Here is a 144179-nt window from a genome sequence, read left to right as displayed (position 1 = left end):
TCAAGTAATTAGCATTGGGCAAAATTATTTATGGTAATTTACAGTGATTAATTAATTAAAGCTGGGGATGCCGGGTTAATTAAAAGGATGTTAATGTCCTGCTCGCGTTCAAGAAACCGTTCTTCATGCTTTCTTAAAGTGTTTTGAATATTACATTATTTCTTTGACTAAAATAGCTTTACTTTCATACAAACTGGCCGATTTCTTAACGTGCTGGGTATGGGCCGGCGACAACATATCTACAGATTAAACACATCTCTCTACAATGTGACTTCGTGTGCTTACAACTTATTTTAAGTGAAATGGGTTTCCCATCAATTTTTTCAAGGCTATGGGGAAATTGCTGCAACAATCAAGCTAGTTAGACTGACAATTAAAAGTTGATCTACTTGAACACAGCAACTATTGGGGGGGGGGGGGGGGGGGGAGGGGGGTGTCGTCTATAAATGACGTCACACTTGTAGGGGAGAGGGGGCTCCGTAATTTTGTGACGTTGTGAGATGAGTGGAAGGGGGGTGTTCATATGGTGTGACGTCACACTTTTGCATTATAAAAAAGCAATGTTAGAAAACGAACTATAGCCGTTATATCGCGTTTTAAAACTGTTTTAATAAATTGTAATAAGAATTGATTAAAAATACTCCAAAATCTTGTCTGAATTCTATGTTGATAGAATTCAGACAAGATTTTGGAAAAATATCGTATTTTAAGAAACATTAAACTGCTATTCTGGGGAGGGGGGGGGGGGTGTAGGCTGAGGTGTGACGTCATTTTGGTGGTGGCTTTTTGTGAGCATATGTGACGAAGGGGAGAGGGGGTGGTAAAAATCGGCCAAAAAAAGCGTGACGTCATTTATGAATGACCCCACAGGCTGGTTAGACTGACAATTAAAAGTTGATGTCAGTTGACACGGCAACAATTAGGTTAATTGGACTGACAATTAAAAGTTGATGTCAGTTGACACGCCAACAATTAGGTTAATTGGACTGACAATTAAAAGTTGATGTCAGTTGACACGGCAACAATTAGGTTAATTGGACTGACAATTAAAAGTCGATCTTAGCCAATAATCCTCCGGGTTTTGAGGCCTGATTACGAACACGTGACTTTTGGAGTAGAATGTGCAAGTGTTATTGCTATTATATCAAGTTTGTTTCCACTTAAAGCAATCAGATCAAGATGTGAACTATCCTCCTAACTTGGCTCGTCTGGTCTGATGAAGTTGTTGATATAAGCAAGACTTTTTGTCTAGGGTACCTTGCTCCTATAAATAGAACAGCATTTTACAAGCTTGTAGGAAGCCCAAAGAATAAGCCCATATTGGTTTATTTTAAGGGATTTTATCTAGTTTTCTCAAAAAGTTTGTCTGTGTGTGTGCGTGCGTGTGTTTGTGTGTGTGTGTGTGTGTGATTACGCAAATCTTGCAATCTTAATTTAACCCACTTCTTATCGTCCGAATTAACTAAAATTGGGTAATTCGACATTTAGTCATTTAATTAAACAATCACTAATTTCAAAAAATAAAAAAGGGGAGTTAACAAGATAACTATATGGACTAGTGATTGGTTGATCAGAAGGTTGTTGAGGGTGAACTCTTCTAGGTTCAACGTTGGCTGATTTCGTCGACCATGAACGAATAAGGGGAAGTTAACTTAGTTTTAGAGATCACAATTTACAGGATGGATTTTAAGGCGAATATTTTAGTCATACCAGCATTAACTTGAATAAAGCTACACCAAAACAAAATTTATTTATTTTACTTTTCAGCCCATTTTTTAATTTGTGACTTTTTTTAAATTTGTGAATGTAATAAAGCATTTTTCTTCAAATGTTTTTTTTTGTGAGATTTTTAAAAAAGTCTTTTTATTTTTACTCGCTAGAAATCTGTCCGATTGACCTGAAATTTGGCACTATAGTAGATCATGCATGACGATGCAAGAATATTTACTTTTTATTCTAATTGGAGAGACAATTTAATTTACAAATTACTTTATTCAATTACAATATCCATTAGGGGAGATTTAAAAAATACTAGCGATCGCTTCATGAGAGGGCTGTCAAGTGTGAACTATTTTCACTTCACGGTTGATAGATTTCGTTACCTATTTTCGACCAGGAAATTGTTAGAGATCAATTTTAGAGATCACCTGTTACATAAACTCGGTGTTTAGACCAGATTGTGTGCCTATACATTCCGGAGATTAATGTGCAAGAACACAAGGATAGACCGAATGTATAATACCGCAAATATTTTCAGTTGTAGCCTATGTAGTGTCAACTAGATTTTGAACGAATTACTAAAATTAAAAACTTTGGTCGCTCATGAGATCTCTTATATATTTAAGCGATCAAATCTTTGAGTAAAGTTATTTTAATTTTTTAATTTTTAGTATTCTACATTTTAATTTAGAATTTTTTAATTTGTTGTGATATATTACTACAAAAAAAAACACGTTTCCTCGAAAAACTTTTTAAATGTGAGAATTATTTCCAGATGCGCAATCTGTACCTAGCAGTGCTCGTAGCGTCCATAGCATTTGGACAAGAAACTGAAGCCAATGAAACTTTTCAAGACGCTTTAGATGAGATCCTGTCTGAGGTGATGAGTGGAGTTAATGATGTCGTAGCTTCGGCCAGCTCAATGCTGTGGCACCTACCCGCCCTCACGGTTAAAGTGGAGGACTGGTGCATCCGCATGGCCAAAAGGATTGGAATATTCCTCAATTTAATAGACGCAGAGTGGAGCGTTCTAGATCAGATCATAACCACAAACAAAAAGTATAGTAACTAAATCCTAACGATATTATTTGTTTACTGCATTTGCTGTATAAGAATTCACATTATGAGAATTGTTTGTTTTAAAATATGACACCGAGTTTATGTATACTTTACATGTCTAAAAATCAACTCGTAACAAGAAAGTATAGTATTAATTTGTTGCGAGTTGTTTTTTTAAAAGAAATGTATACTACACATGTCTAGAATAAAACATCGCAACAATTAAGTATATATATTCCGTATGAAAATATGTTCATAAAATATTAATTTGGTTAATTTTTTAAAGACATGTATGTTATACATGTCGCACATGTATGGTATACATGTTGCAAGTGTAATCGCGGTTTAGATAAGTCTCCCTTTCTAAAAAGGTGATTCATTACGTGGATATAGATAATTATTTTTCTATCACCTTGTGATATGAAGCTACCCTTTACTTAATTCTATGAGAAAGAAGTAGAAGTCGTACGGTTTATTGTAAAGTCTTTGGCAACATCGAATTGAGTCGGCGTTGTCGAGTCGGTAAAGCTCATGGTTGCGAAACCGAAAAGTCTCGAGTTCAAACCCTCGGGCAGATGAGGCTCGTTAGCTGGGGACAGCCACTCTTCTAGGAGAGACAAGTCCAAAATCAAACAACTGCTGCCTTGTAGTTTGTTCTTGGTTGGACAAAGGCTACGGAAGCAAATCCAAAAAGAAAAGCACGCTGAAATTTGAGTCAACGGCCTAAATGGCGCATAACCAGTTCCAACACTAAAAATTAAGAACGCAGAAAAAAAAAAGTTATATTGCGATCATTACCGTACAAATATCTACATTGTTTCCATATCAAGGGAGATGATCAAGCTATTTGACGCCATTCCCTGTAACAAACTGTGCCCAGTGTGTAACATCCTGCAGCGACCCAAAGTTCGAGCTGTCTGCTACAGCTACTGTAAAACCACGTGTCGCTGGCAGTTTTGAGGTTTGTTTCATCACATTTTTTTTTTACGAATTCTTCTGATTTATTTAATAAAATCTCCAACAAATTTCTCAGAAAAATTAAATTTTACTATTTTTAAACAATGTAAGTTTGTAAAATTTTGTTTTAGTTTTCAGGTTTCCGCGACTACTAATGGATGTTCCTCAAGGAAAACTGTTTTATATTTTTATTATATATTTAATAAAATTTACTTTACATTCTTTATAGCGCTTTTGTAATTTTTTTAAAGACTCTGTATTAAACAATTATTTCTGGTATTCTCTAGTATAGAAATTAGAGATGGTTCATATAATGAAATCTAGTCGCCAATTATTTCTTTGTTGATTTATTTTGCGCTTTTCTGTTTCTGAGACAAGTTGGTGGTTAGCCCTACCTAACCCCATATCCTTTTAGTGGTATAGAGCGATGGTATATGCCACTGTTTTCAATTTTCGTTATTATTCATATTGCAAAATATCTGCTAAACTGTTTGTTCTTGATTGATATATTATGCCACTATTCATTTGTGGTAGTCGTTTTTTTTCCAATGTTGCTGACTCAAATTGGCTCAAGACCATTATACGTCATGAGTCCACTCAGTTTTGATGGGTACCTGATTCACATTGGGGAAAGTAGAGGTAGCAGAGCATAGTGTGTAAACCAAACTAAAATCACTACATATACCAAAGTTACAGAAATAAATGCACTCAATCTGTACCAAATCCAAATGGATAAGTTTAATTACTATAGTTCGTCGGGTTTAAATATATGGTAAACAGTAGAGGGCTGACTTATTAGACATTCGACTTCTAAAAAAAACATTTGTGGTTTCACAATTTTCTTCATTGCTGTCACTAACTGCTAATCGACATGCATATTTTGCTGCCAGCTAAATTATCATCTACTTTGAGAACATTTTTACTGGTGATTTGAGTTTTAATTCTGTCAACATTTTTATGCTAGTAAGCTTTAACAATCCAGGATCATGCTTTTTTTAACGAGATCAATCAATGATTCGATTGATTTAATCTTTTATGATAATTTGATCTGCTCGTGGTGTGTTTTAAAATTTAATAAACTCGAAAACGTTAACAGATTTAAAAGATAACTTCAGTATCTTTAAAGCTAGATTGATGAAATTCCATATATTCGGTTTTTCAAATGCCTGTAACTTGAGTACTGTTTATGATAGATATACGAAATTTCAAATATAAGTAAAAGATCTAATTATGTTTTCTGTCAAATTTTGAGTAATTTCAGGTGACTGCCGTAATAAAAAAAACTCCAAAATAAGTACGCCTGCGAGATAGATTTTATTGAACGTTTAACATAAGACGAAAAACACAACACATAGTTTTCCGACACATCTCTTGATTAGCATCACGATCTGTGAAAAAATGAAATTAAAAGAACTCGAATCAATTTAAGTGAAATGTTATTGTTACTATAAAATAAAAAGATTATTTATTAACGCTATTTCAAACAGTAAATGCTTTGATAAATCAGAAATATTTGTGTTTAATAAAACCCAACCTGCTTGAATGAATCAAAACACCCATCTGCATGTGGCCTTACAGTAGCTGGTACAAGTTGGTTGAATGTCAGCTGGTTTTAGTAGGGCACAGACTGGGCACAGTTTGTTACAGGGAATGGCGTCAAATTTCTTGATCACTTCGCTTCAGGTGGAAAACGAATTAGATATTATTAGTACAGTTAGGATAGCAAGAAAGGAAACTATATCTTGTCTTTAACTTTTTTTCATAATTTAAAAACTAAAATAGCTATTACAGTTATAAAATAATATCGTAATGAATTCTATAATGTAATTTAGATATAATTAGTACAGTTAGGATCAATGTTCAAGCTAAAACAGTTTTTGCAGTTAACAAAATAATATCGTAAAGATGTCTGTACTGTACCTTGTGTTTGACAAATCGACGCCCTCTAGAACCGCCAACACAGCCTTCAGTAGCCCATCCACAACACCTACCACAGCAGACACCAGGTTATTCACAGAGTCCAAGATGGATTTAATGCCAACATCACTCAACAGACTGCCCACCAAGTCAGGACTTAGAACATTTCCAAGCACGGAGCCGATTGGACCCAGAAGGTTATCTAGAACATCACCACCAAGAAGACCACCCAACAGACCACTTTCATCAACTACACCATCGACGACACCATCTACGACACCATCGACGACACCATCTACGACACCACCTACAAGATCACCACCAAGAAGACCATCCAGCAGATCTTTCCTCTGTAGCCTGGTGTTAGCCCCGTGGGTAAGGGCAATGGACGCCACAAACACAGCGAGGTAAATGTCACGCATCTGAAGCAAAGGATTGTGTTCCGGTTAGGTTTAGATTTTATTATATCAAGCTAAGGATTGTGTTCCGGTTAGGTTTAGATATTATTATATCAAGCTAAGGATTGTGTTCCGGTTAGGTTTAGATATATCAAGCTAAGGATTGTGTTAAGTTTAGGTTTAGGTATATCAAGCTAAGGATTGTGTTCCGGTTAGGTTTAGGTATATCAAGCTAAGGATTGTGTTCCTGTTAGGTTTAGGTATATCAAGCTAAGGATTGTGTTCCGGTTAGGTTTAGATATATCAAGCTAAGGATTGTGTTAAGTTTAGGTTTAGGTATATCACGCTAAGGATTGTGTTCTGGTTAGGTTTAGGTATATCAAGCTAAGGATTGTGCTCCTGTTAGGTTTAGGTATATCAAGCTAAGGATTGTGTTCCTGTTAGGTTTAGGTATATCAAGCTAAGGATTGTGTTCTGGTTAGGTTTAGGTCTATCAAGCTAAAAATATGACACAACTTTAAAAAACAAGTTAATTAAAAAAGTCTAGTGACATTTATGCGCAATTTCCTTATGTTATCTAAAAATAGCTCTGACGTATAATGTTGGGGTGCGTTCAAGCTAGAAGAACGATCGGTTTGTAGGTGTTTATGTATTTTTAAAATTTGTGACCGAACGAGAGGATATTTTTGAAAACTTTCTTTGGCAATATTGTTCTAAATTATGACAGGAATCGATTGGTACATGTTTCAAGTCGCCAAGTGGTCTGGTTGCCGGGATATGGGCCAAAAACTGCATTTTTTCGAGGTTTTTTGGCTTTTCCGGGAAATACATGAAAGAAACCCGGAATTTTTATAGCCTATGCTCATTCTCGTAACTTGCTTAACATAATTGCTTTTGGAACTAGTCATCGATATTGCTTCGTTGAGGAGGAGATACGACTTAAAGACCGGACACACATTCATCCATCCATCCATCCATCCATTCCCAGAAATGACGAGTTAATAAACGCAATTCTCCAGAATGGAAATTGCGCTAAAAATTATCTACATTTTAAAAAGACTAAAATGTCTGTTGTATGTTGACTATTTGTTGAGTCTGTAAACTTAAACATAATCGTTATTTTAAAATTGCTGAAATGTTAATGCTGCACATAATGCTTACCAATGCCAAAACAATCAATTCAATGTTTCTTTATTAAAATTAGACATCTTAATCTCATTAATATACTTCCCATGTTTTTTAAAATCTTTTTTAAAATATCAATTAAATTAACTAGCAGCGAGAAGTCTTATTTACCTTCAAGAAAAACAGTTGCTGTAGAGAGCAATGAAACAGTTTGAAGTGAAGTTTCAGATGATGCTACGCTTCAAATGTCCACATTTATATAGGCCTACAACCTTTCTAAATGTATTCTAATGACATTCATAATTGACGCTACCTGCATACACATGGTGTGAAATTAAAAACAAAATAACAGATTTAGCAAGCGATAGTCCATATTTTTCTTGACACCAGGAGCTTTAGTATTTATTGCTCAATGTTTGTAAGGATATTGTTTCAGACGTGTTTAATATTTCACGCATTTCTGTTCGCTCAGCACTTTTCTGCAACGGGATTGCAATTTTTTTAGCCAAGGTGAACGATGATAAAATGATAACAAAGCTGACGTAGATGAAATGGTTTATCCAGATGGTCTTGACATTTGATGTCTTGGATGTAATTTTAGATTTTCTGTGCACTTGACATTTGATATCGCTGATGTAATTTTAGCTTTTCTGTGTACTTGACATTTGATGTCGCTGACGTAATTTTAGCTTTTCTGTGTACTTGACATTTGATGTCGCTGACGTAATTTTAGCTTTTCTGTGTACTTGACATTTGATGTCGCTGACGTAATTTTAGCTTTTCTGTGTACTTGACATTTGATGTCGCTGACGTAATTTTAGCTTTTCTGTGTACTTGACATTTGATGTCGCTGACGTAATTTTAGCTTTTCTGTGTACTTGACATTTGATGTCGCTGCCGTAATGTTAGCTTTTCTGTGTACTTGACATTTGATGTCGCTGACGTAATTTTAGCTTTTCTGTGAACTTGACATTTGATGTCGCTGCCGTAATGTTAGCTTTTCTGTGTACTTGACATTTGATGTCACTGACGTAAGTAAAAAAAGATATTCTGTATGTACAGACTAGATTGTGTGTAAGCTTTTCAATTTTGTTCTATATTGAAAAGGCGAAATACAAAATTCATAAGTATTTTTTTTATTACATTCGTGTTATACTTCTACAAACATAAAAATAATAATAATAAAAATAATAAAAATAATAAAAATAATAATAATAATAACAATAATAATAATAATAATAATAATAATAATAATAATAATAATAATAATAACAATAACAATAATAATAATAATGATAACAATAACAACAACAACAACAACAACAATAGCAACAAACAATCAAATTAACGACTTATTAATAAAACATCCTTTTAGAAACAAAGGCATATAAGGAAAATAGGATTAAAATTGTGAAACAAGCCTATGGGCGAGTAACTTGTATTTGGTTGAAGTTATGTGTAATTGTATTGAAAAGATATGTGACACTAAAACTGCTGATTAGATACTGCTATTTTTTTATCTGCCCTTGTGGAACTCAATGCTGTTTGCTCAACATTGGCTTTCAGCTGCTACCCCCCCCCCCCACACACACACACTCACACATACGTTTGACCCAAACTTTGGCACAACTCATACGAATGATAATATATCTATGAATAATTAAATTTTAATAACAAACACTTAATATTAAACTCAAACTAAATTAATGTGTATAAAATTTAAAAAAAAAGGATAATCCCTGATTGAAAATTTGAGCAAGATATAATATTAACATGTGTAATGGAAAGGGTAAGGGAAATAACTATGAAATCTTAGTAAAAATTAAATTTTGTTTTGTTATCTTAGCTTTAAACTTAGGAAATATTCAAGCTATCATCTAACGATAATAGCAGGTAGAATTTTCACTTGAAACTTCCGTTTTTAAACTAATTAATTAGCGCATGTTACATATTAGATTTTACCACACTCATGAAATGAAGTTTTTTTCTTCACTCGTTGCTATGTGATAGCAGGCAGAGACAAAACTGAAAGGCTGTCTCTCCATAAAAATAATAGTGTGCTAAATTACATAGATTAGTTTCTTTAATTTTTTTAACGAAATCATTATCGAAGAAAGATGGGACGACAAAATGCAGGGGAATCGGTTGAATTAAAAAATAAATCTGTTGAAGATTTTTTAGATAATTTTTTTTCCCAGCGTTCATTTAAATTTGAAACACGACACAATCAGGTCAAATCAACCGAATCTGCACCAAATAAATTTGATCATTCGTTAAATCTCGTTTCACTTAAAACTACATTTGTTGTTCCTGAATAATATGTTGAAAATAAACGGGATAAATCAAATTGAAAATATGAAACATAACAGAAAAGAGGTTTTTCTCGAATGCTTTTTTTCCTGATACAAGTATAGAATAAGCTACAAATTTGAAAGAAATATTCAATGAAACACATTATCAAACAGATAGAAAAGCTGAAACTAATGATTAAACAGCATTTGATGAAAAATCTTGATGATGTGCGACTGATGTTGTGTGTAGATTTCAACTTGATGTTAAATGTAGCAGAGGCTCAGCGACCCTTCCCGGCGCCCGGGGACAAGTGCACCCCCCCTCAAGATTTTGATTTGCACCCCCTCCCTCCTCAAACTTTCAATTTGCACCCCCCCCCCTCAACCTTTCAATTTATTTTTCCAACCCATTATGTCGCCCCCTAAGGTCGGTGCCCATGGACATATGTCCCCCCCGCCCCCCCCCGTCGTCCCCCCCCCCCCCCGCTACGCTACTAAAATGTAGATGAAAGTTTGATTTAATATAGCACTTACATAATGCTAATTGAAAATATACACCTATATTTTTAAACACACAGGCTATATATATATATATATATATATATATATATATATATATATATATATATATATATATATATATATATATATATATATATATATATATCATGTGCGTTTAATTCTCCCAAAGAGATGTACCCATTGTTTCTTTTAGACTTTCTTCTTCGGTTCTCCGAGGGAGATTGCGGGGGGGGGGGGGGGGGGGGACTGATAAAAGTATATATGTTCTATATAAATTTTATTTCGGTCCGGGGGGGGGGAGTGTAGACGACGAGATCCCTAAAAGAAACTCTTTATGTACCACATTACTGAGACACAACCACACGACAGTAGGTCGATATTCAAATCTTGCACTTGTACTCTACACGAGGGTGACGTGTTGTCAAAGTGCTTGAGTTCTCGCCCCTTTTGCCGCGTCCCCGAGTTATCCCACTTGAGTACGTATTTTGTCAGCTGCGTGCGGCAGTTGGCGTCCGACACCGTCATAGTCGGCCGCTGAGACCACGTGATGGACGGGTGGGTTTTAATGGTCGCCTGGGCTGATGATAAAGTGGGATTGGTCGTGGCAGTACTGATGGGGGGGGGGGGAGGCGTGAGGGGGGGGAGGCGTGAGGGGGGGGGGGGTCAGAGAAGTTGGTCACAATTTTTTTTGTAGATGGATGGTGTGTGGGAAATGAGTGATCGGACACAGATTATATAATGCAAAGGTGGTGTAGTGGTGGTTCATCGATGTGGTGTTCTATAGGGTGAAAGGGGGGGGGGATGAAAGCTCGAACTAAAAATTCTTTGCTTATATTAATGCCATTCTTTTCTTCTAAACCTTTATGCTATTCTCTATTCTCTCCAATTTACTCTCTCCCCATTCACTCTTTGTAGATTATTTTTTTAAATACCGATAACCTGTCCTCAATTATGTACTAAACAAAACACAATCTTGTTCTTTTTAAATACATGCTGTATGTCTAATTTGTCTTCGCATGTGTCTGTCGTATTTACACTGACTCAGTATTTTAAGCCTTGAACAAATAACGTAAAAGTTTCTTTTTGATTTCCTATATCTGATTCATGGCTAAGAGGCAGTGATGACATTACGGTAATCACGTGACTGTCTGGTGGCACCGCCCCCTCAAACAGAACCCACAAAAAATCACGTTCGCGTTGCTTGGTTTCCATGGCAACGTTTTAAAAATACATTTACTGGATCGGGACGTACTAAAACAAGGATAAGGCGCCAGTTTTGCTTATCTGGCATAAAGTTTTGTTGAGGGACGTGTACGGTATAACACGTCTCGCGAGATGAAGACGTCAAGACGTCACTTCATTTCTTCACACACTTCTGTCCGCCGTAAGGTTGACGTCTGCTAGACCGAATCTGACAAATGAGTGAACTGATGATGAGTTAGCGATGAGCGACCTACATATCTGTTGATCGGTTTGATGCGGGTCAATAGATCGAACCACAGTTTTGTCAGAAGGTTGAGAGAATGGTCAATATTTCTACCGGGTTTTCCATGTTCTATTTATAGAATTATGGGCGGCACGCTGGGTAGGTCAAACGGACCATAGGCTTGGGTTGTTTGGGAGATAGAAAAGCCCATAGACTTGGGCTTGTTTTGGAGATAGAAAAGCCCATAGACTTGGGCTTGTTTGGGAGATAAAAAAGCCCATAGACTTGGGTTTATTTGGGAGATAGAAAAGCCCATAGACTTGGGCTTGTTTAGGAGGTGGAGCGGCTCATAGACTTCGTAGTGGATCTACTCGATAATTGAGAAATTTGAAAAGAATACTGCTTTATCATTACTGATAACTAGTTTTGAAAGAGTTTTCTCTGCATTATATAATTTTTATTTTCCAATCAAATTCTATACGGCATTATAGGAAATGACGATTCACTATACGAACTAGCATAACGTTTTTTACATTATTAATAATTAATTGAATAGTTTTCGTCTTTGTCGCAAAACTAGTCTGATGTGCACATCTACTTTAAGACGAGTCTTTACGACATACCCTAACATTAGCCGGACTTTCTTTCAACCGTTCAGCTTATTACCTTTTGCTTCAAGCTGCACTGGCATTTCAACCCCCCCCCCCCCCCACTACATGTCTTTTTGTCGACACCGATTTTTTATACCCCCCCCCCCCCCACACACACACACCCCCATCTTTATTTTCTAATCCATCGCCGTCTTTGAGAAATTTCTTCTCCTTCACTTTTTTTCTAATTGGTTTTTTCCCCACCCTTCCGTATTTTTTTTTCAGCCATCGTTCGCATCCAAGCAGGGCTTGACAGGGGCATCTATGACTTTCCTTAGAGTTGTCCCCCTTCGATCGAAGCCAAAACAAGAGATCAATTTCTCATTAGATCTTTGGGACAAACTCACTCATTTGCAATTTGGGCCCAACGCTATGAATATGATTAACCGGCTGGCTTGGAAAATCTATGGAAGACCGTGGGGTCAATTTCATCAGAATAAAGAAATCGTTGTTTTTTTTTCTATATCAGGAGATCGACTACGTCAATGGGTGGTTTCTCTGGTTGCATTCACAGGGAAAGATAGGCGTGTGTTTTTCTGTATTTACACGTCACTTCATGTCAGACGTTCCATTGACAAATCTAGCTTTACATGAGGATAGGTCAAGGGTCAGCGTTTTATACGGTCTGAGCCTCGGTCAACATTTGGACAACATCCTGTTGACCATTGTTGCCTAGGGAGAAAGTCATATATGCGTCAATGTAATTTGGAACGTTTTATAAACAAAACTTATGAAACCTTGTACAAATGTTCTGTGTCATTTTATATAGAGCTTGACACGGTTTCATGTATTATCTATTGTGTAGTATTTAAAAAAAAACATCACTAGAATTTCAGATAGGATTTACGTAGCGGCAGTGAAGTTTTGTTTTTTATTGAATTGGTAGAATAAGATATAAATGCCGACGAAAGAGTTCAAGGGAAATAAGTTTCCTGTCGAAAAGTGGATAGAAAAACAAATGAGGCTCGACGGATGGAGAAAGCAACCCACCTAGGAGAGACAACTCCCAAATCAAACAACTGCTGCCTTGTAGTTTGATCTTGGTTGGACAAAGGCTATGAAAGCAAATCCAAAAAGAAAAGCAGGCTGAATTCGGTGTCAGCGGCGCATAACGTGTTGACACCTAATACTTAATTGTGTTGGAGGAATTTACAGTTAAGAAGGAAAAATAACATAAAAAATTACAAAATTTTATATAACATTTAAATATGAAATTTTATCAACCTATGAAATAGTTCTCAAGTTACAGTATTCACACAAACACACAAACAGACACAAACAGACACACACAGACACACACAGACACACAGACACAATAACAAAATTGCTAATTTTTCCCCTGACTACCACACGTCTTCTGTACTCTGCATACAAGAAAGTAGGAAGGTGTAAAACGGCGAAAATTAACAAAATCCTATTCCATTTTTAGCACGAAAAAGCAGAGTTTCTTTTAGACTTCTATGCGGGGAGGGGGCTGGGAGGAGGGGGGGGGGTCATTTTTTATCAATATTGAAACAACAATAACAAAATTGAACCGAGACGGAAATACTTCAACATTAAGAATGCACCTACGGTTGTTCTATCTATAAAAATTAGCATAAAACTGCAGCTGTTAGATCTTGTGTTTCCAACGAGCAGCCGTTTGATCTTGATCAGACTAGAACTCTGTCTTGCGTCATGTCTTCATCTTACAGCGGTTAACCCCCCCCCCCCCCTTTTTTTTAAATTTTGGGCACGGGACGAAAACAGCTTTACTGATGTAACGCATCCACCCCTCACCTTCACTCCCCTCAATTACTTTACCCCTCGCTAGCAAAAACACGGGGTACCAGCAGGACCATGAAAGATGTTTGGTTCAGTTACTCCTGGTTCAACTCCAACGTTCTGCTGATGGCATGTTATTTCTATTCGGTTTTAGAGCCGCGTTTTCCTTAGAGAACATCGAGATAATAACAACTCGTTATCGTGAGCAGGCATGCAAATGTTTTTAACAGTTAACTAGACGCTAAATAATCGATTGATCTATTTTTTTATGACAATAAGGACCATTAAATTTAGTTCATATATATGTATGTGTGTGTGCGTGCGTGCGTGCGTGCGTGTGTGTATGCATGTGTTTCTGTGTGTGTGTGTGCGTGTGAGTGTATAAATATGTATAATAAATATGTATATAAATATATATGTATATATATACATATATATGTAGGCAATGTATATATATATATATATATATATATATATATATATATATATATATATATATATATATATATATATATATATATATATATATATATATATATATATATATAAGAGAGATATAGGTAGAAGGTTATGTCTGTCTCTGTGTCTACCTGTCATGTCTACCATCGAATTTTTTACTAGCAGATGAAGATGTAACATACCAGCATTATTATTTTTTTTTTATGTTTAACCTCCTACATTACCCCCATTTCGTAATATATTAACTTGTAAAGCCATTCATAACGTTACGCTACACCGCCAGGTGGCTCACGCTACTCGCGCTGATGTGACCTACTTCAATTGAGCCCTTTTTGATCCCCATCATACAAAACAATAAACGGCCCGATGTCGCCAGACATTAATGCTAATTACAGTCCAATCAACGTTTGAGTTTTTTTGTGTCAGTATGTCAAAGTTCTGAAAAGGTAGGTCTCGAAAGTTACCCCCTCCTCCCGAGGTCATTAAACACCTGTCATACCCCACTGATGAATTACCCTCTTGGGTTCATTAGCCTCACCTTTTTGAGAGGGGATATTATACATTATGTCAGTGGTTTGAGGGCCTGTCATTTTACAAAATGCTTAGATACGGTACAGAATGAGTAATATGGTATTACTAGTGGAAAATAAATATTACGTTGCTTTTTATGTTTTACTAAATCATACGAAACTAATAAAACTGACAAAGTGCATATTAACATAATTTCATTAAAAACATTTGCTCAGATCTCCCTGAGACTTTCATAGTAGCCGTCCCATCATGAGATTGGTGGCGCAATTTTGAAAAAAAAAATCACTGAACAAAAGAAATTGTTCCTTAAACTTACACATAGAATGAAGTATACAACATTTAACCATAGTTGTGAAAGATCTACAACAAATGTGAGATAATTTTTGGATTTTTCATCTAATTATTTTTTTACTTTCTCGTATATACGAAGTATAGAGAAAGTCTTGATTACTATTTCAGATAGATAAATGAAATTTCACATATAAGTAAAAGATCTAATTCTCTGCCTTCGTTCAAATTGTGAGCAATTTCCGTTGACCAGAAGTAGTAACTTTAGCTATTTCCGATTTCTCAAAAAACGCATGTAAATCTATAAAGTGCTAATAATATTCCGCAATATTATACACATTTTGTTTTGCTTTCACTTGGTGTGCAATTCTTTTTCTACGAGATTCTATTCTATTTTAAAACGTTTAAGTAATTAAAAATTGATTAAAAAATATTGTCTATAGCCCGAGTTGCCATCCCCCGTAGTGTTATATAAAAATATTATAAGAAAGTTTAGGGGAGATCACTGCCTTTTTATTTATTTACATAGAATACAGTAGGATGAATTGCTTTGAGCATAATATGTGATATGTGTATAGATGGGTGGGGGTGGGGAGTATGAGTGAATGGAGGGAGGGAAGGAGGAGGGAAGGATGCACTAGTGCAGAGCATCACTGCTGGACATCGTTGTTTCTGGATCTTTCTTCTCCGTCTCACTGGGTATATGCAGGGTGGTATCACGGCTACACACACTCTGGTAGTTCTTGGGCAAAGGGTCAACGACCGGCTTTGTCTGGTACCGAATGCACAACCACACCTAGGTTTAATAAAACAAAGCACGTTATATTTTGTTAAACATTTGTTTCTAATTTCTGGGTCTAATATAAATACTATAGGCCCGTATTTACAATATATATAATTTTCTTCATGGAGACCATAGAAAACACCAAGCTGTAAGCGCGCCTAGCTGTGGTTCACGTTAAATGTTTACAATCGTAGAGCCGGGTTTAGTGACGGCTATTAGGGGCAGCTAATTTAGTTTGTAACTAATTTGAACTAAGGGGAAGTAACTAAGAGTAGGCTGCTTTCACGACGGGGGTAGGGTAGGGGTTGGTGGAAAGGAGGGGGTGGGGTACTGTCGAATTCACAAATTATGAATTACTGAAAAGTAGCAAATAAAAAAACTAAACAGCGGCATATGATGCGCCGCGGGTCGGCTAGTATATACTAAAATGGCTCTGTATTCTAATAGACCGTTGGATGACTGCGGACTGGAAAATCCAATCACAAAGCCTGGGCTGTAGGTTGAGAAGAGCCAGATGTTGCCCATGCATCAGGCGACAACTGATGGACCTAAGAGACAGGACTTTTCGGTGTCGCCGGGGCTGTCAAAAGGAAACTAGAGTTGGTTATCCTATCGGAGTTTTATCTCCTAGATGGGTTGATGTCCCCAGCTGACGAGCCTTATCTCCTGGAGGGATCGAACTCGGGACTTTCCAACATGCCCGACAACTCCGATTCTTACAGCCTCTATTTATTTAAAATTTAGTTTCATGTAAAGATAAATTTAACTAAAATATATTGCTAAAACTAGTAAAGATAAATATTTTTTAAAGCTTGCACTGGTATTATTTTTCAACTACGAGAAAGACAAGTAAAATGTTATGAACATGTCCCACCTTTTAGACTTCATAACACATTAACTAGAAAATTGCAAATATATCCATTGCATTAGTTTTTGTGTACAGCTTTTGTAGGTAAATAAACCAGTGCGTTTGTGCTGTATAAACTGACCATTAAAATGATGAGGTCGAGAGTGACCAGTGCAGCTGAGATGTAGGCCAGCCCCGCCCAGATGTCCAGCGTAGCGGCGTAGATGTTGACAAACACGACAGAGCCCAGCAGCTTAGCCAGGGTCTCAGCGCTGGAGGCGAGGGCGAAAACCTTGCCCGTCTCGTCATCACACACGGCCTTGCTTAGTATGGACCTGGGGACAAAACCAAATGGGTAAATACAGCCTTGGTCAGGTATAGACCTGGAGACCAAATAGTTAAAAACAGCCTTGCTCAGTGTGCAGCTAAACTTAGATGAAAAATTTCAAGCCATAACTAATGTAAATTTTTAAAGTCTACAAAACACCGTCGTGCTCAGCATAATTGACTTTTAAGAAAAATACAAGTCTTTAATACATCAATATAGTTTATAGGAATGAAGAAAATATTATCTTTGTTAATAACCTACGGATGCCGAACGTTAGCCAAAAAGACACATGCCGGTATGAACGATTGCCCAAATGAGATTTCCAAAAAACCACAGTTTTCCCATTTGGGCTATGTCCATTCTGGAAAACGATATAAGGCGACTGTTTTTCTGGTATTCGTGATGGTCTATATTTACAAGGGTTAGTATAATTTGATTTTTTGGTATTTTGAAAAACGTCTTTGTCCATATTTTTGCTTTTTATCAAAGTTGCTAGCATATGGGATTATTCTATTTTTGAGCACTTCATAAAACGCCAAAATTTTAAGTGTTTTTTTTTTTTAAATATTAAAAGTGTTTTTCAAAAAAAAATTAATGTTAATGTGCTTAAATTTATTTTTAGAAATATAAAAATAGACTAACCTTGACCCTGACGATATGACTCCAACAGGGGAACTAACTAAAACAGAAACGTAAACCATCCATGTGAGGGTACAAAACCCCGTCGCTACATTCCTCATCAGCTTAAAGCCCAGCCCCAGCAGGACGATAGTGACGTCACTGAGCTTGAAGAAACTGGACAAGACGGGCAGCAACAGCAGAAGACAGAGTCCCATTCCGGCACAATCCACAGACAGCAGGTACCCGTAGCCAGACGGTTGCCATGACAACGGGGCTTTCTGGACAGATAAATTTGGGTAATATTTAATAGTCAAGGGACTAGAGCAGTGGTTCTTATCTTTTTGGAAGTACCGAACCCCAACTGTTTTCAATGCCAATCACCGAACTCTTCTTAATCCGATCGTTAATCATATCTGTAGGGTGTGTGAATTGACCACCGTCGAACCCTTGAGACTGATTCACCGAACTTCTGGGGTTGGCTCGAACTCAGTTTAAGAACCACTGTTCTAGAGGGTTATCAATATTAGTTTAGCATAAAGACATTTCTAGAGATGGCTGCCATGACAACGGGGCTTTCTGGGCAGATATAAATGTGGGTGATATTTAATAGTCAAGTGTCTAGAGCAGTGGTACCGAACCCCAACATTTTAAAATGCGCAATCACCGTACTCGTCTTAATAGTTACGTAGTCCGCATTGTCTTAAACCATGGGTCTCCAAACTTTTCAGTCCGAGGGCCGCATTACCCATCAAATTTCAGGTCGGGGCCAGTTTCTTCCAGGCACGTCTTTGATTTTTCTGGGCAAAGTTCCTCAGCCATCACCAACAGACGATTTTTCCTTGGACAAAAAGATCTCCGCGGGCCGGATGAGAGGACTTCGCGGGCCGGATTCGGCCCGCGGGCCGTAGTTTGGAGGCCCCTGTCTTAAACCGATCGTGAATCATATGAGTCGGGTGCGTCTTGACTTCCGTCAACTCGAGAGACTGACTCACCGAATATTCTGGGATTCGATCGAATACAGATTAAGAACAGTGATCTAGAGTATTTTCAAGATGGTTTAGCCCAAAGACATATTTCTAGTACTTTATTTAAAAAAATGTTTTTGTAGTTATATTTTTGTCTGTGTAGCAATTACTCCTGTTACCTGCAAAAACAGTACTGTGACGTCATATTACCTACACAAACAAAACCGTGACGTCATATTACCTGCACAAACAGCACGGTGACGTCCTGCTCGCCAACTTTACATGTCTGGTTGAGAAACATGGCCATGAAGGCGACTATGACAAGAGTTCTCTTCCCTTCTTCTCGTGGTTTAACGAGGGCCCTCACTGAGTCCTTCACGCTCTGAAGACTGTCAATACAATAACAAAATGAATTATTTGATTCGCAATCAACATATGCATTAATTTACATAACACCAGTTTTTAGCCCGGCGTTTTTATCCGTCAATAAAATATAATATAACGAAGCGAATGTCAAAACAAGTATGTTTCGTTACAAAACAAAACATGTTTACAAGGAATACAAAAAACAAAAACAATGACTAACTGACCTTAAAAAGGAAAGCATGTCTCTATTGCCACGCTTAAATTCTTTTTCACGGGATGAGTTTTTGTCAGAAGCCTCTTTGACAAAAATGACCACTGTTAGCATAGAGGCAGAGTGGAACCCGATGACCACACCCAATGTCGTCTGCAAGTTGGTCAAGTCCTGTAGGGCTCCTGCTAAGGCGGAACCTAAATAAAAATTCAATACATTTTCCAATTCCTATTTTAAATAACAATTGTTTTACTCCATATTTCACGTATGTTATTGATACAAAGCTGAAGAGACTACATACACATTAAAAATGATAAAATGTTTAATGCGTACGTTAGCAAGTTAAGCTTATTTTTCTGACTAGATGGCAATCAGGCACATTGTGTGGTTATGTAGAAAGAGTGATGTCAAATCAATTTAGGTGCTTGTTAAGACTTATTTGTATTTCGACCTATAATGAGTCCGAAGAAATTCATGGCCAGCAATTGTCCAAGCATTCTGGACCTGTCTTCGTCAGAGGTTGTATCGCTGATGTAGCTGTTGACCGCCATTGTTATCACAGAGCTTTTACCCAGAGCACCCTGTAGGTGTAAAGTAAGACGACGTGATATTTGGACAATTAGGACAATTAAATTATATAATTACATCTAAATCGATCACATGATGTTTGGACAGTTAAATTATACTAGACTACCCGTCATCCCTTGTGTAAGTGTGGGTTTCGGAGTTCATCCATAAAAAAATCACGTCTGTCACTTATCGACACAAAAAACCAGACCCCAAATTCAAAAAGACGTATTTTATCTTTTAAAAACACCGATTTCGGTTGAGCATGGGTCTAACCACATTATCCCTTCATATACTGACGTCACAGGTGACATTTTGAAAGTTGTATTAATTTTAATGACACCGACTTTAAAATTTAGCCTTCATTCTTAAAAGCAAAATTTAAAAAGCCATTCTTTTAAACTTTTATAATTAATGTGGTTAATCTACCAATGAATAAATCAATAAATTAATTAACTTCTTTAAATAAATTTGTGATTAACAGTCTGTCTAAAAACAAAAAATGTTCTCTACCTACATACTATTTTACAGCTCTACACATAGTGCAGATTCTCTCCTGTAGCCAATCAGACAAACAAAAAAGCAAAAAATAAAAAATAAAAAAATATTCAAACATATAAACAAACTTGAGTTTTAGTAGTATAAAGATAGAAGATAGATAGATAGATAGAAAGACAAATACATCTAGATCTATCACATGATATTTGCATATACAAGACTGACTAACCTGTACGAATCCTCCGATCATAATGATCATTAAAGTATGCTTCACCAACAACACACCCAAAATATACAACAGCACGGCCAGAATGCTACCTAAACTTGGAATAATCATTGGTGGCTTTCTGCCAGTACGGTCACTCCAAGCTCCACACAACAGCCCGAGAAATGCCGCGGGCACACTTACTAGTATACGGTGAATCATTAAAAATGTTGCAGATCTGATAAGATGAAAACGTGAAATATATATATATATATATATATATATATATATATATATATATATATATATATATATGTGTGTGTGTGTGTGTGTGTGTGTGTGTGTGACGTTAAGTGGGGTAGGTGAGTATAAAATATGCAATCATTTAATAACGGCTCATTGCACATAATTTGAAAAGATTAGAAAACTCACAATTTCAGCAAACCTAAACCCATATGTAGGTAGATCTCACCTGGCCTGTACAGGTGACTCCAGAAGTGGCAGCTCCGTCAGGTAATCACAGGGGTCAAGCGAGCCGTTCATGAACATCTGCTGCCCACGTGTCCAGCTGTCATTCACCACATCACGTGACATATCCTGACAGACAGCCGTGATGACGAAAGGACGGATAGCACTGTCCAGCATGGCTTCACCACTTTTATACAACAAGAAAACAACATCTACTGGGCTGTAGTTTAGAGGACACAACTTTTTCAGCATGCTAGGCTTGTGAACTTCTTACATCCTTTTCACGACACGCACGCTTGACGATATTTATATCCTGTCGTAGTGGGCTAAGCATGGTGGGATGGTGTGTCAGCCGGTGACACTAATAACTAATAACTCACACAGTACATTCCTTGCCAACTGTTCTTCCGAATAAATAACTACAAAGCGTTTTAAAACAAATAATCGATTTCATTTCAGTTCTTCCTGAAGCTTATTGATATTGTCTTTGTGCGCTAATGTAAATTAAACATACTATTTCCATTAGTATTACTCTAGATACCAACCTTCAATCGACACACAAATTATTGTAACGTTTTGAAGGACAATATGATAACGATGTCCGCGAATAGAGACAGTATCTGGTCTTCTAAGTATTCAAAAGGGTGACAAGTCATTTTAGCAAGATGTTCACAATTGTTGTTTATTTCACTTTATAAATCTATTGGTTTTCTCATCGTAACATTTTAGTGAGTGTTTTTCACTAGTCATTTATGGTTTATTCATCCGCCACGCTTGATATAGGCCTATTTGACAAGTTACGGTTAAATTTTAATATATATATATATATATATATATATATATATATATATATATATATATATATATATATATATATATATATATATATATATATATTTACCAGTTGAAGTAATAGAATTTTTACCAATAAATACCATAAAACATACAATTCTCTTTGAATATTTACGGACAGTAAGATCAAAGACTACAACACACAATTATTACTTTACTAAATCTCGAGTTTTGAAAACACACGAAGAACATTTCTGGTCGAAGGTGTATATTTTTGCTAGGATAAAATACAATGGTGTTTTCTTGTTAATAATCTTTATGCGAAGGAAGAAACAATTCATAAATCTAGTAAATTCTTAAATTAGTCTTCATAATTTAGATTTGAATTTTTAATTTATCTTAAAATGATTTCACTTCAGAGAAAGAACACATATATTTAAAACTTGTTTAAATCGATGAAAAAAAACACAAAAATTAAAATTACTGACACGACTGAAATCCTACGAATTTTTGTTTTGTTTTTATTTCTGTAGGATCCTAATTAAATTTTTATTACTTATTCTTATTTCATCTACCATACATTGGCTAGAGCATGCTACTGTTGGCTAATAGCTGAATCTTATGTAAACTATAATTAGTACTTGATCGATTCGATCGCTTGTTTTTTTTCGGCTCATGTGTAGTCCAGCTCTTAATGACCCTAACATTATCTTGTCAAACTATCAGAGTGAGTCTTTGAAATATCGCACATATGCAGAACTAAAGCAATAAAACAAGGCATTGTACATCCTCTTTTTATTTATTCCATGCATGTTTGACGCTATCACGTGAATAACTGTCTATTCACACATTTCAAACACTTGTTATCATTTGTAAGTTTTTTGAGTGACAGGCGTCTTTATATATTTAAATTTTGATGAAAAACGCATATGTATATTCAATATAAAGGATAATCAAGTCCCATCTTCACACCTTTCATTAAAATGTAAAATACATTTTTTTAAAACACTATTGTGATAGACACATATTGTTCCAGTACAATATTCCGCCATCTTGTGAACAGGTATCTCCAACTACTGGAAAACTAGAAATGTTTTGGCTTCGGTCTGTGCGTGGTTGGGACCGCACCATTATCCGCCACCATTGCAGCAGCTGTCATATTGATGTCAAGTACCGAGAAGCACTGGGTTGTGAAAAACCCGTCGCGAGACGCGTGCTGAAGTCCTTGAATCGTAACATTTATGTAACAGGAACAAAATTATCGAGGGTATAGAAGACAAACGTAACATGTCCGAAAAACAAGAAAAAGGAGAAAACTGAATTTCAATATTCTAACCCGTTAGTAAAATACTGCACAGTATTATTTGAACACGTTTCTCTAGACAACTATGTCCTGATTCCATGAATTTAAGATCAATTGTTTGCTGATACCACGTTTTGCAGAAGAATTCCAGACAAAGTCGTTTTTTTTTGTACCATCATTCGAGTTTAATAAACATGCACGACTTTTCTGTTTCTTTTTCTTTAGATCTGGAGTTGCTGACTTGGGTCGCTACCTTTTGATAGGTTATTCAAGAACAAGCTTGCACAAAAATTGTTTTTTTCATATCATAACTTGGAAGACTATAATATTCTTTGTAAATGTTGTGTCAACCTTCATTAGATAATTTAGAGTTGCAATTGAATCTACATATGCTGCAATCAACTGTTTTTGGATATTAAGCAGGAACTGTCTTGCCATTTCTGATAATGTACAATACACCATCATTGCGAGCCTTTTTGTCTTGTGTACCGTTCCCATTTTTTAGGTTCTCTTTTTTCTTTTTTCTCCCAATTTTTTTCTTTCTTGGTATCTGAAACATGTCCATGCTCATCGCGCATTATACTGATTGAGGCTAACTGCTGTTTCAATCTGCTTAATTCCTATTGCTTCTGCTATGGTTGTATTTATGGTTACTGGGTCCAGTTGGTTAATTAAAGTTGGATCACAGTTTACAGCCTCTACAGCTTGCTGTTAATTCATGTGTGAATGATGAATCACCAGATTTACATGAATTTGTCGTATCAAATTACACGTGGGCGATCTAATTAGAGCAATCTGTTTCAGTAGTGCATTAATCAGGGTCAACATCGACATAATAATAGCCAGTTGTTAATTTATTTGCGATAGCTGAATGAACTAATTGATATGGATTAGTAGTTTCAAAGTACAGTGGGACCAACTGATGAGACCCAGCTGTTTCAGTGAGTTGATCAGGGCTAACTGTTTCACTGAGTTGATCTGGGCCAACTGTTTCAGTGAGTTGATCAGGGCCAACTGTTTCAGTGAGTTGATCAGGGCCAACTGTTTCAGTGAGTTGATCAGGGCCAACTGTTTCAGTGAGTTGATCAGGGCCAACTGTTTCAATGTGTTGATCAGGGCCAACATTTCAGTGAGTTGATCAGGGCCAACTGTTTCAGTGAGTTGATCAGGGCCAACTGTTTCAGTGAGTTGATCATTGTGAAAACGTTTGGTTTTCTTACGAATGCCACGGTTTGGCTGCCATATGTTTTTGTAGTGTGTCCAGTTGACGAAATAAATCACAAACATTTCTAATGCACGGATGTTATTTGTCCAATACTACATTTGTGCTCTGTTGAGTTGCTAAAAGAAAGATAATAGATCTATAATCGTGTTTTGTGTTTTATGCAATGATTGGTATAGTTTTTGGACATTTTAGCATTGTGCTCTACAAGCTCATTTTCATGACTATACAAATATAAACTAGTATCGATTTTGAAAAAAAAACGTGAAAATACTGCGTTTGATCTCTATACCTTCGATATGATAAATGGACGGCAACATATTTAAAAATAAGACAGATTACAATTTATCTTTGGGACAGCGTGGTTGTGCGGTTGTAAACCCAAAAACTACGAGACTTGATCCCGAAGTGAAGTTTGGTGACATTGCTGAAGTGATATTGGCATTCTAATACTAACACTTTTCAACAAACATATTTGTAAATGGTTAATTTTTTCGCAATGTCTTTACCCTCTTTACAGATATTAGCTTGCTTTGAAATAATTTTTGTAATCTATTGTTTTAAAATGTTATTTCGTATTGTATTTATTGTTTACTTTGATGATCCGAGTTTTACTATTAAAAGAGACACGATAAAGGATAATTACTTACAAATGATAAGAGTTTTCTACGGTATGGGTTGGTAAATATCCTTTGTGTTTTATAAATAGGTCTACACGATTAGCTAGAAGGCCATGGCACTTTAGCGTTCGAGAGCTATGTTGCTAGCCATTAAGTCTCGAGCTCGAATCCGGGTTCAAGTGAATAAACCGTCCCTGAGTCCACCCAGCTCTCTAACACAAACAAAATGCAAACACAACACAAACACAACACAAACACAACACAAACACAAAAACAAACACAACACAAACAAAACACAAACACATATATTGAGGAAAAACTTACTCAGTTTAAGCATTTTAAATTATGTTTGTAGAAATGAGTGAGTATCGAAAATGCCAGTCAGGGTCAACTATTCATGACGTCCACAAAAATTTGGAATTTTAGACCCCCCCTCCCCATGTCCTCACGCGTCTAACTTCGACGAACGCCCTCCCCTCTATGTGGACGTCATAAATTGATGACCCTTATAACTTTAGCAGTGGCACCAAACTTTACATCGGGTTCCAATCTCATAGCTTTTGGGTTAACAGTCGTGCGCTCTACCGCACGACCGCGCCATCTCAAAAATAAATTGTAATCCGTCTTATTATTAAATATGTTGCCGTTCATTTATCATAGTTTTGCTCGTGTTACATAGGATGTAAATATATAAAGATGGCTGTCACTCAAAAATAAATAAATTACAAATTAGAAAAAAATGTTTGAAATGTGTGAATAGACAGGTATTTATGTGATAGCGTCAAGCATGCATATAATAAATAAACAGAGGATATAGAGTGCCTTGTTTTATTGCTTTAGTTCTGCATATGTTTTAAAGACTCACTCTGATAGTTAGACCAGATAAATATTCAAACAGCATTGTATATTTTTAAATGGTACATATTAGTAAAAAGTTATATTATTTTAACAGGTAGATTTATATACATTTTAAAATTATCTACACAATATCGGTGCATATCTATAGAATGTTTATCACTTTACTGTATACAACTTGCATCTGAATACTTTTTTATCTTGTAATTGAAGCACATTCTACATTTTTTGTTATTTACATAAATGTTAAAGGAATACTGTGACCCAGAGGCGTAGCGACCCCTCCCGGCGCCCGGGGACAAACTGTCAATTTGCGCCCCCCCCCCCTCGAACTTTTCATTTGCACCCCCCACCTCAAACTTCGCACCCCCCATAGAACTTTTCATTTGCACCCCCCTCAAACTTTCAATTTGGCGCCCCCCTAAGGTCGGCGCCCGGGGACATATGTCCCCCCCCGCCCCCCCCCCCCTCGCTACGCCTCTGCTGTGACCTAGAACAAATTAGAAAAAAAATAGTTTTGGTTAAATTGTAAACACACAAGCGTTAAAATGTATCTGTGGAATGCAGATTAGATTGATGTTCAGCTGGCACACGTGACTTGAAACTTGAAACTTGTTTTTAAATCTTAAAAATTTTATAATCTGTATTAGTTTTTTTTTATTTGATAACAAGTAGCATTGTTTACAACAAACCCCCTATGCCTTTAAAATACTACGCGCGCCTCTCTTTTCATTTAATTGTATCAAATTCATCAAATTCATTTGCTATTGGATTTTGCCATTTTTAAACAGAAAGCCGACAAACGGTCGTGTCTTACTTGATTGCAGCCTCGACATTTTTTTTTTCATTTTCTTCTTTAATCTAGTACTGTACGAAAATATATTCAATTTTACTACCGGCTTATATATATATATATATATATATATATATATATATATATATATATATATATATATATATTAATCTCTTAATTAAGTGAAATTATCATTTTTCTGTATAAATTTTGCTATTTATTTGCCTTGGTGTCACTTTCCTAAATGGTGTCACCCGGTGAGGTCCGCATCCCCCCTCCTCTAGCTACGCCTCTGGACACCTGATGAGACAGACATACAAACAGACAAACGACAAAGACTGAAAATTTATATTTAGAAACATAAAAAATATACAGGATGCGATAGACAAGCACACATACAAGACAGACATGTAGACGGGCTACAATTTGAGCATTCTGCGTTTATGTTTGCGTTTGTGTTTTCTTTGTGTTTGGGTTGGGTTTGCGTTTGTGGTTGGGTTTGTGTTTGCGTTTTGATTTGATTTGTTTTCGTTTGCTTTTTTGTTTGCGTTTGTGTTTGTGTTTACTTTGTGTTCGTGTTTGCGTTTGCGGTTGGTTTTGTATTTGCGTTTGTGTTTTTATTTGCGGGGTGTTGTTTTTTGTGTTTTGGTTTTGGTTGGTTGTTGTTAGGGTGGGCAATGCCGTGTATATGCTGATTACTAAATACACATGTCATTATCCTTTACAGACAGGTTTTTCACAGAGGCCAGTGTAGGGCCTGGCCGGGACGGCTAGTAATTAACTAAATGCGATGGTTTAAACTACATGTTATTAACCAGCCCTAAAATGATTTTGTTAACACAAAGTCATATCATTTTTTAATGAATTAAATTACTTTATTTGAGTACGGGAAAAGGTTGAAAATCCACGCTCGCGGAGATATGTAGACAGACTTCGAGCAAAAATTTAAAAAGACAAGCATGCTGACATACGGGCGTAAATGATACATAAAACGCAATAATTAAACGAGAAATGTTTTATTTCAATGTTACGTGGCGAGGAATCATTCGAGAAATCTTTTGTTACATTGGGAATGCTGGCTGAATCAAGTGTAGACAATAAGAGCATCGCGTGAACAAATATCTTTGCGTAGTTCTTTAAATAGAAAGGGGTTCTTTGCGTAGTTCTTTAAATAGAAAGGGGTTCTTTGCGTACTTCTTTAAATAGAAAGGGGTTCTTTGCTTAGTTCTTAAAATGCAAAGGGGTTAAGAGCTCCAGATCAGAATCTGTTGTCATTTAAAATGTTTATCAACGAATCAAGTACTTCTTAAAGATAATACGTGTGAATCGTGTGGTAGATTTCTCTGTACTTGTGAACTTATTTTATTCATTTTAGACAAGCCACTTTTAACTCAAGCATATATGTTACATTCTGTGGCGTAGCCAGGATTGTTTCATTGGGGTGGGGGGGGGAGGGGGGGGGGGGGGAGGCCGAGGACACGTCATTAGGCACTGTCATTATCCACTTCATCTAAAGAATCACACTCCGAATGCAGGTTCGAGATAACAGCACCTTTTTTCTTGGTGAATAATCACTGTTTAAAAAATAACATTAACAGACCTCCAATGTCTTAGGTCCACACACTGCATTACTCCGTATCTCACGTTCTACTGACACTTTCCTCCCTGTTCAATCACTCTGACACTCAGGGTACTCTTTATGAGCGAGCACGGTCACAATAAATCCACAATCAAACATGCCGTCTCTTTGTTACACCTATGGACCGTAACGTACTTAGCTTATTTTTTATTTACTTAAACACGACCATAATTCAAACAAAACAAAACACAAGATTTGCTAAATGCGACATGTAGCAATTTGGAGTAAACCAATCAGTTCCACCTATGTAAACATGAATACGGAAACTTTAAATTTCTTTGTGGAAATCTAAAAAGTTTCTCAGGACGCGAGATAGTTTCTAATAAATATAATCTTTTATCATCTGTTAGAACTCCTTTTATAAAATTGCCTTTAATTTGCGCATGAAACAGGCGAAGTTGCTGTATTTATATATTTTTATTTATTTCTTGCTGTAATGCACATTGAGAAGCAATATTACTATCTTCATCGTTTTCAGCTTTATTTAGCTGGAAACATCCTGTTCGATCAATTCTCAGACGTTTGCAACTAGTTTAGTAACAATGAAAAAACACCAAAAGCTTTTTGTGTGTGTTCTGGAGTGAATGTTTGGAATCTAAGTGACTCGTGCTGGAGTAAAACTTGGCAGGATACACGATTAGGCTTCAGTATTCCATCTCTAGGTAACGTAGCAAAACATAATTTAAAAAAAAATTGTGTGTAAGTTGGCGACCTTTTGCAACCCAAAATGGGGTCGCGTCCCACATGTTGGGAGCCGATGATAAAGCAATTCAGTTAAATTTTATGCCAAGATTGAGTCCTGATATAACGAACCTCATAGATCAGCAAGAGGACTAAGAGTTTATTGTGCGGTGCTTTTGGAGAGGATCAACAAGTAATCAGAGTTTCTTCCAGGCATCTCTTCGGGGGGTGGGGGGTTGAGGGGGGCTGAAAGAAGTCTACCGCCAACCCCCCCCCCCCTCCCCGAACGAAATGGAATTTATATAGAAATTATGTATACTTTTACCAGTTCCACCCCCACCCCCGGGAATTTTCAAATGCCCCCCCCCCTCGGAGAAAAAAGTCAAAAAGTCAGGAAGAAACACTGTAAGTAATACATTGGCTTGCGAGGTTAGTTCAATTATTTGACCTTGTTGAGGTCTTTACAACGATTTGGATATCTTCTTTTGATACAAATATTTTAATATAAGAGACAGGAGTGAATAATAAAGTACAACATACGAGATGGAAAATTAGATTTTAACAGTTAGGGGGAGGGAAGCGTGGATTATAGGAGACCATTACTGCAGAGAAATGGCGGAAGTTGTCTCTAGATCTTTCTTCTCCGATTCACTGGATACATCAGGAGTGGCGTCTGCTACACGACTACATGTACTCTGGTAGTTCTTGGTCAATGGTTCAACTGTTGCTACGGGATGATGTAGTTGGTACACACAAACCTAGATTTTTTTAGGAAAAGAAAATATAGCTGTTTGAAAGGGAAGAATGCATGATTTGTTGTGTCTCATTTTACTCAACATATCATCCATGCTGCTTATAAAATATACAAGCTGCATACCCGTGCTCAGCCACGGTAAATCTTTTTTAAATGTACCAACTTGGGAACAGAACAAAACAAAACACAACACAAACACAACACAACACTAACACAACACAACACAAAAGAAAACACAAACCCAACACAAATTCAAAAGAAAACACAAACACAATGCAAACCCAAACGCAACACACAAACACAAAAGACAACACTCAAAAATTTGCATTCACATTTTGCTAATTATATTATTGCAACAATAATTCATTCTTGTAGATTTTGCATTACTTTTTTTTACAAAGCGTGATTTGAATTTATTTTTAAATTACTTCCCTTGGGAAATTACAAAACAGTTTAATTAATTGTTTTTTTTTACCCTATTATTATTAAAATGTATCCACTTTTTCTTGGAACCTAAACGAAAATAATATTTGACATTCTTCCTTTTAATATGTTTTAGCAATGTGCGTGTATTTAATATTTTCTTCCAGTTATTCGAAAGTGTAAAAACTGTGGCAACTATAAAATAAATTTACGTCGTTATATAAACAAACCCTACTCCATTACTTATAATAAGGCATTGCAATGCACTGTAAAAGCACTGCATGGTGCGGTGTTTACTTTTATTGATCCAAAATCTATAGCGATGACGGACGTACAGTCCGCTTATATAATTCTCTTCTTGGAGACGATAGAAAACACCAAGCTGTAAGCGCGCTCCCTACCAACCCCACCCCAACATGGTCTGGTGAGCTGTGGTTCACGCTAAATGTTTACAATCGTTTAAAATAGTTTGAAACTATTTTAAACTTAGGGGAGGTAACTAAGAGGAATTTTCCTAAACGGGGGGGGGGGGGGGGTTGGGAAAAAGGAGGGGGGGGGGGGGTTATCATGGTTATTTTCAGTGGCAGCGTTGGTACTGTCGAATTCACAAATTATGAATTATTGAAAAGTAGAAAATAAAACAACTAAATAGCTGCGTATGATACACCGCGGGTCGGCTCGTTATAAATAATATTATTCTCCACCAAAATAGAAAATTGCCCTTTTACTAAATATTTGTTTATATTTTTTCGTCTCTTCAGAGAACATTGAATCCCCATTAAAATACACAGTTTAATTTTCACGTTTAAAAATAAAATTGAAAATAAACGTTTTGTATTATGTATAAGTAAACAATCTTCAATTAATGAAAAGTGTCAGAAAGTAGTATTACTATCGTAAATCTGTGTCAGTTCTCACAAGCCGATGATGAAAATTGTAAACTGCTATTATTGAGTGTAAAACAACTGACCATTACAATAATGAGCCCTAGAGTGACCAGTGCAGCTGAGATGTAGGCCGGCCCCGGCCAGATGTCCAGCGTAGCGGTGTAGATGTTGACAAACACCACAGAGCCCAGCAGCTTAGCCAGGGTCTCAGCACTGGAGGCGAGGGCGAATATTTTGCCCAACTCGTCATCACACACGGCCTTGCTAAGTATAGACCTGGGGAGATTAAGAGGACATTATTGTTAGAATATTATAATATTAGCATGGATTGATAAAAGGCTATCTTTTATTTATTTTATTCACTGAACGTACTGTTTACTAATTATAGTTTTTAATCAACTATCCCGCACTATTATAGACGCGTCATCACGTTCATTAGGTGCTCAATGGTTTTAGTCATGAAACTCTATTGTAATTTATTTTAATTTAAAGCACTGAAAAAAAATGCATGAAATGATAAAGTGCAATATGGAAGGTAAAACAGATATTTTAAATACTGCCTTTTTTAAATTTTATACACTGAACGTACTGTTTACTAAGTATTATTTTATCTTTCGGTATGCGGACAAGCTGGGGTTTTTATAGTCGTTCACTGAATCAGGCGAGTCTGCCTGTGCTCGGGCAAGGTGCGATTTGGTGTCACGGGCTCGACTGTGAGCACTATGCGTTTATTTTTGGATTTAAGTTGTGTTTATGTTTTCGTTAGGAATTTTAATTGCGTTTGTTTTTTTTCTTTTGATTTTATGTGTTGCGTTTGTGTTTTCGTTTGTGTTTTCGTATTTGCACTGTGTTTGTTTACAGTGTGCTTGTGCTTTCCTTGTGTTTGTGTTTTCTTCTGGGTTTGTATTTTCTTTTGTGTTTGTGTTGTGTTTGTTTTGTATTGTGTTGTGTTGTGTTTGTGTTGTTTTGTGTTGTTTTGTGTTGTCTTGTGTTTCTATACCGAATAAAAGAGGTAGTTAAGAAACTTAACTTACGCAAATAGGCCCTATTATTTTAAAGTAAATTGTATCCCAAATTAGCTAATTCCATAGCCAAACAAACAAAGATTTCTATAAAATAATTAAGTCCTGAAATAGCTTAGTATGGAAATTTATTATAGGAATAGATTCTAATCTAGATAGAGTCTAGATCTAGTTCTAGATCTAGAATCTAAGTCTAGTTTTTCCGTAGATCAAGATCTAGAATCTCTAGATCTGAAACCAAACAGATAAAGTAAATTTTATAAGTTTAGGCCGAGAAAATTGTATTGTATACATTTCATAGCGTACGTAGATCTAAATTAAAATTGGATGAAATAGTTCATTTCTTTATATTCTAAAATTGGAAGATGACGCTATTAGTTTTGTGTTCTTCCCTTAGTTTAAACATATGGCATGTGACGTCATTGTTTCTTCCGTTCTTGTCACGACAATAAACACTATAGTTAGAAATCTGCTTCTACATTCGAATATGCCTTTATTTTTATTTTCCTTTTTTAAATAAAATTTAGTTTATACAGACCACAATATTATTTTCAACAGAAGTCCGTATCTAAGTTCTCCATATATCGCTGAACATGATGACGACGTTGCCAAAAATATTGCGGACAGAGAGAAGTACGCACAATTGCTTTTAAATATATATATATATATATATATATATATATATATATATATATATATATATATATATATGTTGGCTAGTATTATATTGTTTATTTCTAAGTAAAATGGTAACTTGGGTGCTTATTATAAGGGTTTAGGTGACTAGGACTAGTTACAGAAACCCAAGGGGCTAAGGTGTCAGAAGTGGGATATAAATGTTAGGGGTTCGTCGAGAAATAGATATCTTATACCCCACTTCTGACACCAAATGTTAGGGGGGTTTAAACCGATGAGGTGATCTTATTCACTTATCCGTGCACCTTTGCGTGGTGACAAAGGGGTCTAATAAGACCTGAGCAAAACTAATTAAAATCTATTCAACACCAATATTAAACTAAAAATAAGACATAGTAAACACACATAATATGCATTTATTTATCTTTGTTTGACGTCACAAAGGTTTATATGTTAAAAGCAAAGACACAATACAAATAAGACCTGGCCAGTCTTTCATATTCAAGAAAACATCACTTGAATTTCTAATACAAGTCAAAAAGACAAATATAATAATCAAACTTACATTTCAATGCAGAATTAGTCACCGTGGTAACTGACATTAATTCATAGAAAACACATATATAAGTGTGAATAGCAAATCTACATTTACACAACTCAGAATTCACACATGTCATATCCTCTAGTCCTAACTTAAATACTTGCACTGCTTATGTAATCTCAGAATCACACTTGTCAAAGTTATTCTTTCTAGTCCTAATTTCACTTGTACTGCTATGTAATCTCAAAATCAAAAACGTAAAAGACATCGTCTCTAGTTCTAACTTTACTACTTGCACTGTTATGTAATCCCAGAATCACACGGGTAAATGTTATCATCACTAATTCTGATTCCACTAATCAAACACGGTTAAAGTTCATCTATGAATACTCATCAGTACTCACAACAATCTAGCTCGACAATCAAGCGACAGGCAGTTTCCAGCCACTAGAAGAAAACATTGGGCCACTTGTACAAACATCGGGCCACAAAGATAATGGCCACTGGAACGAAGAACATATCTACACGGCAGACGTTTGGCCACTGGTACAACATTGGCCACACGTATAAACATCAGGTCACATACATAAATATCTGGAACGACGCACATATGTACAGCGACAAAACATCGGCTGGGACAATAATCCAGCCTTAGTGGCCAGCCTTCAAGGCTGCCACCATCCGAGGCCTAGACCATGGTGTCTAGCCTCCGATACGTGTGTAGGAGAGAGAGACCTCAACATAGTCGCCCTTCCTCATTTATAGGCTAGTCTTGCCCCCCTTATCATCTCCCCAGAGCTATAGAACCCGAGTTGGGCTCCGTACCATCTCTCGACGTTCGAGATAACACCGGTCACTATGCACCCATGCGTTGCACACCCGATAACTGACCGCTATAGATCTTCCCGTTGTCTCAGGGCTAACGATCGTGTCATACACCGCTCGAGCTAACGTACGGCCACGCGGTACTCCCGCAGCATTTCACACCTGACAACTGACCACAACAGAGATCATGAGTAATGATTCTACCGAGACGTCCAGCGGCATGCCCGAACTCAACTTTAGACATAAATCACCGCGGGTGTCTTCCCAGCATTACGTGTCACTCATGCACCTGCATAGAGCTCGCAGCCCTTAACGACCAGAGTGAGCCGATAACATTTTAATTAGATTTTAGATTTCCCTGGCCTGTTCATCCCCAATATCTTAGATTAACCCCTTGGGTTTCTGTAACTAGTCCTAGTCACCTAAACCCTTATAATAAGCACCCAAGTTACCATTTTACTTAAAAATAAACAATATAATACCAGCCAACATGCTTCTTAAGAATCAACAATTTGGTACCAGCCAACATATATATATATATATATATATATATATATATATATATATATATATATATATATATATATATATATATATATATATATATATATATATATATATATATATATATATATATATTGCTCTTTATCATAGTTTTTGAGAATGCAAATAGACTGACCTTAACCCAGAAGCTATGACTCCTAATGGGGAACAAACTATAACTAAAACGTAGACCATCCAAGTCCGTGTACAAAACCCCGCCATCACATTCCTGGCCAGTCTAAAGCCCAGCCCCTGAAGGACAATGGTGAAGTCACTAAGTTTGAGGAACGTGGACAAGACGGGCAGCAGCAGCAGAAGGCAGAGTCCCATCCCGGCACACTCCACAGACAGCAGGTACCCGTAGCCAGACGGCTGCCATGACAACGGGGCTTTCTGGGCAGATACAAAAAAAATGGTATAGTCAACAGAAAGCGTCTATATAGAGGTATCAACGTTGTTTCTGATGAATAATCTGAAATATTCCTAGTACTTTCTTAGGAATTGTGTAGATATTTAAATTTTGTGTCTATCGTTGACTCAATAAACACCGTAACGTCACATTACCTGCACAAACAGCACCGTGACGTCCTGCTCGGCAACTTTACACGTCTGGTTGAGAAACATGGCCATGAAGGCGACTATGACAAGAGCTCTCTTCCCTTCTTCTCGTGGTTTGACGAGGGCCCTCACTGAGTCCTTCACGCTCTGTAGACTGTCAATAATTAAACAAAATTCTACATTTGTATACGAAATGAAAATAGTTTGTAATAATATGATTATTGGAACTTATAGCTAGGCTTTTTTAATAAGCCATTAAAATAGAACATAAACAGAGTGACACTGTGTTAAGATAATGTGTGTTTGCTCACCTTAAAAACATGTTTTAATAGTATAAAAATTAAATGTATGACTAATGGACCTGAAAAATGACTGCTTTTCTCCAGTGGCACTCTCAGTTCCCTTCTCACACAATGAGCTTTTGTGTGGAACCTCTTTGACAAACACGAAAACGGTCAACACAGACGCAAGATGAAAAACAATGACCGCAACTAAAGTCGTCTGCAGGTTGATCAAGTCTTGGAGGGCTCCCGCTAAAGCGTAACCTAAATATTTTTTTAAAAAATAGACAAAGTTAAAGCTTATATTGGCTGGGCATAGTGCTAACCACTTTCCCTTCATATGCCGTGGTCAAAGAAACTGGTGAACTCTACTTCACTTGCTCCATGGACTGTCAGGTTCCAAAAGGAAACCTTAAAAAAAGCTTATATTAGGTAAACCTTTTCCATTCCACCTGTTACGTATTCTATAGGCTATTGATTCAAACTGAAAGATAACTAATAATAAACCGGGAGTGATATCCCCTAAACTTTCTCGTATGTTCTTTTATAACAGTAAGAAGGGAAGGCACTGTCAGTGCAATCGGTACTCAAAATATGATTATTTTATAAACCACAAATAAAGTACCTCTTCTACATATCATATATACAATTTTGTCAACCTAACCTAAACGGTACTCATGTTATCCTGTTTACATACACATAAAAACCCACGATAGGATTGCAAAACTATGATTTTTTTTACTCCGGAAAGTTATAAAATGGTAAAATTTGTCAAAATCTCGATTTAGATTTTCGCCCAATTTGGTTGCCTTTGTATTCGTTATACAATAAAGTATAGAGGTGTAAAACGTTAAAAACTGTCCAAATATCTATTAAAGATTAAGTATGATAACAATACTTCCTCTATCCGAGAAAGTAAACAATAGTTAGTTTAAATAAGTTAGGAAACCATATTTAATTTGGTTATTCAGAAAGAATAATTTCTAATTACTTCAATTATTTATTAAAGCTTATCAATGTTCAAACCTATAATAAGACCAAAGAAATTCATGGCCAACAGTTGTCCAAGCTTTCTAGACCTGTCTTCATTGGTCGTTGTGTCGCTGATGTAGCTGTTGACCGCCATTGTTATCACTGAACTTTTACCCAGAGCACCCTGTATGTGTAAAGTAAGACAAAATGATGTTTGGATGATTCAATTTTATAAACACATCATACGAGATCACATGATGATATTGAAATTTACTTACCTGTACGAATCCTCCGATCATAATGATCATTAAGGTATGCTTCACCAAAAACACACCCAAAATATACAACAGCACGGCCAGAATGCTACCTAAACTTGGGATCATCATAGGCAGCTTTCTGCCTGTGCGGTCACTCCACGCTCCACAGAACAGCCCGAGAAATACTGCGGGTACACTTACTAGTATACGGTAAATCATTAAAAATGTTGCAGATCTGAAAAGATTGAAAAGTTAGCATAAAATAAAATATATCCATGTACATCCCTAAGACTGATCCTACAGGTAATTCTTATCGTAATCTAGGAGGACAGAGGAGGTGGGAAGGGCGTTAATAAAGTGTTAGGTCACAATTTCTCGTTTAAAAAGGTATTCGTTAATCTGCGTTATAGCAGTTATTCCACCTCTACTAAGTAATTTTTTTTGAAAATTATAATTCAGATTAATGTAGTTAACTAATCTTGATGACCAAAATTCCTGTTTGAAAATTGTGTAATTTATATGGGATAGGGGTAGGCTGTGGCGTAATTTTTATGAGTGTCGTCCGACGTTTTGTGACGATGCGTGACGATAGATGGGGGTCGGTGAGCAAAACATGTGAAACCATTTATTAATCTTCATTTACTGCTTTCTAAATTGTAATGTTGGACCTGAGGCGTAGCGACCCTTTCCGGCGCCCGGGGACAAACTTTCAATTTGGCGCCCCCCCCCCCCCCTCGGGAGCAAATTTTTAATTTGCACCCCCCACCCCCAATTTTCGGCTTGCACCCCCCCCCCCCCACACTATTTACAATGCAAAAATGCAGCTAAAATAACATTTTAATTTGTTTTTCCAATCCATTTTGGCGCCCCCTAAGGTCGACGCCCGGGGACATATATACCCCCCCCACTCGCTACGCTTCTGTGTTGGACAACGCTTCATCCAACATAATTAAAATTATATATCAATATGTTATGCGCCATATGGACTGTTGACTAGGAATTCAGCTGCTTTTCTTTTCTTTTTATATCTTCGATAGCTTTTGTCTATCAAAGAACAAACTAAAAGGCAGCAGTTGTTTGATTATGGAGTTTTCTCTCCTAGATGGGCTGTTGTCACCAAATAACGAGCCTCTTATTTACGGGTTTTGAACTCGGGATTTCTATATTAGGCACGCACGCGTCCAACTCCACCGTGAGTGTATTATTAACTTTTAACATAACTTTGCGAAAATATAAATAATCAAATATGATCAAATGTACACCTAATATGTAGGTAGATCTCACCTGGCCTGTACAGGTGACTCCAGAAGTGGCAGCTCCTCCAGGTAATCACAGGGGTCAAGCGAGCCGTTCATGAACATCTGCTGCCCACGTGTCCAGCTGTCATTGACCACATCACGTGACATATCCTGACAGACAGCTGTGATGACAAAAGGACGGATAGCGCTGTCCAGCATGGCTTCACCACTTTTATACAACAAGAAAACAACATCCACCGGACAGAATTTTAGAGCACACACCTTGTTCAGCATTCTTGACCTGTGAAATGTTACCACCTACTTTTCAAGACATGCTCGCTCGACGTAATTTTTATCCTGTCTTATGTAGATATGCACCGTGTGGCAGCCGAAGTCACTCAATTACCACATTCTCTCTGTACAAAAATCAACACCTGTTCTTCTGAATAAATAAATACATACAAAGTGTTTCTACAACAGGTTACAGGTTTCAGTTTCTTGCTGAATTTCATAACCCTTGCATCATGTGGGCGTAATACAAATTTAACTTTAAATTTTCTTTTATATAGCAGCCTAAAACTTACTTAAAATAAAACGGTAATGAGTTACCCTAAACTTTTTACTTATATAACAGTAATGCTTTGATGAAATCGGGCTATAGAAAGGATAGGTAAGTTTGTTGCAAAACTGCTCGGTTTTTTTTTTTTTTTTTTTTTTTTTTTTTTTTTTGAGAACGCAGCGTCGAAATGTTCTTATAACATGCTATATGAGAGTATAAGATAAAATTATCAAACTCTATATAAAATCGAATATGAGATTTCTTCCACATATGGAAAGGATACTCAAGTCATAGGCTTTTGAGAAACTGAAAATAGAGAAACGCACTTCTTCGCTTTTTTTTTTTAGAAATCGCTTTAAAATAGAAAGAAACCTACCTATAGGATCTCATATTTATTTATAAAATACGTCCATCTAAATGAAAAAAAGTACTGAAGTTATCAATTTTTCATCAAACGGAAATAGATTAAAGCACCACTTCCGTTATCTGGAAATCGCTCAAACATTGATTGAAAACTACGTAATGGGTCTTATACGTGTATATAAAATTACGTCGTCCTAACTAAAACGATATCTTGTCCTGTTTTATTGGGTAATTGTCGTGTATTAGGGACTATTTTCTTTGGGTTTTCTTTGCCGGTTAAAACACGGAAGCAACATATTATCTATTTGAAGGGAGCATGACGTTTTCACGAAAGACATTTGGCGAATGGGACAAATGCCCAAATTGGACAAATGCCGCAATGGACACTTGCCCCAATGGGACCTGCAATATTTAGGAAGGTATTAGTTAATGGGATATTTTTAATCGTCTTATGTTTCATTAATTTCCATTACTATTATTATGACATCGACACAAAAATTTAATAAATGACACACCATGGATGATAACCACATTAATATGTAGTTTTTTTTTACTGTATGGCTCGGTAAAATAGCGTGTATGAATTTTATAATATTTGCACGATCATTTAGACGCAAATCCCACATTAGGAAAGTAGAATTCGTTATAAAATGCTAGATAAAATTGTGATAGTCCATACATTTTAGGGGCCCTGAGCTGCTGCCCCATCGTCCCACCCCCTAATCCGTCACTGCTTCAACGTGTTTTATTTCTAAATACATTTTGTTTTATGCAAAGTACAGATAAATGCGTTGAGCTGGATTGCTATAATTGAAATAACACAACCCCATCTCTCAACTTCAGGATCGGAAACATTTTTAAAAGTTTTATTTTTAGATCGAATGTCGACGAAGGCCATTGAACACAGCAAGATTTAAATGTTCTTCCCCTTGAATACCACGAGTTATTGCCGCTTGTTTTCTCTGAGGATTAGGCCGGAAGCGGGTTAATGGACGCTTATGTCTCGTGCGGCCGTCACGAGCAGTCACGTGATGGCGGTGGAGTGATTTGACTTTTGGTGGTCCCGTCCACCCCGGTGACGTCACAAGAAACCGCAACGGTGGATAATTGGAAACAAGAGAGGGTGAAATATAATTTTTTTTAATTCTACAAGTCTTTTGTTTTCTAAAGACCAAAATTGTGTCCTAAACTCAAAATTTGGTGAAGTTGATGTTCGATTTAGACAGAAATTGATTCGTGATAAGATCGATTTCCTTTTAGATTGAAAAGGAATTTAAATGCACCAATTCCAACAGCTTTAAAAAAAAATTTAAGTTTTGAATAAAAATAACACGATTAGCGTTTTTCTCGGACAGATCAAGTTTTTGTTCATATTTTCTATATAAGCTGTAGGCTATTTGCTCATATTATTATCTACTGAACATGTAGCTAGGTTTTACTCAAATGACTTCATATCAAAACACATAACAGCACAGTGAAGGATTTCATTTTAACTCGATGTGCGACTAATATCTAATTCTGATAAAATAAATTTTCAGCAAAAGAACATAAGCTTTTATTTTATGTCAACTCGGTTGCGGACAGGGGGTGAAGTGCAGACGGTCATTGTTACATATTGGACAGTACTTTAAAAACACAAACGCTCTAAACTGAAGACCTTAAATATCCATTAATTCTTTTTAATTTAAATTAAAAGGTATGTACAACAAGAAGCTCAACAACACAACGCAACTGTTCTGTTGTTTTTGTTGGTACTTGTAACGCCCTGATTTACTTGAGGCTTGGTGACCCCCCCCCCCCTGATTCACATGTGACCCCTTGCGTTGCTGGTAATCCCGACCTAGTGACGCAACTGTTGTTATTTAATGCTGACTGTTCTTCAATACTGCCTTTAAAAACATCGAGATAAAAAATCGACTGGTCTGGAAGTATTTTTTTCACAGAAAAAAAATATTTGAAAACTAGTTTTCTATTCTGTAATCACTATGATTAACATAAATGCTTGAGAAAACCTGAATAAAAATTGTCTTTAGGCTTGGTAAGCCTGTCGCTCCCCCCTAGAACTTAGGCCACTATCTAGGCGTCTCTGTCCTGTGCTAGTAGTGCCTTTATGTGAGCCACATTAGTTTTCGTTGAAGTTCTAAAATAAAGAACTGTTTCAAAGCTTTATTATCTTCTAAAAAATCAAAAGAAAACCACAATAGCAATGAAAATCACGCGATAAAGGATATTAATTACGAAACATGGATCATCAAAATACACAACAGCTCAAAGTAAACAACAATTTGGAAAAAGGAACGAAACAATCCTTTTAAAAAATTAGAAGATTTTTTTTTCAATGCAAGTTAATATCTGTGACAGAGTAAAGACATTGGGGGAAAAACAAATTCGTTTCAATTTAAAGCAATAACAAAATTATATGGATGAATTTTGAAATAAAATCAAGTTGCAGAATAAGAAATACATGGCTTAAAAGTTTCAATATAAGGGGTCGTTATGTGATTAGGGGTTCTGGACAATCAGGTGGGCATCCATAGATTGGCTATATATATGTATATGTGTATATATATATATATATATATATATATATATATATATATATATATATATATATATATATATATATATATATATATATATATATATATATATATATATATATATACTCGGTATCTCTCTTCTAATGTGAGTTTAGACAAAATGAAATATACAAGAAAGAAGATCAAAAAGGACAAGCAGATTATTTTGGAAAGTCTTACAAGTTTTTTAATTAGGGCCCTTCTGTCGCGTGATTTAATTAGTAGTGTATTTTTTTTTTATTTTCTACTTTTTAGTGCATTATTTCACAAAAGCTTGATATTAAAACGTTTTTTATGAATTATTTTTTCAGTACTTTAAATTTTTAAAACTTACAATAGAGTTGCATGACTAAAAATCATTGCGCACCTAATGAGCGAGATGACGCAAGTATATTATTGAGGATTAGTTGGGTAAGACTGCCTACTAATTTGGTTAAAATTTTAATTAAATCATTAAAAATTAATAAGGCAACCAATTAAGTCAAATTTAATGTCATGTTGCATTGTCTTCATGTCTTGACCCACGTACCAAAAGCGAACCGCATCTGTCAGAAAAGTGTCCATAATTTTGCTCGGGCGCTTTGATCTAGACCGACTGACGACAGACTGACGACTGACGACAGACTGACGAGGAAGTGAGTTAAATAAAAACTTGTAAAATTTTTTCATAAAAAAACGTTTTAATAACAAGCTTGTATGTAATAATGCACTAAAAAGGAGAAAATAAATTATACACTACTATTTAAATAACTATAAAGAAAAGCGGGGTTCACTTTAGTATAAATTGAATACCTTTACTAATATTTAGGAAGATATCGACGCTTTTCTTTATAGTTATTTAAATAGTAGAGTATAATTTATTTTTCTACTTTTAGCGCATTATTACATAAAAGATGGTTATTAAAACGTTTTTTATGGAACATTTTTTAGTACTTTACATGTTTTATGTACAATAAAGTACGTGACTAAAAACCATTGCGCACCTATTGAACGTGATTACGCCCTATTGAACGTGATGACGCGTATCTAATAGCACGGAATAGTTCGATGAGACAGCCTACTAATTTGGACAAAATATTAATTAATTCAGAAAAACTTAATCAGGCAACTAATTAAGTCAAATTTAATGTCATGTTGCATTGTCTTCATGTCTTGACCCACGTACCAACTGCGAACCGTATCTGACAGTTAGAAGTGCCATTAATTTCGCTTGGCTGTTTCGAGAGGAAGTGAGTTAAATAAAAGCTTGTAAAAACACATCTTTACAGTATTTGATCAGTTCGGCTCTCATATATTCATAAAGTTATTATAATGTTTGATTTTATAGGATTGTATTTTGATTCATCGATGTGAATGATTCCAGTAAAAATCCCTTTACCCGTCAACTAATTATCCAATTGGATGGCCAAATTCGTATCTTTAAATTCCATCTTAAAAAAACTGTAAAATGTATTATTGAACTGGATCAGTTAATACCAATAATAGTCGAGATACGATAAGAATTTTACGTCTAAATGCGGTAATCTGCAAATGAGCGATTGTGTGGATTTTGTATGTAGCTCGCACGCGATTCCGGCGAATAATTTCACGGCTGACGTCACCATCTACAGTTTTTTAATTTCCGAGTCTAATTTTAGCTTTTCTCGTGGTAGCCAATTCTTAGGAAATTAAATAACATGAGACTGCAGGATTGAATAAAAGGGCGACATCCCAGCAATAGTGCACTAAGAATATAGATGGTGGTTAATAATATTCTCCTATTGTGTTATATGGGTAAGAATGGAATAAATCATTTTTGTATTGTATTATATGGGTCAGAACGGGGTTAATTATTTTATTGTATTGTGGTATATATGCCAGAGCATGGTATAGAACACAAAAGGTGTGCTATTCAGATGAATAAGTCAACAAACCTGGCTCTCTTATTCTCCAGAGCCACAGCCGTGTTAATCAAGGTATTTCAGGGATGTTCTCTAAAATTATGTGTATCTCATAATATATTTACAACCACACCCTTTTTTACACCAAATTATTCATGGTCAGGGGGAGGGGGGGTGCTTTCTAGAGGCTATACCATATATTCGGTAGGGGAGACCGACCCACTCCACCCCCACCCCCCACACCCACCCCCAACTCAAGACCCGAAAATATGTTTATCGTTTACAGTTCGTCCAAAGTAAAAAATATGTAATTTTTATAGAAAATATATTTTTTAACGATTGCTTGCAGCCCCCCCCCCTGGAAATTTTAAGTGCGTCACCCCTTCCCCCACCCCCCCCCCCCCCTCGAAAGAATTTCGGTCATGGTCTCCATCTATATATTTACCTTTCCCGTGTATTTCCCAGTATTAACACTAAGTGTCATTTAAGACAATATACGCTCTAAAGTACTCAATTCAACAATAGAAATCAAACTGAAAATTGTGTTGCTTTCTCTGGCGTATATCTCACTCTCAGCCAAGCCGTCAAAATTGATAACCCACAAGACGACATACAACAAATGTACAAGTCAACTCATCATTCAAAATTAAACCACAAGATGACATTGAACACAATCATGTAGAAGTCAACTCATCATTCAACATTGATACACAAGACGACACACAACACATGTACAAGTCAACCCATCATTTAACATTAAACCACACGATGAATAACTTTTGATTGCTTGCAACAAGTTTATTAAAACATCATTTGTTATAACAATCTGTCTTGTGAGTGAGATTCATGTCAATAAATAACAAGTGTAGGGTCAACAGGGCTAGGTATTGAGGCCCTCGGCGGCTCTATGTCAGTCGTTGTGGCCCTCGGTTCATGTTACTTGTTGTGGCCCTCGGTTCATGTTACTTGTTGTGGCCCTCGGTTCTATGTTACTTGTTGTGACCTTTTGCTGTATATTTGTCATTGTGGCCCTCGGTCCTGTATTCTACAACCTTGCCCTCAGCCCTGGTATAAAATTAAACTGGATCTTAAAACATAATGTAATACTTGTAAAAACTGAGCAAGCGCCATTCTTACACGTATCTAGCCTTGTCTCATCCTAACACCAGCCAAGTAGTAAAACGTAACTATAACATCATAATAGTGAAAAACACAGGCATTCAAAGGTCAAAGTTTAGCTTTTCTTTTAACGTTTAATGAAACCATTAGTCATTGGTAAACTTTGGTCAGTCGTTAACTTTCAAAGATAACATTAGCGATTTGGTAAACTTTTAAATATAACATTAACCCTATACTGAAACTCTCATACTAAAATTACAAGTTAGTCTATTTATCCCGTTCCCATCCCACTAATATCCTGTCGTGCTTCATATCTTCGTCACTAGAACCAACTTCATTTTTTTATCGACGCTTTGTTTAAAGTCGCATGATAGTCCGGCTTTTAAAAATCTTGATTGATTCCAACGTTTAAATTCTTCATCAGATTTCCCATACAATATTAATGAACTTCGGGTAATCGAGTGTGGTGACTGGGTCTCAATTTGTCTTTGTTAATGTCAAAGTCCCTCCCCCGAGGGTGATTCGGTGAGGGTAATTTCTTTTGGTGAAGTCATAAAGATTATTTGTGTCAATATATTTGTGTGTGCGTTGTCTGTTTGTCTGTAGGGTGTTACATGTTTGTCTGTCTATAAAGTATTGCATGTAGCATTTGTCTGTATGTCTGCTTGTCTGTAGTGTGTTATATGTTTGTCTGCATGTTTGTCTTTCTGTAGTGTATTGCGTGTAGCATTTTTCTGTATGTCTGTCTGTTTGCCTGTCTGTAGTGTATTGCGTGTGTCGCCTCTCAGTCTGTATGTATGTCTGTCTGTATGTCTATCTGTCTGTACCATCTCGCGTGCGTCGTCTGTCTGATGTGTATTATATGTCATTGTTCTGTCAACAATTTAATGCAGCGGTTTCAAAATTGGAATACACGCCACCTAGGTGAGACTCGGACGTGTGCAGGGGTAGGCGCAGAAATTTAAATGTAACTGTACAATATATTTAAAAAAAAATTAGAACTATCCAGCTTTACCATTGTCTAAATTTTTTATTTTATTTTTAAATTGTTTAATAGCGGATTTAGGGGGTAGACCAAGATATATATTAGAATAGCATTAATTTTAAAGACTTTTAAAAAAAATAGATATTAATTGGATTGGAGTTTTGGGAGGTAGAGGTAGAGTAGACTTCATGCTCTTTTGGATGTTCAGTGTAGGGGGAGGGGAGGGGGGGGCGGTGATCAAAAGTTTTGAACTCTCTGGCATAAAATTACGTTAATGTTGTCTTTCTCTGCAGCTTATGTGTGTGTATTTAAATCTGTCTGTGTACTCTGTCAATATCAACATGTTTTTCTTGTCTGTATGTTTGTCTGTAGCATCCTATAATTTTTTTGTTTCTAAATATATGTTTTCAGTTTGTGTCGTTTGTCTGTTTGTCTCATCATATGTCCTCTTTTAGGTTTCTATCTGTAAGTTTTCTAACTTTCGCGTTCGTCGCTACGTCTGTCTGTAACATCACGTCTCCTCTATGAATATTCTACCTGAAAGTCTCTGTCCGTCTGTCGCGTCAGTGCTGATGTCATTCACAAGGGCTGGTGATCGGCAGGGCTGAAAGACTGGCAGTGCTGGCACTCAGGGGCAGGATGGACTCGGTCTCTCGGTCGTCCGCCTCGGGCTCGCAGATGGTGGGGTAGTTGTTGGCGGCCAGGAGTCGCTGATCCCACGTGCTCTGGTAGCCCATGATGAGACTGGTGTTGGTGACCAGCTGCTGCTCCTTGTACAGCCAGACCTGGAGGGGCGAAAACAACATGGGTGGGATAAAATGGTTGACTGTTGTACAGCTGTTGGAGGATATTTGTGCTTAGGGTGATCAGACACAATAAGGTACAATGGAGTCTAATGTGCTAACTTGAACGTATAGAGTTCGGATCCTGGGTTTGAGTATGCAGGACGACCCAGCACTAATATAAACCAGAAACTTGTTAGGGAAAGTAAAAGCTGCTGGGCATAATGCTGACCACACTATCCCTTCATAAGCCGAGGTCACTAAAACGAGTGTACTCTATTATATGATTTTAAAAAATGATAATGATAAAAATGATAATGTATTTATAGGAAAAATGCGAAACGGATATTCCGGCAACGGATCATTGCTCAAATGAAGTGTGCATGAGAATTTATTTTTTAAAAATTGATTCAAAGACGTTCGCAAACATCTTTCCAAGAGTTTCGAACAAATGAAACCATATCAGTATTACGAGTTTGTATTTGCAAATGTTTCTGGAAACTTTGGGGAAGACATGGCCTGTTTAAAAACAGTTAGAGCTTTAATTAAAATTTTAAGGCATACTAGACTACCCGTTATCTAGTTAGATAACTGTGGGTTTCGGGGGTCGTCCATAAATGCCATCACGTCTGCCACTTATCATCACAAAATAAACAGACCCCACATAAAAAGGCGTAAATTGAAAAAAAATATTAACTTTGAGATGATGTGTCTAGAACCCGTGCCACCCGTGTAGAAGCCCATCATAATATCACCTTAGCTATTTAGGCTAGTGACATCATGACACTTTTTGTGCTACAATTAAATAGTTTGACTCTATTTAAGAAACTTGATTTGTGCGAATAGTTCCTAGATTTATTATCTTTTAAATTAAATTCAATCTTAAATTAGCCAATTCCATAGCTAAACAAACAAAGATTTATATTAAAAAATGAAGGTCTCAAATAGTTTAGTATAGAAACTAATTAATATCTAGATCTAGAAAGAGTTATGTAGATTCTACGACTGGTTTGGTTAAGTCGAGTTTCTGCAGTAACTCTAGATCTAGATCTAGAACCTAGATCTAGATAGATAAATCACTTGTATATATAATAAATAATATAATAATGTATTCTGATTTTAAAAGGCTTTTTAATTTTAAATAAATAATTTTTGTTAGACCTAGATTCTAGATCTATAAATAACTCCCTTCGACAGCTGATATTTAGATTCTAGATCTAGATGTCTAGAGAAATTTATTGAATACTTAAATGAAAAGGACAGTTGAAAATTGATATAAGTGTTGGAACGTAATAAATATAGCAAACAGGCGTATCATTAAAGCTATATCCGACAGAAAATTAGCTCTATATTGCGTTATACATCTGTATAGAGGCAACAAAATCTTCGATGGAAGCCGCCATTGTTGATGTTAAAAATAAATAAATCATGTGACATCACTATTCACTCTAAGTAAAGTCATTGTTCTGAACTTTTATAATTTTTGTGGTTAATCTAACAATGAATAAATCAATAAATTAATTAACGTTTTAAAATAAATATGTGATTAACAGTCTGTCTGAAAATAAAAATCGTTCTCTACCTAATTACTATTTTACAGCTCTGCACATAATGCAGATTCTCTCCTTTAACCAAACGGACAAACAAACAAAAATTCAAACATGTAAACAAAGTTGAGTTTTAGAAGTATTTAGATAGATTATTCATTCACATAAAACTATATAGGTAGATCATAATCTACAATAAAAATTATTTTTAAAGACGTCATTAACATTTGAAAAACAAACCGTAAATAAGCGATTGGTCTGCGGGCGACATCCGGCCAAAGAATTAGATATCGTAATTTGTTTTTAAATTATTATTATTAGCCATTGTGAAAAACTATCCTACAAATGACACTAACAAACAGTGTTTATCAACCTGGATACTGACCATTAAAATGATGAGCACGAGAGTGACCAGCGCAGCAGAGATGTAGGCCAGCCCCGCCCAGATGTCCAGCGTGGCGGCGTAGATGTTGACAAACACGACAGAGCCCAGCAGCTTAGCCAGGGTCTCAGCGCTGGAGGCGAGGGCGAAAACCTTGCCCGTCTCGTCATCACACACGGCCTTGCTTAGTATAGACCTGGGGATAAATAGTTAAACACAGCCTTGATTAGTATGGACCTAGGGGGACCAAATAGTTAAACATAGCCTGGGTCAGTATGGCCAAAACTAAATAGTTAAACACAGTCTTTGTCAGTATGGACCTGGGGACCAAATAGTTAAACACAGCCTTTATAAGTATGGACATTGCGACCAAATAGTTAAACACAGCCTTGCTCAGTATGGACCTGGGGACTAATAGGGGACCAAATAGTTAAACACAGCCTTGGTCAGAATGAACATGGGAACCGAAAGCAGGTCATAAATTTCATATTAAATGTATGTTTTTTAAGACATAGCATTATCAGTAGAGATGGAATACGATTTGTTAAGGACAATAGAACAGCGTTTTTTTTTAAATGTTAAATTCTAATTTCAATTTAATACATAAAAATAAGAAATCGTTTTCTAACAAATAACAATTTTGATTTTTAATTAACAAGCCTTAGGACAGTTGACTAACCTTAACCCGGATGTGATGACCCCTGCGGCTGACCCCACGATGACCGACACGTAGACCATCCAGGTCTGGGTACAGAAGCCGGCCCAGACGGTCCTGACCAGCTTACAGCCCAGCCCCAGCAGGACGATGGCGATGTCGCTGACGTTGAGGAACGTGGACAGGACGGGCAGCAGGAGCAGGAGGCAGAGGCCCATCCCGGCGTAGTCCACGGAGAGGAGGTATCCGTAGCCGGACGGCTCCCACGAGAGAGGGGGTTTCTGGGAGGATAAAATATGGGCAGGTTGATTAAGGGGTTTCTGGGCAGGTAAAATATGGGCAGTTTGAATAGAGAAGGGGATTTCTGGAAGGATAAAACAGGCAAGTTGAATAGAGAAGAGGGTTTCTGAGCAGGTACAATATGGGCAGTTTAAATAGGGAAGGGGGTTTCTTGGAGGATAAAATAGGGGCAGGTTGATTAGAGAAGGGGGTTTCTGGGCAGGTAAAATATGGGCAGTTTGAAATGGGGAAAGGGGTTTCTGGGTAAGTAAAATATAGGTAGTTTAAATAGAGAAGGAGGTTTCTGGGCAGGTAAAATATGGACAGGTTGCATAGAGAAGGGGGTTTCTGTGCAAGTAAAATATGAGCCGGCAGATAGACATGGAAAACAAACTGAATAGAACGAAGGGGGGGGTATGTAGACAAAAACATGGACTGGTTTAATAAAGAGGTTTCTGGACAGGCTAAACAGAGGCTTACAGAAACTAGAAATAATGTTTTAGCCTTTTAAACTAAGTGTACACAATATTACAAAGTAAGAAATCATACAAGCAAATTCGATACATAATTAAAATACGTTCATGCAAGAAGGGAAGCTACGTGTCCGTATACAGTTATAACGTTGGTATTTTTCAATTTACAGTGTAGAAACGACAGGTACTCTGTCATGTTGAAAAGGTCAATTCTTTGTTGGCAATAGTGCGGTAGCAATCACAAACTATTACATGATAGCCTCTCTCTTACACACTCTCTCTCTCTCTCTCTCTCTCTCTCTCTCTCTCTCTCATTCTCTCCTGTATGCTTTCAAAACCTGCTCGGCCAACCATTTTCAGCCCGGCGTAAAGCAACAGTTGGTAGAATGGAGCATTAGGTTTTTTTCACAAATACTAAATCACCTGATTAGTATAAGGGTTATCTATCAACACAGGAGCAGCGCTCTTAACAAAATCGTTGCGAATTAAAATTTAATTAGCCTATATAGTGTTGGTCTAGTAACAGAGGCAACATATGGTCATTTATGATGTCATGATGCCACTTTAGAACTTGTACAAAAGGTGTCATGCTACTTGAAGTAGAGGACTCCGTTCTGAACTAAACAAGTTGTAACTTAGGCCCCTACTTTCAAAAGCCATCAATGTCATAGGGCCTCACTTTCACAGGGCACCCACTATAATTACATTTAATTTTTAGCGGATGTAAGTTTTAAAGAATTAATTAATATAAAAATCTACAAACGACTATAGGTTTTCACACAACTTATTTTGCTGCAGATTTCATGCCCCCCCCCCCTCCCAACCCTCCCCCCACCAAACCCACCGCTAAAGTACAAGGTACTCATGCGTTCTTTATCTCCGGCCACCTGTATATTCAAAAAGCTCAGTGACGTCATGTTTCGTGGACATGGTGACGTAACATTACCTGCACAAACAAAACAATGACGTCATGTTACCTGCACAAACAGCACCGTGACGTCCTGCTCGCCAACTTTACACGTCTGGTTGAGAAACATGGCCATGAAGGCGACTATAACAAGAGTTCTCTTCCCTTCTTCTCGTGGTTTGACGAGGGCCCGCACTGAGTCCTTCACGCTCTGGAGACTGTCAATAGAAAATTTCTTACAGGTTTGCCGGTCTCTTTGCCATAAACGCATATGAAGTTTTAGAAAGTATGGCAAATCGTGTGTATATTACGTATACTAAAGCCAATCTGTATTCATGATACAGGAATAGGGAATAGATTATATGTCCAGCTTTATGTACAGCCGTCTTTACTTTTCCCGTTTTAAAAACCTATTGAAGTTGTTGGAATCCCAAACTGTTTTTTTTTTACACAAAAAAAAAAAGTTTTTTTTTCATGAAGAACTGCAAACACTTGGATTTTATTTAGGACTTGTTCAGTAATTTAACACCGCTAGTGTCTGATAAGCTAGAAAGAAGAGCTAGAAATATGGTTAAACCCCTGGAGTTTGTTGGTAAGTTGAGAATATACCGGTGTTGTCGATCAAACAATCCGCGGGTCGGGTGTAGTTGAGATAATCTGTTTCTCAGACCTCGGCATTTGAAGAGAAAGTGTGGTCAGCGCTATGCTTAGCTAAAGCGCCATGCCCCGCCACATTGCCATGCCCTGCAGCTCTTACTTTCCCCAATGTAAACAAGGTACTCATCCAAGATGTTAAAACATGGTCGAATAATAACCTCCAGCCCGGGAATCGAACTCGAAATATTCGTTTACTACTCGCACGCTTAACCGCTCTACCACCGCGTCCCATTATCTTCTTGCGTCTATTTTTAGTAAGAGCTGTATAAAAGACGAAGAAGACGCTAAAGCGAGATTAGAGGCAATCGAGACAAGCTGAGATTGGGTGTTGATATGTGGCACTCCTTGTATGTAAATATGGAAGGTTTTTCTCATTGCATACAGATGAGATCATGACGGGCAAATTTTTGTTTATCTAGACGTGTTGGTGTAATCAAGACAGGAGACGACCAAAAGACTATCACTAGGGTTTCTTTCATGCATCTTTCGGAGGGGTGGGGGGGGGGGCAGTGTCTCGCGGAATTCGCCTATAGCCCGCCACAAACGCGAAATTAAAAAAAATTAATAAATTTTATAGGATTTATATAAGATCTACTTTAACAAGTGTCCGACCATTCTCTCATCCGGAAATCTTAAGTGCGCACTCCGGAAGTTTCAAGTAGCTCCACCCTCGGAGGAAAATAAATGTTTAAAAGAAACCCTGAGGATAACGCGACGAACTGACCTGAAGAGCGGCGGGTTCCGACTGTAGTGGCCGTCGAAGCCCTCCCCGCTGGGCATCTTGTCGTGCATGCTCTCCTCCATGCACAGAACGACCGTCAGCACCGAGGCCGCGTGGAACACGCTGACCACCACCAGGGTCGTCTGCAGGTTGGCGATGTCCTGCAGGGCTCCGGCCAACAGGGAACCTGACAGGGAACACAGGGGAAATGTATCAAGCCAACAGGGAACCTAACAGAGAACACGGGGGAATATATCAAGCAAACAGGGAACCTAACAGGGAACACAGGGGGAATATATCAAGCAAACAGGGAACCTAACAGGGAACACAGGGGAATATATCAAGCAAACGGGGAACCTAACAGGGAACACGGGGGAATATATCAAGCCAACAGGGAACCTAACAGAGAACACGGGGGAAATATATCAAGCCAACAGGGAACCTAACAGGGAACACAAGGGAATTATATCAAACCAACAGGGAACCTATCAGGGAACACGGGCCGACGGGATAAATATATCAAGCCAACAGGGAACCTAACATGGAACATGGGGAAAATATATCAAGCGCGAGAAAGGGAACCTAAACTAACAGGGAACATAGGAAAATATACCAAGCACTCCGGACAACAAGGAACCTAACAGGGAACACGGGGAAAATATATCAAGCGCGAGAAAGGGAACCTAAACTAACAGGGAACATAGGAAAATATACCAAGCACCCCGGCCAACAGGGAACCTAACAGGGAACACGGGGGAAATATATCAAGCCAACAGGGAACCTAACAGAGAACACGGGGGAAATATATCAAGCCAACAGGGAACCTAACAGGGAACACATGGAGAATATATCAAGTCAACAGGGAACCTAACATCGAACACAGGGGGAAATATATCAAGCCAACAGGGAACCTAACAGGGAACACATGGAGAATATATCAAGTCAACAGGGAACCTAACATCGAACACAGGGGAAATATATCAAGCCAACAGGGAACCTAACAGGGAACACAAGGGAATTAAATCAAACCAACAGGGAACCTATCAGGGAACACGGGCCGACGGGATAAATATATCAAGCCAGCAGGGAACCTAACAGGGAATAGAGGAAAAAAATATACCAAGCACCCCGGCCAACAGGGAACCTAACATGGAACATGGGGAAAATATATCAAGCCAGCAGGGAACCTAACAGGGAATAGAGGAAAAAAATATACCAAGCACCCCGGCCAACAGGGAACCTAACATGGAACATGGGGAAAATATATCAAGCGCGAGAAAGGGAACCTAAACTAACAGGGAATATAGGAAAATATACCAAGCACTCCGGACAACAAGGAACCTAACAGGGAACACGGGGAAAATGTATCAAGCACGCAGACAGGGAACCTAAACTAACAGGGAACATGGGACAAATAAATCAAGCACCCCGCAGACAAGGAACCTAACAGAGAACACAGGATTAAACAGAGAAAACAGAAACAGCATAACAGAACACATGAAAAAATCAGGGAAACTTAAAAAGGAACTCGGGAAAAAATATCTAAAGTGCTCTTCACAACAGGGATTCTATAAAACATTGGGGGAAAAACATCTAAAGTGATTCTGAAGCTCCATTCATAAACACAGCCTAAGAATAACACAGGTTACTGAGCTATAAGTAACCCCGGCTACTGACCTAAGAATGACCCCGGCTACTGACCTAAGAATGACCCTGGCTACTGACCTATGAATGACACTGGATACTGACCTATGAATGACCCTGGATACTGACCTATGAATGACCCCAGATACTGATCTAAGAATGACCCTGGCTACTGACCTAAAGATGACCCCAGCTACTGACCTAAGAATGACCTCGGCTACTGACCTAAGAATGACCCCAGTGACTGACCTAAGAATGACCCCGGCTACTGACCTATTAATGACCCCGGCTACTGACCTAAGAATGACCCCGGCTACTGACCTAAAGATTACCCCGGCTACTGACCTAAGAATGACCCCGGCTACTGACCTATTAATGACCCCGGCTACTGACCTATGAATGACCCCGGCTACTGGCCTAAGAATGACCCCGGCTACTGACCTAAAGATGGCCCGGCTAATGACCTAAAGATGACCCCGGCTACTGACCTATAAAGAGTCCGAAGAAATTCATGGCCAACAGCTTCCCCAGCTTCCTAGTCCGGTCCTCCTTAAAGGTCGTATCGCTGATGTAGCTGTTGACCGCCATTGTTATCACTGAACTTTTACCCAGAATTCCCTGTAGGAAGGATGTAAAGTCACGTGGTTGTGTAAGGTAGTGAGGGCGGAAATTGCGAACATAACCGGTCCGTTGGCCAGAATTAGGTTTAGTTTGACCTTTTTTGTGTCCACATAAATAAATATCTAAATAGTTTGTCAGGGAAAGTTTATTTTAAATAGCATATGTTGGTTATTCTCTTATTATATTTCACGAGGTTATGTCATATATATATATATATATATATATATATATATATATATATATATATATATATATATATATATATATATATATATATATATATATATATATATATATATATATATGTATATATATATATATATATATATATATATATATATATATATATATATATATATATATATATATATATATATATATATATATATATTTATATATATAGGCTACAGGACATTACCCCCTCTCGGAAATTACCCCCCGGACATCCCCCCCCTCTGGATCCCCCCCCCCCCCGGGGGCATTTACCCCCATGTCAATTACCCCCTGTCAATAACCCCCCCTGTCAATTACCCCCCCCCCCCCCCCGGGAATTACCCCCTCCCCCCTCAATTTAGAATACTAACTCCAACTAGAATTCTTTACCTAAATAATACTTTAATCCTAACTTTAAGTAAAAGTCCAAAACCTAAGCATCCGCCCTAGCCTAAAACTTAACACAAAACCAAAACCAACGCTAAACATTGGTTTAAGCCTAACCCTAACCCTAACCCTTGACCTAGCCCTAAACCTAGCCCTAACCCTAACACTTACTCTAACCCTGTCCTGGGCAGGGGGGGGGGGGGTAATTGACAGGGGGGGGGGGGGGGGGTAATTGACAGGAAGGAACAATGACAAGGGGTAATTACTCCGCGTGTGGGTAATGTCGGGGGAAATGTCCGGGGGTTAATTGACGGGGGGGGGAATATATATATATATATATATATATATATATATATATATATATATATATATATATATATATATATATATATATATATATATATATATATATATATATATATATATATATATCAGCTACTGACCTGAACCAGTGCTCCGACCATGATAATCATCAGAGTATGTTGTACCATGACAATGCCAATCATGTACAACAGCACGGCTAGAATGCTACCTAAACTTGGGATCATCATAGGCAGCTTTCTACCCGTGCGGTCACTCCACGCTCCACAGAACAGCCCTAGAAATACCGCAGGTACACTGACTAGTATACGGTAAATCATTAAAAATGTCGCAGATCTGAAACAACACAAAATTGAACAGACTTTTATGCCAGTACATTTTAAAATTGAAAATACCTATCAAGGCATTTTGCAGACTGGTTTTTTTTTATGTAGTGCTTTAAACTTGTTCCAGATTTGTCAATAAATCAAAAATGAAGGTTAATTATTTTCTATGATTCTACAAAATGGCAATTTTAGATACACCCATCAACGTTTAAAATGAAGATTTAAGATATATCAAATAGCCTTTAAAAAACAACTTGATTTTTTTTCTATAAACCTACAAAACGAGAATTTCATATGTATCGATGAACCTACAAAATGAAGGTTTAAAATGTGTCCATGAGCCTACGAAATGAAGTTTTGAGATTTGTTAATGAACTTACAAAATGAAGGTTTGAAATATGTCCCTGAACGTACAAAATGATGTTTTAAGATGTATACATGAACCAACAAAACGGCAGTCTTTTGTTCATAAACTTACAAAATGAATGTTGAAAATGTGTCCATGAACCTACAAAATGTAGGTTTGAGATTTGTCAATGAACCTACAAAATGAAGGTTTGAGATTTGTCAATGAACCTACAAAATGAAGGTTTGAGATTTGTCCATGAACCTACAAAATGAAGGTTTGAAATTTGTCTTTGAACCTACAAAATGAAGGTTTCAGATGTGTCTATGAACCTACAAAATGAAGGTTTGAGATTTGTCTATGAACCTACAAAATGAAGGTTTGAGATTTGTCCATGAATCTACAAAATGAAGGTTTGAGGTTTGTCCATGAGCCTACAAAATGAAGGTTTGAGATTTGTCCATGAACCTACAAAATGAAGGTTTGTCCATGAACCTACAAAATAAATGTTTGAGATTTGTTCATGAACCTAAAAAATGAAGGTTTGAGCTTTGTCCATGAACCCCCACGACGATGAGCTCAAGATTTCACCTGGCCTGTACAGGTGACTCCAGAAGTGGCAGCTCCTCCAGGTAATCGCAGGGGTCAAGCGAGCCGTTCATGAACATCTGCTGCCTGGGTGTCCAGTCGTTGCTCACGATGACCATGTCACGTGTCATGTCCTTGCAGACGGCGTTGATGACGAAGGGTCGAATGGCCGCGTCCAGCATCGCCTCCCCAGTCTTGTACAGGAAGAAAACTATCTCGGCCAAACAGCCGCTCAGAACACAGAATTTGGCCAACATTTTTGGCTTCTTTTCCTCTCCTCAAAAAATTATTTTTTGGCCAGTTTTAAACCGTTTTCATGTCATTTTGTAAAAATAAAAACGACTTCCTGTTAGGGAAAATAAATCAATTAAATCTTTACTAAAATAATTTTGTTGTTCTTGTTAAACCTCAGAATTTTTTTGTATTATTTAAAGCTGCTAATATTTTATTTATTTATTTATATATTATTATACATAAACTAACATATAAAAATATAGAATATGTATATATTATGCATTTATTATTTTTAAAGTGCAAGATTGTCAATACTGTGACAAACTCACAAAGTATTGAATGTGTTAAAGCTTAAAAAGCGAAGTAGGCCTACTAAGAAATTCAGTCGTCCGGATATCGAGAACAAACTTGCTAACCAAAAGACTCAACCAAGTGGCGCCGTACGGGGGTAGAGGCGTCGCAATGCGGGGACGGGGGGTGCGGACCGCACCGGGTGAAACAGTTTAGGGAGGGAAGGGTTACACCAAGACAAATACAATTCTAGATATGTAGAATAAATACGGTTTTTTTTTTGCCTGTTCAATAGATGGTTAATTAGAGTCAAAAAGTATTTTAAGTACATATTGGTGAGAGAAATGCACAGTTCTTCATCCTTGTGTTTAAGTTTGCCTGTCTGATGCCCAGAGGTAGCTGAGGGGTTTGAAAAAGGTGTGAGTGGTCCACTGCTGGAGAAGCTAAATTTTTACCGAAGAGTCGGGGACAGAAAAAAAATTTACAGCCGGACCGGCACTAAGCATCACATCCAACAGAGCACGTCAACAGCAAGGAGCAGAGTTTCTTTCAGGCCTCTCCCCCCCCCCCCCCCCCCGTAATGAAGTCTACCGTCGTCGTCCCCCCCCCCCCCTCCCCCTCACCACTCCGAACAAAACATAATCTATACAGAAAACATACTTTTACCATCGTCCGCAACCCTCCCCCAGAAAATTTAGACCGCACCCCCCCCCCCCCCATCCACGAAAAATTCAAGTGCTACCTCCCCCAGGTAAGCAAAAAGTGTGAAAGAAACACTGGCATATAGGAAGAGATTATAATAACTACAATTATGATATGATCGACACATTGTATCTGAAGACAAGGCTCAGAAAAACTGGGAAAAAAAGTTCTCTGGAATTCTGTGATGCCGACCACTGTATTATCAAGCTAATTTGAATAAATTTTAACTATCATTTATTCAAGATATCTTGACAATATATAACAACCCCTGAATCATGCTAATTTGATAAAATTAAGTAATTACTTAAATGTGATTTAATTAGTTGGTCAAGATATATTGACATATTTATAACAATCCCTGAATCCAATTAATTTGACTTAGTTATGACTACCCGCTGAACAAAGCTAATTTGACTTAATTTGTATGACATCTGAACTAGCTTTTTGACTTAAGTAATTAGTCTATTTAGATCAAGGTAATTTGACGTATTTATAACGATCCAAGAACCAAGCTAATTTTACCTAATTAAGACAACACTTTAAGTCAATGTACTTTAACTTAATTACATCGGCTGTATTCAAACCATCCAAGCTATTTCACATTACATGGAGTAGGCGGGATTCGAACCCACGCCCCACCATGGTAATTCAGCCACTCCATCCTCGTGCTGCTCGTATTCCAGCACTTTACCTGGAATAGGTGGGGGAGTTACAGCCCCTGCTCGGTAAAATGTGAACCCAATTCAACAAAACTCTGACACGATATCTCAATCAAGGGGAGCAATCAATCTAACATTACTTCCCCTTTCTAATCGATCAATTTATATCGATCTCTCATTTCTTTTCTCCCCAATTTCTTGACACAAAAAGGCGGTAAATTTTCCTTTTTAGTTATTATTTCTGAGTTACCTCCCTGAGGCTGTTATTTACGCATATATTTACAGGGTCATCGGAAACTTCGAGAATAAAATTCGCAATTACTTTTTACGTTTTAAAAATCTGGTTTCGAAAAATAAATAACTTAAGCCAAATTGTTTATTTGCCTAGCTAGTAACATTGTAACTAATTATTTTAAATAACAACAGTTGTTGTTTTTTTTAATTCATTATCCAAATTCTTTTTTAACTTTAAAAAAAACAGTGAAGAAATATGTTATTACCGACTATTGTTTTTGATTCGGTTTAATTAAACCTTAAAACAATAGAATAAAGTCCATATGCTGATATACAAGCATTTTATTTGTAGTGGAGCAGTGTTTCCTACAAATGTGCATGGCACTAGATATATGTAACGCGTAAAGGCGAAATGAGAGTGTTCATTAGTAACTAAACTTAATCCCTAAGCAAGATCATAATCGTAACGTTACACTACCCATCTATCTTGCTCTAGTATTATACTATCAACCCTATCCTTTTGGGTTAGAGTTATCGCGCATGTGTGTATGTGTAAATGCGTTACTGTTTGTGTGTATCATGCTCCTTTATTGTTAAGATATTTTTTAGTCCTATGTGTATGTGTAATTATTACATCACGTCATTGATAGTTTAATACTGGTACAATGTTCCTTATACAAGTGAATGGACACGCCCACTCGAGTACAAGTCCAGTGATTGGTTTATTCCGGTCAGTGTAATGTTCTAATTATTCCTCGCGTCAGTTAAGTCGATACCAAGGTCCATTTTAAGCCGACGCCAAGTCATGGTCTGTCAGTCATATTTGATTGAGCAGTCAGGTCTGACTTTGTCACATGTTTAAGTGCAAGTAGTTGAGAGTGATTTGGGAGTTTAAGTTAAGATATTTGGAGCTAATGTTAAAACCTTTGGGAGCTTAAGTTAATATATTTGGGAGCTTAAGTTAAGATAGTTGGGAGCTCAAGTTAAGACATTTAGGAGTTTAAGTTAAGATAATTGAGAGCTAAGTTAAGATATTTGGGAGCTTAAATTAAGACATTTGTGAGGTTGTGTTAAGATATTTGGGAGCTTAAGATATTTAGGAGCATAAGTTAAGTTATTTGGGAGCTTAAATTAAGATATTTGGGAGCGCCTACACCAAATCAGCTATTATTCCTTTCTAGCCCATTTAATCAAAGACCACGTGATAATTAACTCACTTGAAATCATTAAAGCTTTTGACGCAACAGGCTGCATATTTTCTTTTTCGCGTCGACCACAAATCTACTTGACCCGTTTACATTTAATTAATTAAATAATTGGGTACGAAAAGGTTAACTAAAGTTGTTTCTGTCGTCAACACACGCAAATAATAAACGAGATAGCTTCGTAATTCATTGCCAGAAGCATGGATTGTCAATTTCCCTGCTAGATTAATTTTACACTAAATTAATTTTTTTACCATCGCTTATCTCTTTCCTAGGGCGAGTAATGTTATGCACATATGTGCTATATAAGCGCGGATGTCACTGATTACTTAAAGATCGACCTTAATTCTTCACGTTAAGTGAATTGCTTTTTTTTTGTTCTTGAATCTTTAACTGCTATTCGCATAGACTTAATCAAATGTTCTGGAACAATTTGGAACAAATCGACAGATTCATTGGACTTGTTCACGCTTATATCGGACAGTTTATCAAAGAAACGTAAAGATTGCCTTATTCCAATTTCCTGTTTATTTTAGAGGTCTTCTTGTCGAAACTTTCATTTCCACCACCCCCACCCACTCACACAGTACACCCTCCCTGTACTCACAGTCCATTTAATTTGACGTCTGCTAGCTGTCTGCTAAAACTGACCCAGTAAATTCCATAGCTCGAACTCCTCTATATCAACAAATCTCAACACAGACTGGTTCAAGTGTTGGATTAAACTTCTCTTCCTTGTGTCAGTCTTTTTTTTACTCAACCAGCTAGGTTTCGAACCCACTCTGTGTTACACACCCTGGTAAAGTTCTCTTTCACACCTGACGGTCGATGGGGCAAGTGAAGTAGAGTACACCTGTGTCTTTGACCTCGGAATATGAAAAGCAGCCAATAGACAAGACCAAAAGATAAGAGCAGGGGTCTTATAACATTGTTTTATAACACAAAAGGTTTGGGGTGGTAGTATTACATTGTGGTTTGTTTCATGAGGGGAGGGGGACATTTGGCTTTGAAATCTCCCCACCTTATATATACATACATACACACACAATTCTACTCCTTTTTCGCTCGGTCCACCCCCCTCCCTCCCCCACCCCCTAATGCATTCCCTCAAAACGAGATTACATCGCCACCTAATAAAGATTCTACGAACCACATCACGTCTTCAATGAATACATTTGTAAGTGGATTGAATGTGGATAATATAATTGTGGATCCAATATGCACTGGATATTGGATACAGATAGGGTAAATTTACGCACATCCTGCTCATGTTACTGGCATTGAAGGGGATAACTTTAGCCAGGCTCTGCGGGGTATAAGACCATGGATTAGATAACTGTGTACACAAACTGGATCGGGTATCCAACACGGTCACACGACCGTTTGTCCCCACCGGTCCTTTGTCCCGCTAATGACAGACCCGTGTCCCAGCCTTCCCGGATCACGTGACTGGCTACTTTTGAATAGAAATGCCGATATAAAAAATGGCCGATTGATTTTAAAGTATATCCAAACGCGAGTCGACGGCATAGGAGTCCATTGTAAATTCAGCCCGTGCTGTAAATCCAGCGTTTGTTTTGATTAAGATTTTCAAGCTGTGTTCGAGAGTACGCCGATCTATTTTTATCCCTAATGGGAAAAACTTGTACATTGTTTTTATTGGTTTTCACCGTATCGAACTAGTTGTTTCCAATAGTTTAGACACCTTCTACAGTCTCCAATGTGTCACTTATCAATGATAGATCTAAATGTAGAACATGTATAGTTAATATCTAATTTTAGGACGGCTTCTGGTATAGTGTATCTACCATTACTGCACAGATCGTTATGTATCACTACTACAAAAGTAGTACATATTTTAATGAAGCATTGCTATATGCACAACCATTGCAGCGAGTCAGAGGCGTAGCGAGGGGGGGGCGAGGGGGGGGGGGACATATGTCCCCGGGCGCCGACCTTAGGGGGACCCAAAATGGGTTGGAAAAACAAATTGAAAGTTTGAGGGGGGGTAGAAAATTAAAAGTTCGAGGGGGGGGTGCAAATCGAAAGTTTGTCCCCGGGCGCCGGGAAGGGTCGCTACGCCTCTGCAGCGAGTAAAAAAAAACGATATTTATACGCGAATGTTGAAACTGAAAATTTCACCTGGTGAAAATGACAAACAAAAAAACCCGAAAAGGAACAAACTAGCAAACTTCTGACAAAATCATCAAAAAAAACGGTACGTTTTTCATGGTTGCAGCCTCTCGTTTTAAAAAAGCTCCTAAAGTAGAATTTAGTGTAACTATACTAAACTATGTAGTACTTAATCTGATTTGTAAATCACATTGAATTAATTGCATCTGTTAGTGTAATACTATTTTAACTCCACGACAGTTGTATATGAGTTAAGCTAATGTAATAGAGCTAATGTAATACATCGTGTAATAAGCTATTGTAAAAGAACTAGTGTAATACAAAATGTAACACGGCTAATGTAATACAAAATGTAACAGCTAATGTAATACCACTAATCTCGCTATTGGCGGGTTAAGAGCGAGACTAATACCAAAATGTCCCCAAACTTTCACCAAATATCCCCAAAATGTATTACAACTTATCACAAAATACAAATAGTGCTTGTGATTTAAGACTAGTAGAGCGGATGGGGTGGGGGGGGGAATATCCTGCCAGGTATTTTATTTAAGCTGAGCCTGTCTCTAAATGGATTAAAGGTTTTAAGTAAATAGTAAAGTACCCTATCAAACCTAACGGTACTTGGGGCAGGTGATGTAGAGCTTACCTTTTATAGTTGCTATTTGGGTCAGCACTATGAACAGCCGCTTTTACTTTCCCTAACGCAAGCCAGGTACTCATCAGAGCTTAGTAGACTCCGTGACATTTTACTGACATGGACTCGGTATTCGAACTCGAGACTTTCGTGTTAGCAGTCGCATGCTCTATGTCCGACCACACCGTGCACGTTAAAGTTGAGCCCGTCCCTAAAATGGATTACATGTTATAAAATAAAGTTATTATCACGGCGGACTGCACACAAAATAGATCACATGATCTGAAATACATTTTAGCTCTCGCTTTGTTAAGTTTCCAAGATGTCAATTAGAGCTAAAGATTGAAGAAACTAGAATTGTGAAAAGTTGCTATGTGAAAGTCGATAAACAAGAGACTCTCCTTGTAACATCAGAGATAGGTTTTTAAAAGTCTGTGGTTTCTCAATGGTTTTCGAACCCTAGTCCAAGGTAGGCTTTCACCACAGTATTGCGCACTACCAACCTACGCTTAGGTCTATCTGTCGAAAACTCAGTCGATGGTCATTTTTAACTACTCTCTCTCTCACAAGTGTCCGAATTAACTACCGTCTGGCACATTTTTTTGTTTACTCCCGCCTCAAAAAGTCGTTCAGATAATAATTTTAGCGCCTCACTTAAACATCAAAATGAGTCAAAAAAATTTAACTCCTCTCTCTCAAGCATTATTTTTTAACTCCCCTCTCAAGCATTATTTTTAACTCCCCTCTCAAGCATTATTTTTTAACTCCCCTCTCAAGCATTATTCTTTAACTCCCCTCTCAAGCATTATTCTTTAACTCCCCACTCAAGCATTATTCTTTAACTCCCCTCTCAAACACAATTTTCTAACTCCCCTCTCAAGCATAATTTTTTAACTCCCCTCTCAAACACAATTTTCTAACTCCCCTCTCAAGCATAATTTTTTAACTCCCCTCTCAAACACAATTTTCTAACTCCCCTCTCAAACACAATTTTCTAACTCCCCTCTCAAACATTATTTTTAACTCCCCTCTCAAACATTATTTCCTACCTCCTCACCCCTCAAGCCCCGACCCACAACCACCGCGTCACGACGGAACTCCTTGAATCCCCTGCCTGAAAAGGCTGGGCCCCGGGCGTAATTAACGGCTATTGACGACCCCACAGGAGACTGGGCATCTGGGGGTGCCAGAAAACGACGGCATCAATCAGCTCCGTTTTGTCGATATCTGGAAATATTGACGAACGGATTACCGCCATTGACCGATTCTATGGCAAGCGTTAAGCGGGAGGGCTGATGAATGGAAAAAAAGTAAACGTCGAAAACAACTACCTCCCCCACCCCCACCCCCACCCAACTCCCACCCGCTACTGCGTTTTTCTATTTACCTTGAATTAAATTTAATAGTTTAGTCTGTTGCGTCATCCCCTCCACGCCCCATCCCCCCCCCCCCTCCCTCTTACAGCACAACAATGAAGAAAACACAAAAAGTATCAACGAAGTTATCTGGTATTTGTAAAAGATAGGATAGAATTTGACATGAATGACTAAATGCGACATGAGACTTAGCTACTGTTTTAAGGTATCTAAACAAATTGAACAATAAAACAACTACAACAACGCGTTCACACTTGCAAAATGTATGCAATACAAATCCAGAACACAAAAAAAAACCGCAACAAGTTACTTTTAGCTGAAAATATTTTGCCTACGGAACAAGTAACCCTATATTTTAGCGTTCGGATCTACAATATTTAAGCAATGTCATTCAATGTTTACATTAAATGTGTATATATTTAATTTTTTCCAAAATAAAATCAGATTTCAAAAATCAAAAAATTTCAAATCTTTTCACACAGCTTTTACTTTACTTACGGTTTCGTATAATACTATTTCACAGCTTTTTTTTCCACATTTTCAAATAAATAAATGTACATTTTGTATAACTGTCCATGTAAGCCTAACGTAGAGATGTGACGATGGCAACGAGAGAAGCAGAGAGGTACTCTGATACTGTTAATAACAATTTCTAGCACATTGAAGTATTTTACTTGAATAATCCAAAACAGAACAATAGCACTTTAAAATCGCTTAAAACAACTCAACATGATGTCAACGTGTTTGCTAAATTTGAACATCTCTAAAAAGATGTGAACGATTTCAAACTTGTGCCAGTTTTAAAACATTTTTATCCTGATGAATAATTTAGAGAAGAAACATAATTTTTGTTTTGTTTCGGATTCTAGTCAATATTCCAATTTTTTTCAACCACATATTTTCATTTTGCCGACTTCAAATCCAACAACTATAGTGTTACTATAGGCTTGTTTTCAATACTTTTGAGAACTTAATATATATATGTAGGAGTGGCACTACTGAAGAACGTGAACGTGATCACTTAAGTAAATCAATAAATCGGTAATCGGGTGATTGGGGGGAGAGATTGATATTAGCTGCTTCATTAGCTATGGTATTAACGACCCTGTTGTTGACTTTGATTAAGTATACCTTGATTGAAAGATTAGAAAAAAGTATAATTAAATAATCCAATTAGATATCAAAACAGGTAACATCGCGTCAACTAATGTATCTTTGTGTATTACAAGATTAGCGGCGGAGATTAACAATTAGTGATTAAAGACAGATTTCATTTTGTAATCCTCACACAAACACCTACAGATGTAGAGTTAAACTTAAGCGTTAGCGCCCCACCCGTTTCTGTATTTATTCAACACACAGGTATCCCGCCCCTGGGCTATATCCCCTGGGTACAGTACTGAATAATCCAGCCCTAACCTCTGTCGACACTGAGCCACACATTAAAAACCCATCTCCCCCCCCCCCCCCCCCCGAAGCATCTTTGCCCCCACCATCCCCGCCCCCTGAACGAAATTGAATTTATATGAATATATATATATATATATATATAACTTTTACCAGTGTTCACCCACCCGGACCGGACAATTTTATCCGCCCCTCGAAAGTTTCAAGTCCCCCCTTCCCCCCCCCCCCCCCCCCCCCCCCCCAGGTGAAAAAGTCGGATAGAAACGCCGGTTATATATCGAAGTGGATTTACAGAATAAATTACATAACCAATGAAGAAAATATGAAATAACTATCAGTAAGCTCAACTAAAAAAACAAAAAACTCACTAAATTCATTTTTTTTTAAATTTTAGCAACTATTAGTATAGCGGTCATTTAACTATATCCTTTCATTCCTAACTGAATGACTATGTTTACTACTCTAAAAATCACCTGGATACAGGGTCAGTTTTCCAAAATCACATCGATCCAAACCCTAAACTAACTCCTGGGTAGCACACGAATATTAACATACCAAAATACTGCTACAGAACAAGGACAATTCTTCTAATAATGGTCTGGTATTGCTTTCCGTGGAGAAGCGAAACAAGAATGAACTTTTTTTTAAAGAAATACAAGTGAGATTAAATAAAGAACATGAAAGGTAGATTATTCAAGGTAATCTAGAGAGCAATGTTTAATCAATGTTGCCTTTGTTTATGGTTCTAGTACATTTTTACTATTCATGCGTGTCTCCTTACTTTGCCAATCCATACCCATAATCCAAAAATAATCTATATCGGGGGGGGGGGGGGAGGGGCGGGGAGAATCAATAGATCGTTATAATGAAAACCTACCTAATTAATTTATTGTTTTGCTTATGATAATAAATGCAATCATTGACACTGTGGTAAACCTTGTTTTTTATATTAAAAAATATCAATAAAACATCGTGCTCGCATTTTTAACATGTTGGATAATCCCACTACTGAGATAATCCTTTTCATGGACCATAGCATCACTCGCAATCCAGGTACAAATAAATAAAAAGAGGAGATTTTTTGCACTCCAAATCGGACCACTAAACGCATCCTTAATAAAATGACATTATTAACTCGTATCTTTTTTTTATAAATTTCTAAAAACAAAATGACACAATAAAGTGCACCAAATAATATAAGTTATCCTTCTTGAATTCGAAGTCCTCATCTAAATAATAAAATGCGAAAAATGTTTTGAAACTCGGCGAAAAAAATCTGTAGTCAGATAATTTTTTTCAGTATTGTTATCCAAATGTAGGTCCTCTGTCTCAAATTTAGCTAAGCGAATCCAAGAAAAATAATTGATTAGATATTGAATTTAATTAGATTATTAATTTGGCACTTCAAATAAACTATTTTTAAACTTTTCACAGTAAAAACATTTGCCTAAGTTTAAATTAACTACCGCCAATAATTCTAAAAACATGTAGGAGAAATGTTTTCACGAACACCTTTATCCCGCCTAGCTGTTGGTCGTCTGCCAGCGGTTGGACAGACGGGAGGCTGTTGGTCGTCTGGCGCGATTTGACGGACGGCTGAGATTTCAAGTTAAGCGGGGGCGACAAGATTGGCATCGTCTTGTGTCGCTGTACGGAGTTGACGTCATCGTTTTGGTGCTGTGGTGTGGATGGGAGAAATCTGGAACCGTCCGCTGTGTTGCGTGGTCAGTGTGGTGTGGTCATTGTGGTGTGGTGTGGTGTGGTTAGTGTGGTGTGGTCAGTGTGGCGTGGTGTGGTCAGTGTAGTGTGGTCAGTATGGTGTTGTTAGTGTGGTGGGGTGTGGTCAGTGGGGTGTGGTCAGTGTGGTGTGGTCAGTGTGGTGTGGTGTTGTCAGTGTGGTGTGGTCAGTGTGGTGTGGTCAGTGTGGTGTGGTCAGTGTGGTGTGGTCTCAGTAAGCGATATCCAAAAATCATAAAATGCAACGATTGATCAATCACGCGTTCACTTACATTGACCAGGTGCTCAACTGTCAAACATGATTCACACCTAACACACCTGTGACCTACTTAGGTCTGTTTGGCTTTATGTATATTCAATCTCCTGAGTTATGTATTTGTCCTTGGGAGAATTGTCAGTTCACTGGTACAACCCGGTCAACTGAACGCTGTCACATCATGTGATTGTAAGTTTAATCCCTGGCAGAACCTCAACCAATGGACTTGCGACCGTGAGGATCCTTGACTGACCCTCAACCAATAGTCGTAAGACTTTTGAGTTATTTCCCCTTACTCTGAGTTGTATTTAATCACGGGATGTTCATGTCCAGGGGCCGCCAGATTGACCTAGGGACCAGGAGAGGTGTGCCTGTGGTTAGGTACGCCATTTTGCAGTATTGTTATTCTGTGACATGATTTCACCTTTTGTATAAGGGATTATGTGACTAGTTGTAGTTTACTGAATTTGTGTTCTGGTGTATTATTACACCTTTTTGACTATCGGTGATAGTTTAATCTGTATAAGGATTTCTATTGTTATAGAGGCAAATTGTCTCTCCTTGGTCTTTTGAGGTGGTTATTATGAGGCCAGTTCAGTTGTGTGTAGTAATGATTTATCACAGCTGTGATGTATTGTGATTTTTCTCAAACTGTAAGTTGGAGTTGAGTTTATTTATATTACACTGAGAATCTGTATATTTTGATCTTACCTAGTGTCATTTTCTTGTACATAAATTAAAAAGGTATTCATAGTTTAAGGCGTGTGAGTCCCTCTGATTTGTCGTGTTTTACCCCTAGACTACATTAACGAGCTCACGGCAAGTTGTTGAGATTCCGTTACAACGTCTTCTATCGGTACCATACCAAACGAACCTGGGGCGTCCGCTTCCTCCGCGGCTGTCGGAGGTAGGACATAACAAGTGGGGGCCCGTCCGGGATTTTGATTTATGTGCAAGTTTGGCATTAGTTTGAGTTTGTGATTTAGAGTTTGGTCAGTAGTTCGAAGAAGTTGAACTAGTTATTGAGTAGTTGTTTTTGTTATCAGTTGAAGGTAAACATTGTTACTTGTTAGCTATGGAGGCTTTGTTGTTAAGTCCTACTGTGGAAGCAGTTGAGAACTTAAGTAGGAAAGATTTGATAACAGTTGTCAAAAAGTTAAACCTGGACTATATTGTTACTCAGACCTCTAGGGTGTTGAAGGACAAAGTTATTGTTTACTTCATTAATGAAGGCATGTTAGATGAGAGTCTTCTTTCTGAAGTTTTGGCACGGGAAGTGGAAATTGTTGATAGGGAGTTTGAGGCCAGACTAAAGTTAGAAAGAGAAATTCAGATGAAGAGGTTGGAATATGAGTTTGGTATTATTGACAGTAGTTCAAGGTCAGGAGGTCCTTCTCAGTTGTCTGTGGCCCAAACATTGGCCCAGTTTTGCAAATTAGTCCCTAAGTTCGATGAGTCAGATCTTGTCGTATTTTTTTATACATTTGAGAACATGGCTGAAAGTTGTCAATGGCCTAGTAACGTAGTCACGACGTTACTAAGCACTGTTTTAATTGGTAAGGCTGCCACCACATACCAGGCACTCTCTCGCGAAGTCCAGTCAGATTACAAAAAGGTCAAGGCTGCCATTCTGAAGGCTTACGAAATAACTCCAGAAGCCTACAGAATTAAGTTCAGAAAAATTAGGAAACAACAGAACCAAACCTATGTTGAGTTCCTTTTTGAAAAAGAAAAAGTCTTTTCAAGATGGCTCCATTCTGAGAATGTCGACGACTTCAACAAACTCAGAAGTCTGATACTAAGAGAAGATTTCCTCAACGCAGTACCTGAAGAGATCAGACTACACATCTTGGATAACCGAATAACAGACATCAAAAGGGCAGCAGAATCAGCTGATACATACGAGCTGGTACATAAGAAGTCACAGGGCTCTGGTACCAAATACAATCCGGTACTACCTCTCATCAGCAGCAATCCCCCTGTTGGCCAGTTGCTGAGATCTCGTCAATCAACACAGATACCCAGAGACACAGCCAGGCGACTGATCTGCCACTATTGTTCCAAGCCTGGGCACATCATCAAGAACTGTTTCCTGCGACAGCGAGATAACAGAGAGTATATACGAACATCTCGTAACGCTCTCCCCCATCAAGCAAGTCCAAAGGTGAACCTCGCCCGTCGTGATGACCCTACACCAGCGTGTCCACAGGGAGGTAACGGAGTGACCACCACTTCCGTCCAGTCATCTTATGACTATCCTCTTCACCAACCGGTTACATCAGCAGCAACCAATGGTGAAGAATCGAGAACTGTTGGCTTCAAGTCATTCATGACAGATGCTGTCATCAGCAACCCTGGAGATCCAGCATCATCGCGCAGCATCGTAGTCCTAAGAGACACTGGGGCTTCTCAGTCACTTTTGCTGAGAAACTCATTGAACATCGCTCCAGAAACCAACACCGGTGATGTCACCATCATTCAAGGAGTGGGAGCTGAACCAACAGTAGTTCCACTACATAAGTTCAACCTGAGACATCAGCTCATCCAAGGAGATGTCATCCTTGGGGTGATAGATTCCATACCTGTCCCAGGAGTACACTTGCTCCTAGGTAATGACTTAGCGGGAAGCAAAGTCCACCCCCAGGAAGTTCAGAACCCGTTCTCTACAGACCCCGACGGTGAAAATGAACTGTTCTTTTGGCCGAGAATGCACAACGATGACACCCGTTATTGCAGACATTGTAAGAACTGTCAGTTGGTTGGGAATTCCAGTCAAAATATTCCCCAGGCCGATGAAACAGATTCCGGTGCTACACGAAGCATTTAACAAGATTACCAAGGACTGCGTCATCTACTTCCCAGACCGGAGAAAGAAACAACTGGTTTATCATGTAAACTCACTAACTCTGTCTCCACAGCTAAGTTTATGTTACTTATAAGTATATCTAGTAAATTTGATGATGCTACTCTTAAATTGTTAAAGGCCCCAAAATTGTTAAATACTAAATTTTTGGCCCATTTAGAAGACCAACATGTACATTTATCTTCTAATGAGAATCAGACATTCTCACAGGTAGTTAAAACATTACCCTCCATGCTTAGAGCTGGCTGGTTATTATAAACTTTTTTGTAAAAAAACTTTTCAGCTGTAGCTGAACCACTTACGGCCTTATTGAAAAAGGATGTTGAGTTTGGATGGTCAACTAAATGTCATGAAGCTATTTTGACCATTAAGTCATTTTTATCTAATGCTCCTGTTATGGCTGCACCAGATTTCAGCAAGCCTTTTAAACTTGCCATTGATGCTAGCAATTTTGCCATTGGCTCAGTCTTTTTCCAGGAAGACAACCGAGGGATCGATCATCCAATAGCCTTTTTCTCTAGAAAGTTAAATGAGAATCAAAAGAATTATTCCACTATTGAAAAAGAAGCATTAGCTTTAGTCCTGTCCTTACAACATTTTGAAGTATATGTCACTTCTTCCATCAATCCAGTCATGGTATTTTCTGACCATGATCCTCTTAAGTTCACCACTAAGTTGGGACAGAATAACAACAGAATTTTAAGATGGTGTCTATTTTTCCAAAATTTTAATCTGGTTATTTCCCATATTAAAGGAACTGACAACATTGTAGCTGACTGTTTGTCAAGAATGTAAAACAGCTTTTGATGTTCACATTGATCTTGTGAAACTTTTTTGGTTAGTTATAACCATTTTGCAAATGTTATGGTTGATTAAACTGTAGCCTGGTGGCTGGAGTTCCAAGCTTTCAATCAGATCAGAATTGTACGGTTTTTTCCGAAACTGATTACTTGTTGAAAATGCCTGTTATTTTCAAATGAACCTTATTTAAAGGTGGTTTTGTATAATGTGCATTGAGTTGGTATAAAAATGTATCACATTATTCAGTTGATGTTGTAGTGGGACATTTAAATAAAGGAATTAAGTTGTAAGTTTCAAACATATTATATCCAGATGGATATGTTTGGTTTCCTTTGCATAAGGAACTTTGATGTATTATTACTTTGGGAAGGATTGTTTCCCTTTGGTAAATTGTAAAAAGGTGAATTGTTTCCCTTTAATTTTTAAGGATATTTTTTCCTGATATAGAAATTTTGTTAGTTACTATAATTGGACATTTTTTGTGTCAGATTTGTTCCATATAGTGATTGCCATTTTTGTGTAACAAAAATGCCTCTCTAAAAGGGAGGGGATGTGACCTACTTAGGTCTGTTTGGCTTTATGTATATTCAATCTCCTGAGTTATGTATTTGTCCTTGGGAGAATTGTCAGTTCACTGGTACAACCCGGTCAACTGAACGCTGTCACATCATGTGATTGTAAGTTTAATCCCTGGCAGAACCTCAACCAATGGACTTGCGACCGTGAGGATCCTTGACTGACCCTCAACCAATAGTCGTAAGACTTTTGAGTTATTTCCCCTTACTCTGAGTTGTATTTAATCACGGGATGTTCATGTCCAGGGGCCGCCAGATTGACCTAGGGACCAGGAGAGGTGTGCCTGTGGTTAGGTACGCCATTTTGCAGTATTGTTATTCTGTGACATGATTTCACCTTTTGTATAAGGGATTATGTGACTAGTTGTAGTTTACTGAATTTGTGTTCTGGTGTATTATTACACCTTTTTGACTATCGGTGATAGTTTAATCTGTATAAGGATTTCTATTGTTATAGAGGCAAATTGTCTCTCCTTGGTCTTTTGAGGTGGTTATTATGAGGCCAGTTCAGTTGTGTGTAGTAATGATTTATCACAGCTGTGATGTATTGTGATTTTTCTCAAACTGTAAGTTGGAGTTGAGTTTATTTATATTACACTGAGAATCTGTATATTTTGATCTTACCTAGTGTCATTTTCTTGTACATAAATTAAAAAGGTATTCATAGTTTAAGGCGTGTGAGTCGCTCTGATTTGTCGTGTTTTACCCCTAGACTACATTAACGAGCTCACGGCAAGTTGTTGAGATTCCGTTACAACGTCTTCTATCGGTACCATACCAAACGAACCTGGGGCGTCCGCTTCCTCCGCGGCTGTCGGAGGTAGGACATAACACACCAAACACACCAAACACACCAAACACACCAAACACACCAAACACACCAAACACACCAAACACACCAAACACACCAAACACACCAAACACACCAAACACACCAAACACACCAAACACACCAAACACACCAAACACACCAAACACACTGCACAATAGTACATTCTCTTACAGTTAATAGTAAAAATATAATAAACCAAGAGGTTATATCTACGACTATGAAACATATTGCACATGCATGGCAGTAAAGAGGGTATTATGTGAATAGAGGGTGCTTATTTCTTTTCTTTTGTTATTTGCAATAGTTAATATTTCTTGATGAAATTATTAATTTCCACACCAGATTGTTTTAGGTTTTTATATATATATTTTTTATAATTTTTTTTCCGCCTCAGACATGTAGTTTACAGTGTTAGTTTGCCTTGCATGTTCGCTTTAGTATTACACTTTTCATCATCGGCTTGTGAGGACTGATACAGATTTGCAATAGTAATACTTCTTTCTTACTTGTAGCCTACTTTTATTCATTTAAGATGGTTTACTTATACATAGATCTAATACAAAACGTCTAATTACAATTTTACTTATTTTTTTTTTTAAAAACCTGAAAATGTAAATGTGTAATAAAATTATGATGCAAGAGTGTTTTTTTTAAGCCTGGTGGGCTGAGGGGGGGGGGGGGGCTTTTAAGTAGAGCTGAAATAAGTTTGGGATTACAGAAAATTAAATTATACAAAGTTTAAACTAAATCTTTAAATTAATTTATTTTAAACATTCACAAGATTATGAACTTAAACTATTATTTTATTCCTCATAATTTTTATTTTTAAATTTTTTTTTTTTTTTTTTTTTTTTTTTTATTGAGCGTTTAAATTGTTTAATTTTTTTTTTTTTTTTTTTTTTATAATACTTTTATTTGCAATTAAAACAAGTACATCAACATCAAATTCTTTACATAATTTTGAACATCAAATGAAAACGAAAATTTTTGCAAATGTACAAAATAAATATTTACATGATGTCATGTATGTGATTATAAAAAATTGAAAGGGATAACAGTGAAAGGGGTGAAAGTCAAATGAAAGTGTCAGGACACCGGGTGGAAAGGTAATTGTTCAAAGAGGGGGGGGGGGGGTTGCGGTGGGTCAATGGGACAGTGAAGCATTTTCCATGTAGGGAAACAAAATATGTTGACCAGTTGAAAGAGTGTTTATTTATATACTGGTCGCCTTGAGTTTTCAAAAAGTTGCTGTGTGAAAGATGAGGGGAAGGAAGCAAGATTTAGAACTTTGAATGTGTAAATGCATAGATATTCGAAATAGATGTTGGGATGGGTGGTGGGGTCGTAAGAACGGTTAAAGGGGCTGTGGGGTTTTCATGTCTTAGGGTGAAGTGGACTGAGGGGGAGTGGGTATATAGGTCTATATATACTCTGTATACGAGAAAGTAAAATCTTTTTTTTTTTTTTTTTTTTTTTTTTTTTTTTTGTCCCTTTATTAAGGGGATCCAAAATTTTATAAAGTTTCATTTATACTCAAGAATTTTTTTTATAAGAAACATATATTCTAGCTGTTCTCTCAGTGCTGAACGTTAGTTATTCTGAAGTTTTTAATATCTTTAAAAATAAATATTACAGTATTTAAAGGTTATTGTTTTGTAATTAAGGGTTGGATGATAGATGTAAATAATATAAAATATAAAATATTACATTCTTTTAAAGTTATGCACCAACGTGTTAAACATTTAGGAAAAGACAATCCGCATTTTTCCAATCATTATTAAAATACAATGCAAAAATTATAAATAACAAAAATAAAGATTACCTTTCTTATTTGTTTTGAATACGTAAATGGGAAGTAACTGTTACCTACTTATACCTACTTATACTTTAGTACTTTATTTATTAATCTAAATATTTAAAAAAATGTTTTCCAAATAATCCATCTTAACGTGGTCAGTGTGGTGTGGTCAGTGTGGTGTAATCAGTGTGGTGTGGTTAGTGTGGTGTGGTCAGTGTGGTGTGGTCAGTGTGGTGTGGTCAGTGTGGTGTGGCTAGTGTGGTGTGGCCAGTGTGGTGTGGTCATTGTGGTGTGGCCAGTGTGGTGTGGTCAGTGTGGTGTGGTCAGTGTGGTGTGGTCAGTGTGGTGTGGCCAGTGTGGTGTGGCCAGTGTGGTGTGGTCAGTACGGTGTGGTGTGGTCAGTGTGGTGTGGTAGTGTGGTGTGGTCAGTGTGGTGTGGTCAGTGTTGTCAGCTTCACGTGTTAAATCATACAAGAACAATACAGACCCCCCCCTACACTCCAGCTAGTCTCGTGTGTTTGTCATTGCCCTAGGCCTGTATTTTAGTCTATGCAAATGCCTGGCTCATCACTGCTGTGTTGTATACCATCCAGTCACCTGGTGAAGTCTACATGTATATTGCCCTGGTCGAATATGTTGATTAGCTCAGTGGCGCTGTCAGATTGTACATTTTGACGTCCCTCCTTCAACAATGACAGGAAAATTATGCTACACTAGTATCAAACTCTCAAACTTCGACAATATTTTTTTTTAAAATTAATTCGCAGATACATTATTAAATTCAGTTTTAGTTTTGTTAAATTTTCTCAATGCCTGTCTTTTTAATTTAGCATCTAGATTGGGGAGGGGAGGATTTAACCATTCCCACTCGTTTAATACCCCCCCCCCCCTTTCCATTTACCTGTACTGGAGCCGCCTATGTATTTGATATCATTAGCATGAGCACGGTGAAGATTCACAACACAATCAAATTTTTTCTCCACGCGTCATAAGACGTGATTGATCACACAGTGTAGCAGCAACAACATCACAAGATGGCGTTTTGTTTTCCCTACCGGTACCTTGTGGTCGGGCTGGCGAGCCTCGGCTTCATGATCCTCGTGAGCATGCGCACTGCCTTCGTCCTCGTACTCACCCACACCAGCCGCGCCAACGTCTCGGAGGTCACCGGCTTCTTCCCGGGTTGTACCAGAACCAACGCCAGCAGCGGTTACATTAGCAGCTTCGACCTCAGCAGCAGCATGCAGTTTCATACGGTTTACTTCCTCGGAATGTTCATCAGCCTCGTGTTTTGTGGGTATTTCGCAAGCCGGTTTCCGGCACCGAGGATTATGGGTACCGGAACTTTTATTTCCAGCGTGTTGTTTATGATTCTTCCCGTGGTGTTCGAGAACAGCAAGTCTGGTGTCATGGTGATACGATTTCTGCAAGGGTTGATCGAAGGGTTGGGTCAGCCTGCTATAGCTGTGCTGATTACATCGTGGGCGCTGAAGCATGAACGGTCGTTGATGTTCTCTGTGGGGTTTCTGGGTTTATACCTCGGCCCGGCTGTGGGGAATGTTATCTCAGGTGTTCTGATGTGCTACGTCAGCTGGCATTCACCTATGTACGCCTGCGGGGTCATAGGGGTTATATGGGCGTTGGTGTGGTCGTTCGTGGCGTACCCGTTACCTCAAGAATGTCCTTTTCTTGGTAAAGATGAAGCGTTAAGATACATCAAAGAAGGGGAGATAATTTTCAAAGGATCGAAGGAAGTCGCTGAAACAACACCGTGGAAGGAGATTTTAACCTCAAAACCTGTTTGGGCAATCTGGGTGGCGAGTTTCTGTAAAAGTTTTGTTTTTTCTTGTATTTTAGCCGTGCATCCAATGTTCTTCAAGGAAGTTTTCGGTATTTTAGCCGCGGATATTGGATTAGTTATGTCCCTTGCGTACGTACTAAACAGTATTTTTATCTGTGTGTGCAGTTTCATCGCCGATCGTCTAATCGCGTCTAGGCTCTTCAGCGTGACGAGCATCAGAAAGTTCATGCAGTGCTTCGGTGTCGGCGCCGAGGCCGTGTTCTTCATCTGCATGATCTACTCCAAAACCTACGTCACTTCCGTCTTCTTCATGGCGTCTGCTTACGTCATCGGGGGCATGACCTTCGCGGGGTACAGCTGCAACATCGTCGACCTCTCCCCGCAGTTCTCCGGACCGGTGTCGGCCGTTGCTATCTCTGGAATAGTCGGCAGCGTCCTGAGTACGTTGTTCGCGTCGTTCCTCGCGGGAGAGCGGAACTCTGTGAGCTACTGGGCGCCGCTCTTCTGGGCGGAAGTGGGCGTGTCCGCAGCGACGGCTGTTTTCTACTTCCTGTTTGCCTCCGGGGAGAAACAGCCGTGGGGGAGTGGCGCGGATGATGAAACAGCGACGGATATCTGTATCTTCAAGCGGGATAGAGAGAGGAGGAGAGAGAAACAGTTGCTGCTAGATGCGAAAGTCATGTTGATCACATCGAGTAAAGAGGGGGACTTTGCTTCAGGACATTGGCTCATGTCCATTTAGTTTCGATTAGGACATTGACTTATATACATTTAGTTTCGAATAGGACATTAACTTATGTCCATTTAGTTTCCATGAGGACATTAACATATGTCCATTTAGTTTCCATGAGGTCATTGACTTATGTCCATTTAGTTTCCATTAGGACAATGGCCTACGTTTAACGACATTCCCTTTAGCCAGTATATCAACGACTGAAGAAAAATAATAATACAAGGGAAGTAAGAAGGAAAATGTCAATCCACGATTGGCTCGCACGGTTATGGTTTATGACTTGGATTATAAAAACCCGTTCGAGATAGAAAATATTTAACTCAAAATCTGGTGTTTTTAACCAACCCCTAACCCATATAGCTCCATATAAAGTAGAAACTCTTTCTTATCGTTTTATATATCATGTATAGAACATCTTTAAAGAACGTGCTATTCGGATCAACTGATTTTCCAAATGATAATTGGGAAAAACCCAAATTGATGATTCTGTAATGACAATAAAGTGTAATTATACGCACACACACACACACACACACAACCACAGACATTCACTCATTCACGCGATACTGTCCAAAAGCCATTCCACTGTTCATTTGGTTGTGTAAGGCGTTGAGTATTCTTATGGTGTTTTATAATGATTTTGTATTATTTGTTACTGTTTTATAATGATTTTGTATTATTTGTTACTGTTTTAGAATTAAATGTTGTATTTATTATCTATACAATGTGTTTTATTTTGTTTGTGTTTTAGATTGTCAAAAAAAAAACAAGTTTATTATATGAATTTGTTTTGAATCTTACGCGCACAAACAAAAAAGTATTTTTTTTTTGGATTTTGCCAATTTTTTATGAAAATCATCGAATGTAGCGGGTAGATGAGATTTTCACAAATCTCGACGTTTTACACCTCCATGAGTCGGAAAACATATTTTTGCAACTTTGTCCGTATGTCTGTGTGTATGTGTATATGTGTGTGTGTATGTCTGTGAGCACGATAAAGTGAGTACCGTTACAGCTAGGTTAATGAAATTTCCTAAGTATTATATCAAATTTGTAGTTCTGTATCAACTCTTCATTTTTAATTGAGATGCTTTACATAACAACAAAAAACGGGATAACAGCAGTAGCGTAGCGAGGGGGGGGGGGACATATGTCCCCGGGCGCCGACCTTAGGGGGCGCCAAAATGGGTTGGAAAGATAAATTGAAAGGTTGAGGGTGGTGTAAATCGAAAGTTTGAGGGGGGGGGGTGCAAATGGAAATCTCGAGGGGGGGTGCAAATCGAAAGTTTGAGGGGGTGCAAATCGAAATCTCGAAGGGGGGGTGCAAATCGAAAAGTTTGTCCCCGGGCGCCGGGAAGGGTCGCTACGCCTCTGGATAACAGTAAGGATACATTAAAAGTACAATCCCCCCTCCACTTTCTAATTTGTAAGCACCACTTGGTCATTTAATTTTTCAACAACAAATAAAGCCTGAGAGATTGTATGGGGCGGCATGGTCAAGCAGGGAGTTCACGACTTCTGATCCGAAGGTCACAAGGTCCATTCCAAGTCCCAGGAGTCTCAGAGTTAATTCGGGTCTAATTAGAACCACATGTCAAGTGGGGAAAAAACTAAAGAGGGTGGCTAGTGAACTAGCAGTGCATATGCCAGTTTCTCAGTAACAGGTGAATTCTACTTCACCTGCTCTATTGTCCTTTATATCATAGACTGTAACTTTATGTTTTACTTCATCAGCTTTTCCCATCCGTGCCCAAACACATGGGCAGATGAAGTAGAGTTCATCTGTTCCAGTGATTTTGGCACAGGAAGGGATAGTGTGGTCAACAGCCGTTTTATTTTCTCTAATGTGAGTTGGGTACCCATCATAGCTGGGTGAACTCTGTGACGTTTTACTGATTCTGCTTCACTTCGACCAATGAAATCAGTGGTTACAAAAAATGAAATGCGAGATTAAAGGAACGTTTTATTCTAAAACAATAAAAATGGATCTGGTTTTTAAAATGATGGCAGTTTAGCTTGAATGGGAAACGTGTTCTTAAGACATGGGGGTAAACAGTGAATAAATTGTGTTAGACTTTAAGGTAAACAGTAAACAAATTGTGTTAGACGTTATGGTAAACAGTAAACAAATTGTGTTAGACGTTATGGTAAACAGTAAACAAATTGTGTTAGACATTATGGTAAACAGTGAACAAATTGTGTTAGACTTTAAGGTAAACCATAAACAAATTGTGTTAGACGTTATGGTAAACAGTAAACAAATTGTGTTAGACTTTAAGGTAAACAGTAAACAAATTGTGTTAGACGTTATGGTAAACAGTAAACAAATTGTGTTAGACATTATGGTAAACAGTAAACAAATTGTGTTAGACTTTAAGGTAAAAAGGAAATAAATCGTGTTAGACGTTAAGGTAAACGGCAAACAAATTACGTAAACTACGGTAGGTAACCATCCAGAGAAAGTTACCCTTGCTTAAAGGTTATTTTATTTTTACCGTATCATTCACAGGATAAATATAGAGGCCTGTGTGAGTTTATGTTTACGTTTTGACAGCAAGTACCACCTACACAAATTATAACGTTTGAAATATTTCTTCAGACAATAATAGCACCCGGTTTCTGGTTATGGGGCAAGTAAATTATTAAACTTTACAATCAGGAAGTAAGTTGATTCGGTAAACTTTCTGTTCCCCAAGGGAATGCATAGAACCAAAAAGCCGCTCCCTTTTTTTACTTCCTCGTATATACGAAGTATAGAGAAAGTCTTGTAATCGTGCAAAAAAAAATAGTCGAGATTTGTGAGATTTTTACAAATCTCGACCTTTTACACCTCCCTGAGTCGGAAAAACATATTTTTGGAATTCTGTCCGTATGTCTGTGTGTATGTGTGTGTGTATGTGTGTCTGTGTGTCTGTAAACACGATAACTCGAGTACCGTCACAGCTAGGTTGATGAAATTTCATATATAAGTATTATATCGAAATCGTAGATCCGTGTCAACTTTTGAGCGATTTCCGATAACCGGAAGTGGTACTTTTTCTACTTTGAATTTTTCAAAAGTCTATAACTTGAGTACTATTTCAGATAGATAACTGAAATTTTACATGTAAGTAAAAGATCTAATCCTCTAACTTCTGTCAAATTTTGAGTAATTTCTGTTGACCGGAAGAAGTAATTTAAGCTATTTCCGATTTCTCAAAAAACGCATGTAAATTTCTAAAGTACTAATAATATTCCGCACTATTATGCACATTTGGTTTTGGCGTTCGCTTGGTGCGTAATTCTTTTTTCTACGAGATTCTATCCTATTTTTAAAGTTTAAGTAATTAAAAATCATGTCTATATTCCGAGTTGCCATCCCCTGTTGTTTCATATAAGAATATTCGAGAAAGTTTAGGAGAGATCACTCTCGGTTTATTCTCTATTGTGACACATCTTTATCCCCATTGACCATTCCTTCTATCCCATCCCATACTCCCTCCCTTATTCTTTAAGCTACGATCCAAGTCCTAACCTTACACTAGGCAGCAGCACGAACAATGTAAACTTCTCGACTGTGTTAGTTGCCCAAAATATGTCAGAACAGCGCGCTAATGCTAAAAATATCCGACTACCCAAACCTGTTTGTCCATGCAGTACACATTTATCGTGATCTTATTATTATATACCTGCTAGAGGTGTTATAACAGTGTGTATCGACATAGGTATGGTATTTTCAGAATGCTCTAGTTAGGGGTCTCCAAACTTTTCAGTCCGAGGGCCGCATTAACTATCAAATTTCAGTTCGGGGGCCAGTTTCTTCCATGCATGTCTTTGATTTTTTTCTGGGCAAAGTTCCTCAGCCATCACCAACAAACGGTTTTCCCGTGGACAAAAAGATCTCCACGGGCCGGATGAGAGGACATCGCGGGCCGCATCCGGCCCGCGGGCCGTAGTTTGGAGACCCCTGCTCTAGTTGGTAGATATTGGGTTTCGGTTAACTTTTTTTCCGGCAGGTGAAAGACTGGAGAGATTCAAAAATTAACACAAAAGTTGATCTAGGTCTATCTATATATATAATTCTCTTCTGGGAGCCGTTAGAAAACAAGCTGCAAGCGCCTCCTTGCAGTCCCCTCTCTTTCTCTCTATCATTATCACTACCACCCCCACCCCACCCCCACATTGTCTGGTGAGCTGTGGTCACGCTAAATGTTTACAAAGCTAAATGTTTACAAATCGTAGAGCCGTAGAGTCGGGTTTCTATTAGGGGCAGATAATTTAGTTCGATTTTAAACTTAGAGGTAACTAAGAAATAACTAAGAGGAGGCTGCTTTCACGGGGGGGGGGGGTGTAGGGTCGGGGTTAGGGGAAAGGGGGGGGGGGGTTTAGTGTTTTAAAGCAAGTATTTTCAGTGGCAGCATTGGTACTGTCGAATTCCCAAATTATGAATAACTGAAAAGTAGAAAATAAAACAACTAAATAGCGGCGTATGTTATGCCGCGGGTCGGCTCGTATTTTATAGTCTGAAAGTGTACTCGTGTATGCTAATAGACAATAATAACAACAGATTCAATTAAGCAGCAGTCTTGTTTTTAGCGCAATGGTTGCAAAAACAATTTTAGCGCTTTTAACATATTAAAAGTTTTAATAACTCAAATTATTTAAAATGTATTTTTCATTTAGTTAGTAGTAATCAAGTTTTACAAATTTAAAACATAAATTTTAATTAGGACGAACGAGAACTCCATACAATTATTTTTTTCATTTGTATACAGCCAATAAAATATTGTTTTATTAAAGTAAAACATCTAGTTGAAATATTGGATCGGTGTAAATAAATACAAATTATACGCCAAGGCAAAATTAGAAGTTACTATCCCTTAATACTTTTTATTTTGCCGTCACATAAGTTATGTACAAATCCGTAAAGCCAAGTAACTAAAGTAAAAGTTCCCTTTCGAAACTTGACGGTCAATGGGACAAGGGAAGTAGAGTTCACCTGTTTCGACATAGTGTGGTTAGCTATCTTTACTTTCACCAACGTGAGTTAGATATCCATTAGAGCTGGATGGACTCAGGGACGTTCTACAGGCTTAAACCATGATTCGAACACGAGATTTACGGGTTAGCAGTCGAGCTCTCTAATTGGTGCCCCATTTGTGTCGGCGCCCCAAATACCTTCCCTAAGCTACGCCTCTGACCGCTTCTCTTCATTCCTTCAATCCTTCCATATACTCCCGCCCTTACAGTTACGAAGATGTATAATACTGTGTCTAGCTGCACAAAACCCAAATATAAAAGAATCAGTTCACGGATGGCGTGGCCTTTCAAAGATCTAAAAATATCCGACTTTCCAAACCAGTCTGTCAATATGGGACACATTTATTACATGTTAGCCGTAAGGCTGTAAGGCTGTGTGTTTTCAGTTTTGTCTTCATTCTAGCTGGCAAAAGATTATACTGATCCAACAAGTAAGTCTTGATTTTATTCTAAAAGTATGCGTGTGTTAAGAAATCTGTCCTGACTTAAAAATAAACTGTATTTGGTTCCAGATGCGGCTTCTGCTGACGTTATGCCTGGCTTTCATGTGCCTGACACGTGAGATGGGTCAGGCATGCCCAACTACATTTACAACATCAGAATGTTATTTTAATGGGGCAGCAACCAAACAACCATCGTATTCTAACCCTAACCAGTTCTTTATTGTTGGTGGTCTTTTTGATGTACACAACAAAGGGGATGGCACTCAGCTATGTTCTGATCAGATCTCTAGTGCTGGAATACTTAACGTTCTGGTGAGATTTTGTTGTATAACATTAAAGGGGAAGAACTTCTGGTCCATAGAACTAATGTACATTTGTGATACTATGCTTTTGTGTGGCCTCTGCGGCAGATTTGAACAGAGAGACGTCCTACGAACTCAGACAGCGAAATTCAAGACTTTAGTTTCTAATTATCTTCTAGACTACATCGTATTTGGCTATACACATCACATTTCTAAGCCATGTTTTATTGGCATTTTGTTTAACTATTACACTTCTAGTGTTAGGCTGTTTGGAAAAAAAAACATTTAACTATATTATAATCACTACTTTTTAAAAGCTTTAGTTTTTGGTGTGTCCTGGTCTATTTCAGTGTGTCGCATATTTAATAGATCATTATTCATCCACTTTAACGTAGCATGCCGAATTAGCATATATGACTATCATCGATAATAAATGTTTCATTTGCCTTTATAGTACTTTCCTTGAAAACGTTTCAAAAATCATCTACGCCTACATTACGTTAGCTCAAAGACTTTTTATTTATTATTTTTGCATTTTTAAGTTAATGTAAACTTAATTTTGTAAAAGTTTATTTAAACAGACAGCTGGTCAGACAGACAGATATATTGACAGACAGAAGGACGGATGAATGGACGGACAAACAGACCGACGGACAGACAGACAGGCCGGAAATCCAAAGCCCTAACTCATTATTTACTCGACATTCTGCAAGTTCCTTGGTGGAGGCATTTCTTATGATGGTCTTGCCACAGCTAAATTTTTTTTTTAATCCTTCAGTCGAATCTTTCTTCGATAGCGATGACCAAATCCAAACTTCGCTATGTTATGCGTATTACAGAGCTCAGGTGTGACCCTCGCTAAAGACTGTTCTCTCTTTACCAACTCTCACAACACACATGGGAGAATGTGCATGTGTGGATCTCTCTCTCCCCCTTCACATTTCTCAGTGCTGGAGTTTCAACCCCAGCCACACAATTACACTTTTAACACTGCTTCCATTAACATCACGCTGTCCACACCTTCTTCTTTAACTCTTTGGGTAACAATTCTCCATTTCTTTGCTTCAATTCATTAATCTCTCACAATTACCAGTCAAAGTCTGCTTTGCGTGTACCTTAAACAGCTCTGTTAACCATACTTTCAATGTTGTTAGTGTAGACTTGACCAAATTGGAAGCAAACACGTATCATTTTGTATTCAGAGCAATGGTATTCAATTAGTTATTTGTTTAAAGAACTTTGTTTTTCAGTAACGTTCTTTTTAAAAAGTTATTTATTATATTTTTATTATTCCTGCGTTTAACGAAAGATTAGATGTACTTATTTATACACTGTTCGATAACACTTCTAACAATATCAACAGTTTTACAGAAATAAACATTTCTCAAAATTATTTATCTAGAAATTTAACTAATAGGACTATTCAAGTTTTTTTACGAATTCATCATCATTTTAAGTCATATGTCTTTAAATTTTCATAAATTATTTTTACAGGCTTTTTTCTGGGCTATTGATAGATATAGTGCCCAGATTATTGATACCAACCGTATCAGTGTTGGTGCTGTGGCGTTTGACAACTGTATGAGACCAGAGATGGTAGGTAGATTCCTAAAATGACCGGAAATGATACAATTCTTATATCATAATTTATCAATTACCGCTCCAACCGTTCACTAATTATCTAATACTAATTGTTATCAGAATGGCTGTTATAAATAGAAAAGGTGGAACCATAATGCTCTAGTTATTATACTGACGTTACCATTATTTTTTTTTTAATATTTATTTATTTATTTTTACAAATAAAAATTCATAAATTTGTGTTTATGATTCCTTTTATATATAGCTAGCTGCAAAGCCCGTTGCGTCACAGGGATTTTTTTTCTTGTTTGTGTAAGATTCCAAGTTGTCTAGGTCAAGTCCTAAGATAGAATTTTATTGTAATGACATTGAATGAAATCATTAACAAATATTTCATCCAAATTGAGAACCATTGATATTGTATGCTACAATTGAAAATCCATTGCTTTATCTCGTAGCTTATTTATGTCGGGTTCCTTTCAGACAGAAGAATTCTAATTCCACTTATTTACTAAGTTTAATAACACGTTGTTACATTAAAATTATTTCTGTGTTGGTATTTCTCTGTTTTTCAATTGATAGATCGTTCAAGTTGTAGTTCTATTATTACCATTGGACAGTTATTATCACCAGTTGTAACATTATACTGCATTCTAATATTACCGGGGTGTAAGACCCTTTAACTTGTAACCTTTAACCGTTAACATGTAAACCTAAGCATTTGGGGCCTACCGTACTATGCCACACAACCAAGCATGACATTTAATAAAGCGACTGTGACTTCAGGCATACTACTAATAATAATTAATATTATTAATATTATTCTTAAACTCTTCTTCTTCTTAATATTGACTTTTCTTGTTGTTTCCATAAAACTAACCTTGTCGGTGTTGTTGTTTTTTTAGGATGAATAATTTTTAAAGTATCCTAAGTTTGTCCTGAGATCATTTGTCTTATCATTTTGACAGGATAAAAAGTTGCTTTAAACCTAAATGGTGTCATCTGGTGCGGACCGCAACCCCCTAACTTCCCCGCTTTGTAAAACTACTATTATATATATATATATATATATATATATATATATATATATATATATTTATATATATATATATATATATATATATATATATATATATATATATATATATATATATATATATATATATATATATATATATATATATATATATATGTATATATGTATATATATATATATATATATATATATATATATATATATATATATATATATATATATATATGTCTGTTATTGAATTTCAGACATTAAAACACATCTTGAGCTATGCCCAGTGTGACATATTTATACAAAACTTACCTGCAAGCAATCTGGTGGCATTTGTGGGTCCTTACACTAATGAGGATGCTACAAGAGCTGGCAACATTGCTAGTGATCTGAAGATTACTCTTGTTAGTCCTACAGCTAATGCTCTGGGTGAGAATTGTACCGCTGGTTTAGTGTGGGATATCATATATGTTAATCTTTAATGCTTTGAATGCGATTGTTCATACCTGTATTTTATATTTTCGTAGATCAAAGTCTAACAAAGCAAAATACTTTACTGAGGTTGAGCCCATCATTTGTTTATGATCTGAAGGCAATAGTTGAATTTCTGAAACAAGTGAAGTCTGGATATGTCATCATCATCTATGCTGGTAGTGACAGCTTTTGGAAGGCAGCTTTTGATGAACTTAAGAATCAAATGGATCAAAGCATTTGTATCCAATACACTGCGGATTATAATTCTATCGCAGTAGGTACTAAAATACTACTGGTAATCATTGTAAAACATGTACTGATATTAAAAATTGACATACCATTAATACTGGACAAACCGGTTATTCTCTTCTTAGGCAGCCCATTAAGCTAATATTAGTGTACACTATGTGAATAAATAGGGTTGGGACTTCTATGAAATTTAAAAAATCTACTTTTGTTTTTGGTAGACTTATTGTAATTAGGTTTGCTGTTTTTTAAAAATTAGTCCACAATAGCAGAAAAATACAACAAAATGAAAACAACATGAAATAATATCAACCACAGTCTCACATTACATAACGATTACTCGTCAGGTTATGCACTATAAAAAAGAAAATGTGAATACAGGTGGTAATGAAGACAAAAATTAGTTTTAAGTCAGTGGTGGCAAAAAGCTTATTTATTAATTCAAGCGTCAAAATTTCTCTTTAAAATATGCTATTTGCTATTTTGTTGAAAAACAGGAAAAAAATGTATATGAATAAAGACACAAAACATAATGCTAAACGTATTTCACAAGACAAAATTTATAAATACTCAATACATGTTATAAGTGTTCAATAACAAAATTTGAAGAAGGTAGATTGTATGTTACATTTAGCTCGTTTAATTTATCTTTAAATACATTTTAAACCCCTTTCTATAAGGTAGGTTTTACCCTTAAATGCATGATTTTTTTTAAATTGTTGGAAAAAAAAAACCAGCAATTTTTTTGTTGTGTATATGCAGAATACAATGTAGAAAAAGGTCATTTTTTAATTTTAAATGAACTTTAATTAAATTATTAATTGTTGCATGTTTACAACGTTATGAAGTGAGATGATAGTTTTTAAAACAGTTATTGTTCTTATTACAACAAAGATATACATTGCACTTGTCGCATACTGTTTGAGCATGATGTGTATTTGCACCGTCATTGCATTATGCCACGAGACTTAGTGTCCACACTGGTCCAGGAGATTCATGGTACACACTGGTCCAGGAGATCCAGGGTCCACACTGGTCCTGGAGATCTAGGGTCCATATTATATTACAACTTAAGTAGTCAGAAATATATTTTTTTTTTTAAATTCCAAAACAAGTTTATTCGACTTTGATGAACTTTGAAACGCCAAACAAAAATGTTGAGATAGAAAACACTGTGACCATGCACACATTTGAGATCGGCTTGGCGGTAAAACAAATCTTGTTCGCTTAGACATGCGCAAGCTGTAGGTTAACATTGTAGCAGTCAAAAAACGCGATGCACAGAATCAAACATGTTTAGGCTAATATTTTATGGGAAGATAACTAGGATGTTGCAGATCTGTATCTGTATGCATTTAAGGGCTAAGCCCAAAATGTATTTCCGTTATTTAAAACAATAGACCTTTAATTGGGTAAATGATTGGCAAAAATGGGTGTTAAGATCTAAATGAACATCAACTATATGTAAATGTTGGCATTCTGTTGTAATGTCTGAATAAATGATAATATAAGTATAATAATAAAATAATAATAAGCAAACTTTTATTTCTATTGTTTGTACAATAAGATGATAGTATTAATTATATTTTTAAACTACCTACATTTCTTTAACAGATGAACGATTTATTGTCTGCACTGAGTCTGCGAAAGAAAGCAAAATATATTGTCCCATTGATGTCAAAATCTGACTTTGGTGATCTATTGGAAGCCATGAATACCAGTAATCTTACTAACCTCGAAAGCTTTAATTATATAATAACATCTGGTATAGGAAAAGACAAGTGAGTAAATAATCTAGTCTAGGGCGAAAACTCTAGCTTTGTTAGGAGTTATTGTTCAGTCTTTAGTATTCAAAACAAACAGTTCTTGCATTGTATCTAGAAAGATCCAATCTTCGTGCTGGACCTTTTTAGAAAACACTTTAGCATCTTGTAGTAAATATATATTTTAACTTGTTTTCCTAGTTTTCTTTGATGTTCCCGTTTTAATGCTTGTAATATTTAAATATTTTTGGAGATGGGTAGTTTCATTATGTTCACTTAGAAATTGTCTATGAAAAGGATATTATCTTTTCTGTTATAAAACTCATCTTTGCTATCGTCACTCTTGTCATTTGTTGGGGAATATGTCTGTATTTTGTCCATATTTGGTTGTATTTGTCTGATATGTCTGAGTGAAGTCGTGATGATCTTTATGATCCAATAAGTACATTTTGAGATTGTTTTAACAATTTGAATTCCACACCTTGCGATGAAGTGCCTCTTCCACCTGGTTTAAAAACTAACCGTTGTCTCAAAAAGTACCTAAATGTATTATTGTCCTGATTCAGTCCATCGTATTTTTGTGCCATTATTGTAGTAAATTTATTATATTATTATTCATATAACTATTGAATTGTGTGTTTCTTAAATGATTTTTTTTCTTTTCAGTAAATTTCTTAGTTCTTTTGGAATCTTAACCACTGGCTCAATTGTAATTGATCACGAAGAATCATCTACTGACTGGACTAGTTTTACTTCGTATTTAACAAGTGTGCAAAACAATAGTACGCTTGTTAAGTACGTTCCATCTAGGTGGTTGACATCAATAAGTTCTATGTAAGATTTTTAATTAATGTTTGCAGGAGAATTCGTTAAATGATAAATAAAAGTTACTTCCCTGGGTGAGCTATACTGAATTGTAATTTAATGCTCCATAGGTTAAAAGAGGCAAACTAAATTATCCGCTAGGTACGGATGTCTTACACTATAGACAAAGACCAACTTATGAGTAGGAATGATATTAAATTTACTGCTGTGAAAAATATTTTGCAGCCTTTATGAAACACTCTTCTAAAACAATTATGTTTTTAATTTTTCCTTTAGTTGCTTGTAATGTATTTTACATCCTTATACTTTAACTCTAAATTATATTTCGTAGGGCCTATATGTTTGTTCAATTTTATTATACCCAGGTTTACATTTGTATTCATTTCCTTAACTTTACTTTTAAATCAAAGGTATATTTTTCATAATTTTGAGTACGCTTTTTATTTATTTCTTTGAGCTCTGTTTGACAGCTCTTCTATCAGCAGGTTTATTCATACTGAATATATTTCATTGCAAAGTTAGTTAACGAATGCTGTTGTATACTGCTAAAACTCGATTATTCCTACATTTCATACATTATATGTTAATCTTTTAGGATCAATTTTATAGTATGATTATTTTGGCATCGGGTGCGTTGACTCTGTCCTGCTTACACTCTTTAAATCATGACAACTTATACATTATTCTTTCTTTATTTCATAGTAATTCTTGTCTCTTCTAAGTCAATAACTTTACTAAAGAGTACAGATGACAATATTTGGATTTTTACTTTCTTGTATATACGAAGTATAGAGAAAGTCTTGTAATCGTGCAAAAAAAAAACCCAAGATTGTTGCAAATCTCGACGTTTTAGGGGTCCCTGAGTCCGTATGTTTGTGTGTATGAGTGTCTGTGTGTGTGTGTGTGTGTGTGTAAACACGATAACTTGAGTACCGTTACAGCTAAGTTGATGAAATTTTATATATAAGTATTATATCAAAATCGTAGATCCGTTTCAACTTTTGAGCGATTTCCGATAACCAGAAGTGGAACTTTTTCTACTTTGAATTTTTCAAAAGCCTATAACTTGAGTACTTGAGTAACTTGAGTATTTCCGTTTTCTAAAAAACCGCATGTGAATGTTTTAAGTACTAATAATATCCCGCACTATTATGTACATTCACTTGGTGTGCAATTCTTTTTTTTTTACGAGATTATATTCCATTATAAAAAGTTTAAGTAATTAATAATGGATTTAAAATATTGTCTATGTCCCGAGTTGCCATCCCCCGTAGTATTATATTAGAATATTCGAGAAATTTTAGGGGACATCACTCCCGGTTTATTTTTTCATGTTAAGATCGTACTTGTACATAGATTTTTATTTATTACAGCTTAATACACGGGTTCCCAAACTGGGGGTCGCGAAGGGCTTTCTAGGGGGTCGACAACTGGTATACTAAACCTTAGTAATGAGAAACAAAACATACATATTTGGAAGAATATCTAAAATTCGGCTTTACTAACATCACTGGAAATGGAATAGAGAAGAAGCAATGCGTACTGTACAAAGTTGTTCTCAGTCAGGGGTTTATGAAATCTTCAAAACTAAATTGTCATTTGAGACGAGTCATTCGGAACACACTAAAAAAGATCTGGAGTTCTTTCGTCGGCATGAAGCTAGTTGCAAACGTCAGAGACTTGATCGAACAGGAAGTTTTCACCAAGAAAGCACAGCATTAGTGCAAGCATCAAATGAAGTCGCGATAGAAAATGCCAAGAAAAAAACAACACAATAGGAGGAAAATCTCATCAAACGCTGCATGTTGAAGATGGTGAAGTTAATTCTTGGGAATTCCAGTGCAGTAAAGATGCAACAAATATCTCTACCTGATAATACTATCCAGCGGCTTATAGCAGACATTTCCGTAAATGTTAAATAAAACATTTTTATTAAAGTCAAGCTTTGTTTATTGTTTGCCTTTTAAGATATTAAATCAACAGACGTGAGTTCTTGTTCGCAGTTGCTAGTCTTTGTCTATATTCATTCAGTTGATAGCAAAGAAGAGTTGCTATTTTGTGAAGATAGCGTGGAGAAAATAAATGACAATTTTTGAAACTGGATTATTAAAATGGGTTAAAACGGCTATGGGGGTTTGTATGGATGGTGCGCCATCTATGTTTAGGTCAAAATCGGGCTTTCAGAAAACAGAAAAGATGTAGCTCACCAAACACTGCTCGTAAATTATATTATATCCGGAGCCTTCAAATAACTGAGCCAAAACATTAATATAGATCACGAGGTTCTGCTTTTCTACACTACAGTACGCTGGCTGTCAAACGAATTGATGTGAATCGTGTTTTTGAATTGAAATCTGAAATCAATTTGTTCTTGGAGGTACAAAGGAAACAAAACCTTTTGGTATACTTAAAATTTAAAACGACATAGAATGGTTGGAGAGAGTATCATACCTAGCAGATGTATTCAACATAAGCTTAACCTGAAGCTTCAGGGAAAATGAACGAATATTATCACTTTCCATGATAATATCGGGGCATTTTATCAAAGCTGCTAAATCGGCGAAGAAAATAAATCTTAGAAATTTGTAAATTTGAGAAACTCTGAAGTGTGGTAGATGAATCTGATTGTGAGATAATTAAAATTTTGAAAGAAGCGATTTCTTGAATCTCTTGAAAACGAACTGCAGCGCTATTTCACTTAGCTGAAAAAAAAGAAGAATCTGCATTCATGCATTACCCATTCTCTTCTTCCCTTGATGTTGCCCGGTGAATTACAAGATGAATTCTTTGATTTGCAGAATGATTTCGCGTAAAATGAAAAACTGCACACACAATTTTTGTGTAGTATTCACCATTCATACCCAAACGTGAAATTGATTGACTTTTCGAGAATAGATTTTCAACATTATTCTCCGATTAAAAACAAAATTAAGAAATAAATTGAACGTTGATAACGGCATAGGTTGGAGTTAACAAAATAATTAAACGCGAATGTTTAGTAAATAGCATGCAATCTTACTCATGGTATTAAAACAGTTATCAAGAGTAGTTCATATTGAAAGTCTACTAGAAAATCTTATTGAAGTGCTATTAATTTCCATACTAAGTTCGGCTTTTTAATTCTATTGGGGTCGCGGGTCACTTATTTTTTATAAAAGGGGGTCGCCACTCGAAAAAGTTTGGGAACCACTGGCTTAATATATATTTAGTTTTATAAAACATATCTTATCTGTGGTTTTTTACACAGATGCCAGAAACATTTACTACACCTAGCCATTTGTAACATTGAAATTCATTTCTCATTCAAACACATCAATACTACGTGTTTTTTTTTATCAAGGCTACCATCAGACTGGCTTAACGCGACGTCATATTTGAAGCACAGTTTAATAAATACATTAAAGAGTGTTCTGGGTATTATTCAGGTTAGTCAAATCATTCATTTCTGATATGTTTGTAAAGGTATTTCATGAGCCTCGTGCAGCTATAATTTAACACCTATTGAGTTTCTATGAAAAAAATTAAGGGGATCCTAAAATAAGGTCTGTATTTTTAAAAAAAAAGGTTTATAGCATATTACAGAGGAGTTAAAGTATTATTAGTATAAAAAGTTTACGAAACTCAGAAAATTATTACAGAGATAAGTTGATTTTTTTTTTAAATATAGATCACTTTTCCAAATAGGTATGCACTTGTCATAGAATTAACTTCGTGCATGTATTCAACATGTTCTGAAAATATACTGACTGATTATTATTCCATTTACGTGACGGTTTAACAAACTTCAAAAAGTGTCAAGAATTTTTATTTTGAAATAAATGATAAACTTTTTGCCTTTAAATATTTAAAAGAAAATAATATCTGCTGGCTTTATTATTTTTTATACAGGGCGTTGATACTTTGATGAGAACTGGATGTGCTTCGCGGACTAATTATCAATTTTGCGACTCATTCAGAAATCAAGCAAATTCTAGGGAAGAAATTATTTACACGGAAATCAAATCAGTAACAATTGATAAATTGGAAAAACAGTACTCTTATAGCATTTTCTTACCTGAAACTGAAAGTTTTCTAGAAGTAAGTTTTTACATGATTTGGAGTTTATTTTTATTTTTTTTGAGTTATTTATTTCATTCCAACTATAATGTTTAGAAAATAGAAAACTAAATTGTAACTGCATATTTGCATTATTATCAATTTATGTGTCAACACTATTTACCTTGTGTATCCAGTACTTTGGAACTTAAAATAGATTTGCTGTACATTCGGGTGAACAACACAAAAAATAATAACATCGAGACTTTAATGACCGTATTGTTTCTTTAAAGCGCCGATTGTTTGGATGGTCACTTGTTTAAGACTATTTTTAAACGAGGAAAATTTACTTTCCTGTTCGATAAACGCGGTTGTCACATTAGAAGTGCTGAGTACTTAGATAAACTTAACAAACATCAAGCGCAATCTCTGAAGAAAGAGTGTAAGAAGTTTCATCTCATTCGCAGTTAAGAATCCACTTCTTTGCTAGTGTAGTCTACTGACATTACAATGGTACAATGGAACGTACCTTTTGCTTTTATATGTCCTCCAAAACCAAATACACTATACAATTGACGGTGGTATTTGCTACAGATAACGCACAACACAATAAAAAACGAGAGCTTGGGAAGGAAGAGTCATTTCTAGTAGAGCTTATGACGCGGGGCAGTGAAAGCCTTCGTGAACCTAGCGTGCTGACAGATTTTCTGACGAACACCGGAATAGGGACTTGGAACATCCGAACCGCATAGAAACATCAATTGTCGGTGAAGCAGAAGCAGTCGAAATGACGTGGGCCCAACTTGGAGAAATCGCCTAAAACCGAGAACGATGGTGTGGTTGTGTCCCTATGCTTCACGCGGGTTCCATATGAAAGATGGTTATTGGTGAAAGGGTATGATGGGTGGTAATGAACGCGAAGTGAGTAGGGGTAGTGATCGACAGTAGTGCCTACATACTGTCCTAGAGTCGTTTCAACGTGCTTGATGGCCTCACTTAATATTTCTAATTGTTCTACTTTTTTTCTTAACTCAGTTGGAAATTGTTTGCATTTTATCATAGATCTGCCAAAAGTTATTAGCCTTTATACAGGTAGTGACATGATTATTCTATATACATATTTTTGTCATAAATTCCTAGGCTAGAGTTGCTGTCATTATGAATTTTTTTCTCACCATGTAGATTGGAAGTGCAATAGTCGTCAGCAGCTCAGGCAGTTTGTCAACCAAATTTTATATCAACGTGATGGATGTAAACCGGTTTGGTTATAAATTTAGTGTGCCAGTTTGCCCCATACCCGGGGAGTGCTGTGAACCTCCTACCACACAACAACCAGTTATCACAACTTCTGGTTCACAGTCAGATGTGTAGGTTGATTTTTACATTCACGCTGTATTGCGAGAACTGATTGACTAATTATGTTAAGACAAATTATATAGGCCGATTTTCACACTAACAAGGAAATCGTAAATACTTTTTTAATGTAAAATTTCCATACCATGACAGTGTAATCTTATATATTACGGAAAAACTATACACAGGAGTCCGTGTAAATAACATCTTATAGACATTTTAGGTATAGGCTTATGTGTGTTCAACATATGTTTAATAACCGAACTTAGTTCATTGTTTTTTGCATAATATATGTAGATATCACAAAAACATTCGTACACACGCGCGCACACACATCAGCACGCACCAGCGCTTGCAATGTAAAATGACACTTCAAATATTTTTCGCACATTTTCACACAGTGGTTACTGTAATTTAAATGTTTGTGATTTTATTAAATAAGGGGTCATCCATAAATAACGTCACGCATTTTTGACGATTTTTACCTCCCCCTCCCCACCGTCACACGTCGTCACATTAAGCCAGACCCCTCCCCCCTAAACTGACGTCACACCTCAGCCTACAACCCCCTCAAAATTGCAGTTGAACTTTTTTTTTAAAAACATCGATATTTTTCCAAGCTCTTGTCTGAAATCTGTCAAAGTAGAGTATTTTAACCAACTCCTATTACGATTTATTAAAACCGTTTTCTAAAAGGCGAAATAACGTCTAAAATTCGTTTTCTAACATTGCTTTTTTATAATGCAAAAGTGTGACGTCGCACAATCTGAATTCCCCCCCCCCCCCCCCCCCCACCGTCACAAAATTACGGACCCCCTCCATTTATGGACGACCCCTAAGAACTCTGCTTAATTAAGTTAGTCACACAGTGTACGATGTACATAATAATTAATAGTAGATTCTAGGTAATACTTTAAAATACTTTTATAATTAGCCATAACAACTGGTAGGATTGTACTTTCAATTTTAAACTTTAAAACATTAAAGATAATGTGTTGGCTATTATTAAATAACCTAGTTTAAGTAGTATCAATCTAGAATTATTGATGGTAGGTGAGCACAAGCTCGATTTAAATCTTAGGTTTCTGTTTCTGGGGTGTCAGTGAGTTAAAGTTGCTCATCTGAAGAGGCTATAGATTATTCCATTACATTGAATTACAACAATAATAATTAGTAGATTAACACGTGAGTTAAAAATTTCGGTTAGCAGCAGCAGTTTCAGTTAGTAAAAAATAATATTTACGAAATTGCTGTTGGTGTGCAAATTGAGCAACATGGTTTGTGGCATGGTTAATTATTTTAACAATATTTTAAATATTAAGAAGGTTCAATTAAAATTAAAGTCTAGGAGCAGTGTCTCTTCCAGACTTTTTTCTCCGGGGGGGGGGGGGCACTTGAAATTTTCGGGGGGGATGGGCGGTAGACTTTTTTTCGGGGGGGGGGGGACACTGTTAAAAGTATATATTTTCTATATAAATTATTTAAATTTCATTTCGTTCGGGGGGGGGGGGGGGTTAACAATTTTCTATACAAATTTCATTTCGTTCGGGGGGGGGGGGGAGGCGGTAGACTTTCTTCGGGGGCGAACACTGTTAAAAGTATATATTTTCTATATACATTTCATTCGAAGATATGCCTGGAAGAAACTCGGTCTTGGAGTATGCTTAAAATTGCTTATTATTTGCACAATCCATGTATTAAACGTCATATTTAAAACACAAATGTCCAAATAAAAGTTTTAAAATGTTAAATTTATTGCGTTTTGATATTTAATTTTAAAATTAAGGTAAAATATTTTTGAATTAGGCCTACTGTGGAACCTAATCTTTGTATTTTAGTTATATAAACTAAACTGTAAATTCGTGATGCCAGAACTATGCTTATCTAATTTTCACGTAAGCTCGTGAGTTTTTCATTTCAATCAGGCACAATTACAAAATTGTTTATTACTAGATCTACTTACCACTCCTTCTGTTTGTAGTATGAAAATTATTTAAAATTTTCAACCTTTTTTTTTTTTACATTCCAGGACACCAAACCAAAAAAGTAGGTAAAACTGTTCCGACGGTAAAGGGACATAATTTTGATGTTTAATTTTTAAACCCACATTAAAAATATAATGTGATTTGAAATGTTTGTACATGTAAAGTGTATAGTTAATATAATTTTTTTAAACTCATTTTTCGTTTCTGTTATTTATCACCCACTTTTTTTAATTGCGAAAATTCGACGACCACACTATATTTTTCATTTGTTTTGAAACTTTTTCCAAGACAGATAGCCTATATGTGTAAGTAAAACAACGTAAGTAAAAACTAACCCCTGAACCATTTGCTCATTTTCAATAGCTCAAATAATTACATATAATTATTATCTGATGATAGAGAACGGATAGGCATTGTCATTGTGTACATCATTTTAGGCAAAGTACTAGTATATCACATACTTCTTTGCCTGAACATTCTATTGATTTATAAATACTCTTTTGAGAAAAGTGTGAAATTTCCGAGAATTTTAATAAAATCTTTAAAAATGAACCGAGAGTTACAAAATCTAAATATATAATTCTCTTCTGGGAGCCGTTAGAAAACAAGCTGCAAGCGCCTCCTTGCAGTCCCCTCTCTTTCTCTTTCTCTCTATCACTATCACTACCACCCCACCCCCACATTGTCTGGTGAGCTGTGGTCACGCTGTTTACATTTTACAATCATAGAGACGGGTTTGGTGACGGCTATTAGGGGCAGATAATTTAGTTTGAAACTATTTTAAACTTAGAGGAGGTAACTAAGAGGAGGCTGCTTTCACGTGGGGGGGGGGGAGGGGGGTTTAGTGTTTTTAAGCAAATATTTTCAGTGGCAGCATTGGTACTGTCGAATTCACAAATTATAAATTACTGAAAAGTAGAAAAAAAAACAACTAAATAGCGGCGTATGATACGCAGTGGGTCGGCTCGTAAAAAATATTATGCTTCGTACATTTTTTAAAACAATATAATTATAATATTCCTATATTGTATGTATGTATATATATGTATATATATGTATATATATATATATATATATATATATATATATATATATATATATATATATATATATATATATAACATTTTAAAATTAAGTTCTAGTTCTACCCTAATAATACATCTAATAATATTATTATTGTAGCTACATAAGCCTATTATTAACTAGTATTTATAATGATGCTTATTAAGCTAATATATTTCAATTATTTGCATATTTGTCTTTAATGACAAGCTATTTATTGTTTCAGCTGCTGATTCATACACGATGTTTAGTAGTTTTCTTTTTAATAAAAATTTTAAACAGAGTTTGTGGTTGTTTATTCCTAAATACAATATATATTGTCAAAAATAAAATTATCAAAAAGTATGTCAATCAATTTCAATATGCATTCATTTATTCCTGGTGTAAGATAAAAAAGACTTACGAGTTAAATATAAATAGAAAAAGTTGTTGGGGTTACGTGGTCTAACCTTTATAGCTTCGCACCGAGCTTGATGCGGTATTGTGCCCCATAATTTTACATCTAATCCTGGTAGTGCGATGCACCTCGGGATGAATTTTTTTAAATAAAGCATGTCTGAGACAAGAGAAGCATTATCTAAAAATAAATATCTTTGTTGAAAAAAAATTCTCAATGCTACCTCAATGCTTGAGAGTAACTGGGGGGGGGGGGGGGGGGGTCGCCGCACTTTTTAAAAGACTAAATTATACATAATAATTTTTTAATGTAAAACTTAAAAGGCTGGTGTGATTCGTGATGTCATTTCACTCTCAGGGAGGTCTTATTTTTTTTGGGTGAGGTGTTCATGGTTATAATGGGTGGGAACAATGGTGTCAAAATTCGACAAAAAAGCGTGAAATTGTTTATGATTATCACTAGTTATCAGGTACCTAATAAGAAAATGTAGCTTAGTTAAACTTAAAAGCAGTTGAGGCAGAGTTGCAGGAAACGTTTGAATAATAATAAATATCAAGATTAAAATCCTCTAGAGACTAGCACAAGTGAATCTCCCAGGATTCTCCAGTCATTGCCAGCATCAGTTAGTAGTCCCCACATGAATGCCCATATGTACTATCAGAAAAAAGTTACCACAGATTGAACAAAAATGATGTCATGATAAGAACGTACCAGTACAGGGTTGTTCATCAACACCAGTTTTTATTAAAGACCAAGCCTACACTTATATAAGTTTGGCCTTTTAAAGATAAGCTTTTTTTTTTTAAAATGGCCAACATACAAGTATTAGAAAACCACCACAAGCCAGTGTAATCAATATTGCCTATAGTATTTATTTATTTTTTTTAAAACATCTCATAAAATAAATAATATTCATTTAAAATCCAACATAATTGACATGACCATTACCTTTCCATTTAAGTATGCTATAAGTATAATGCCACACTAATCTGGTACTAGGAATCTCTCACATTAGTCATGTGCCTCCAAGCACCCCACCCTGGCTGTCTCAGTGAATGGACCAAATCATGTAACTGTGAGGAGTGGCATTAGACCTAACACACCACAGGGTAAAGGGCCTTCTTGCTAAATGTCACCACTCAGGACAGAAGAGTTCTTAAATGAGCTAAAATGACCACATGTTCATAACCAAAGTGTAACACCTAGATAGTGGCACCCAGTTGTGGTCAAATATGAAGGGGGAGGGGCGCAGCATATGAGTCTTAGCTGTAGTTACAGCTACATAAAAAATGACAAATCATAAACCAGGAATCAGGCCATTATGCACACATAAATTCAACCAAAAGTCCAGTAACAACAGTAGCAACAATAACATTAACAAAGGTGAATGTAAGCTAGTCATCTCAATATGTCAATTATGTTATACTAGTAAATAATACAGGTCATCACTTTTTCATTTTTCTTTTCAAACTTTCTAACAAGGATTTGGACAAAGCTTTAGAGTCAACTGTCTGAGGCTGACTGTCATTTTGTACACTATTCGTGGAACTCTTCGCACCAGAGAGTTTACCTTTTCTTTTAATCTGCTCGTTGACAAGCTTCTCCATGTTTTTGGTCTTTTTGAACTGCGGCGCGGTGGGGTCAATGTGGAACAAGTGGGAGCTGTAAAGGGCGCTGAATCTTGGGTCATCAACGTCCAGTTTAAAATCCTCTTTGTCCACTTTATCTTTCTTCTTTTTCGCCAACTTCTTCTGCTTCTTCTTGGACACCTGTTTCACTGGCTCAGGTTTTTGTAGACTCTTGTGATCATTGTCCCCGTCCATCAATATCAACTCCAGCTCGGCCCTTTCTTTCTCGTCCATCCCTTCTTTCTCATCTAAATATTTCTTCTTCTTCTTCCTCTTCTTGTCTTTCTTCTGACTTGTCTTAGAGGTGCCTGCATCCACATCCATCAACTCCTTCAAGGTCTCCATGTCTACATCATCCGGCAGATCATCATCACTGAATGCTTTCTCATTCTCATCATCACCAGCAATTTTCTTCTTTTTCATCCGCTCTTCCTTCTTCTTCCTTTTCTTTTCTTTCTTTTTCTCTAAAAACTCATTCACAATCGAACTGTCTTTTTGTTTCTCTTTTTTCTTTAACTTCTTCTCCACGGAACTCTTTAACCCCGGAGTGAACTCAACCTCCTTGTCCATATCTCCCTCTTCCTCTTTCTTCTCCTGTTCCTCCTCCTCAAGTTTGTCCATCAACACCTTGCGATACAGCTGAATTTTTTCCTCCTCTGTGTACACTTTATCACCCTCCTCATCATCTAAAACAGAACGCAACCAACTAGGTCTTCCATCTTCCTCGTCCTCTGAGTCGCTCTCCGGGGGTGCTATAATATCAGCATATTTATTTTCCTCTACAATACTCTCTAAATCCTTCTGCTGTAGACTGCTGATTTGTCGGCTTAACCTATCGAATTCGGTCTCGTCCCACGTGACCTCCACCTTGGCCTGCGACAAAGCTGTTGAGTTAAACTTACTCGGCTGATACCCCACGGTGCTCTGCTCTTCAGAGAAGCGATCTTTAGGCGTGTCATCAAATGTCATGTCATCAGGGATGTACCGCAGGTCCAGCCTGACACAGCTGAGCTGGTACTCCCGCCCGTCGCACTCGTTATAAATGGCATCAGCAGTTTGAACCGAGTCGCAATCAACCACAGCATAATAATAGCGCAGCCGGTTCAACTGATACTCTCTCAGCTTCTCAGTTTGCGCTGCCTCTTTTTCTTTCTCAGTCTGTTTAGCTTTCTGCTGGTCTTTTGTTTTCTTTTTATTCTTCTTGTCCTCTACCTCATCTACTTTTAGACCTTCACGGATCTCCTTAGGTCCAAGCATCGCCTCCTCTACCATTCTCTCTTTGCCGAATTCAGATGGATAGATGGTGACGCTTTTTATCTGCCCGCCTTCAGGAACAAAAGATTTGAACAAAATAAATAAATCTTGAGCCTTCACATAATCCCAGTCCATGTTGCAGACAGCGATTCTGCGAGTTGATTCAGACACAACCAGGGCGTCGGTATGAAGCTCGTTCCACCTGTGGTCAACTTCCGTTTCTTCAATGGCATGGGCAGGAGTGAACTCTGGGATATCTGACTCGTCCTCATCACTTTCATCATCGTCATCATCAACACTATCACTTTCATCTTCTTTATCAATGTCTTCATTTCCTGTGTCTTCCTCTGAAGAGACTTCTGAAATCATTAAACAAAAATGGTTGTCAATAATTCTATTACTAAAAAAACAGAGGTTATTTTCAACAACAAGGAAAAGATACTCATTTCGATACTTCTTTACTGTATTAGTTAAATTAGTGTTAGCTAAATTGGTACAATAGGAACTGACAATCAAACAATGGTCCCCTGAATTTTACCTTGCAACACTAGTCACAGAGAAATAGTTCAGAAAATACAACGTGCTGATTCAAAATTTTGTTTAAAGGCATACTTAGGCTGTTATAATCACATTAAGTCAATTTCAACCAGCAGTAGTTGCTTTATCCATCTTTGTATTCAATTTTTTATTCTTACTAAACTAAATGAAATAAATGATTAGTTTTTTAACTCCCAAAACGCTTCATCTATTTCTCAAACCAAGTGTACCAATATTTTCTTCATCACTTCTCTCCTCTGTATTTAAATTCTAAACTAAATCAAAACCATCATCAGATTTATTATCTTCTATATCAATAACTCTCCATCCTCAAGTAATTATAATTAAATTGTCAAGACAAATATCATTTTTTTATAGCTGATACTGATAGCAGATAAGACTAAAATTGTGCTGCTTAGTGTACTGTTGCTATGTGTTTGTGTCTGGCATCAAAATGGTCATTAACTGCTATATCATAACAACAGAGCCCTTAAAATTAATTTAATAGGAAAAATAAAAAAACGATTTTTTTTCAAATTCAAAACAGGTATATCTTTTACTGATGCAAAAAATAAACTGTGCTTCAACATCAGTGTGTTCAAAGAACAAGTCCATTACAATATATGATTTTCACACAAAAACATAATAGTCAATATTAACTGCCAATCAGTGTGCCATACAGACACCAGTTCAGAAATGTGTAGCTTCACCTTGAATTAAGCGAGATTTGTGTGCTTGTATTTTCCATCTCTAAGCAGCTTAAGAAAGTTTTTAGTGCTAGATGAGAATTGCTTTATTTGGCAAAGCAAATCATGCAATTAGGACGCTGACTCCCAAGAGTCCCATGAAGTTCTGTAATACAATTATACATGTGAATCTATATATTTATATTGTATATATTGTCCAACCACTATGTTTTTTGCTCACCGTCAATATTAAGAAAAAAATCACATAACATACCATCACGACAGTCATAAGTTGACTACTGGGCCACAATGTTTTATTCATAATTCAATATAGAAGTAAAAAGTATGTTCGGCACAGCACGTATATACACAATCAACGAGCACCGGCATAAGTAGCATAGACACTATTTGTGATGTATGTGTGTCGTGGCTTTGATGATATAGAAATACTATGATACTAATATGTGTTATTTTGCTAAGTGCACTATATTGTGCTGTTGTTATAAAATTGTCATTGGTCAGTACCACTAATTCTATCGTCCACGCTGACGAATTAAAAAATCATATAAGTTGGGCGTGTGACAAGAACTCGACCAAACCCCTAAGATTGACTCACTGAACCCTAGGGTTAGATCGCAAACTAGGACCACTAGTCTAGGCTAGGATAATAGTTTCTGCGTTTTAAAAAACGTCATACAATTGACAATTCGGCATCTAGTCTCTAGACTATGTGGCAGCTATGTGCATAATAGCATTCTTAGATAATTAGGAAAATTCTCCTAATACGACAAGATTAACTAAACAACACAATCTGATAAAAAGATTTATTTAATTTACCTTCATTTTTCTTCTTTTTTAATTTGGATTTTGATTTCAAGATTTTTTCAGGCTTCTTTTGTTTTGCATTTGAAGGTGACAGAGAATCTGCTGCTTTTCTTTTTCGAGATTTCGGTTCTTTACTTTTCCCTTTTAAATCATCTGACTCCAGCTGAGCTGTCTTTTTTACAATTTTTCTTTCTCTCTTTCCTTTTTTCTGATCAATCGTTTTTTCATCATCCTCAGAGTCCGACTCGGCGACAGAATTATTTTCAATTTCATCAGAATCTGATAAGTCATAAAATCTTTCCATGACATGCTTATTTCTTTTAGAGAAATCAAGCACTGGACGTCCTCTTTTGTCAATATCAGTTCTATGACTAAAATGAGTACTGGTAAATAAAGTTTTAAATCGGGAATCAAGTTTTACTTTGCGTTTTGACTTGGGCATGGGCCTAAAACGGGGATCTGAAGATATGTGTGAGAAACGAGGATCATCCTTTATATCCGCCATTGTAGTTATTGAAAAGCGTTGTAATTTTTGTATTTAAAAAGAAACGGATACAAAATTCAATAAACAGTTAAATATTTTAACCATGAAATTAAGATAATTTTATAAATTATCCCACACGTGTGTGTAGTCTAAATCAAAACATTAGTTTGTTTATATCCGGTTGGTCAATTTTAATTTCTCCGATAGGAAAACTCTCAAAGGGAGAGCAGTCTTAGTTTTTCTCTGCTATGGTTTGATACTCCGGCTTGATTTAATTTATTTTAAATGACTGATGCCTAATGTAATGTAAACAAGCATCGTTAGCAATCATTTTCTAAGTAACAGTCACTGTATGAATAGTATATAGAAAAGGGATTTAGAAAGTGACGTAACAAGATGTGATTTTGGGTCCGGCCTAAACAGACCTTTTTAAATTATTAATATATAGGGGGGGGGGGGAAGCAAAACTAAATTTGTTAATTTGCCGCTAAAAATACTAAAATAGTGCAGATCTAGAATCTAGATGTTGAATGAACCTAGAAATCTAGATCTGCTCTCGTAACTTAGTAATAGTAAGCCAATTGACATTGAAGTGACCACCCAAGCCGACATCAGTCATCAATAAAAATTATAGGCCTATAAACTATAAAGTATAAACTATTAATTCATAATTATTAATTACTAATTAGGCCTAAAAACTAAAGTAAAATCCTCTGTAACTGTAGAACCAGACTTTTCCATAGGCCTGTATAGTATAGGCCTACCGTGTACTTAGTACACTTATATAACTTATAGATATAGAAATCTAGATCTATTCAATTATATTCCTCTCAGTCTCTAATCTCTACTATCTCTCTCTATCTATCTAAAAGGTGCTAAGCGCCTTAGATCTAGTATAAAAAAAAAAATTAAATGAAAAAGATTTAAAATTCTAGATTTAGATTCTAGGTCTAGTCTAGATTCTAGAATTAGATCTATAGGTCTAATATCCGGATATGATCTATTCTTGATCTATGAAATTATGCTTAAATTAAATACTTAGTATTATTAGGTAGGCCTATAAAAATAATTTAGGCCTATATAGTTACTATACTATATACAATATAGTCTTAAATACTAGGTTTAAGTTTAGGCCTAGGGCCTATATACAATAGATTATTAAATATATGAATATGTTTTCAGCATTTTGGGCAATTTTCAACTGAGATTTAGCACAATGAATCAACACAGCGAGTACAAGATTTCTGGCGTGTCTGTATACTTTCCATGCAAGCCTTATCCTTCACAGTTTTCTATGATGGACAAAGTAGGTCTAACTAAATGCTATGTGTTTTATTGCATATTTTAAATATTTATTCTGTTTGGAACATAGTGTTAAGATTTAGAAAGAAAACTAGAAATCAGAATAATGAAACAAAGTTTACTTTTTTTAATCAGATTATAAAAGGCATAGAGAGACGCCAGAACTGTCTTTTAGAAAGTCCAACAGGCAGTGGCAAAAGCTTGGCACTACTCTGTTCATCCCTGGCCTGGCAATTAGCTGAGAAAGGTATGTTTTTATGTTTTTCCACTCTACCTGTTCGTGTTTTAAAGTACCATTGTAATTTTATTGTTAACTGACTTTTTACACTACAATCTTTTTTTTTCGTTCAAGAAAAAAGAGACAGAGAGGAAGAGGAGATGACTAAAACAGGTATATTAAAAAAAAATGTCTTCTTTTTTTTTTGGCTCATTGCAGAGCTTAGGGCTGTGACGACATGCTGCTTATGAAACAATTTTAGGCTACTTTTAAAAACTCAAGCCATCACAACCAATTTTATCTGACTAGTGTTTCTTTAAGATGCTGATAAAGCCTTAAGTTTTGCTTGTTGTCTCTGTTATACTTCATGTCTGAGCCATACCAAAAAACAAATGTGACTTTTTTGCTACAGATTCTGAGCAAAGTAATAAGTCAATTATAAATATTTCAATTCTCCTTAAGTGTGAAGAAACTGTTTATAATTCAACAATTTACAGTTGTTCACTTCATTTACTTCAGTAATATTTTTTGTCAATTTAAACCGTTATATTTTGCTACTAATCCAGCTTAGCTTCAGCTGCTGTGTATAATATATCAATTACGAATGCTAAATTACTGACATAAGTCCCAGTATAATAAACAATTTTTATTTTAAAAAGGACAGTTGTTCTGGATAATTTGAATTTTTTAACAGCAATATCAGACTAGAATTTATGACAGCTATACCGCTAAACTCTACATAGTAAAATTTGTTTTCTCCATGTTTCCAGCTTTGTGTATTTGTGACTGCCACAATTTAGTTGTTGCTGATGTGCCAACAACTAAGACAGATGACAAACCAGAGGTCAACCCACAACAAGAATCTATATGGCAACAGTCAACAGGTGGGTCATGCAATGTTTATTTTTTGCAACAACATACCAACCTGTTCATTGAAAAAGTAACTGTTAAATCAAGTAACATCTCTAAATTTTACCAGTAAGTAATCATTTTCACTGTGAATGTTTTGCTCATCTACTAATTCAGCAGTGGCATCACTAGGTTGGATGTCTCGGGTGTGTAAACATCCCCCCACCCCAGATAACTTGGTTGTCTCCCCACCCATTATATTTTTTACTGGATATAATCTTGTTTATTTAGTAAATTCTTCAATTTTTTTAAAACTATGGTGTCACTGGGTGCAGACTTCTCTACCCCACCTTGTGACACTACTGTCATTCTTCGTTAAAAGAAAATAAAATGGTTGTTTTTAGATGGTCAGGACAGTGATGAAGACTTTCAAGACAAGAATAAAATATTCAATCTTCCTGTAAGTGTGATGATAATTTATTGACTAAAACGTATAATTTTTCTTTTAAAATAGTGAGATGACTACTGGTTATTCAAATTTCTTTTTATTGAAAGTTTTACCATGATAAAATAAGATTCTCTAGTTCATATGGTATTAAAATGCACTGTGTTTGGGCTTTTTATCTTGCTAGTTATCATGATTCCTTTTTTTTTAATTTGAAAACTGTTAAGTTTAATCACAATATATTTTTAAATGACCAGCTTTTGAGAGTATTACCTTATGATCTTTCTATCACTGATGTTGTTTATCAGGGAAAGAAGAAAAGTCCTCGCACCCATGTAAAAATTTCTTACGAGGACGAGAAAACAAAAGCCAAACCAGTCGATCTGGACATGATCATGAAGTCAGTCGGAGACATTTTAAATGGGGTCAAGCAAGAGCCAGGACCAGAGGAGAATGTCAAAGTGTGCCAGAAATGTTGCTGTGACAAAAGTACCACACCTGGCAGGACTACCAGAATTATGTAAGAGCTTTGTTATACCAGAATTACATAAGAGTTTTGTTATATAAAGTGAGTGATTGTTGAACGTTTCAGTTAGATTGCCAGATCAACTCTATATGATAGATAAAGCTAGCTAAAGTTGTGCTAACCACTCAACTTTTACATGCTGGGTTCTCAGTATTTTGAAATTGTCTTCAGTTGCACTTGCTTGTTGCCTGACATGTCTGTAAGCATATTTATTTTTATATTAAACAATTTCATAGATTAATTTTATTGAAGTTTTTCTCCTGGATATTGCCAGTAGTAAAAAAAAATTACCACTGAAATTATGATATTTTTTATTTTATTTAAGGATACCCAAAATATATTTTGGTACACGCACACACAAACAAGTTGCTCAGATTGTAAGGGAATTGAAGAGAACCAAGTATCACAATGTCAAGTAAGTTGTGCTAGAATTTGTCTTAGATTAACAGATTATATTTATTTATCTACTGACCTGCAACACAATAACTGCACTTGATCTAGTACATTCACTGTTGTTTTGGCTCCAGTGGAGTCTGTGATATGCATGGAAATACACAAATTGATGATGATTATAATTATCTATCAATAATAATCTCAATTATGTCAATTTAGAATGACAGTGCTTGGGAGCAGAGAGCATACCTGCATCCACCCAGAGGTGTCTAGAGGGAAAAATAAGAATGATGCATGCAAAGAGCTATTAAATGTATGTCTACTGTATATTAACTATTTGGATATAATACATGGCTGTTATGGCATTCAATATTTTATCCATTTTTTTTAATATTATTGTTAGTTATGATAGAACTACTTAGCAGAAGGTAATAGAAGAAGAGCACATACTGGTATAAATTTTATAAGTCCCTTAAATTGGAATAAAGTATATGATTAATTTTTAATGCAATTATTTAGTTAACAAATTTTGATAAAACTCGTGACCTATTGTAGGGTCCAGGATGTCGCTTCAAGGAGTGGACCCCACGCTGGTCATCACAAAGTTCAATCAAAAGTGCTGGGCTGGACACTGCCTGGGATCTGGAGGAGTTGGTTCACTTCTGCAGGGGGAAAAGGGTAACAACTCTAGTACAAATCAAGTTCAGACTTACATTTTTTTCTGTTATTTGACACCGAAATTTCAAGTTATTCATCTTTCCTAGGTGTGTCCATACTTTTTGTCTCGAGCCATCAAAGATGAAGCAGAGCTGATCATCTGTCCGTACAACTACTTGATTGACCCACTAATCAGGGAAGCAGTAAGTTAACATAAGTAAACCTGTTTTACTAGTTTATAAGGGACTTAGAGGAACTTATGAGGCATTATAAGCTTGTATAAGGATTAATCACATGTGTAGTTCTGTATCAATTTTTCAGCGCTTTTCCGGTAATCTGAATTGAAATGTATTGTAAAAAAAGTAAGTTCCCTTTTCAAATCTGGCGTTCTATAGGGCAAGTGAAGTAGAGTTCACTTGTGTCTGTGACGTTGTTATATGATGAGATAGTGTGGTCAGCACTATGCCCAGCCGCCTTTACTTTACTAACGTGGATGGACTCAGGGGCGGTCTACAGACTTAAACTCGAGACTTACTGGTTGGCAGCCCCGCTTTTTACCGCTAGACCACTCCGTCCCCGCTTCTCTTTCGGTATTTTTAAAAGCCTTCAATTTGAGTGTGGTGGGGCGAGGGATGTATGCGTTATATATGATGACTACTTCTATTACTAACACTCCTGCTATAAACATTGAAACACTCTTATTTCCGACTACACTAATAATACCAAAAAGTTCGATCATGAAATATAACTTGAACTTTAATTACCAATCACTAATACTAGATCTACACTACAAAATATACAACACGTCCTTTCTCTACAATGGCTAATCCCCCAACTGTCTTCACTTCTTGGTGGTATTTAGAGGAATGGTGATCAATGTGGGTTCTATTTCACTAAATTTTCCAAGATTCTTGGAGGCAGTATTTTTCCAATTTAAGTCTTAGAGTCTGTCCCTCTTTGTTTCATTAACATCATCAATGGCTTGAGCCTCCAGTCCATGTAAACATATGCACGTTGCACATTCTGATGAATGCTACTGGTCTTCATGTTTGCCTGTGTTTTTTTAGCTTGTGATTTGATGTACGAAAACAATTGTTTTAATGGCAAATTATAACAGTGTATAGGCAATGTGGTTAATCATATGTGTTTGAATGTCTCCGAATTTGTTTGTACAAAATAGTAAAGGTTGCATTTATTTTAAGTTAAAAAAAAATATAATAATTTTGGATAACAAAGAAGCAAATCTTAATAATATTGCATAAACTGAATTATTAAACTTAGAATAAATTGTCATTTCTATAAAAAAATTATTAAACATTGGAATCTTGCTACATATAAATACTTGATAGGTTATAAAGGTAAGTTGTCTCCCTTATTTCTTTTCAACCAACAGTTTGATATTCGATTTTTAGAAACCTAGCATTTTTTCAACATTTTTAATTTATATACATTGTTGAAAAATACATTTTTCTTTCTAATTCCATCTAGTTTTAGTTATCTCCCACTTAAATTGTTAGATACAAAGATAAATTAAAATGCATCAATTTAAAGGAAATATCACCAAAGATACGTCCCCACTCATTTTTTTATCTTTTTAATTTTTATTTTTTTAGATTATTTTATTCTGCAAGGATACTTCAAAAATTATATTTTCTTTAAAATAACCCACTCATGTTACGGTTTAATGAAACAGCATGGAATGGCAATACTAAGGGGTTTTTTGTAACCATTGTATTATTTAAGCTACGCCTGCCGTTCATGTTTGCTTAAATGGCCAAATATAAAATAACACATATTATTTAATAACACAATGAAAGATAATGATATGAAATTAACTATCTTATAAAGTGTATTTATCTTGAAAATCAGCTTACTTGATCTCACAGAAGATGCTGGTTGAGGTATCGGCCCTGTGTAGGGTGAAGGAGATTGACTGCGGAACTTCACTTGGTTCATTTACTCATTTTAATGCTAAACTCTTTTATCAATTAAATTAACTTACTCCTTACACTATTACCCCTACACTTTATCCCTAATGTAATAATTCACTGAACATTATTGAACTATATCAGTTAATTTGATAAAATTATTTTTTGCTAATAAAAGCGGATTGTGCGTAGGATGAAATATTCCAGCATCCCACGATCCGCATCACCTGTTGTTTCTGGTAACGCGTTGTGTTCACGCATGACAAAATCAACACAGACAACCTCTCAACCAAAACCATTAAAAGTACCTAATAATTTATAACTGATTAGATTACATTAACTATATAAAAATGCGTAGCGATCTATTTAGATGCCCAGGACGAACTATCAGTTTTACGCCCCATCTTCAAATTAGACCTATATATAAGTATTTGCATGAAAATGCGCCCCCACCTCACTTATTTGAAAAGGTCGGGGCGCTTTTTAACCAGTGTTTTTAACCAGTGTTTCTTCCAGACTATTTTTTCTGTGAGGGGGGCACTTGAAATTTTTGGGAGAGTGGTCACACTTAAATTTCAGGGGGGGGGGGGGGGGGGGGGGGGACACTGTTAAAAGTATATATTTGCTATATGAATTCCATTTTGGGCGGGGGGAGGGGGGTATACTTTCTTCAGGGGGGAGGTGCCACACCCCCCTGCTAAGAGATGCCTGGAAAAAACTGTTTTTAACAGTCCCTTTGCCTTTTTATGTTTTCGTATAGAGTATAGAGCAAGTATTGTAACTGTGCACAAAAATTACATGAAAATTTTGACAGTTTTCACCATTTTACACACGACAAAAACAGACAAAAAATAATGTTTTTTTGCACCTTGATAGACTAGTGGTTAAAAAAAAAAAAACTAAGCGATTGCAGCAGTTCTACATTAACCAAAACACACTGTTGCGTAGAAGGAAAAAAACCTACATAAGTTGTAGTATGAAAAATAAGCAAATCGTTAAACCACTTCCATGACTTATTCATTATTCTCGCCTTTAAATAGTTGAATCAGGGTGCCGATAAAACTGATTAAAGTTAATTATAGTTTTTTTTTGCTAAGCGAATTAAAACTAAAAATGACTAAGCTATAAAAAGAAATCAGTTCCAAATTAATAGAACAAATAAAAAAGAATTTTTTAAAAAGAATGCTGGAACCATTACACATATCAAGTTTCCCTGATTCATAGTCTTTGACTTGCCAAATAAGAAGGATCACTATTCATAATTTTCGTTGGGCATAAATGAGAAATTTTAAAACTTGATTATTCCAAGCCAGAAATGAGTTCGAGCCTATCTCTATGTGGTTTGTTGTCTGATGATGGATATACTTTGCAATGAAATGTTTAATTTAGAATTTAGTGAGGCAAGTCTTCTAATATATATATATATATATATATATATAAATATATATATAATAAGGGGGCCCGAAAAAATATTGAATATTGCAAGGGGGGGGGGGGGGGCCGTTTTAATAAGTTTAGCCAAAGCCGCTAAATAACCTGGCGCCGGCACTGTTTAAATCTATACATATAATTCTCTACATCGCCCAACCATGCGAGACACCACCACCACGCACATACACCAAATCTATAACCCTCCCCCCCCCCCCCTTGTTCTCCAGGCATGGGCAACAGACCACACTGCTATCACCCCCAACCCCACCAGTCTGCTGAGCTGTGGTTCACTCCAAATGTTAACAATCATAGAGACGGGTCGAACTAGTGATGGCTATTAGGGGCAGATAATTTATTTTTAAACGATTTGAAACTAAGGGGAAGTAACAAGTTTTGCTTGATCTTGTCATTGTCGTCTGTAAACTGTCGTTACGGATGGCTACTTTCGCGGGGGGTGGGGATAATTGTCCTTCACAAGCTACTGATAATGTTTTAAAGCAAAATATTTTCAGTCACAGCATTGGTAGTGTCGAATTCATAAATTATGAATTACTGAAAAGTAGAAAATAAAACAAGTAAATAGCGGTGTATGCTATATGCCGCAGGTCACTCGTGACAATTTTTCTCTGTCCTTGGTGTTTTTATTTTATACTGGGATTCATAAACATTCATTTGTGAATACCAGCTCACCTCGTCTATCTAGTGTTTGTCCTATCTACTTATCACACATGGTTATTGAATATTGTTATTTTTTAATGAGTTCATTGGTACTTAGTTAGATTAAAAAATTCAGAGATGCATATTTAGGCAAAGTTTGTAAGAAAACACTCCATTAGATTTTGTGAAAACTGAGTTATAATATTTGAACATAACCCTTAAGAAAGATGGATTGTGTTACTTAAGAAAATTCTTGTAAAAAAATATTTGTTAGATTTTAAGGAAGGTTTTAACCTATATTATTTGCACTGTAAATATCAAGCTTGACAAATAATTTATTGTGTAACAGTAAGTTTAATTATCCAATTAAATGTGATGTTTTTTTTTCAGATGAGTATTAGCTTGAAAGGTCACATAGTAATTTTAGATGAGGCGCATAACATTGAGGATTCTGCCAGGGAAGCGGCCAGTCAGAGCATATCTCAAGAGATCATACAGAAAGCTGTGGCAGATATTGATAGTCTTAGTAAGTGTCATTTTACTTTCTCGTATATACGAAGTATAGAGAAAGTATTGTAATCGTGCACAAAAATAACATGAAATTTTGAGTTTTCACCGTTTTACTCCTGAGTCCTTCATCACATCCGGAGTATAGAGGACTTATTTTAATTAGGCAAAAATTATAAATACAAATATATAAACGTTTTGGCGTTTTATGCGTTATCGAGTCGTAAAAACTAGACTTTGCAATTCTGTCCGTATGTCTGTGTGTCTGTCTGTGTGTAAACACGATAACTTGAGTACCGTTACAGCTAGGTTGATGAAATTTCATTTACAAGTATTTTATCAAAATCGTAGATCCTGATCAACTTTTGAGTGATTTCCGATAACCGGAAGTGGTACTTTTTCTACTTTGAATTTTTCAAAAGCCTATAAGTTGCGTACTATTTTAGATAGATGCATGAAATTTCACACGTAAGTAACAGATCTAATTTTCTACCTTCTGTCAAATTTTGAGTAATTTCCGTTGACCGGAAGTACTAATTTACGTTATTTCCGATTTCTCAAAAAACGCATGTAAATTTATAAAGTACTAATAATATCCCGCACTTTTATACACATTTTATTAGGCGTTCACTTGGTGTGGGACGGAGTGGTCTAGCGGTAGTGATCTGGACTGCTAACCCATGAGTCTCGAGTTCGAATCCGAGTTCAAGTCAGTAGACCGTCCCTGAGTCTAGGGAAAGTAAAGGCGGCTGGGCATAGTGCTGACCAAACTATCTCTTCATATGCCTAGGTCACAGAAATAAGTGAACTCTACTTCACTTGCCCCATAGACCGTCAGGTTTGAAAGGGAAACTTTTCACTTGGTGTGCAATTCTTTTTTTTTTTTACGAGATTCTATTCTATTAAAAAAAGTTTAAGTAATTAAAAATGGATAACAAATATTGTCTATGTCCTGAGTTGCCATCCTTCGTAATTTTATATTAGAATATTCGAGAAAGTTTAGGGGAGATCACTCCCGGTTTATTTTTTTAATTATCTTCAGTGCTGACATGGCAGATATTGATAGTCTTAGTAAGAGTAATTTTTTTTAATTATCTTTAGTGCTGACAAATTAATGCTATTGTTGCTGTTAGTTAATTGAGGAAATTGATATTAATTCATTTAGTTGGCGTTGTTTTTTATCATCTTTAGTGCAGTCGAGTAAAAGTTATTGTTACAGTAAAATTTAAATAATTCAAGAAATTTATAAGCATTTACTTATTGTTGGTGGCAATAGTATCCTTAACTTTTTTCTTTCTGTTATTAACATTGCATTATTTTTTCTAATGTTTTTGATTCTTTTCTCAAGAATAACACTGTAAATGGTTTTAATACAGTTGGTACTATTTAGAATTTACTAAAGATTCTTAATCAACAGAAAATAAATTTGGTTTTTCAGATTATATGTGTATTGTGTTTTAGTTTAGTTTGTGTAGATTTACTTTATTTGTTTGAATAAACTGGTTGAAAATACTTTCAGTTGAACGTGATGTCAACTTGGCTGACTACTCCAAGCTGCGGTCTGCAGTAAGTCTTTTTAAAACGGTTTCATACTTCTTCTATTTTAATTCATAGTTTTTACTTTCTCATATATACGAAGTATAGAGAAAGTATTGTAATCTTGTCCGTATGTCTGTGTGTAAACACGATTACTTGAGTACCATTACAGCTAGGTTGTTTATTATTAAATGCTTTCTTTGTTGTTATTTTTATAGTTAAAAAAATTGGACATCTTTATTGATGAAAACAAAGACAGACTAGAGCAAAAAGATTTTGAAAAAGCTTATAGAATCTGGTCGTCATTTGACATAGTTGTCTGGTTGGAGACTGTTGGTTTTGGCCCAAAACATTTTCCTATTTTAAAAGTAGGTATATTTTATTAAGCCATGTCGGCAAAATATGTATATGTTCTAAGTTGTTGTGTTTTAAATAATCTTTGTAAAGTTAAATAAAAACCAAACGAAATGCTGAAAAGTAGGATTTCATTCCTTAAATAGATGAAAATTGTAAATTAATGACTTCTGTCTTTTAAATAAACTTTAAACATTTTTTTATTAACTCATTAAACCACGTGATTGCTGTTATTTATAAAAAAATATATTTATCAATAATTTATTTTGTTCTGTCTGGCAGAGTGCCTTAGCTGCTGTGAAATCAGAAGCAGAAGAAAGGAAAGAAGAGCTACTGAGGGCAGGACTTAACACAGAACTTCATGAAATGAAACCAGCCACTGCTGGTCTGTTGGAGCAGATTTTTCAAGTCCTGGAGTATTTGTACAGAGCTGAACTCAAATATGTGGACGACTACAGGTAACTCTGTCCCTAATCTCAGTTTGAATCTTGGCTATTTTAATGTGTATAACTACAGGTACGTTATTCAATTAATCTCAATTTCAAAGATAGTAGTAAGTAGAAAGGTATACTATTGAACTGCCCATGACTGTCCCTTGAGCAGGTGAAGTAGGTTTCACCTTTTTTCTGTTTTCTGCATATGAAAGAATAGTGTGGTCAGCACTATGCCCTAACTTTTCCCTAACATGAGTTAGGTACCCATCAGAGCTGGGTGGACTCAGGGATATATTGCAAATTGAACCTGGGATTTGAACTTGAGATGTTTGTGTTAGCAGTCGAATGCTCTACCATCCAGCCAGAATTCCCACCAGTTTTAAACAGCATTGAATTTCATGTTCATGGCTACAAACTATCATAATGTTACATGCTGCTGAGTTGTTTTTTTACTCTCTAAAATATAACTGTAATAAGTAATTTTCTTTTAGAGCCTCATTGGTCCAGTCCTACCAGTACACGCGTGTTGCTAAGGTAAGTCCAATCATATCCCATGTTGTTTAAATTACTCTCAACTATGTTTATTATCCAATTTTTTAATTATCATTTTATTTCTTCAAAGTAATTTTATTGTTGAGAAATCAGTAATACATTTATTGCTATGTTAAAAAAAAAGTTGTTTTTTTTCTGTTTATCAAATCCACAACATTAAAATATTTAAACCTAGTTCACCATTTTGTATGTCTTAAATTGAGGCACATATTTTGATTCCCAGGAAGGACAATGGCTGAACACAAAGGGTGGATATGGAGGTAGCTTTAATAATTATGTTATGTTTATTATAAACTGAAAGGTGTTTTTAGTATCCATTTTACTTTCTTAATTTAGCTAAAATGTTTTCATTAAATATCATGTAATCCATTCAAAATAAATTTTAAATTTAAAACCATTCTCTCTGGGTTTTTTCATTCAAGGACGCAATTCAATGCAAACAACAACACAATACACATTGAATTTCTGGTGCATGAATCCTGGAGTGGTAGGTTTACATTTGTTTCTACTTCTTGTTAATATTAAAACTTTATTCCCAGTGTATGTGTTGTGTGTGAATTTCATTAATTTTGTGATTTTTTGTTAAATTGCTATCAAAATTGTGTTAATTCATTAGCTAGAGATGCTGTTCTTAAAAACAAATCATTTATTTAAAAAATTAAAATTTGTTTCATGTGATCTAAAACAGTTTTTAACATAACCAGGCTTGTTTTTCTTTAGGCCTTCTCAGACTTTGCAGAGACACGCAGCATTATTTTAACCAGTGGCACGCTGTCCCCCTTGAATTCTTTTGAGTCTGAGCTGAGCATAAACTTTGGGATACAGCTGGAAGCTAATCACGTCATCAAAGATTCGCAGGTGATTTCACTTTTAATAAAAAAACATGTGGATAAATCTAATTATGTAATGGAATTTTTACCTAATCAAGATAAAAAGTAGGTTCTGTTTCTTTTTTCTCAGAATTAATTGAATTTTTTAAATAGTTGAAAACTTAATTTTTCCACAGAATTAAATTCATTACTTTTTTAAAAAGAACCTATGCTGATGAGCTTAGATTCAAAGACTTTTTTTTTATCTTTCATAGATAAAACTTGAGTACTAACATGTTATAGTTCCTACATGCTATGTAATTTTTTAATGATTTAAAAAACAATTGTTACCAATAGACATAATAACTTATCTTCTATAGAAAAATTTCTATTGTGCTGTTGTAAGGGATTCCTTCAGGCTGGCTACAGAAACATTTGTTGTTATAAATCTGCTTGTTTGTTCTGTAGGTGTGGGTGGGGACACTGGGTACTGGACCATCAGGTGGCAAACTCCAGGCTGTCTATAGAAACATTTGTTGTTATAAATCTATTTGTTCTGTAGGTGTGGGTGGGGACACTGGGTACTGGACCATCTGGTGGCAAACTTCAGGCTGTCTACAGAAACATTGAAACATTTGCCTACCAGGATGAGCTTGGTGCGCTGGTCCTTAGAGTGTGTGAGGTAATTTTGAAAGCATTTAAACTTATGTATCTAAAATAAGATTCTGGTGTAAATTTAAGATCTAAAGTTTCCCTTTCAAATCTGACGGTCTATGGGGCAAGTGAAATAGAGTTCACTTGTTTCTGTGACCTCAGCATATGAAGAGATAGTGTGGTCATCACTATGCCCAGCCGCCTTTACTTTCCCTAACGTGAGTTAGGTACCCATCAGAGTTGGGTGGTCTACTGACTTAAACCCAGATTCGAACTCGAGACTTATGGGTTAGCAGTCCAGCTCTCTACCGCTAGACCACTCCGCCCCATAATTTAAGATGTAGGCTATCTGTAAATCAGTCCCTACAACTCTAATGAGAGCCTGCAAATATCAGGGGAAGTATATGCTGCGAAGTATTTCCATTGTGAACAAAACAGATAAACTACTTCTCCTCCCCATTGTTCACATCTGAAAGAACATTCTTCATTGGGTTTTAATTGATTGTTGTAAACTTTGAACATTTTCACTAGATTGTTCCTCACGGTGTCCTATGTTTCCTGCCATCTTACAATGTCCTGAACAAACTGACCAGTCGCTGGGAGGTAAGGAGTTAATTTTATGTTCAGTTTGTTTTTGAAAATATAAACCATAATTAAAGGTTTTTCTGAGCGAGTAAACAAAATATGTGACAGTTAAGTGTAAGTGGCAATTATGTTAATTAATTCTTTAAGTTTAAGACAATATAAATGTTAAACTGTCATAGACTGTACTCTGAAATTCTAAAAATCTACTTGGCCTCCATTTATTTTGTGTGAAGTATTTGTATTATTCAAATCCATAAAATTTAGTTATACTTTTATGAGGGCATGTTATTTAGAGAATGTTTTTCCTTTATGTCTTAATACACTGTTTTGCTAATTTTTTTTATCAAGTATCCAAGTATTTATGTTGTAGTTTTCTCTTGTTTTTTAATGTAGAGCACTGGTGTAATGAAGAAAATTGCCTCTGTGAAAAGAATTATTATTGAACCACGTGGTTCAGACAAGACAGACTTTGAGGGGCAGATGGAGATCTTTTATGAGGCCCTGAAACCTACTGCTGGTATATTCACATTCTTTCATTTAATTAGCTCCAGAAAATACTTTGCCTGAATGATCGTGTATGTTGGTAAAATTATACAGTATAGCCATAAAGTAATGTTGTAGAGTATATCTCACTATTGGACATCTTGTTTATTAATTAGAAAATACTTTATCTTTAGAAGGAGACAGCATATTAACTGGAGCTGTGTTTTTTGCTGTTTGCCGAGGAAAAGTCAGTGAAGGATTGGATTTTGCTGATAATTTTGCTCGAGCTGTAATCACAGTAAGGATTTAAACATTTAAATAGCATTATTTATTCCAGACTTGTAACTAAATCATTTTAAAAGCCTTGAGTCATCTCATAACATTCAAATAAATTAATAAAATATTAATTGCTCATAACAGCAGGATTGCTTACGTTGAGCCCCAGCAGCAACCTGTTATTTAAATATTTTTGCCTTTAATTTTCCAGATTAACAAAGTTGTATTTCTGTATTTCAGGTAGGGATTCCATTTCCAAATTTTAAAGATGTTCAGGTAAAGTGCTTTTTTTTTGGTTGCTTAAGATAATTAATTACTGTATTGGGGCTTTATGGGCTGATAAATTAGAATTCTGTCTCCTTAACCTTTGTAAGGCCTACATACATGGATTGTGTGATTAACATCATACTTCATACTCAGCCATATGCGATTAAGTCAGGTACTTATCTGATATGGGTAGGTATAAGCCGGGGCTAAGGTGAACTGTTGTATTATACCATTAGTCCACTCTGGTATAGTCTTGCTTAGCTTCCCCTATTATGTAGAGTTGTGAGCATCCCTAAAGCTTGATCAGTGAAGTTGTGTGGTTACAAAATTATTGGAAATTTTTAGGTGGAGCAGAAGAAGCAATACAATGATAGCCATCGCAGAACAAGGGCTCTTTTGTCTGGCCAACAGTGGTATGAAACACAGGGCTTCAGAGCGCTAAATCAGGCCCTGGGACGATGTATTAGACACAGGTATAAAACACGGGTTCAACCTAAAAATAATTTACAATTGGTACAGATCGTTATAATCTTAAAAGAAGTTACAATACTACACTACAAATCTAATTTTTGTTTGTTTTAATTAGGCAAGACTGGGGAGCATTAATTATTGTTGATGAGAGATTTGTCAAAGATCCACCAAAGTATTGCAGCGGTAATTCATTTTTTTTTGCCATGTCATGTTACTTTTAAAAGTAAGTGAATCTTTAAATTCTTTTTTGCTCTTGACACAATTATTATTCTGATTTATCCTGTAGGTTTATCTAAATGGGTAAGAAGCAAAGTGCAAACATTCCCGGCATTTAATAATGCCATGAACTCATTAACAAAATTTATTGAGGAAAGACAGCACCAAACAGATGTAATCAAGTGAGTAGTCAATAGGTTTCACAAAGCAGAAATTTTTTTTACTTATGTATTTTTAATTTGTGTGCTTTTTTTTAATATATGTTTACATTTTTATGTTATAGAAATAATTGAAACTTAAAATAGGCCTACCTATTTAATATGTTTTAAAAACAGATTATATTGAGTTTTTTAAAAAAAAAAGGGGAGCTTTAAAATTGGTCTTTATAGTATTTCTGATGTTGGAAAATCACTATGTTAAGAACCTTTGTGGTGCAATAAATATTTTTTTTGTGGACAAGTTATTTTGTTCTATGAAAGCTGTTATTTACATTTTACAAGCAAAATATTAAAATTTAGAACGTTTTGATTTAAAAATTCTAGCCCGGACCTGTCACAGCCAGTGAACAGCTCCATCGTCATAGACGAGTCGCCCAGGTTCTCACTCTGTGATGTGAGCAATGTTCCTGCTGCTACATTCCCAGATAAACCAAAAGAAACAGTTATTCCAAGAGCTGTCCTTCCTCAGAGAGTAAGAACTTTTAACATTTTTGACTAATTTAATAATTTGAACAACATAGCAATAAACTCAATGCAACATATGTGGCTATGTTTAAGACTAAATAGACGGTGTACCATTACTTTTGTAATTTAAAAACTTTTGACAAATTATTTGAATGACAAAGCAGTATATTCAATGCAGCATTTGTAGCTATGTTTAAGACTAAACACATAGCGTTCTTATGCTTTTGTAAGTTAAAATATTTTTTTAAAATATCTTTTTTTTTACTTTTCAGAATTTCTCCATTTTCAATTTAAGTTCTGCATCGCCACTAATCAAACTTGGCAACCAAACAAAAACTGTCAACAATAAACATGTAAATAACCTCGCTGAAAAGAATAAATCCCCCAATACTCCAGACAAATGTGCCGATGTACCATCACCATCTATTTTTATAAAGTCTAAACGCATTGGTGGAAACAGGATTTCACCAAGTGCTAAACTGTCATCTCTAATGCAAGGGAAGCAAATCTCTTCTTCAGGCAGAGCAAGCAAAATTTTTACTACAGGTCAACTAAGTAATGGAACAGTGTCCAATCCAATTGTTATAGACAGTATTGAAGCAGTTGGATCAGTTTCTGATCAATGTCAGGAAACTAAAAAACTAGAAACTGAAAAATCGGTGGAAGAAACCCCACCCAGTTCACACTCATGTGATATTTTTGAACCAAGCAGCATTCAAACAGCATTATCTCCCTCTAGTCCTTCTTTATCCATATTATCTTCAAAGCTTGACACAAATCTGAGTCTCATTAACTCTCCGAGTTTAGCAGGCAGCGTTAAAAAAGTAAGCAGTAATAAGAAGCTACTTTTTAAAAAAAGAAAAGATGTCACAGACGACAGTGACAAGCCTGTCAAACCAGCTACGCAGTTTCAGACACCGGAGTCTGGCAAATTTAACCGGAGCTCGTCAACAACTCATTCGGATGGGGATGATGATTTTTCTCCCATTGAAGAAAAGTTACTTGTCAGGCGAAAATCTCGAGGGAAGAAGAGGAAATCTCAAACTATTGCGGCCAAAACGCCAAAGAAAAGTAAAGAGGTGAAAAATTTACAAGAATCACCGGTGGTGAGTACTTTCTTTTTGGCTAGGCTTGTGACTTTAGAGACTATAATCTAACATAATGATAATTTTTTATAAATATAAATGCCAATCTTATAATTTATTCTATTTCATAAACAAGCAGCTAAAGCACCTTTTACGAAAATTAAAACAAGTATTTAGGTTTTAATGAATTTTAGTCATTTATGTTAGCTCAGTGAACTTCTTCAAAATATTTGTGTTCATCATAGTTTTGTTCAATATTTCAACCAGGACACAACCCCAGTACCTACAAAAACTAGATCATTTATTTGTTCTGTGTGTAACCAGCTGTTATTTGGAGGTATCCGCCCACAAGGTAAGAAACAAAATTTACTCAACACTTTCAGCAGTTTATGTTATAATGTTCATTTTCTTTATTTTACATCAGCAAAAAATTAATTTAACATTCTTAAATTGTTTAGATTTTCTGGAGCAAAGCAGTCTTCCAGTATTTCTAAGAGTACCACCAATAGAGTTGGAAACTGGTGTCTACTTTTTTTCAACTCAACCAAGTAGAGGTGGTTTACAGACCCATCACTCTGGTAAATCATATCTCCTGTCAAATAATTTCTTTAAAACAGACATAAGGTTTTCACATAGTTGTTTTAATTTTTTTACACGTATGAAATGAGAAGTGTGAAGCTAATTGTGATTGCTTAAGCTAAATTATAAATAAATAAAAAAAATACCAAGACTACTTTCAGTTCTAGAATTTTTAATTATAATTTGTGAGAATGTTGTTAATGGAACTATTATGAGACAGATGACAATTTTTTACTATAATATGCTAAATATTTACTAAACTTTCCTGTCTCAAAACCCTTTCTAGGTAAAATGAGCAAGTACATTCAAGAAGAAGAGATCTGTATCCAGTTTATTTTCTGTAGTCAGTGTTTATCTGCTTCATCCGACACAGCGCAACCTGTGGGGGCACAGGTGGAACTTGCTGCTAATGCAGAGGCCAGGTTCAGCAAAGGACAGGTGAAATACTTTCTACAAACAATACTTCATAAAGTTTTTTTTTTGTAGGCTGAATAATTCAATACCTCAAGTTATGTAAATATGAAAATAATTGAATTTAAACTTTCTTTAATATTTAACTAAATGTTTATTACTAACACATTAACGTGATGGTGTGATCGGATGGTATAGCATGCAACTGCTAACCCAATCTTGATTCTATTTCATTGGCCTGAGTAAACACAACTGGGCATAGTGCTGACCACACTACCCTTTATATAGTGAGGTCGCAGGTGACTTCTACTTTCATTTGCCCCATGGACCGCCTGGTTTAAAAAGGTAACTTGTGATGTAAGATGGATTTTAAAGAACTACATTTTTTTTATTCTGTTCCACACCGCAATCGTCTTCCTCCATTCCATTTGTCACCAGAGTCAAACTTGCCCATTCTCTCATGTTGACATCCTCCATAGCCTGCCACTTTTTGCCAGGCACTGTTACTTGTAAGAAAATGTTTGCAAGACCTAACAAGCTTGTGACATGTCTGTACCCATTTACTGGATGTTTTTTAACTACAACATTTATGTTTTCAGGTGTGGTTATTCTCAAAATTAGTCAAACAAGAGATGGATGTAACTAAACATTGACCAAGGATTTATCTAATACTCAAATGTAAACACTGAATCAAATGATTCTATATGTTAATTCAAATTTTTAATTTGAATACAAATTTTTAATTTGAATGGCTAGTGATCTATTAAAGCATTATTTTTATTATAAAAAGTTTTGTGTTATTAATACTTCAACCCTCCTTAATTAACTATTGATTACTTGGTGAAGATGGGGGTTACAGTCCCCAGTCAATAAAATAAGATTTTTGTATTTTTCATATTTTTTTGAACAGCTCAACAATGTGTTTTGATTCTTATCCTCCAGTTACAAATTAGTCATAACAATTTAAAGAATATTGGTAAAGTACCGAAATCTGGTTTCTAAATTTTGTGTAAAGCATTGCATAATTTATAGTCCAAGTCCAAGCCACATTTTTAGGAAGTCAACAAATTTAGATTTGTTTATCAAAAACATGCAAATCAGTACTTTGATAAATCAATAGAAACAAAATTTAACTTGGTGTAAAGACAAATGATACTCAAAAACACTACACATGAACAAATAAAAACAAGATAATTGACAGTAACCCCAACAGTTTAATAATTTTTTTAAAAATGTTTAAATGGACACAGTTTAAATAGACAGGCAGGTCTATATTTAATATTCATTGCATCATATTAATGTGACTTTCAGAATTCAAAATTCTGTGTTGAGGACTATAATAAATCAGACTAGTTAGTAATAAGAGTACATCATTGTAATTTACAAAGTAAACTTGGTATTTTATAAAGTAGATACTTCCATGTCGTAAAAATTGACTTGTATAAAGACAATGTTTTTTGTAGTCAGCTTCTGTTTATTTTTGTCTATTTTTCACAAATAAAAACTGGTCTGAAGGTAACAAAGGCGTGTCTTTCCTGACAGGTGGTTACAATACAAAGAAATAACAAGGCTCAGTATGGAGGAATGTGAGGCACTAAGTACACATTTCAATAACCTAAGGCTATATAATAAATATATGAACAAATAAGCACAGGTCTTTTACTGTGTGATGTTAGTATACTCCTTATACTAGTTATACTCAGATGCACAAACTGGTACCAGTACCTGTAGTAGTTATTTTATAGAGCACCTGTGGTGGAAAGACTTACTTTTGAAAGACAGACACCTGCCAGAGCATTCTTACACCTGAGTCTACCAGGGTTCTAATTTTCCACCAGATGTCAGCAGTAACAACATTGGGATTTCAACAGGAACAAAATGTTAGTGGTCTAATGAAAAGAGATTTGTTCTGGGTCTATATGGCCATGGTCTCCCATCATTTCTAAGACAACAAGTCCATCTGGCTGTATGGTGATCAAGCTCATGCTGCAGTTGGCAATGCACAAACGTAGCCATGCCTCACCAGGGAACTGCAGGGCTCTAAGAAAGAAAGACGTTATCCTAGCAAAGTTATGTTTAAAATCCTTCGTGGTTATTTTTTCATTGCTGTAATGTGGCACCATTAAAAATGAATTAGATTGTAGTTACAATAACCCTCATGTATTAAAAAAACAACACAGCAGATGTACACAAATTCAGAGCAATATAATTTTTTTTTTTAACTTTTTTATAATATATTAACTAGTAAAAAAAGTAATAATTTTGAACATTACAATAGACACAAGATAACTGATAAAGTTTTTTATCAAAAAGTTAATAACAATGGCAATACACAAAACATACAGTAAAAGTAGCCACCTAAGTATAACTTAAAATTATGTAAAAGTTTAATTATCATCTAGGACTTAAACACTAAATAAAATACCTTCAAATGGTATCATTTTCACATCCAGGTGCTTATTGTACATTAATCATAAAGAACTTTGTCAAAAGAGTCAACAAATTATGTATATAAATAAATATGAACAATGTACAAATGTAAAGGAATAGAATACTAAGTGATGGTTATTGTAATTGGCAGTATTAGGCTTTCTAAACCACATAGTGACTTTAAAATTTGAGTTGGTTTTATTAATTGTTTTTAAATATTGCTAGGATGTATGTGTTTATTATATATTCAAAAATATCTTTATATTACAAAGTAAAGTTCAATACTGCAAAAATAAAAACCAGATACACAGTGCGTAAAAAAGGCAAAAATTAACATTAACATAAAATTATCTGAGCATATTTTCATACTCATTGTTATCCAGTAAGTTAAAAAACTTTGATCAACAAAAAATTGTAGAAAAATATGCTCCATTAAATTAATCACACCATGACTGTATGTCAAGCCATGTCACATTAAAATGTTGATTCTATTTTTACACGCTTTAGGGGATAAAAAAGTAAAAAAAAGTAAAAGGGAACAATGTTTGACTAAAATACTACTTGTATGTTACAAGTTTGGCCGGAATATACCCATGGTCACCCACAGCTTTGACAGTCACTCGCCCGCTAGGACGTATACAAACATGTGAAATACTACCATTAGCTAGAGAAAATCTCAACCAGGCATCTGGAGGAAACTGAAGTACCCTGAAACAGTGGACAAAGTCTGTCTAGTTAAAGATCATCTCTAGCCTTCAGGCACAGTCATGGTTTTCACAACACTAACTTTGTGTAACATAAAAATTTAAAACTAACTTGAAATTAACAATAAAGGTTGTAAAAACTAAAGAATATTGAAATAAATTTAAAATGTCAACTAAAATGAAATTTTAATAGTGAAACCAACCTGCATATGAAATAGCGGATGACATTGGCGTGACATACTATGATCTCATATGTGTCTTCCTTTTGACTGGGATCAGCTCTATAGAAATATTTCCTAAAGGCACTTTCTATTCTTGCTCCGTCTTGAAAAAACTGCTGGAGAAATTAAATGATATAGATGCTTTTGGGATATATATATATGTAATGAGTTTTCAATATTTAAAGAAAAATGAAGATATACTGGCTATTGAATGAAAAAAATTGTTCAATAACCTTCTGTTCTGGTCTCCAGCTGCCTAATGGAGGTTCAGGTGGAATGGGTGCACCTTCTTTTAAGCTGTCATCTAAAAATTAAGTAACATAGCAACATTGCCATTAGTCAAAAATATTTTAAATGGTTTGAAATATTTAATTAAACAATGTACAAAACAAATTCTAAAAAGCTCCTGCCATTTATTTAGTCACACTGTTGTGTCCTGTTTTAATAATGCTATTCTTTTGTTCATACTTTATATATATATATATATATATATATATATATATATATATATATATATATATATATATATATATATATATATATATATATATATATATATATATATATATATATATATATATATATATATATATATATATATATATATATATATATATATATATTTAACAAACATGTTTATTTTTTTCAAATTTTCAAGATTGAAAAAAATAGTGCTATTTCTGTCTATCAATGTGCCAAGTGTATTCAGCTGCAACCGGCTCATCATGTGATTTTATTTTATGAGTTTCAATTAGGTAGAATATTGTTAATTTTATTTATAACTCATGTCTTTAGCAGAGTTAGGTCCCTTACAATGAGATGGGAAAGGACTGTGGAAAAGTTGCTTAAATGAGAAAAGGTTAAGTAGTTATTAAACATGAAGATATGTAAATTAGTATTGAACACACAGGTAGCAATTATTTGAGAGATATTGTTACATCCCTGACATGAAGTGTCCCCTAATTGTGTGTGTGTAGTGTGCTAAAAAAAACCAGGTACCCTTTTTTTTTGTATATTATATAGTTGTAGCCCTTGGTTGAGTGTGTTTACATAGAATGAGACATGTTCATGTGAGGACTGTCCGTTGATGGGTGAGAGAGCATGTGTTAGGGTGTGTAGCAGTTGGTCGGCCTGTTGTTTTTGGAAGATGATGTGGACGAGTGTGCTAAGTCTTGTGTATCGTAATTTGTGTCATTAACTTTTATTATACTATTATTTATGTATATATATTATTAAACTCTTTATTATTATTTAGTATCAGCATTAATGTTATCAATTCTGTTGTATCATATACATTGTGTTGTCCAGCATATCCCTAAACAGAAGAACCCAACAGAAATGTTCAGCACACAATAAATACTTACCCTGTTTGTAATCAAGCTCTGGTAAATACTTGTGAATTAATTGTGCTGTCTCTATAGCTCTTGTCATAGTTGAAGAAATAAGTATTGTGTAAGGTAAGTCCAAATCTTTAAGTCTCTGGCCTGTCAGTTCAGCTTGATTTCGACCTGTTCAGAATTTTTAATTTGTAACAATTTTATTATTATTCTCCTTGAAATTCTCCTATCAATTTCAATTATTTTTTTTTAAATAATGACAGAAATTAAATAAAATTGTGACTAAAGTCACTAAAGACTGGCCAAAAAAAACAAAGAACAAACCTATACTTGTTAAAAATCTTTCCTTATCTACATGTGCAGTATCAAAGTACTGCCCATGACGAATCAGAAGGATGTGACGGCTGGCTGTTGGTGTGCAGTTAGCCACCAATTTATTGTATTCTTCCACTTCTTCTTCACATTTGCGTTTAGGGGGAGGAATCAAGCTTGCTGGATCTCGTCTGCAAGACACATTAAAAATCAGTATAGTCTATGATATTGATAATAACATATCTATGGGCCTATTTCTTTCATGATGCCATGGCTGACAATGACAGATGAATATCTTTTAGAATCTAACCTAGTAGCGAATTGGATATTCCAACAGAAATGAAAACGCAGTTATGTGATGGTTTTTTAATAACCATATGTTGTTTAATACACTCATTTTAATATGTTAACCTTACAATTACAGTAAAAGTTAATAAACAGCTAGTGATAGTGGGCTTCAGTCATTCTGAATAGTCTGTCTAAAAAGTCTGTCTTCTGTAATATAAATATCTGGTCACCTACAATAACATCAACCAATTGAGGTTAAGTAAACAAAATTTAAATCATTTAGGCCTAGGCCTACATACATTATAATATAACATACAATCATAGATAAAACATTTTTAAAAGTCAATTAAAGCCTATTAAAGTGTATTCAACACATATAGACCTATTATTTTTATGTTCACAAGACCTATCAAATAATCATATTTCTTTCTAAAAATACCCTTGTTTTTACCACTCAAAGTGCCAATAAAGAAAACCCTACATTTAGCATGCAAACCATCAAACAAGGTTTTATTACCCCTATCTGTCTAGATATGCAGTATTCAATTAATAATTTATCAGTATTAGGTCTATACTCTATAGCCCTATTAAATAAAGATGTAGGCCTAACACGTCAATGTCTGCATAAATTTATGATAAAACAGAACCTCTCCTCGGTAAAATCTTAGTTTAGCGTCGTAAATTCGGCCAAAACTAGTAATGTAGGAGAGAGTGCAATAATGAATATGTCATTAAATATGAGTATATTTTCGTATATTTTGATAAAATATTATAAATAATTGAATAATAGATCACCATTTATGGTTAAATCAATTTAAATATCCTGAAATTAATTTTTATCAACCCTGTTCGAGATAGTAAATTTACTATTAAAAACAGCAGCCATCTTAAGAAAATGTTATTTAGAGTAGCTTCCCTTTCATTTCTATTCGTATGAAAATGTATTTAAATATGATTGTCTTGTTGTATAGTCCGTATAACAAAGCATTTTTTAAAATTCTGCTCTTTAAAAACTGAATGTCCTAAGAAACAACTTTATTAATTCTAGAAGCATTGTGAGATGCAACTTGTATCCATGTTTTAAATCACGTTTTTTTTTTACTAATGTTTATTTGATCTTACTATTACTATATAGTTTGAGTTTTTTCTTATTGTTTGAATGTTCACTATTTTCATTTCAGGTTTTTCTTTCCATCAGTTAGATCTAGTGATTCTATCGTAACTTATGACATTTTTTTTTTTACTTCTCTTTACCTTAATTAAACCCCAACCTCCGTCATATTTTTGTTGTCAATGTCACAACAAGTCATAAGGGGGCATCCATAAATGACGTCACACTCGTAGGGGGAGGGGGGGGGGTCCGTAATTTTGTGACGATGTGTGATGAGGGGGAGGGGGGGGGGGGGGTTCAGATGTTGCGACGTCACATTTTTGCATTATAAAAAAAGAAAAAAGTTTTAATAAATTGTAATAGTTTAGACAAGATTTTGGAAAAATATCGATGTTTAAAAAAAATTCAACTGCAATTTTGAGGGGGGTTGTAGGTTGAGGTGTGACGTCATTTTAGGGGGGGGGTCTGGCTTTTTCTGACGACGTGTGACGGAGGGGAGGGGGGGGAGGTAAAAATCGTCAAAAAAGCGTGACGTCATTTATGGATGACCCCTAATGTAAAAAATTACGCTTCGCTCTGCCTTATCTAAGATCTCTAGCCATAATTTTGACAACAATAAATGTTTGTCATCATTTATATATACAGAGAGACAAAATGTATTATCCACCAGCTTCCCTCGTAAAACATCATCTAAAATAATCAGCCACTCCACCCCTTAAGTGCGTGTTGTCATTATGGTCGATCGCAAGTCTCCACCTGCCAGACAGATTTTGGTTATCCTTTGTTGTCAAATTGTCAATATCAAGTACCCAAGTGAGTGATATGGGGTTGTCCATAAATGATGTCACATATGATTTGCTACGGGAGTGAGTGAAGATTTGTGACGTCAACTCAGGTGGCTTTGCAATTTATGACGTGTCGGTCTCATGAAAGGAGGTGAACGGGGAAAAATACCTATGTGGTTGATGGAGAACCTCTATAATGCTTTGTTCAATCAAAATAACGATAAATAAGCATTAGTATACGTATACCTTGCTTAAAACGAATTATCATAAATGTTGCAAGCCTGCTAGTTTAAGACATTTGGCAAAACGGCCTTAACTTAACACATTATCCCCGTCAAAAAGGCTTGCCACCAAATGCCTGCTGACGAATTGAGCTGCGTCTAATGCGGGGCGTTAGGAATATGGCCATTAGCATGGGCCGCGTTAGAGCATCAGTAGGCTATCGCGCTTTGTAAGATGACGTAAATACTTAAATTCAATTTCGCTAAACTGCGCAAAAATTTAGTTATGTTCCATCGTTTGAGGAAATTTATTTTCTTGGACTTAAATTGAAATATCATGTTGACTGTCTGGCTCATAATTTCCGAATATCACTTTTAATGTATCAAGATTCAGAACTATAATTTACTTTAATATAAGTGTCATCTTATCGTTTATTGTGCTTTTTATAAAGCGCGGAGCAGCTACAAAATCGGACGGCCATCCTGTTTTCACCAAGCTTCTTTTGGAGCTTAATATAGGTAGTCTAGTTCTATACGGTGTGAGCTTAATACATTTTTAAAGGGCCGAAAGTCTCAGACAGCAAGCTTGCAGAAATAACTACGTACGTTTAAATGGACGAGTGATAGATGTGTTAGGGGCTGTTTAATGAACACCAACTTATGTAATCAAATTAAACGTCGCAAAAGCGTCAAAAAGGCAGTGCTTGTTGTTTTTTTTTTTCTATAAAATTAGCCTAACGGTCGGCGGTACCGCTACATGACGTCACGTGCGAGCGTTAACTCGGTGACGATGTGCTAAGTGGGGGAATGAAAAAGGTAGGGTTCAAGAAATGCGACTCAGCAAGCTTTTTACATTTCTTGACCCTTCTTAATAGTTCTTTCGTCCCCACTGAGAAAATGGATCACCAATGAATGACGCGTCATACTTCTACAGCTGGTCTTTCTCCCACAACCATCCCGTTTTCACGAAAAAAAAACCTGACCCGTCTCCAAAATCACATCGCTGAGTTCTACTCAACCTCTCCCCACCACAAATCACAATTTCTATCTGAAACAATATGTTCATGTTTGCTCTGTAATAATGCACGCTGTCATTACTATCTTAAGAGCGACGTCATTTATGAGTGATCTAAAATAATTGATTTGCTTACTGCAAATAAAGTGTTCAAAAGTTCAACCTCCCAACAATTGTTGTGGTCTTGGATGCACACTATTAAGTCTGATAAGGTCTATTAGTCATTCATGTCAACTATATTAAAAAAAGAAAAATTACTATACAGGGGGGTCATCCATAAATGACGTCACGCTTTTTTGACGATTTTTACCCCCCCCCCTCCCCCACACGTCGTCACAAAAAGCCAGACCCCCCACCCCCCTAAAGTGACGTCACACCTCAGCCTACAACCCCTCAAAATTGCAGTTGAATTGTTTTTAAACAGCTATATTTTTCCAAAATCTTGTCTGAACTCTGTCAAAATAGAGTATTTTAATCAATTGTTATTACAATGTATTAAAACAGTTATCTAAAACGCAAAATAACGTCTAAAATTCGTCACACCATGTGAACCCCCCTCCCCACTACGAGTTTGACGTCATTTATGGACGACCCCCCAGGCATGTATTAATATTAAAACAATACAAAGCAATCATATTAAACCACAAAATCAACACAAAAGACATGCGAATAGACAATTTATTGTTTTTGAAACATGGCCGCTGCTTGAATTTACTCATTGTTGTCTCGAACGGGGTAGTTTAAAGTTTATTCCAGGATATTTATGACTGGTTTGGTCTTGGATTGTGATTTGTTATTCAATTATCTGTTATATTATGTAAAATATGACATAAATATGGCCAAATGAAAGAAATATTCATTAGTTACCTTCATCGCACATTACTAGCTACGTTGGAATTTACGACGCTAAACTAAGATTTTACCCTCCTCTTTCTTCTCCCCCCCCCCCCCCCCCCTTTGCATACATGCACCCACAAAGACCAATTTTTTTTTAAAGCTAGAATCCAGATCTTTATTAATTCAATATAAAAATATATAGTAGATCTATATACTAAAGTCTTAACAAAATTTTATATTTCCAACAATTTTGAGGCCTACACACTACACACCCAACAGCAGTGCGTGCACCCTACTGAGCCCTACTCTGTACTTCAAGTACTTGGGCCTACACTGCAGTTTTTTAAGTACCTATCCCAATTTGGATCCCACTTGACAGTTGGTTCGTAACTTGTCGTCCATGAGGCATGTAACGCATTGTGATCACTGCTCCAGTGTTTGTAAACAACAACTCCAACTACTACGGCAGCACCTGCTTTAAATGATTTTCTAGCGATGTTTGATAAAGCATGAAGTTGTCTATAAAATCGTCTAGAAGCCATACCAATCGGTTTTTGGTAAATAACTATTTTCTAACTTAAAGAGCGGTGTCGTCGGATTTTTTAACACAACCTAAGGTTATTAAAAATATTAACTTTTATAAATTAAGCCACCAGTTTAGTTTTAAATATTTTGTAAATGTAAATATTATAGATCTCTTTATCAGCAGTAAAATTCCTATCTGCAGTGTTTTGTTGTTTAAGATACGATTGCCAGGAGAAGAAAACATAAATCAAGCATAATACATTAAAAGGGGCACTATAATCAAATAAATGGATTGTGTTAGTTATAGTATCGGCCTAAAATAAAAGTTAACCTTGCGCATTGTGTGTCCTTGCCCCACCCCACCCCACCACTACCACCCTACCCCCCTACCCCCCCCTCTTCCCCCCCTCCCCCCCCCTCCACACACACCAGTGTTTCTTCCAGACTTTTTCCTCTAGGGGGGGGGGGGGTGGACTAAAATTTCCGAGTGGCGGACACTGTTTAAAGTATATATTTTCTATACAAACTCCATTTCGTTCGGAGGAGGGGGTAGACTTTCTTCGAGGGGGGGGGGGGGGGGGGCGAATATACATAACTTGTACATTAGGTGGTAGGGGGACGGACACCGGTAAAAATATTTTTTTTATATAAATTATGTTTCGTTCCGGGGGGGGGGGGGTAAACATGCCCATTACACACACATACGCATACATTCAATTTTAAAAAATTACTTTTGTGTGACAGTACACTTTCTTAATGACTTAATCCCTCTCATCCCCCTCCTCTCTCTCTCTCTCTCTCGTCACACATGGTAACCAACAACACAAACACTTTCCATATTGAATAAATTGAAAAAAATTGAATTTACCGTCCTCTTGTTTACTTATTATAATGTTTTTAAAGCCTTGATCATGATTTATTTGAAATAGGCTTAGTTTACATGTTGTGTTTTGTTTTTTATCTATTCATACATTTTTAAAAATTATTAATTTTTTATTATTATTAAGCTTCAAGATCTATTTCTAGCAGACCAGAGTCATGCTTAATATTTTTGTATTTTGCCTTCACAGATCTACATCTACAGATCTATCTTCTTGTGCAAGATCAAGGCATCAAATTTGATGGATTTATTAATATTAAAATACTAAAGACCTTTTTCATACTTTAAAAGACGAAATTTATAAATATGTTTAAAGCTAGGGCCTAGGGTTAATAAAATTTTAAAGTAGGCCTAGCATTGAAGATAGTATCGTTTCGCAACCGTGACCTTTGCCCTCCATTTAGCAGTCTGCTTGGTTTGAACATTAGTAAACACTTGTTTTTATCTAGATTGTTTCTAGAATTTAGATTTTAGATCTAGATCTACATCTAGTTTTATTCTTTACAATATGATTGAATATTTGAATGCTTCTTTAATTTAGAATAGACTCATTATCAACACCAAATATAAATAAATATACTAATTTTAGTAATTTAATATACTAAAATTAAAAATTCAACACTCAACACAAATCAAGTTTATCAATATCAACCCAAGTTATAATTATATTTATATTATAAGTCATAAGTAGATCTATATTATTTTTAAGTATACTATAAACTTAGTATAAATAAATATAAAGTAATAATATAAATTATTTTGGATGATATTTAGTATTTAGAATCGACCCCCCCCCCCCCAAAAAAAAAGTCTAGGCTCAATCAATAGTCAATAGGTCAGCATTAACCATCCATATCATTTTGATACTGCATTGTAAAAGTGTCCACTGATCACTAGTCTTATTTGGAAACTCAACCATTATTGTTGTTAATGTCTTTTGTTAAAATCCTTTTAAACAATCAGCTCATATGATAAAATTGATTATGGTGCATTACAAGTAAACTTTGTTACATTTAGAATACATTTGTATTATTTTAGTCTGCAGAAACATGGAGCTAATTGGAGGTGGTGATCATAAGCCTATTCAAGATACAATTCATAAACAAAAGGTTTTTGATAAGTTGTATATAGAAACACCAACCATCTTAAGTCATCCCTTGTCAAAACATGCTGGACTCAAGGTTTACTTGAAGCTAGACAACCTGCAGCCTCCTGGTTCTTTCAAAATAAGGGGGATTTCACACATGATTCAAAAGGTAGTTTTGTTTTAATTATAAGGGGATTTCACACATGATTCAAAAGGTAGTTTTGTTTTAATTATAAGGGGGATTTCACACATGATTCAAAAGGTGCATTTTTTTGTAATTATAAGGGGATTTTACACACAATTTAAAAGGTGCTTTTTTTGTAATTATAAGGGGATTTTACACAATTTAAAAGGTATACATATTACACATGTCTTCTAGGCTTATATTTAAAACTACACACATTTAGATATCAGTTTGTATAAGCTGGGATTATTTATTATTGCTCCACATTTGATTGATTTTGATAGCTCATGTACCATAATTTTTTGGCCTTTAATTTTTTCTAATTATAAGGGGATTTTACACAATTTAAAAGTATACATATTACACATGTCTTCTAGGCCTATATTTAAAACTACACACATTTAGACATCAGTTTGTATAAGCTGGGATTATTTATTATTGCTCCACATTTGATTGATTTTGATAGCTCATGTACCATAATTTTTTGGCCTTTAATTTTTTCTAATTATAAGGGGATTTTACACAATTTAAAAGTATACATATTACACATGTCTTCTAGGCCTATATTTAAAACTACACACATTTAGATATCAGTTTGTATAAGCTGGGATTATTTATTATTGCTCCACATTTGATTGATTTTGGTAGCTCATGTACCATAATTTTTTGGCCTTTAATTTTTTCTAATTCATATCTTGAAGAATCACCAATCTTTTGATAATCAGCACTTATTTACTTTTGGATAAAAATAATATGAATTTTAATTCCAGGCTGTTGATAATGAAAGCTGTGATCATGTGTACTGTGCTTCTGGGGGTAATGCTGGGATGGCAGCTGCCTTTGCCTGCAGACAACTTGGGATATCATGTACCATTATATTGCCGAAATCAACTCCGGCATTCTTAGCTGACAGGCTCAAGCTTCTAGTTAGTTAATGAATTTTTATAAATAGCTATATTAAATGAATTAATGTTTGTTTTTTTTTGTTTAAAATGTTTCAGTATTTATACAATAACTAGAAGGAAAATTATTTTTTTAAGGATGCTGAAGTTAAGGTCCATGGTGATTTTTATGATGAAGCTAAAATCTTAGCTCAGGAGCTAAGTACACAACCAGGTAAGCCTAGATTGGAATCAAAGCTTTTAATTATTTTTTTTCCTGAATGATCAGTTCATGTAGATAAATTAGTTAATTTCACATACTCTCTGTAGTTAGGCATGTAATTTAAATATTTCAATTTTAATTAGATAACTAATCATTAATTAGATTCACAGTTTTGAAATAACATTTCATGTACTTGTATTTATATTTTCTGATATTCAGTAGCTGAACCAACTAAAACACATGTTGAATGTTTTAATACTTGTATTTGTTTTAAAACAACCTGAATTTCAGTATTCTTTTTTTTAAATAGGAGCTCTTTATGTACCAGCTTTTGAGCACCCAGATATTTGGTAAGATGAAAACTTGGACTTAAAAGGTTGTGACATTTTTATTTATCTGGATTTACATTTGACTGCAGGCTAGAGTCCATGAAGCTCTGACTTATATTAGGGAAAGTAAAGGCGGCTGCGCATAGTGCTGACCACACTATATGTTCACAGAAACAGGTGCAGTCTACTTCACCTGCCACATGGACTGACAGGTTTGAAAGAGTACTTGACATTTACTTGGATTTACTTGCTGTAGACATTTTATTGCCTACTCTAGCCTACTCTCTGTATTTCATTTACTGTTATAGTACTCAGTTGACTGTTAGACATTTATCTTAATATTTAATTTAAATATCATTTTATTCTTGTTTTATTGAATTCTTTAAATTAAACTTGATGAGTCAACCCACTTTGTATATGAATAGGATGGGTGGGTACACACTTTTGCACATGCCCAGAGAACAAGGGAGGGGGCGGGAGGAGGGTTAGAGTCTGCATGCGTGCATAGTGTCCCGCATGGTTGGGCGATGTAGAGAATTATATATATATATATATATATATATATATATATATATATATATATATGTATGATATTTCATTGACATGTTAGATCAGTCTGTGCGTATAATTGAATGATTGCAACTTAGTGATGATATTTTTGTATCTTTTGACCACCCAACAGGGAAGGCCATGCCAGCATAATTGAAGAAGCGTGTCGCCAACTGGAGGAGAAGCCTGGCCTTGTGGTGACCAGCGTGGGGGGCGGGGGATTGTGTAATGGTATAGTGCAAGGGATGAGGAGTGTGGGGTGGGAGGATGTGCCAGTTCTAACAATGGAGACAGAGGGAGCTCATTCCTTTCATGCTGCAGTACAAGTTGGGGAGGTGGTGACTCTGCCTGCTATCACAAGGTAAGAAATGGCTATGTGCTTAATAAAAGTTAAATTACTAGGTAAGAAATGGCTATGTGCTTAATAAAAGTTGAATTACTAGGTAAGAAATGGCTATGTGCTTAATAAAAGTTCAATGGCCATGTTTGATAAAAATTCGTTTAAAATTTGTAACATTAGCTTTGGAAAATAAATTATTTTAAAAGAAGTAATAGTTTGCTTTTTGAAAACTATTTTTAATGGAGAATTTTTAGCCTACTGCCCAACATAATTTTTTTTTAGAAAATAAACATTTAAAAAAATAATATATTGTAGATTTTCTAAAAATCTTTTTTGTAGAATTTTATATTTAACTTATTTAGTGAATGAAATATTTAAACTTAAGTAAATATTTTTTTCAATGTTGCTTGTGTCAGCATCGCAAAAACTTTAGGTGCTCTAAGTGTGTGCCCCACTACATTGGAATATTACAAACAAGCTCGACCTCAACTTCTGCCTTACTTAATCACAGACAAGCAAGCTGTCAATGCCTGCATCAAGTTTGCTGGTGAGATTACAATTTTTTTAATGTTGCTATTATCTAAGTCCCCTCACTTAAGACATTACTGTGCATAAGGCAGATGAAATATAGCTCATCTGTTTCTGTACCTAATGGCAGGGTCAGTGCTATGCCCAGTCAAATTTACTTAAGTAATGTTAGTTAGGTACCCAGCAGGACATTCTACTGACTTGAACACAGATTTGAACTCGAGACTTTCAGGTTAGCAGTCTAGCACTCTTCCGCTGGGTCACGCTCTACCACTGCTGTACTATTACATTAAGAAAATGTAAGAAAAAACAACTGGAAAACTTCATTTTCCCCAAAAGCTAATTACATTAATTATTAATCTTGAAGAAGCATTTAAAATAATTTTACTTTCAGAAGATCACCGTTTCCTGGTTGAGCCTGCATGTGGCGCTAGTCTAGCAGCTATTTATAGCAACATTGTCAAACAGCTGGTGACAGAGCAGAAGTTGTCAGATGTAACTTCAGTCCTAGTTGTTGTGTGTGGCGGGTCCATTGTCTCCACGTCTGTCATGGAGGCCTGGAGGCAGGAGTATGGTATATGACACTGTTGATAGGGGAAACATTTCATAGGTGACACTGTTGATAGGTGACATTTGATGACATTGTTGATAGGGGAAACTGTTGATAGGTGACACGGTTGTTTTTATGTCACTTTAACTGTTTATGTATGAAACTATTCACATATAACAGCTAGCAGTGATGTTACAAAACTGTTCATTTGCCACACTGTTGTTGATATGTGAAAAAACTTGGTGCTGTATTAATTAAAGCTAAAACTGTAAAAAAGTAAGTTATTTTACAAATGCATATTCAAGTCATTTTGTTGTGTTTATCATTAACCTTAGCCAAAATCCTAGCCCTTCAAGTCTGACCTGATAGAGATACGTGCAAAAAAATAAAATCTTAATAATGAAATGATGAAGTAGAACCCTATGAATTTTTACAAATTCCACTATTTAAGCTATTAATCTAAGTATGCTATTTCTTTTTATTCAATATCAACTAATGCTAATTGCAGGGGTTCTCTTATTATTATAATTAATGTTATATTGTTTATTTATACAAGATAACTATTAGACTTGATTTTCAGATTAAAAAAACACCAAATTAAATTTTGTTTTGTATCTTTTTGGTTGTATCAGTTTTCATTTCACCTTTCACTATATCTCCAGTGTTTTAATTAGTGCTCTTCTCAAAAGGTGTCAGATTTATCACTAAGTAATGGTAGATCAAGTAGAGTTAATCTGTATTGTCAGAACTGTGCACAATGATTACTTTTTAATGTTACATCTTTTTAAATTTAACCAATTTTCTAGATTTGTGTAGGTATCTCAAAAGGATAGATCACAGTTATAATACAAAATACAAGTTGTCTCATAGTGTTTTATTTACAAATACAGCACGCATTTTACCCAGTGAAACAACTCTGATTATATTTGACTAGTTTTGGGTACTTTGAAAATAGGCAATTTCTTCAAAAGAGAAAAGTAGATTCACAAATAGTATCATTTTATACCAACAGTTACCTTTGTAACATCTCATACCTGATATTGAATCGCATTCAAAACTAATAACACAAACAAGCAGCATAAAACGGGGGTAGGGGGGCATTTGAAGGCTTGTTGCATACCCTTCCTTACACAAAGTAGGCCCCTAAAGCTTTTCATCACAGTACATTACGCCACTATTTAGTGACGGGTGAAGACTTCTTGAAAGGACGCTTCCAATGGGGTGGGTGGGTACACACTGTTGCGCACGCTTGGAGAGCGAGGGAGGAGGGCTAGAGAGTCGGCGTGCATGCGTGGTGTCACGCTTAGTTGGGCGACGTAGATAATTATATAGATATAGATCCCTTGTTGGGGCTTCCTATGATGTCGCCCTGCCTAACTTAAAACCCATGTAGGTTTTGTTCTGTTATAGTTACCTTCAGCTATGGACAGTCCATAATGAACTAACAAAAATAGATTATGATTATAATAAACTATCATTTTAAAAAATGCAACTCAGTTTTCAATTGCATGTAATACATTTTTATTTACATCATAAAGTACACATTTTCAAACAATAAGAGCATTCAATTTATTTTTAATACTAAACTTTACATTTAATTTAAACTTTTAGCAAATTAAAAATAAAATAAAAAAAGATGTTTTTAATTTTGTCAAGAAGACCTAGATTCTCTTTGGTGATTTTTAGTAGGCCTACTCTAACAATGAGTAATAAACGCTGTCGACAAAGTGACACAATAGTCTATTATCCGTTTTTGTTTTTGTTGAATTCAAGCACCAAAATCCTACACGTTTAGTCATTTAGAGAATTGTTTTTGCTATCTCTTATAAACTCAATACAAGATGGAAGTAAAAAAAAAAATTGTTGCTGTTTTTACTAAGGACTTTACACACACATACACACATTAATAATGGCATGAACTGGATAAGAGCGAACCTGTCCCATGTTTATTATAGGACTAGATCTACCACTCATTTAAAAGTGTCAACATTCATAACTTGAGTTCGTACAAATGTTAACCTAATGGAACAGAGATTCTTTGCCAAAAAATAAAACATGGTTAATCAATACAAGTAAACAATGCATAGGTCATCAATACAATGTGTTTTCACATGAAAGTCGATCAGTGATCAAATGAAGGTCTGTGGTTGTCATGGTAACTGGTGGTTGTCATGGTAACTGTACACGTCACATGGGAAGAAATTAACCTTTAAGAGCATTTACTCTGATTGCTTGGCTGGCGGCCACTGGGAGTAAAAAAAAAAAGGGCAAGTTGTTACTCAATGTTACAAAAATGGCAAGTTGTTACTCAATGTTACAAACATGAATAAAATTGTTACTAAATGTTACAAAAATAAAAAGATGTTACAAAACTGACATGTTGCTTAAAGTTACAAATATGATATGTTGTTAGAAAAACGCTATACTGTTACTAAAAGTTGTTGCAAAAAAAAATGAAAAAAAGACAACTCGTGTAATAGTTTGTGACTAAAGTGTGTGTAAATGTATTATACGTAACGCGAGGTTCTTCCACGCAACAGCATGCATCATCACCTACCACTGCAAGTCACTTGACGTTAGTGACACGTGAAAGCACGTGACGTTTAGTGACACATGACGTTTTGCGTCACACTGCACAAAACGCGGTACACCACACGATCTTTGCTCACCAAATTACATGAAAATGATGCACGCAATGTTTGCATAGGCCTACTTTAAAGCTTTTCATTATAATTAAACCCATTTACTCGCACTAAACTTGTGTGTGGGGGTTGGGTAACGGATAATGTATTTTCATTTTAAATCAAACCGAAAGTAAAAGTAGACCAAATTTTAAAAGACAATGACCTTGAATACAGGTAACGTCGATGAGCTGCTGACGGATGAGGTTGAGCCTGGCATAGTCTGTGGCTGTCAGCACACGGTCCCGGCTCCCTGCTATGTTCTCCAGCTCCTCGTAGCCAATCTGTTGCTCTGTGTGTGTGGGGGGGGGGGGGGGGGGGGGGAGGAGGGTGTGAAACAATTGTTCAACACAATCCTTTGTTAAGGTTCAATACATTTACGAGTGATTGTGACTTCACTTTGTTTGGTTGCTATGGTAATGGGTAAGATGTAAGCAATGCCTTGGAACATCCATTACTCTATAGTCCCTAATTAGAAGTATCTACACAAATATACCCATTGTACTGCACATAATTTGACCGTACCTAACTAAATGCACGTATAAACCATAGAACTATTAGAATACTACTCATCTACCCATGCCCCCCCCCCATACAAAAAGGACGATCCCCTCATATCCACCCCTCACGTTAAGTGACCAGTACTACTCCACCCACACCTACGGCAATCACGGTGAATCCCCAACCCCCTCTTCCCAACCCCCCTCATCCCCACCCCCTCATCATCATCCCCCACCCACTAAGTGACCATCACTACTTACCTCCACCCACACCAACAGCTATCATGGTGAACCCCCCCCCCCCCCCCACATCCCCACCCCCTCATCATCATCCACCACCCACTAAGTGACCAGCCCTACTTACCTCCACCCACACCAACAGCTATCATGGTGAATCCCCCCCCCATCCCCACCCCCTCATCATCATCCACCACCCACTAAGTGACCAGCCCTACTTACCTCCACCCACACCAACAGCTATCATGGTGAATCCACTGTCCCTCGCTCTCTTTGCGGCAGCTGCTGTAGCCTAAAGGGGAGGGGGGAGGAGAAAATGTCCAATTGTGTTAACAGCAAATAGTTCGCCAAAAAAAACTCTTGTGACGACACAATAGCCTCACAAGACGTCATTCCCGACCAACTCCTTGCTTTACCATTGCCTCACTGACGTCACCAAGCATCAATCTGACGTCACCACACCCCCACCTGACGTCACAAAAAAAAACCTCACCCTCCTGTTCTGACTGTCCCCCGTCAGTTATGACGATCCCGAGGAGAGCGGCGTGACTTCTGGCAGAGGGCAAGAAATTGTCGATCAGGTATTGGATGCCTGGAGGTGAGAGTCTTGGAGTTAACCAGGGTCAAGGTTACAGGGTTGGGAGGGCAGTATATATATATATATATATATATATATATATATATATATATATATATATATATATATATATATATATATATATATATGTGTGTGTGTGTGGTGTGTGTGTGTGTGTACAGGTAGAAGGGTAGAGTGGCTAAACTTACCAAGACCAGTTTCAGTACGACCACCGTGTCTCCAGTCGAAGGCTTGAATAGCATCGATGGTGTCTTGTTTGTTATTGAATGAACTAATGGGGGGGGGGGGTGATACATAAAGGCATTTGGTTTAATTAGGATTAACAAAAACATTTCTTTAAACATTGGAATTTGTTTAAGCTGAAGTTAGCGTACTGGAAACAAAATTTTTAAGTTTTGCTACCCTCCTCCCACCTTTTCCACATCTTTCCCTATCAGAACTAAAAGACAATAAGCAGCTTGGCTTGGCTGACTTTTATGGGACGGCGTAGTCGAATGGTAGAGCATCCGACTGCTAACCCGAAAGTCTCGAGTTCGAATCCGGGTTTAAGTCTGTAGAACCTTATTGTGCCCACCCAGTTTTGATAGGTACCTGACTCACGTTAAGGAAAGTAAAGGCATAGTGTTGACCAAATTATCCCTTCATATGCCGAAACAGAAACAGGTGAACTCTACTTCACTTGCCCCATGAACCGTCAAGTTCTAAACAGAACTTCATTTAGTTGACCTTTACGCCTATAGTGACGTACGAATGACGTCACAGCACTTACTTGAAGTGAATGACCTTGTCGTCGTGCACCTTGTCAGAGAACATGACCGCAGCGATGCGCACCGTGTTCGGGTTGATGGTGAAGTCTTGGATGAACTCCTCAATGAAGCTGAGCCCGAGCTTAAAGTTGTCGAGCTTAACCGACACGGACGAGTCGATGAGGAAGGCGATGTCTGCTGGTTCCGACTTGCAGGCTGGCGGAAACCGGAAAAATACATTTTTAATTAGTGTTTAATCCTGACATTATTTTTTTTTACTTTCTCAAATACAGAGTATAGAGGAAGTATTGTAATCGAGCACAAAAAGCACATGAAATTATGTCAGTTTTCATCGTTTTACACCTCAGTATTACATCATATACGGAGTATAGGGGACTTATTTTAATCGGGCAATAGTTAAAAATCCAAATTTATCAAAATCTAGACGTCTTACCCGTCATCTAGTCTGAAAAACTGGGCTTTGCAATTTTGTCCGTATGTGTGTGTGTGTGCGTGTGTGTGTGTGTGTGTCCGTGAACGCGATAAATTGAGTACTGTTACAGCTAGGTTGATAAGATTTCATAAATCAGTATTATATCAAATTTTTAGTTCTGTATTAACATTTGAGCGATTTCTGATAAACGAAAATGTTTCTGTTTGCGCAAATTTCTGTTCCCGCATTTTCCTGCTTTTGCAAATTTCTCTTTGCGCTTTTTTTTCTGGTTGCACATTTTTCTGTGTGCGCTTTTTTCTGTGTGCGCTTTTTTTCTGTTTGCGCTTTTTTCTGCTTGCGCTTTTTTCTGTGTGCGCTTTTTTTCTGTTTGCGCTTTTTTCTGCTTGCGCTTTTTTGTGTTTGCGCTTTTTTCTGTGTCCTCTTTTTTCTGTTTGCGCTTTTTTTCTGGTTGCGCTTTTTTCCGTTTGCCCTTTTTTCTAGATAAGAAGCCTGTAGACCAGGGGTTCCCAACCCCATGCCCGCGGGCGCCGCGGGCGTCATGGCGCCCGCCGAACGATTCGTATGTGCCCGCCTATCACTATTCGACAGAGACAGAATTTTTTTCATAAACATTATTGAAAGGTTGAAGGGGATGGAAATCGAAAGTTTGAGGGGGAGGGGGGTGCATATCGGAAATTTGAGGGGGGGGGGGTGCAAATCGAAAATTTGAGGGGGGGGGGGGGGTGCAAATCGAAAGTTTTGTCCCCGGGTGACGGGAAGGGTCGCTACGCCTCTGGAAGGAGTTTGTCGATTTATAATAGGTGGTGCCCGCCACCCTACCGATATTTTAGAATGTGCTCTAGAGTAAAAAAAGGTTGGGAACCCCTGCTGTAGACAAAAGCGAATCAAGCTCGGGTCCCGTTCCCCCCCCCCCCCCCGGCATTATCTAGTTGGCCCATTAGTGATGACAGTGTTACTATGGGAACAGTTAAATATACTCACGTGGTTTAGGTATAACTGTGGAAATAAAAAAAAATCATGTGTTATAAGTATAGATCATTCCAGAAATATAAGATATATATATAAACAGTAAGTCAAGAACCCTCCTAGCTATCCATTGGGCAGATGAAGTAGTGTTATTGTTTCTTCACCTCAGCATTGAAGGGAAGGTGTGGTCAGCACTTTGCCCAGCCGCCTTTACTTTCCCTAACATGAGTTAGGCACTCATCAGAGCTGAGTGGACTCAGGGACATTCTACTGACTTGAACCAGGTTCGAACTCTATACATTCGAGTTAGCAGTTTAGCGCTCTACCCCTTAGGTCACGCCTAAGTTATCTATATATATATAATTATATAACTGAGGATATTTCTAACTCGATCTGTTTATTTAACCCTAACCCTTACCATCACAGGTCTCGTACAAAAGCTTAGATAGGACATCACGTAGCTGATCAAATCGGTCAACAAAGAGAACGTTTCTGTTGGAATAAAGATACAGAAAATATAAGGGTTTAGATTGTTGATATAAAGATATAGAAAATACAAGGGTTTAGATTGTTGGAATAAAGATACAGAAACTATAAGGGTTTAGGTTGTTGGAATAAAGATACAGAAACTATAAGGGTTTAGGTTGTTGGAATAAAGATACAGAAAAAATAAGGGTTTAGGTTGTTGAAATAAATATACAGAAAATATAAGGGTTTAGATTGTTGGTATAAAGATACAGAAAATATATGGGTTTAGATTGTTGGAATAAAGATACAGAAAATATAAGGGTTTAGATTGTTGGAATAAAGATACAGAAAATATAAGGGTTTAGATTGTTGGTATAAAGATACAGAAACTATAAGGGTTTAGATTGTTGGAATAAAGATACAGAAACTATAAGGGTTTAGGTTGTTGGAATAAAGATACAGAAAATATAAGGGTTTAGGTTGTTGAAATAAATATACAGAAAATATAAGGGTTTAGATTGTTGGTATAAAGATACAGAAAATATAAGGGTTTAGATTGTTGGAATAAAGATACAGAAAATATAAGGGTTTAGATTGTTGGAATAAAGATACAGAAACTATAAGGGTTTAGATTGTTGGAATAAAGATACAGAAAATATAAGGGTTTAGATTGTTGGAATAAAGATACAGAAAATATAAGGGTTTAGGTTGTTGAAATAAATATACAGAAAATATAAGGGTTTAGATTGTTGGTATAAAGATACAGAAAATATAAGGGTTTAGATTGTTGGAATAAAGATACAGAAAATATAAGGGTTTAGATTGTTGGAATAAAGATACAGAAACTATAAGGGTTTAGATTGTTGGAATAAAGATACAGAAAATATAAGGGTTTAGATTGTTGGAATAAAGATACAGAAAATATAAGGGTTTAGATTGTTGGAATAAAGACATAGAAACTATTAGGGTTTAGATTGTTGGAATAAAGACATAGAAACTATTAGGGTTTAGATTGTTGGAATAAAGATACAGAAAATATAAGGGTTTAGATTGTTGGAATAAAGATACAGAAAATATAAGGGTTTAGATTGTTGGAATAAAGATACTGAAAATATAAGGGTTTAGATTGTTGGAATAAAGATACAGAAACTATAAGGGTTTAGTAATGTAGTTTCGGGGTGTCTGAAGCTTCATGTCAAATATCGTTGATTGGTTGACCCAGTGAGGCCACCTGCTATTGATCTTTGGTCTCATTGTGAACTCTATGCCCTCATCTGCTATAAGTTATCGATCTGCTACACTGTTGGTTATCGATCACCTAGACCACGTGACGCCCTCACCTGCTCTCGCTAGCGATGTTGTGCAGCTCCTCGTGTGAGACCTTCCCGATGCCGACGGCAAAGACCTGAATGCCGGAGTTCCGGGCCCTGCCGGCCTGCTCACGTGTCAGGTCCTTCCTGTGGGAGTCGCCGTCCGTCATGACGACGGCAACACGTCTGACGCCGATCCTGGCCTCGCTCATCTGCTTGTCCAGCATGTACCTGTTTAG

General features: G+C 36.1%; 12 protein-coding genes across 22 annotated transcripts in view; 5 read left to right on the top strand and 7 right to left on the bottom strand.

Annotated features, from left to right (window-relative positions):
* LOC131927275 (uncharacterized) overlaps positions 1–3959 on the top strand; it is a 4441-nt gene extending 482 nt beyond the window's left edge. The window contains exons 2-4 of the mRNA XM_059283038.1: positions 2495–2778; positions 3609–3739; positions 3867–3959. Of these exons, the coding sequence (XP_059139021.1) occupies positions 2495–2778; positions 3609–3738 (414 nt within the window). The 3' untranslated portion in view covers position 3739; positions 3867–3959. The remainder of the gene's footprint in view (positions 1–2494; positions 2779–3608; positions 3740–3866) is intronic.
* A 1073-nt stretch (positions 3960–5032) lies between these two features.
* Positions 5033–7402, bottom strand: LOC131927298 (uncharacterized). Its single transcript, XM_059283081.1, has 4 exons — positions 7347–7402; positions 5656–6074; positions 5270–5412; positions 5033–5123 (listed from the first exon to the last, which is right to left on the bottom strand). Exons 2-3 carry the CDS (start codon positions 6072–6074, stop codon positions 5283–5285), a joined length of 549 nt encoding a protein of 182 aa, XP_059139064.1. The 5' UTR covers positions 7347–7402; the 3' UTR covers positions 5033–5123; positions 5270–5282.
* An 8341-nt stretch (positions 7403–15743) lies between these two features.
* LOC131927279 (proton-coupled folate transporter) lies at positions 15744–24348 on the bottom strand. The gene is made up of 10 exons (XM_059283043.1): positions 23982–24348; positions 23551–23611; positions 20971–21186; positions 20523–20736; positions 19680–19809; positions 19242–19425; positions 18893–19040; positions 17708–17964; positions 16880–17072; positions 15744–15902 (listed from the first exon to the last, which is right to left on the bottom strand). Exons 1-10 carry the CDS (start codon positions 24346–24348, stop codon positions 15744–15746), a joined length of 1929 nt encoding a protein of 642 aa, XP_059139026.1.
* Positions 24349–29470: 5122 nt separating this feature from the next.
* Positions 29471–38102, bottom strand: LOC131927278 (proton-coupled folate transporter-like). Its single transcript, XM_059283042.1, has 8 exons — positions 37855–38102; positions 36592–36805; positions 36368–36497; positions 35422–35605; positions 35067–35214; positions 34639–34895; positions 31019–31211; positions 29471–29629 (listed from the first exon to the last, which is right to left on the bottom strand). Exons 1-8 carry the CDS (start codon positions 38100–38102, stop codon positions 29471–29473), a joined length of 1533 nt encoding a protein of 510 aa, XP_059139025.1.
* A 5879-nt stretch (positions 38103–43981) lies between these two features.
* Positions 43982–66591, bottom strand: LOC131927276 (proton-coupled folate transporter-like). 2 transcript variants are annotated; one of them, XM_059283039.1, is made up of 10 exons: positions 66530–66591; positions 56146–56488; positions 55005–55218; positions 53829–53958; positions 51700–51883; positions 50389–50536; positions 48684–48940; positions 48008–48200; positions 45831–46078; positions 43982–44254 (listed from the first exon to the last, which is right to left on the bottom strand). In XM_059283039.1, exons 2-9 carry the CDS (start codon positions 56397–56399, stop codon positions 45869–45871), a joined length of 1590 nt encoding a protein of 529 aa, XP_059139022.1. In that variant the 5' UTR covers positions 56400–56488; positions 66530–66591; the 3' UTR covers positions 43982–44254; positions 45831–45868. The 2 variants fall into 2 exon arrangements, with proteins under 2 accessions (XP_059139022.1, XP_059139023.1); XM_059283040.1 differs by lacking the exon at positions 66530–66591 and adding an exon at positions 66206–66337.
* An 8322-nt stretch (positions 66592–74913) lies between these two features.
* On the top strand, positions 74914–76422 carry LOC131927293 (vesicular glutamate transporter 2-like). Its single transcript, XM_059283073.1, has one exon. The coding sequence runs from the start codon at positions 74914–74916 to the stop codon at positions 76420–76422; it is 1509 nt and encodes a 502-aa protein (XP_059139056.1).
* A 5354-nt stretch (positions 76423–81776) lies between these two features.
* LOC131927295 (metabotropic glutamate receptor-like) lies at positions 81777–96467 on the top strand. Its single transcript, XM_059283077.1, has 11 exons — positions 81777–81863; positions 81945–82187; positions 83672–83773; positions 85040–85211; positions 85310–85530; positions 87117–87283; positions 87932–88099; positions 91431–91515; positions 91979–92167; positions 93308–93492; positions 95508–96467. The coding sequence occupies exons 2-11, from the start codon at positions 81945–81947 to the stop codon at positions 95530–95532; spliced, it is 1557 nt and encodes a 518-aa protein (XP_059139060.1). The 5' UTR covers positions 81777–81863; the 3' UTR covers positions 95533–96467.
* A 1315-nt stretch (positions 96468–97782) lies between these two features.
* LOC131927290 (ESF1 homolog) lies at positions 97783–102512 on the bottom strand. Its single transcript, XM_059283063.1, has 2 exons — positions 101865–102512; positions 97783–100163 (listed from the first exon to the last, which is right to left on the bottom strand). Exons 1-2 carry the CDS (start codon positions 102355–102357, stop codon positions 98368–98370), a joined length of 2289 nt encoding a protein of 762 aa, XP_059139046.1. The 5' UTR covers positions 102358–102512; the 3' UTR covers positions 97783–98367.
* An 88-nt stretch (positions 102513–102600) lies between these two features.
* LOC131927289 (Fanconi anemia group J protein homolog) lies at positions 102601–121403 on the top strand. Of its 4 annotated transcripts, none has more exons than XM_059283058.1 (33): positions 102601–102642; positions 103519–103642; positions 103774–103885; positions 103991–104029; positions 104626–104739; positions 105109–105164; positions 105458–105669; positions 106001–106090; positions 106288–106381; positions 106624–106746; positions 106833–106928; positions 111132–111267; positions 112768–112814; positions 113003–113152; positions 113421–113596; positions 114064–114106; positions 114348–114384; positions 114547–114611; positions 114845–114982; positions 115496–115615; positions 116119–116190; positions 116566–116689; positions 116853–116953; positions 117172–117207; positions 117544–117671; positions 117785–117852; positions 117956–118067; positions 118428–118575; positions 118841–119674; positions 119921–120005; positions 120112–120231; positions 120519–120670; positions 121243–121403. In XM_059283058.1, exons 1-33 carry the CDS (start codon positions 102629–102631, stop codon positions 121294–121296), a joined length of 4020 nt encoding a protein of 1339 aa, XP_059139041.1. In that variant the 5' UTR covers positions 102601–102628; the 3' UTR covers positions 121297–121403. The 4 variants fall into 4 exon arrangements, with proteins under 4 accessions (XP_059139041.1, XP_059139040.1, XP_059139045.1 ...); XM_059283057.1 differs by having other exon boundaries at positions 116850–116953; XM_059283062.1 differs by having other exon boundaries at positions 102616–102637; positions 116850–116953.
* Positions 121404–121845: 442 nt separating this feature from the next.
* On the bottom strand, positions 121846–130496 carry LOC131927292 (serine/threonine-protein phosphatase PGAM5, mitochondrial). Of its 3 annotated transcripts, none has more exons than XM_059283071.1 (6): positions 130256–130494; positions 125660–125838; positions 125363–125506; positions 124232–124302; positions 123981–124114; positions 121846–122683 (listed from the first exon to the last, which is right to left on the bottom strand). In XM_059283071.1, the coding sequence occupies exons 1-6, from the start codon at positions 130444–130446 to the stop codon at positions 122533–122535; spliced, it is 870 nt and encodes a 289-aa protein (XP_059139054.1). In that variant the 5' UTR covers positions 130447–130494; the 3' UTR covers positions 121846–122532. The 3 variants fall into 3 exon arrangements, with proteins under 3 accessions (XP_059139054.1, XP_059139055.1, XP_059139053.1); XM_059283072.1 differs by having other exon boundaries at positions 122553–123781; positions 123981–124111; positions 130256–130496; XM_059283070.1 differs by having other exon boundaries at positions 122553–123781; positions 130256–130495.
* Positions 130351–136565, top strand: LOC131927291 (L-serine dehydratase/L-threonine deaminase-like). 5 transcript variants are annotated; one of them, XM_059283066.1, is made up of 8 exons: positions 130351–130461; positions 132348–132565; positions 133351–133506; positions 133621–133696; positions 133995–134034; positions 134696–134923; positions 135319–135449; positions 135825–136565. In XM_059283066.1, the coding sequence occupies exons 2-8, from the start codon at positions 132359–132361 to the stop codon at positions 136010–136012; spliced, it is 1026 nt and encodes a 341-aa protein (XP_059139049.1). In that variant the 5' UTR covers positions 130351–130461; positions 132348–132358; the 3' UTR covers positions 136013–136565. The 5 variants fall into 5 exon arrangements, with proteins under 5 accessions (XP_059139049.1, XP_059139050.1, XP_059139047.1 ...); XM_059283067.1 differs by lacking the exon at positions 130351–130461 and adding an exon at positions 130561–130584; XM_059283064.1 differs by lacking the exon at positions 130351–130461 and adding an exon at positions 131643–131736.
* A 919-nt stretch (positions 136566–137484) lies between these two features.
* On the bottom strand, positions 137485–144171 carry LOC131927274 (collagen alpha-1(XII) chain; the record flags this gene model as incomplete). The annotated part of the gene is given in 9 exon segments (XM_059283037.1): positions 137485–138226; positions 138828–138953; positions 139621–139690; positions 139892–139990; positions 140185–140267; positions 140766–140958; positions 142178–142192; positions 142581–142654; positions 143971–144171. Coding segments are annotated over 9 exon segments (898 nt in total), but the record flags the coding sequence as incomplete, so codon positions are not given.
* Between the last annotated feature and the right edge of the window lie 8 nt (positions 144172–144179).

This window comes from Physella acuta, unplaced genomic scaffold, assembly GCF_028476545.2.
Source record: "Physella acuta isolate Inbredline_101_S28 unplaced genomic scaffold, ASM2847654v3 ptg001394l, whole genome shotgun sequence".
NCBI classification, from domain to species: Eukaryota; Metazoa; Mollusca; class Gastropoda; family Physidae; genus Physella; species Physella acuta.
This window is presented reverse-complemented; position numbering and strand designations above follow the sequence as displayed.

Coding starts and splice junctions, on each gene's coding strand:
- LOC131927298 (XM_059283081.1), bottom strand. CDS start 6,074: ATGCGTGACATTTACCTCGCTGTGTTTGTGGCGTCCATTGCCCTTACC. Junction 5,413..5,655: donor GTCGATTTGTCAAACACAAG/GTACAGTACAGA, acceptor TTCCACCTGAAG/CGAAGTGATCAAGAAATTTG.
- LOC131927279 (XM_059283043.1), bottom strand. CDS start 24,348: ATGTTTGTGATTTATTTCGTCAACTGGACACACTACAAAAACATATGG. Junction 21,187..23,550: donor GAACCTAAAAAATGGGAACG/GTACACAAGACA, acceptor TCTAAACTACAG/CCCAGTAGATGTTGTTTTCT. Junction 17,073..17,707: donor GTCATATCGTCAGGGTCAAG/GTTAGTCTATTT, acceptor TTTTGTCCCCAG/GTCCATACTAAGCAAGGCCG.
- LOC131927278 (XM_059283042.1), bottom strand. CDS start 38,102: ATGCTGAACAAGGTGTGTGCTCTAAAATTCTGTCCGGTGGATGTTGTT. Junction 36,806..37,854: donor GAGTCACCTGTACAGGCCAG/GTGAGATCTACC, acceptor CAATCTTTTCAG/ATCTGCAACATTTTTAATGA. Junction 31,212..34,638: donor GTCATAGCTTCTGGGTTAAG/GTCAGTCTATTT, acceptor TAATCTCCCCAG/GTCTATACTTAGCAAGGCCG.
- LOC131927276 (XM_059283039.1), bottom strand. CDS start 56,399: ATGTTGGCCAAATTCTGTGTTCTGAGCGGCTGTTTGGCCGAGATAGTT. Junction 55,219..56,145: donor GAGTCACCTGTACAGGCCAG/GTGAAATCTTGA, acceptor GTGTTGTTTCAG/ATCTGCGACATTTTTAATGA. Junction 48,941..50,388: donor TCACGGTGCTGTTTGTGCAG/GTAACATGACGT, acceptor TTATCCTCCCAG/AAACCCCCTCTCTCGTGGGA.
- LOC131927293 (XM_059283073.1), top strand. CDS start 74,914: ATGGCGTTTTGTTTTCCCTACCGGTACCTTGTGGTCGGGCTGGCGAGC.
- LOC131927295 (XM_059283077.1), top strand. CDS start 81,945: ATGCGGCTTCTGCTGACGTTATGCCTGGCTTTCATGTGCCTGACACGT. Junction 87,284..87,931: donor TCTGGTATAGGAAAAGACAA/GTGAGTAAATAA, acceptor TTTTCTTTTCAG/TAAATTTCTTAGTTCTTTTG. Junction 88,100..91,430: donor TTGACATCAATAAGTTCTAT/GTAAGATTTTTA, acceptor TTTTTTATCAAG/GCTACCATCAGACTGGCTTA.
- LOC131927290 (XM_059283063.1), bottom strand. CDS start 102,357: ATGGCGGATATAAAGGATGATCCTCGTTTCTCACACATATCTTCAGAT. Junction 100,164..101,864: donor AAAAAAGAAGAAAAATGAAG/GTAAATTAAATA, acceptor TAATGATTTCAG/AAGTCTCTTCAGAGGAAGAC.
- LOC131927289 (XM_059283057.1), top strand. Junction 119,675..119,920: donor ATTTACAAGAATCACCGGTG/GTGAGTACTTTC, acceptor TATTTCAACCAG/GACACAACCCCAGTACCTAC. Junction 120,006..120,111: donor TGGAGGTATCCGCCCACAAG/GTAAGAAACAAA, acceptor TAAATTGTTTAG/ATTTTCTGGAGCAAAGCAGT.
- LOC131927292 (XM_059283070.1), bottom strand. CDS start 130,446: ATGGCTTCTAGACGATTTTATAGACAACTTCATGCTTTATCAAACATC. Junction 124,303..125,362: donor AGAGCTTGATTACAAACAGG/GTAAGTATTTAT, acceptor CTTAATTTTTAG/ATGACAGCTTAAAAGAAGGT. Junction 123,782..123,980: donor ATCCGCTATTTCATATGCAG/GTTGGTTTCACT, acceptor CCACTGTTTCAG/GGTACTTCAGTTTCCTCCAG.
- LOC131927291 (XM_059283066.1), top strand. CDS start 132,359: ATGGAGCTAATTGGAGGTGGTGATCATAAGCCTATTCAAGATACAATT. Junction 133,507..133,620: donor CTGACAGGCTCAAGCTTCTA/GTTAGTTAATGA, acceptor TATTTTTTTAAG/GATGCTGAAGTTAAGGTCCA. Junction 134,924..135,318: donor ACTCTGCCTGCTATCACAAG/GTAAGAAATGGC, acceptor TGCTTGTGTCAG/CATCGCAAAAACTTTAGGTG.